The following is a 141414-nucleotide window of genomic DNA, read 5'->3' on the forward strand; positions in this document are numbered from 1 at the left end:
AAAATGCCAGTTGTCCCCTTCCAAGCAGCACGGATGCCCCTGGAAGATTTTTCCATGAGTAACTCAGAGAAGCTGTCTTTTTTTTCTGCTGCCTGGTATTCATTTCACTTTGGGCTCTTTTGGAAAGTGATTACTTGGGAGAGATTTGGTTACATTTAGCTTCAGCAAAAGAAACACCAGATGCTGGGGCAGCAGGTCGCCAGCAGTTTGAGCGCAAGCCCTGGCTCTCTCGAAGGGCTGCTGCATCCAGCCACTCAGTTGTCCTGATGGCTAGTGCTTTGAGCTGGTGGATTTTATTTTCTATCCTTAACACTTTCCCAGCAGGTGAGTTGAATGCTTTACTTCCTTCACACAGGCACTTTTTCTCTCTTTATCTCTGCTGGCACTTCTACCTTCTGAACCCCAGAAGGCATGAGAGATGATAGGCAGTTATCTAAAACAGCCATATTCAGGTCACAAGCTAGTGACTAAATGCAACATTTTTCAGAGTTTACTTGGGGTGAAGCTTGCACTACAAGGTCTCAAATCTTGTATTTCCACCTAAAAGGGGAAAGTTATCTTGGGTGTGTTTTCATATGTCTGGAAATAAGAGCCGTGTGTGTGTGTGTGTGTTCAGTTTGCAGCATAGTACAGTCAATTTGAAAACAAAAACAAAAATAAATTGAAGATCAAATAAGTATTATATAGAAATGGAAACTCTCTCCCATTCCTTCCCCTGCACATGATTTTTCTCCCATGCTAACTTTTCTCTGTCACACACACACGCATGCACACATGCATGTTTTTATAGAGAATTTTACATCAGAACCTACGCCTGATTTGGAAAACTGCCAGGGAGCTCAGGTTAAAAAAATAAGGACCTCACTGAGCTGTCCTCATCCTAAAATCCAAGCCTTTTGGACCCGCAGAATGATCACAGCACACATGAAAAGTGCTGATTTGAGCATCCAGAGATGAGATTTGGACCTTTGTTCCTTATGTGTTGGATTTTGTATTTTATACTCCTTCAGGGCAGTGTTTGTTATTGAGGCATCTCAGGAGGAAGGAGGGTCAGTAAAATCACTACCTTCACTTCTCAGACTGGGAGACCGAGGCAGAGCGAAATGAAATGTCTTACCCCAAACTGTCCATCAGTGCTTGTCCCCTGCTGCCTTGCCCAGGTCTCACTCAAATTATACTGTTGACCCCATCTGAGGACTGAATTCCTAGCTCTCAGGCACGTATATGGAAATATGCCCTTTGGCAAAATATATGAAGTCTAGTCATGGGCCCCTTTCTAGCCAGAGCAGTTTGGTTTCCTGGAGTATCCAGAGCTGAAGTTGGCTGGAGTTTATTCAGAATGCTTTGGTGACAGCATTCAGGTGGAAATCACTTGGCAATAGGCTTTAATATCATCAGAGATACATTTTCTGCTTGTTGACCATCAGAAGTGAAGAAGGGGGACGACAATGCCGAGTAGTTAAAACAGAAGCCTGAGGCACCTGAGCTTTATTGCCAGCTGTGCCATTGACTGTGTAAACTGGGGCAAGAACCTGCTCTGTGTCTTGCTGTCCTCTTATCTGCAAGCCAAATGCCTAGGATTTTCTCTCTTTATGCATTTCTAATGCACCCATCTCTGCACTATCTAGGCTGCCCCAAGAGAAGGCTGCAGCAGTGAATTAATTGCTGCAAAGTGCATTGTGGTCCCCAGATGAAAGGCACTGCTATATAAATGCAAAGTGTTATAATTATTTATGATGAAATGAGAGTGGATGGGGAGTGCAGGCTGCATCTAGCCCCACTCTGTTCTGTGGCATCCTAATGCCTACAGCCAGGCTTGGAGCACTGGAATAAAATCGTCTTGCCATTTTACCTTCATCTTTCACCTACTTTCTCTGTGCATCTTATAGGAACCTTCTCCCTCTCCCCAGCCTGTGACATGGACTGCCAGACCCGCTGTCTCATTGACTGCAGTAAAGGCTACTACTACACTGCTGGCAACTGTCTGGAGTGCCCGGTTGGATTTTAGTAAGGAAATTTCCTTTCCTTATGATATTCTGGCTCCCTGGGGCCACCGCTAGGAGCATTCAGAATCAGAGCAGTCAGGGCATGAAAGGCTTGGGGTAGTTTCATGGTTGGGAAAACTCCTGGAGCTCAATCGCAAGGGTTCAGCAGAGCAGCCACGCAGATCTTTTGTCTGTAGCTCCCTTTGTAATTCAGGACGTTTAAACATCGTGGAAAGTCTCCTCCCTCACTCATCCTGCCCAGGATTTTGAAATAACCAGTGTACAGGGAACCCTGAAGAAATCCAGCCTTGTAGTTTCCATGGGACCTAGTCCCAGCTAGGGGGGACGTTCTGGGGGTGCTCATCCTTCAGAGATGGGTCACGTCCTGGGCTGGAGGTAGCCAAGGAAACCTATTTTGTAATCCAGCGTTGAGCATTTTATCAAAGTGCTTAGCTCTCACAGTGCTTCTTGATGTCAATGGGAGTAGCGAGTTCTCAGCCTTTAGCGTACTGATGGGATTCCCGGGGCGGTGTCTTGGGGCTGGTGCTTTGAGCGGGAGACGCAGCTCCCAGCTGTGGCCACCGAGGGATCTGGGTAGGAGTCTCATCTCTCCTTGTGTACAGGGCACACATATGGTATGAGTCTGCCCACTGGTGAGGGGAATCCTCCACTGGCAACTTTGTTCTGCTCCCTGGCTGTTTGCAAGCAAGCCAATGGGAAAAGCTGGACATGGAGAGTAAGCATGAATGCTGGGCCCTGGGCAATGGGGAGAGGGCCAGCAGGTCGGACACTGCTTTTCAGACATGCAGATAGATCCCTGAGGCACAAACCTTCCAGCCAGCTGAGCTGCAAATGAGCCCTCACTGAGTCCTCTTTCCAGCGGAAACCACCTCGATTTGGTTTCATCTGCAGCTTGCTGGGAAGCAGGTTAAGCCACCCTCCTGATGAAACCCGCAGGGCTACTCCCATCACAAGGCACTGCTCAGCTTGTGGGAGGGTGGCAAAATCTGGCTCCATGAGTTTTCAGGATTATTCAGGCCTAGAATCTCAAAGCCAAGCTCGTGAGTCAGGTCCCCATGAACCCTGCAAGCCCAGACCTGCACCTGCTGCTGCAGATGCTGCCCATGTGCAAATGCTTTGCCTTGGTCTGGCATGCAGTCAAGCCAGAGGATGGAAGCACAACCTGTTCAAGGCTGAAACCTCCTTAGTTGAGGATGAGATCCACCCCTGTTCCTTCGGGTGAGGGTGTGGGTGTCCAAGCAGGCTATGTTTTAGGTGGTGCTCCCAGGAGAGAAGCTCTTAGCACACCAAACCACAGAGAGGAGGGAGGAGGAGAAAAGGCAGAAATAGAGCAAAATGTTTTAACTTTAAAATGAATATGTTTTCAACCCAGTTGCACAGGGGGTAGAGCTGCTCCTCAGAAATGCCCAGCAGGAACCGCCAATGAGCTTACAGGTCAAGCCGACGTTACAGCCTGCCAGGTGAATGGGGGGCTTGGGAACAGGAATGGGTGCTGTCTGTGCTCCAGCATGCTCTGCCTTGTCTGACACCTTCCTTCTTCCCTGGTTTTGCAGGGTTTGACAGCAGCGTTTTAATGCTGCCATGACATCCATTCACTTATTTGCCTGTGATAGCTCAGTCAGCTGCAGAGAGGGGAGCTGGGCCCTGCAAAGAGACACAAAGCAATGTTACGTCTTACTGTGATGTTTAAATTGTTGGTAGCCCCACATACCACATTAAGACTTTTCTCATAGCACAGTGCAGCATGGGCCAGCTCGTCACTATGGTGAATTCATCACACTTTCTTCAAATCCTTTCTGTCAGACAGCCTCAGAGGACCAGAGCATGAATGTTCACAAGAATCTGACTTTTTAGCCGGAATGGGTGGGTGCTTGGGCAGGGGCAATGGGAATGGGTGTGTGGATGATGTGTGTTGTGCAAGTTGGGTACATGTTTCTGTTGTCAGCAGAAAGCAGGTCTGATGCTCTCTGTCATGTCTTCCCTGGATGTTTCCAACCTTGCCCACAGGCTTGCCCGGACGGCTATCTCAGCTTAGACACCAGAGCTGGGTGTCGTGCATGTCCAGGTGGCTATTCGTGTGATCCCCACAGCGGTCTGCAAACAAGCTGCAGCCCTGGTCAGTACTCACCCGAGGGAGAGCGGGAGTGTCGGGGGTGTCCCCAGGGATACATCTGCCCGGAAGGACACAATAGACAGGTACAGTATTCAGCTAGATGCCCTCGGAGGGCAAATTTCCATTCAGCTTGGACAAGGATGGCCAGAACATACCAATGGGGAGGGCATAATCCAGAGAGACAGTCTCAGTGAATTGGAATGCAGCATGGGGCCTTTTGCTATCAGCTGTGTCATGAATCTGCTGGCTACTCCACTTAACCTTTGTGAAATAATTTTAGTGGGTCTCAGCCCAGTTCCCATAGGATTACCATCCATTTAAAATGATTCCCCTTCTCCCCACACGCTCCCCAAAGCCTAATAATAATATATAAGACATATTATACTGTCTGCTGAATGTTTCAGCAAAATGGCAGAGGATCAAAATGACCATGAAACACCTTGTCGTCAGAAATGCAACATCTAGGGTAGGGTTAGAGGGGATGGCTAGCTCCATACTCTATCAGCATTGTGGATAAGCAGAGATGTGGTCCTCAGGCCTGTGTATCCAGCAGGTTTCCAGAGGAATAAAACCTGTCTTGATCCTGGGCAGGGTGTTGTACTAGGCATGGCACTGACTTAGCTCCCACTGAGTTTTGGGTTGTGGCCAGCTGATATCAAAAGAAATTCAAACATCACTATGTTCAGACTGTTGGGTTTTTTTCCTGTTAGCGTTGCCCGGCCGGTCAGGAACCAAACCCCAGCCACGTGCGCTGCATAGCCTGTGCTCCTGGCTCTTTCTCCACTGAAGGAGCTGTCAGATGTCAGCCCTGTCCAGCAGGTAGGTAGAGGTCCCTCGAGCATTTTCTAGCTCCATCTTTAGCAAATAAAGCTTGGGTAGGAGAGAGTCCTATCAAGAACATCGCTTCCAGCTGGTACTTCTGAAGTAAAGCCACTTGTTGCGTAAAAATTTTGGGAAATTTAACCTTTTTTTCCCATTCCACACTCGGACCAGGTGTCTGAGAGCTTGCAAAATTTGCAAAAACCAAAGACAGAAAGTCCAGCCCAGCGCAAAATATGGCTTAGCCTGCGGGTTAGGGCACAGTCAGGTTACAGTCGCACAGTGCAAGCAGCTTTTCATTTCTGCACCTCTACATTATAAAGCTGCTCTCTCTCTCTAGACAGTTCTGTAGATTTCTCCTGATCACTGTCACACTCTATTATAGCTCTTTCCATTAGAGAAACTTATGCTTCAGCTTCATTCAGTGGGTGTTGTTATCCCTGCGTTACAAATGTGAAAACTCACACAAAGGATTTGAGTCATTTGGGCAAGGCCATGCAGTAAGTTAGTGGCAAAGCTGGTAATATAAGATCCCCGCTCCGATCATCAGACAATAATCTTTCAAGCTCTATTTTATTGAGTAGCTTTTGAACCAGGACAGACAGGGCATTTATTCATCAAGGGACTTGTTTTGCTAGTAAATAGGTTAATTCTCTTTTCTGCTCCATGAGCTGCTGTTTGAAGTGCTGCTCACATTGTCTTCCAAGCATCTCTTCCTGTTTGTTATTCCAGTGAAGTCCTAATAATCCTGTTTTCAGGACATTGCAGTCTGTCATTGTGGTGATGAGAGGGGTGTCACAAATTTATCAATCTGACATTAGTGCAGGATCAGGTAATGCAGGGGGATGAGCTGGGAGGGACTCAACGTTGTTTAAAAACAGAGAATTATGAAAGCAGGAGACGTTGTTGCAGGTGATTAATTATCCAAAAGAAACTGCCAAGAAAATGAGGGAGAGACACACGAAATCAACCCACTTCCCTTTCTTTCACTGAAGTCGGGAGTGCTCCATGCTGCACCTGCAACGTGCAACGGGGTTAGTTGACCTAAACCCGTTCTGGGAATAATTCTCACAGGAGAGGAAGGGATGTGGTAGTGAAGAGCTTCTCCAGGCTGGTATGTTCGGGGTATGTTTGCTGCAGAGTTAACAGGGATCTAACACAGTTGTTACTCCTAATCCCCCATCAGCCACGCGCAGAGAACCTCTGCCCCAAATGTGGAGGTGATTTCAGACCAGTTTACCCAGCTGATCCTGGGCTGACAGATAAACCCTGGCTTCGGCTTCCAGGCAGACTGGTTACTTGCTGACTTAGTAGCGAAGATGCAGACTAACCCACACAAGTGGTGTTAGTCCTCCAGTACCATCCTACGTTTCCTCCCAGATGCCTAACCAGATGGCTTATCCAGTAGAAATACCCATGGGATAGATCTCCCAGTTATGCCGGCGTGAATGCAGCACCTCAGGATTCAATAACATATGCGTGGCTTTGCAGCAGGGCTGCTGACACCTGGTCAGAGGTGAGCATCTGAGGCCAAACTGCTAATCACTGGAGTTAATCCTGCAGTGAAGAACCTGGGAAGGGAGCAGAGATCCATTTCCTTAAACTGGCTTTCCTGCTTTTGGAAAGACAAGCTGAGAACTAGCTTTGAAGTCCCTCAAATCAACTTTATTTTGCCATTCTCTGCAGCGTCTCCAGGTGGAAGAGGCTGGGAAGGGGACTGAATTACCTATGAGCTCCCCTTTTCTATCTGTACTGTTCCTATCATGGACTCTGGGTTGGTTTTGGGCCTTATGTACTTTTCATAGCCTCGTTAGTTCAGAGCAGTGTCTCCTGTTGGGAGACGGTTGAACTCTACCATCTGTAAAGTGAAAGTCAGTGGTTGCAATCATTAGCATGGCTGCAGTTTATATCTTCACTCATGCCAGCTGCATCCTCTCCCGCACAGTTGCTGCATCTGAAGCCGAAGTATTTAATGAGCAGCTCCAGGTGCCTCCTGCGGAGCCGCTGAACCCAGTAACTTGAGTCTCTTGTCTGTAATTAGAACTGTCTTATTAAATAATGAAGTGTTCCTGTATTCCGGTTGCCTTCCTTGTTGCCTGGTAGATGAAGAAATAGAGTGGCTAGAGCAGTCAGTATAGGACCGTGGTCATTGGGATTCAGATCTAGGTGCACAGAAATTGAGGAGTACAGAGGATCAGGTTAGCACAATTCTAGGTCCTGGCCTGAAGGGTAGAAGATGGGGAGCACCCAGCTTGGGGCTCTAATGGCTGGATGGCTTTGGAGGCGCGTGCAGTCTTGCACGTATAATTTAGTGTGAGGTAGAAACTTGAGCAAGCAGTCCGTTGCATAGCAAATCCATGACACCGTGGCTTCTTTTGACATTGTGAAGCCTTGGTGCATAGGGAATGCAGTGATGGGACTCTTTGTATGGCTTCTGGTGCAGTATTATCAAACAAAAGATGCAGCCAGAATTGGATCCCTTTTGTGCTAAGCTCTGGACAGACATATAGTGAGAGAGAACCTCTAAGCAGATGAAAGATGGTATTTGCAGAGTATACAGTGTTGAAATTCAATATTTAAGAATCAAAGTGAGTTCCCCATGAATTCTAATGGGTTGACTGCATGGGCTGTAATAAGATATATGCAGCTGATTGAATTATACCAACAAATAGTTAAGCTCAAGATACTAAACAGATTGAATACTATCAAATGCAACTGAAGCCCTGGGATTCACTATGTTCTTTTCCACTGCCCAATTGACTTTAATTATATATAATCTGTGTACTGAATATCATGTGCATGTGAATAAATGCTATTGCTATGCTGATATATAGCATCTTATTTCCGCATAGCAATGGCACTTTTATGCTACAATTAAATCCATTTCTTTTTTCTACTCTTCAAATAACCATCTGGAGTTTAGTAAAGTATTTGATATCGAGTCCCACAAAATCTTACTTGGGAAGATTAATTCAAGCTATCTTGCGCAAGAGCTCTTTATTGTACGTTGGAAAAACTGGCAGAAGGGCTATAAGTGAAGGATGGTCATATGTTGTAATGTATCAAGCTGTGCATTTTTCATGGAGTAACAGGAATGTGTGGGTTAGGTTTGGGATCAAAAATCCCAATAATGTACCTTGGGGAAAAAATGAAATTCCAAAATGAAAATTGTTGCTTGTTATTTGAAATGTTCTTGAAATCTTGACATTTAAATTTGTAGGAATGTTTGTGGTTTGAAGCATTTTTTTTTTTTTTGCCAGCCTGGCAGTTGATTCAAAAGGAAGAAACCATTTTGTGAGAATTGTGCTCATATTTTTCCTATTTTAATTTTAGAATTTGGAAACATTTCTTAATTTGAAAGGTTTTGGCTAGCGGTAGGAAACAGCACTTGGGCCAAAGGAAAGAAGATGGATTGGATGACCTGAGGAACCATCCCATGTGGTACATACTGTAGTCCCTGTGTATCTTATAAAAAGAAGCCATTTATGTTCCCCATGGCAGCATTGTTTATATTACTGAAATGAATATGCTTTTGAATGAAAGAACAGTCAGTCACTTAAAGGACAGTCTCCTGGGCTCCTCTGAATTAGAGCTAGTGGAAATCTTATTGACATTCAGAATATCCTGAAAATTTTCACTGAAATTTCAACAAAAACAACACAGGGAAAAAAAAATTCAACATTTTCTCATTGTTCTGCCCTTATCTTCCCACAAGCAGTAAGTAAAGCTCTTCAACACTTAAAGTGCTGATGCATTGCAATTTTTGACCTTTAAGGTTTTTCCCAAAAATGTCACATTTTTGAGGTTCAGTCAAAATTTCTGTCACTAGAATTCTGCACTGCCCTTATCCAGCTGTAGCTTCGCTGAACAAGTATATTATAAAGGAATATGTCTCTCATAATCCATCTAACGTACCTTCTTGGGAGAGTTCAAATACATTCAGGCTCACATGATGACTTTTCTAGGCAGTTACCATCGCTGTACCCAAATATTCTTCACCCGTGACTTGAAACAATTTAGTTGCTGAAGTTTATTGACTTAGGTTGTAAGAGAAATAGAGTCAGAGGGAAAGGGAAAAAGAAAGCAAGGGAGGTAATACAGATTTGTTTTTGAACTTGAGTATCACTTGTTTTCTCTCACTGTCTGTGCAGAATTTTTTGGAGCCTGCACCAGTCTCCTTTCCCTCCCTCTCTGCAGGTCCTGGCATCTCACGGCCATTAGCTCTGACACCCTTTTAATGTATAAGCCACCAGAGCCACAAGAGTCTTGCATGGGTCCTGGGTTGTTTCTGTCAATAGGGCACCAGCCAGCCAGCTTGCTCCATTACCAGGACCACCATACCTCAGCTGCTCTCAGGGAGTGCTCAAGGCGTATGCAGGCACTGTGATACTACATGCTGCTCTGTTAAGGAGCCACATCTCTCACTGTCTGGTTTTATTTTAGGGCATTATTGTCCTCATGCTGGTACCATCCAGCCTCTCCGTTGCCCATCTGGTTCCTGTACTGATGCCCCTGGGCAGAGCAAGTGCCGGAGGTGCAGTGAAAGCTCCTGCTGTTCAGATGCACTGGGTCACATCCAACAGGACCGTGAGGCTGCTGGGCTGCTAGGAGGTCTGCCATGCCAGCTTTGCCCCTCAGGTGCGTTGCATGCCCACAGTCTATCTGCCTTTACTCATAGAAGGTCTGAGCCAAGGCCCGGTGGTATAATTCTTACTGTATTCAGGGTGCCTTGTTCAGATCAGAGAAAGCTTGATTGCAAGATGGCCTGGGGTCAATGTCCCAAGCATCACACTGTGCAGTTAAACAATTCCCCCTGCTATCCTCACCCCTGGCCTGCATTACTCTGCAAACAGAGGAACACTATTTGCTTGAGCAGTGAATTTCCCATCTGTCTTATCTCACACACCAAACTGTCCAGTGTGTTACAGACTTGGTCATACTTTAGCTTATCGGGGTTTGTCTACAGTCATGAGCCTGGCGGTTCCTCGGCTTGACCTGCATTTCGACCCAGTAACATTTGTTTTGCTGTCCTCATCCTCGTTGCATCCTGGAGCTGGTGTTTTTAAGATCCCATCCTTGGATGGGAAGAAGAGGCCCCGAGTGTCCTGCTGTCCTCAGCCCCTGCCAACACATATGCCACTCTAATCTGAGCGCTCAGAGTACGGCACAGTGGGATGTCTTTCACCTTGCAATTTCCCCAGTGTATCTAATTTGTCCTGGCCAGCACTTGCCCTGTGCTACCGATTGCCCTGGGGGTGAAGCATCTTCCCTGCAGCCTGCTAATCCACATGGGATATAGTTTCTCAGCCAGGTCCCTGGTTTTGCCTGTCTTCTTCTCTTAGGTCACTTTTGCCCCGATGGACTCGAAGCTCCTCCATGCCCAGCTGGGAGCTATAAGGCTAGAGAATGGTTCCCCAAACCCAGTGATGCCTCCTCCTCCTCCTTGCCAGGTCTGTGTCTTAATAGGTCTTCATTTTGCACAATGGGGGAAATAATTTTAGCTGTAAATCACCCTGCTAATTAGGTGTTTATACAGAGGCTGACATTTATAGTGCTTATTTACTACCCTCTGGCTGAGTTGGTACTGTAGAGCAGAGAAAGAACACCCAGGAAATCTCCTTTCAATTTCCAGATGTGCAGTGAAGCATTCAGAAATTATTAGGATTTTAAAAAAATTAAACTAAAACCAGGTTATAGCTTCCCGGGAAGTTACTTAAATGCAACAGATAAGGACATTTTTGACATTAATTTCTAACTAGTGTAAGATGCCAGAGTAAGTTAGAATCTCTTGCACCTATTAGGCACCTACATGGAGTAAGTGTGATACTATAACCTGCTTGAGTCCCCAAGGAACCATGAATGTTGGTGTATTTTAATTAATTTAATTAACATAATTAATTACTTTAATTAATATCAATGTTAAGGTATACTTTGGTAACACGCCATCATCTTTGTCTAAGACCAAGTCAGAAAAAGCAGCAAGCTGTTACCTAACAGCGCATTCACTATTTTTCAGGGACTCAAGCAGGGTGGAGTAGGTTCACACTTAGCCACCTAATAGGTAGAATAAGACCTGGCCTCAAGAGAAAGAAATCAGGCTGCAGTGCAGTGACTGTTCACCTGGAGAGAGACAAGAAGGAAGCTACAGTGCCATGGTAGATACCAGGGGCTAGCCAAATGGTGGAGAATTGGGCTTAAGGAGGGTCCCATAACGCAGGTTAGGTTTCAAAAGGCTGAATTACTTCCTGACCAGTGGAAACATCCTCCTGGAGATACATATACGATCAGACAATGGTTACAGCTTATGCTCCAGGTCCCTGTGGGTACAATTCATTCTCATGCCCAGAGCCAGCGTACAAGAGACCCTGCCACCCAACCTAGTGCTTAAGGAAGCCTTTGGTTGGTGTACAGACTTTATGCTCATCAGGCTTCACCCAAGGTGATCTCTGCAGGGGGCAGGAGGCAATGTCCTTAATTTTACAGCACTGCACAACAGCTAGGGGCTCTATGGACTGTTTGCTTTGGTCTGGGATGCCAAAGCCTAAGTCCTAGCAAGCAAGTTATTGGTAAGAGTTTTCTTTCCTAAGTGCCTAAGGATAAGGCAAGTCACAGGCCTGTCGCTCTCCCCGACTGTCCGGTGCCACAGCAGGCAGTGCACATATGTATTCCTGCAGGCACGCTCATACTGAGATGAGGTTGCTCACACAGTCCATTCCATTAAAAAACAGGTTTATTTTACTTACAAGTGACATCCATTAGGACAGGAGATCGATGGTTTAGCCAATGGCCTCTGTCATGACGTTTGTCCTAATGGATGACACCTGTAAGTGAAATAAACCTATTTTTAATCGAACAGACTGCTTGAGTGGCCTCCACCGAGAGAGAGGGCACCTTCATGAATATGTATCCAGTGTGCAAATTTCAGGCTTAATCCAGCAAACCTGCTGGGACTCTCAGTGACTACTGACCAATAAAAACATTGAGGCGGGTTAGCAAGTATCTCCATGGGGTTGTTAAAGCCAAGGCTGGCTGAATCGTATCTTGAAAAAAGCATGGAAGCATTTCATTCTGAGCAGAGAGCAATGAATGGGTCCCCTGGATCTCACGCCAGCTCCACTGTTGGTAAGAGTGAGGATCCCCACCTCTGTTTTAGCTGCATGTTTTTTATGGATTCAAACTTGAAAGATGCTGAGTGCAGAAGAGCTTACTAGCTTGCAGAACCAAGCTCCAAAGCAGCTGGTTTCCACTAGAAACTAATCCTGTTTGGGGCAATCCCATGCTGCTAATAATTACAAAACTAGGTCTCCTGTACTAAGGAGACAATCCTACACCAATTACACTTACACCCAATTCTACACCATTTTGCTATTCCCTGTAGCGCTCAAAGAACCTCCCAAAGAGGTAAAGGCCACTATCTAACCATTGTCTGATCATATATGTGTTTCCAGAAGGACGTTTCCACTGGTCAGGAAGTAACTCAGCTTTTGAATGTAACTCGTGTTATGGGACCCTCCTTAAGCCCAGTTGTACATCATTTCGCTATCCCCTGTAGCTCTCAAAGCACCTCCCAAAGAAGTAAAGACCATTCTCCCCATCTTTCTGGGGTCATTTGGCCCCAGCACTCTTTCCTGCCCAAGTACCTGATGATCTCTACGGTCCCTTCCAGCCCATAAAAACTATGAAACTATGAAAATGTCTCCCATTTTACTGATGGGAGAACAGAGTCACAGAGAGTGACAGAAGTGACATTCGTCATGCGATTGGCCCTTTGAAAGCACTCTACAGCTATGCCTTGACAGAAGTGCGTGGTTGCAGAGCGCTTTAAACGTGAACAATCGAAAGAAAAACTAACCCTCATTTAATCAGGGCTCAAATGAAGGTGCTTCAAAGCAGAGTGTCTTCATTAACTTCTGCCTAATTGGGGCTAGGCTGATTCAGCCCCGACGCTGGCTGCAGGATGGCGGGGAGAAGGTGGGGACGCAGCTCCAGGCTGGGGTTTGCCCAGCCTGTGCTGGAGGGGTGGTGGGTAGATTGAAGGTGCCCACAGAGAGGTGATGTGATCTAGCCAAGGTCCCCCACCAGTCCAGTGGCAGAGGCACCTCACCTAGCAAGCAGTGTAGGCAGGCAGCAACGTGTTTAGCATGCTATCAGCAAGTTGAGAGAAAAAGCCACAAGAATGATAGAGCTAATATTAAGCAAAATGCTTCTGTCCCAACACAGGCATGATGTTATGCTTAATAGCAGGTGAAGTCCACACTAATTCCTAAAGGCCACGCTCTCAACGCAATCTCGTTTTCAAGCTCTTAACTGAGGGAACAGCAGGGCAACATAAAGACATGAAAATAGTGTGTGAGCTTTTTGGGGCAGCAGCCGTGTTTCTGCCCTGCATTTGCACCCGGTGCTATGGGGCCCTGAATCTTCATTAAAATGTCTTAGCTTTACTGCAGGTCATAAAGTCAATTATAATTACGCTACCTGCTTTTGTGGGTAAAAGAAAACAGGGAAAATCCCAAGCAACTGGCATTTGGGAACCAGATGATAAGAAATTGTAACAGCTTATTTCCTCCAAATATTTTTCCTTTTTTTTCCCCTATATTATTACTTTTTTATTTTTTTGCTCTGATAGAACTTGGTGAAGTCATGCTACTGATTGGGAAACCTGTTGAGAGTAACTGAGTTTTGCAAATTAGCAAGTAATTGGATAAACTCAATTAAAAAATAGAAGAAGCCCAGAATGATGCATGACAAACTATGCCTGGTTCATTTATTTTGATAATTGTTGTTTGTTTTTAATTATTTATTTTCCATACTGTACTAGGGAGTAGAATGTAATCTATTCGGTGCAAATAATTATGTCTAAGTAATAGGAAGCTTCACTACAGCCTCCTCTGCTATTAAATCTTTACGAAAGCACAGAGAGGAACTGTTGCGTTTCAGGGTGAATTATAATGGTTATGAATACGTGGTATTCTGCATTGGTAACAATACTTCATATGTTAATACCACCTTTATTTGAAGATTTGCAAGCAGTTTTCTATGCTCCAAAACACCCCTATTAGTTAGGTTAATACTCATTTACAAATAAGGAAAAGCAATCACTGGAAGATTATGAAAATGAACCAAAAAGTCCAGTAAAAGCCGTTAGTATCTTGCTAGTGCTATCAATCCACTGTGGATCGGGCCCTACACATTTTGTTTCACGTCACAAATTGTGTCAGGGCACAGCGAGAGACTGAACCATGGGAGTCCCAGGCTCCTTACTATAACCGTTAGGCTTGCTGCCTCCGCAGCGTGCATGTTAACATGGCAACATCTCTCTAGAACTGAGCTGCGCATTTTCCTTTCAGATGCCTTCTTTCTACAGGATGACTCAGCTGCTAAACCATTCTTGCTGTTCAGTGCTCCTTCACTCATCAGCTAAAACTAGGAAACAGCAGCCTCCCACCCTTTCTGGAAATTAAAGGTGAATTTTCACAGTGCAGCCAGGAACAGGTCTCAACTCTCAGCTAGACAACAAAATTCAGCAGACAGACAGGGCCGGTGGCACCTAAACAAACATCATAGATGGTGCAAAGTGAATTAGATTTAAAAACTCTTTCAGTTAATAATGAAAGCTGGTCTCCTGCAGTGGTATAGCTGTGCAATGATCTTGTCAATTCTCCTAAGCAAAACAGGCTTGTATTTCGGATAGAAAGTGGCTTTGAGGTGGAGTCAGAAGGTGGCTCATTCCTTCCAAGTCAGTACTGAATCCTGCAATAAGGAAGGGGTGATTATGGTCATTTACTCACTCAATGCAGCTGATCAAATGCTTCTGATATTTAGATTATAATTAAAACTGAATATTGTTTTTGAAAGCCATGTTTTCTGGAAAACGTTCAGTAGAAAGTTTGGATTCATGGAAACCAAAAACCCAAACTGTTGCCTGAGACCAAATGAAAAATTACAGCTGGACATCTGCACCAACATTTTGGGGGTTTGAATTCTCACTTTTATTATTGTTGTTCTTTCCCCCTAGTGTCTACCCCTCTCCCCCAAATAGACACTTTCATTTTGGTCAAAAAACTGTTTGGGTTGTTGTTTAAAAACACCAGTGAGGTGAAAACATTGCAATCAGTTCTTCTCATTAAAAGTCTCCTGGGCAAGGAATATTGTTCAGTCCAAATATCACCAGCAAATTCTACTATGCTCTCTGTCATTCTCCTTGTCCATTTGGATGGATAAGTTGCTCTTCATTTCCTGTCCTAAACTGTTGTATTTGCTTTGTGCCATTAAACAGCTGCAGAAGGGGCTGCAGGTTTTCCCGTACTAAAATTTAGAAGCACTTTGGGGTCCTTGGAGATGAAATGCATGTCATTAATGTGAGACCACTGGCATCTCCCTTTATCTTGACAGGGTCCCTTTAAGTCAAAACTAGGGCTTCCTTTGTTTAATGCACAGGGTTTCAGAGGCTGTCACGTTTGGGATGTTTGTCATTCAAGCAGGTATCTCAGTGTTTGTGCCTGGTACATCTCTAGTCTGTGAAACCCATTCTCCTCTCTGCATTCAGAATACAAACGTGGAAAAAGCTCCACTTTTATACAAACCAGCCTCTCTCTGGACCAGGACCCAGCTATTCTGGGTATCAAATCATCTGGGCCCCCCCACACCAGCGTGTGTTCGTAGGCTGATGTATTTATTTGTTTTTAATATATCTATTTCTCATATTATTGGCTTGGAACATGATCCAGATGGGTTTATTGCTTCCAAAAACTGACTCAGCCGGGGTCCCATTCAGTTAGTCCAACACTGCCACCGTCTGGTGCTGCTCTGGCTTTTTTCCATCTCTTGTCAAGGAGCAAAACTCACATTTCCTTGCAGTTCGAATCAGGGCAAAAGGAACCACATTTTGTTCTCTGCTTTCTAGATCCTTAAATGTCCTCTCTGTCTCTAGGAACTGGGCTGTGTCTGAAGTGCCCCTCTGGGTATTTTTGTCCCGCTGGAGCTACTTACCCCCGCCCATGCCAGCCAGGTACATATAATCCTCTGCCAGGGCAGGATGAGGCCACAGACTGCAGACCCTGCCCAGCGGGTAGAGCTTGCACCCAGGCTGCCTTGACTCAGCCAGACTCAGAGTGCATGGTGGGGTGAGTACCGCTGGCTCTGTGACGCTTGTTTTAACCTTTTCAGGTTGGGTGCAGAGTGTGCGGCATCTTTCATTTGCCACATGTCATTCGGCTTAGTATTGCAGCATGTGGGGAATCAGAAACCTATTTAAAATGCAAGCTCTTTGGTAGTTGCACAGCACCACACACACTAGGGTCCTGGGTCCAAATCAGGCATTACCACTGTGCAAAGGATAGTAATTAATTGTGGCTTCTCAGTGAGTGAACCCCTAGCATGTACCTCCACAATTGCTAACATGTAGACCTTGCTGCAGGGTGAGGAGGTGTGAAACAAAACTGGCCCATTTGTGGTTTTTTGTTCACTGAAAAAGTATTTCCCTGAACAATTTTAAAGAGGTTTTTTTTTCTTCTAATATTTGTCTTGAATATTTTTGTCGAGGCAGTAGAAATGTTTGCGTCAGATGGTTCTGCTTTGACAGAACTGTTATTTGAGGGAAAAGAACAATGCTGTCAAAGTACTTAAACCTGTTCTGCTGACTTCCCTTGGGTGAGAGACTCCAGAGAACACACAAGAAAGTAAAATAAGAGCTTTAGTAAGGTGTAAAGGAAATACAAGGGCACAGCCAGAGCTCCTTCTCCCGGGACGAGGTAGAGCAGCAGACTGCTTTAAGTTGCATCATTCAACCAGTGGTCCAGTCTGGGAGCCCTGGCCCTGGAGCAGGATCCCATCAAGCCAGGTGTGACACAAACAGAGAACAGAGATGCTGTCCTCCTCCTCCTCGGCATACGCTCTCATACGGCTGTCCTTCCTTGTCTGGCTATCCAGAGATAGGCTGCCCTGTGTTCCTCCTACACAGCGCACAAGCGTCCTGACCCCGCTGCCACCAGCCAACCCTTTCTGTATGTCCTTTTACAAGATTCCTGCCCCCAAGGCAGGAGCTAAACTCACCTCAGACCTCCCCAGGAGTTGCCAGTCTTGCCTGAGCAGCCGTACTCGCTCACATCAGGTGCCCGGCTTCATTTTAGCTGCAGGACCCTCATGTTCTGGGAAAGGGGGATGGAGGAGCTCTGCTCTGTCACGTCGAAACTTTTGAGCCAGCTGGCTGGGCTCTGTTTTGCCAGGCATGTGTGCCCACTGGGTTCCTCCAGCCCTCATGCTCCCAGCAACGCCTGCCCTCCAGGGACGTTCACCAACTATTTGCACCTTTTTGACAAATCCCAGTGTGAGACGTGCCCTGCCAGATTCGTCTGTACAAGAGGTACGTGAATCCCTGGACCGTGGGTTTCTGCAGGGGTGGCTCAGTGCTTTGTGGCACTGAGGGTGGGGAGCTTTTCTCGAATGCCGGGGGGTAAAGGAGCCGAGTTCCCCTTAGCCTGACAGGGGTAGCCTTGGGTAAGGGCAGTGAGCTGTGCTCCTACTTCCTCAGTGCCATGGAGCACACTGGCAAGTCCCACAACACTGCACTTAGCACTTCCACAGACTGAAGTGAGTGCCCTGCCAGATGGTAGTGCCAGCAGAGAGACCTCTCCCTTCTGTGGGCAGCTCCTACCTAAGTTAGTGCCCCTTCTGCATTCGATCTGGCTTTCCTGGCATTACACCCGCAGCTGCAGCTCTAACACAGCATGGGTTGTTCTCTGAGCCCCGAGCAGCCAGGAATGCAATCCCAGGTCTTCATGCTTCCTCCTCCTGATCACCACGCTGGCTTTGGGTGTGGGAATCTGGAAGATCGCTCAGCTCGGTATCTGCCAAGTGGCTTGATGTTGTACCAGTCTGATAGTGCTAATGAGCACAGAGATGTAGTTAGCTATATTAGTCTGAAGTCAAGCAGAAAGCAGGGTAGATTTGCACCTTATAGACTAACCTACGTAGAAACAATTACATTTTGATACACAGTTGAAATACAGCTCAGGAATTAGGATGTTTATTTGCTGTGATGTTACAAGTGGTACATGTATAATGTAGCATCATTTAAAACAACCTCATTTTCACATCTTACGGCCAGGAATGGTTCCAAATGCTTTTAGGCAGCCCTACCTCTGGCTGACCATAATTTTATCAGTCATAGTTTGCTTGCTTCCTGTTCTTAGAGTGTGTGTGTATGTGTGTCTTAGGCTACTTTGGTTAGTCTATAAGGTTCAAACCTACCCTGGTTTAAAGTTATCGTAGGGTGCGTCTACATGTCGCCGCATGGTAACATTGCCATGGCACCATGCTCTAGTACTTCCTTTCAGAAGTACCAAAGCACATTGCAGTACAGGTGGTTACTATGCCATGTGCAGATTTCACCACTACATTGCCAGAGCAGCATGCTATCCCAGGGGGAGAGTGCAGCTACAGCAACACAGCTGCCAATCACATGTAGACCCATGTGATTGCTATGTTGCCATAGCACGCTGTATGGCAATGTAGCAATGCGCTACCTCGCCGTAGGGCAACATGTAGACACGCCCATACAGAGCTTTTCATCAGCAGATCTTAGAGCCCTTGAAAAATAAATTTGGTATTATTGTTCCCATTTTACCTATAGGAAAATTGAGGCCTGGAACAGTGAAATGACTTGCTCAAGGTCAACCAAGAGACCAGTGGCAGAGTTAGAAATAGATAATTCAGGTCTCCTGCATCCCAGTGTAGTGCTCTGTCCACTAGGCCATGCTGTATCCCCTCATGCTTATCTCTGTGTTTGCAGGTACAGGAGGGAAGCAGAAACCGCCAGCCCCCTGCCCAGTTGGTCACTACTGCCCACCAGGCACAAAGTATCCAACACAGTACAAATGTGCCTCAGGCACCTGGAGCAATAGGGCTGGCCTGGCATCAGAGGGTGAATGCCTGCCCTGTCCCGCAGGATGGTTTTGCATGGCAGGAGTTTCTGTCCCTTCAGGGAGATGCCGCGCTGGGCATTACTGTCCAGAAGGTAAGTGCTTGCTTTGTGGAGACGGGGGATTATCTGGGTTTGGTGCCCTGTAAGTGCAGGTGATAATTTCCACGTATTTGTTCATTGCCTGAATTTGCTCAGCCAATGTTCTGCACCAAAACGTTTTAGCCTGCGAGTTGACCCCAGAAAACCGTCTGTGTAGTCGGCATTCAGAGCTCCCCCTGTGTGGATCAGGCATGATTTCATGCCCATAATTGCATGAACATAATACTTAGAGTGAAATATTGGGTGCAGATGCTCACGGCTCCAAATCGCTGCAACACCGGCTGCCTGGGGCAGGGTTTCATAGTTTCTAGGGTAGGAGGGGACCTGAACAGATCATCTAGTCCGACCCCCTGTCATGGCAGGAAAGAGTACTGGGGTCAAACGACCCCAGCAAGGTGTTCATCTAGCCTCCTCTTAAACACCCCCAGCGTAGGAGCCTGCACCACTTCTCTTGGAAGTTGGTTCCAGACCCTAGCCGCCCTGACCGTGAAGCAGCGCCTCCTGATATCTAACCTAAACCTGCCCTCTGCCAGCTTGTGACCGTTATTCCTGGTCACTCCTGGCGGTGCGGGGGAACAGGGACTCCCCCAATGCCTGCTGGTCTTCCTGACCACGTCCCCACACTGCCGGCCCAAGTTCATCTTGGAGTCAATGATGACCCCCAGATCCCTTTCCACCTCCGTGCTGACAAGAGGGGAGTTCCCCAACCTGTAGGTATGGTGCCGGTTGTTCCTCCCCAGGTGCATCACCTTGTACTTGTCTGTGTTGAAACCCATCCTATTCTCATCCACCCACCCCTGTAACCTGTCTAGGTCTGATTGTAGCCTGCTGCATCCTTCCAATGTGCCCATGTCCCCCCACATCTTAGTGTCATCAGCAAATTTGAACAGGGCGCTTTTTACCCCCTCGTCCAAATCGCTGATGAAGATGTTGAACAGCGCGGGCCCAAGGACCGAGCCCTGGGGGACCCCACTGCCCACGTCCTTCCAGGTTGAGAAAGACCCATCCACTACCACCCTCTGGGTGCGGCCCTCTAGCCGGTTGGTGACCCATTCGACTGTGTGGGTGTCTGCACCACAGTCCCCCGGTTTCTTAATGAGAACGGGGTGAGAGACAGTGTCGAAAGCCTTCCGGAAGTCCAGGAAGACTATGTCCACTGCTACCCCTGCATCTAATGATCTGGTGATCTGATCGTAAAAGGCCACCAGGTTGGTCTGACAGGACCTGCCACTGATGAACCCGTGTTGGTTGCCCCTAAGCATGCAGTCCCCTGCTGGCCCCTCCTGGATGTGTGCCAGCATAATTTTCTCGAACAGCTTGCCTAGGATCGAGGTAAGACTAACTGGCCTATAGTTTCCTGGGTCCTCCTTCCTGCCTTTTTTGAAGATGGGAACCACGTTGGCCCTCTTCCAGTCCTCTGGTACCTCTCCAGAGCACCACGAGTGCTCATAAAGCTGTGCCAGGGGTCCCTCAATGACCTCAGCCAGTTCCTTTAGTACTCTAGGGTGGAGATCGTCTGGGCCGGCTGACTTGAAAACGTCCAATCCCTCCAGAAGCTCCCTAACTAAATCCTCGCTAACCCTTGGCCTAGGTGTGCCTCCCCCAGGGCCCGAGGGGGGCCCAGCAGGGAGGTGGCTGTCCTGGTCCCTACTTAGGAAGACAGAGGCAAAGAAATTGTTAAACAGGGTGTCCTGCTGGTCTGGAAAAGGACCCTCTGCTTCCCCTCCTGGAGACAGTGGCCAGGCTTAGGCTCTGCATCACCTCTGCATCTTTGGACAGGTACCTGGACAAGCACCCAGTTCCCCTGTCCTGCTGGTACCTACAGCACCAGGATGGGGAATGGTCGCGTGGAAGACTGCGCAGCCTGCCCCGCGGGATCGTACTGCGGTGACGGGACTGCCAAACCGGTTGTGTGCCCCATGTAAGTGGAGTGCATATGGTGCAAGGGGACCTGGACCCAGTTCTGTGGCTGTGAGTGCTCAGGGGCTGTAGTAGGACCTCAGGACTCTCCCCTGTCCCAATGGGCCCCAAATCTGTGCATATCAGAAGTGTTTGTAAGCGGAGAGCTCCATCTTAGCCTGCATGTTTCTAATGGGGGGGGACTCGTGGGTGTGTGAGGTCGAGATGAATTTACTCAGTCCCTCTGTGTTTCCTCCTGTGAAGCCTCCAAAGGGAACTGCTGTCCTTGGTGACTCTTGTTTCCTCCGCTCCATCTTCCCACAGGGGCACTTTCCGTGCTGAACAAGGAGCAAAGGCAGCTGAAGACTGTATCACTTGCCCTGGGGGCTATCACTGCCCTGAGCTGGGCACCGTGGCTCCCCTAGCCTGTGGTTCTGGAAACTTTTCAGTAAGTGCCAAGAGATTCGTGGGAGCTGCTGTGCAGCATAAAGATGGAGTAATGGAAGCTGCAGAGCAAGTCCCTCACACCAGGGACAAGAACGGTCGCTGCCCCTGAGTTTCAGGGCTGGGTATGCAGCGAGCTTTCTCTAATCATTTCCCACCGCTGCCCTAATCCTAGTGGTAACAAGAGTGGGAGCCTTAGTGTAGACAAGGCCCCGATGCTATTGCTCTCCTGCCCTTCTTGGAGCAGATCAAGATGACACAGTGGTAAAAATGCTGGTGGCATCTACTGCAACCAGAGTGAAGTGGTGGGAAAGATTAAGCAACCTGCAGACAGGGCCTGAAAGTGGAATCGGTTTGTACTGTGAGACTGGGAAGCAGTGGACGAATGCTGTTGCTAATTTAGCATGAAGGCTGGGTAGAAGAGTGACCGGCAAGGAGAAGGCCTGGTATGTCGGGGGCAGCGTGTTGGGGCCAGCGGGTCTCTGTGCAGACCAGTTTTCCACAATTATGAATGCAAATCTGAGGACCTGCACAATTGCAATCCAATTGCCATGGAAATAACCTTCGCTTTAAAAGCGCCAGTTGTGTTTGTTCCCCCCCACACCTCCCGCCGGCCCCATGTGGTTTTGTGGCTGTTTGTAATGTTGATGATTCTCCCTGTCATTGTCGGCACCGTGCTGACAGGGAGCCGACACCTCTGCTCAGCCCCTGCTTCTTGGGGAGTAGCAGATTGCAATGGAATCAAATATTCATTTGGCCACGGAAGGTAAAACAATGGTGTGGCTCGGGGAGGGGGACAATGGGCGAGACAGCTATTCTCACACACAAGCACTGTGCCTATTCCTTATTTATCTGCTGCTAAACTGTGATGAATAATTCTAGTGATAATTACCAAATTTCCATATTGATGGGAAACGGCACGTCACTGCTATCAAATCTCCCCACTATCTCCATCGGGGCCAGGCTTCTATCGCTGCTGAAATTTGGTAATTATCACTGGAACTGTTCATTAAGATTGTCGAGGAGATAATATATGAATGGGGGTATATGGGTGACAAATAGACCCAGATTATCTCCCGGCTGGGAGGGGCTGGATTTCTGCACTCCTCTTTTTCCCTGTGCGCTGGTGAAAGGTGTTGGACGGACAGCTCTGGGGACCAAAATCCCTTATCCACACACTACGGGCAGTGGGAGGGGGAGCTTCCCAATTGTGAGGCTCAGCCTTTCCTGCCTCCAGGGTCTATCCGCTGAATTACACGCTGCTTGTTGTGCACCGATTTCCATTACGTGAGCTCTGACAACGGAAGCTGTTTTTCCTGCGTGGCTTTTAGGGCTACCTTGGTGCTTTCTGTAAGAACAAGGGTTTGTCATGGTGTCTGCAGGCAACATTTCCACACTGCTGCCATGTTTTGTGGGCTCTGTATTTCACCAGCATGTGTCCCCAGGCTGGCTGCATTTCTTTGCCAAGTGTTTTATGCTGGGACGTGCTTGCAAAGTGCTTGGGGGATCTTTTTTTTGTGCTGTCAACATGGGAACTGTGTGTCTCCTGTGCTGTAGGACCCAGGCTCTGCCTCCTGCTTGCCCTGCCTCGTTGGGCATTACTGTGCTGGGGAGCAAACCAGCAGAGAGGCCATGCTGCTTGTGATGGTTTGCCCAGCAGGCCTGCTGTGCCCGGAAGGACAGGCGGTTGCTCCAGATGCCAGCGGGAATGCTTGCCCCAGAGGATACTACTGTCCCCAGGGTGACCTTGTAAGGAGATCAGCTTTGGTTACTGATGCTTCCCACTCTCTTGCTGTGCTGGCTTTGCCATTGTGAGCATGAAGTGGGTTTGGTCTTGCTTCTGCAGCCTTTGCGGACTCCAGGCTGTTCAACTTTGTTTTTCTGGCTTCTGTAATCTCCTGGAGTTTATGGCTTTTGTGGTGCTTTGCTGTGTGCAAGGCTGTTGATAATATAAGAGCCTCAGTCCCTTTCTCCATCTTGCCTTGCCACTGCATTTTGCTTTCTCCTCTAGCTGCCTGCATGCCAGCCAGTGCCTGCCACTGCTCCAACCTATGTTGCTCATCCACTTTTCAGTCCCTTTTGGGGACTGTAGGTAAGTTGTCTACAGAAGACTAAGTTAACACACATCTAAAAGGAATGAATTGTTGTTCTCCTTCCCCCAGCCTCCTCTGCCTGCCTGTCCCCATCAGACTACAGCCTGATTCTCATGTGGTCCCTTGGGGCCTGGTTGGAGAACACCCAGGGCATCGTGGATACTGGTGCAAAGAAATACTAGAAATGTTGCCAATTAATTGTTCTAATTCAGTGGAGCCTATTGTCCTAGTTATAATGCTGCATCTTCCCACCACCACCTATGATCAAGGGAAGTTTAGGTTAGATATTAGGAAAAGTTTTCTTTCAAGGAGGGTGGTAATGCACTGGAACAGGTTACCCTGAGAGGTGGTAGACTCTCCATCCGTGGAAGTTTTTAAGACCTTGCTAGACAAAGCCTTGGCTGGCATGATCCTGCTCTGAGGAGGGTCCTGCTTTGAGCAGGGATTTGGACTAGAAAGCCTCCTGAGATCCCTAATTTTGTATGCTTCTATGATCTCTAGGAAAACACAGCAAGTAATGCAGGTCTAATAGAGACCAAGTTACTCATGAGTTTAGGTTGTTGCCACCTTCCTCAGGGTTATCCAGGGTTGGTGGATTTATACGACGTAACATAGAAAAGCAACTCCTGTGCCCGAAATCCAATGATAAAATACAAGACAAATTAAGCATACAACGTGGGATTTTCCACTTTTACTGCTGAGGATAGCCTTGTTTTTTGCTGTTTGCAGAGCAGAGACTTACAAAGAAAAGGTAATCAGTGACTGAAGAGGAGAGTCCTGTTTCATATCTGTTCGAGATGGATGATGATAAATAGATGTTTAGAATGATGAGAATAATTTTCTGGTTAAAAGTGTAAAATCATTTTCTGAAGGGTGTAGGAATGAATGGCATGTGGGCTAAAGAAATATGTACATCTAAGATACCAACAGGAACTGTGCAGGAGATGGAAATAGATACCAGGATAGTAGTGGATATCGAGTACTGGACATGTATGTATTTGGGGGGGAAAAAGGGTTAAGGGGGGGAAATGGAAGACACAGCAACGAAAAGGTATTGTGAGAGGTTAACAGAGCTGTGGAGAGCAACCTGCAAAATATAATTCAGGCAATAAACACATAAGTCCTTCCTGTGATATGGTATTCTATTACAGTGGTAAACTGGATGAAGATTGATCTAAGGGAGTTGCACAGGAGGACAGGGAGGAAGGTAACACTGTTTAAGATAATGAGCATGAACACAGAGGTGGACAGGCTTTATGCTGACGGGAAGGATGGAGGGAAAGGGCTGAGAGCAGTTGAGACCGTCAGGGAACATATAATGATAGCAAACTGTATGAGAGACTGAAGGCAGGCTGGCTGAATCTCGCATCAGCTTCCAAAATGAAATGAGGAATATACTCCTACAGAGAGGAAGTCATTAGGCAGAAAATAACAAGAGAAATGGCAGCAGAAATTGATGGAAAAAGAAACTACATGGAGAGGTCCTTTAGAAAAAACTGCAAAATGAAAGTGGCATTTTATAAGTGGCTTGTCAAAAGACGATTTAAAAGAGAAACGGAGGGTTTAATTATGGCCACACAGGAACAAGCTATTTACAAGAAATATGTTAAAGCAACGATAGACGGGAGGAAAGACGCAAGCCCAGGACACAGCATATGTGGCCAGGCCCTGGGGACCATCAGTCATATAATAAGTGGATGCACCGGGTTGGCTAGAGGTGTGTATAAAAATACAGCATGACAAAGCTGTCAGCATTGTTCACTGGGAAGTCTGCAAGAAGTATGGACTGCATGCAGGGAAGAAGAATTACCTCCATTGGCCAGACAGTCATAGGGAATAAGACTGTAAAATACCATGAGGTTTTTTTTTTCCTCCAGTCATTACTGCTCTCAAAGTGTATGTGAAAGAGCCAGAGATTGTGTTCTCTATTTGATGAGCGTATTCAATTGAAAATACAAGAAAAGATTGAAAAATATGATCAATTATAGCAGGAACCAAGGAAAATTCAGGGCATGAAAAGTATAAGCATTATACCAATTGTTTGTGGTACATTGAGATTTTATTCAGTGCTGCATATATTGGAAATTGGCTCTATTAAAAGAGCACGGATCCCTCAGAAAGCAGCATTGACAGGCTCCTTTAAAACACACAGGGAGGTGATAACATTAAAAACTCACTGATTCCTTGGTCTAAGCTAGGCCCACGTTAGCTATTGTTTCCCCACCACACCCCCAAGATCCAGGGTGGGTGAAGTGGATTAAATAATAATGAATGAGAAGGGGGGAAAATCTAACTACAATAATAGGCACCACTATACTAGAGCAATTGCTACCCCTGCTATTGATAGTGCTTGTATGAGGACAATGACGATGAGCAAAAAGATGATTAGTGGTTTGGGAAACATGACTTGGGAGGAAAGGTTGGAGAAACTGGGGTTATTTAGTCTGGAGAAGAGCGAGCAGGGATTTGAGTACAGCCATCAAATACCTGAAAGGCTGTTACAAAAAGGATGGAGATAAATTAGACTTTATGGCCAAAGGGGACAGGAGAAAGAGTAATGGTCTGAAATTGCAGCAAGGGAAAATGAGGTGGATATTAAGGAGCACTTTCACACTAAGGTCGGTTAAACATCGGAGCAGATTCCCTGGGGAGGGTGTGGCATTCCCATCCTTGGAAGTTTTTCGAGCAGGATGGACCAGCACCCGTCTAGGTTGGTTTAGACGGGGATGTCCTGCCTTGAGTGGGATGGACTAGAGGCCTGTGACCTCTTGAAATGCCTCCCAGCCCTACTTTCTCTGATGCCTAGGAACTCTAGCCAACCAGACACTGGCCACGACCCTATTTTGCTAGTGCTCTAGAAACATAGCGGACAAAGCGGGACCCTATCCCAAAGAGCTTGAGATGCTAGACTCCATACTGAGCTTTAAATAAGGCCTCTGCCATGGGCTTTCACCCTCTGCACTCTGAACCTCTATGGGGTGTCATCTCAAGCTTTGCCCGTGGCAGATGAAGATGCAGTCACACACCACCATTAAATGAATTGCAAAATTCACTTCATGGTGAATGCAGTGAACTGCTGTTTCCCTCTGCCCCTCCCATTGCTGCCAGTGCTGGCTCCTAGTAACCTTCTTCCAGATGCTTGTCCCAAAGCCCAGAGTTCCTTCTCTACATGTCCTACCACAGATGTTCACATGGTGGGATGTGTTTCACAGTGTACTTTGCACCTCCCTTCCAGGACTTCCCTGCTAGACCTTGCCCCAATGGAACCTATGGTGAGCAGCGGGGTCTGGGCAGAGCTGATGAATGCTTGCCATGCCCTTCAGGGAAGTACTGCTACCAAGAAGGGCCAACACCTCAAGGAATCACCCATCCGGTGAGTAATCCCCCGTCCCATGCACCTTCCTGCAACTTCTCAAAGAAGAGTGATGCTGGAGTGGGGGCACTGGTTATTGGGTCTGCACTCCTGCCTTCCTATGCACCGGGGGCATTTGGCCTGTGGAAGACTGCTTGAGTGCTAGCCATTGATACCTTTGCACAGCTAAGGCGCTTTGGCAGCTCTTGTATGACAATCTTGTCTTCAAAGCCCTGGGATAGTCAGATTAGGAAGAGCTGGAAAGAGGGAGCCTCTACTAAAAGCAAAATAGGTAGTGTTTCACTAGCCTGGGCAGAGCCATGCTTAGATTTGAGGGAGATCCCTCCCAAAGCAGCACTCCACTCCCAGGCCAGGTTACCCTTTGCCTCCCACTGGAGGAAGAGTACCCTCCCCAGAACATCTGGTACCAATGCCTGGAGTAGATCTAAAGAGCCTGCAGTGGGCCTGGGATTCACAGGCAGCACAAGGTTAGTGTCCTGCTCCAAGGTTGCCTTGTTTGCACCATCCACTGTCCTCTCTGTTCATTCACCCCACTATACACCCATGCAATATGCCCTGTTTTCCCTACTTCATGCATCCCCTGTTTCTAGCTCTACACTCTGTCTCTTCACCCATACCTTCCACCACCAAACTCCTTCCCCTCTACTGTGCACCAGTCCCCACACTTTGTTTAAATATCTACATTGCGTTGCGAGAGCTGGACCGAGTCTTCCAGGGAAGCACACTGTTAGCACTCAGCAGAGCAAGTACTCAATAAATGGCCATGGTGTCTGACCATTGACCTAAAAAGAAACCCCTAGGGCCAGCATTTTTATTTTAATGTAACCGGCTTTTATTTTCTCATTTTCTACCGGGCTCTCGCAGCTGAAGAAGTGCCAGGCTAGTTCTGATCCTGGATGATGTTCAAGTCTGTTCTTATTTTATCTGAATGGATTCCTCCTCTCCCCCCTCAACTCCAAACAGCAAAGGCAGACCCAACACTTACAATCCCCTTCTGGTTTTGCTTCCTAGACTGGAGACTGCCCTCCTGGATACACATGCCCACCAGGGACTGGATTCCCCTCCTCCTTCCCCTGTCAGCCAGGCTTCTGCTGGGACAACTCCACTGGGGACGGAGGAGACACGTGCAGAACGTGTCCCGCAGGGCACTATTGTGACTCTCCTGCCATGACCGAGCCCAAGCCGTGCCCGGCTGTAAGTATGGTCATGCTCTGGTGAAAGGGGAGGGCAGGTTTGAGGGTGGGCTGTGCTGAGAAGCCTGGGGGTGGTGTAAGTCTTTAACCCTGTAAGAAGATGGCTTTGTTTTGCAGGGCTCTTACTGTGTCCAAGGCAGTTCCCATCCTGAGCCCTGCCCGGAGGGCACGTACAGTAACAGGAAGGGGCTGGCTGGCCCACTGGAGTGCAGCCCATGTGGAGGGGGCTTCTTTTGTGCTGAGCAAGGACAGACAGGCCCAAGTGGCCCCTGCGAGGCAGGGTTTTACTGCTGGGGCAGGGCCCTGACACCAGTAAGTCACAGGGGGGATTTCTCCCAGTTGGGCTCCATCCCAATCTGCTCCCCCTTGTTGACCCAGGCATCTCAGCTCTATGACCCTTTGAATGATTTCTGTCCTTCATGACAAGGATTTCTTGCTGTCCCTGTTGGTAACGGGAAATGAGCCTTTGCCTTCCCAATTCTCCTGCACTGGCCCAAGGCTGCAGTGTCTAGGCTGTGGACACGACAAGGGAGCGTTTGCACACAGACAGAAATGCTGCCCTTGCAACTCGAAGAGGAACGTGCTTCCATCTGTCTGTCTACCCCGAGCCTAAGCCAGGAGGTCCCCAAATCCCTCCTTTCTCTCTCTCAGTGTTTAAGCAATCTCTTTCCCATGGCAGCTGCCCACTGATGGAGTGACTGGCGATACGTGCCCTGCCGGAGCATACTGCCCTCGTGGCTCCCCCTTGCCGATACCCTGCCCTGCAGGAACCTACAGTAATGCGAGTGGGCTTAGGAGCCTGAAGCAATGCTTGGACTGCCCACCTGGGTGAGTTGCCCCTTATACAGAGCTCTCCTCCCTCAGTTTACAGGCCTGCAGATTTGTTGCTCATTTGCTGAAAATTGAGCCATGCCATCTCCAGGAGATCTGCAGAAAGCCCAGTTAACCACACGAGCAGCCCCTCAGGCTACTCATCTGCCTGTAGTTAGATTTCCAGACTGTCCAATGTAGGACACCATGAGCTAAAGACCCTCCCCGTAAGTCCATGCTGGTTCTCATCAGTGGGACACCATTTGCCGGATAAATGGAGAGGGATATTTATCCCATTGTGCTGTGTGCTGAGTTCCCAGTGACAGAAATGAAAGTGGGGCACAAGATTTTGAAGGACGTTGAGTGGCCCGTATAGTGGCTGCGAGAGTTCATCCTCTATTACCTAGATATCAGAGGGTGAACACACATGGAAGAGGCAGAGGGTGAAAAGTGATAAAAAATAATTAAATTGTGGAAACGATGCTCAGTTTTGTCATTCCAGCCACTCAGGAGTTTATTGTTTTAAGGCAATACTTTCCTTTGGAAAAATCAGCGTCTTCACTGAGGACATGTGTTTTTCCAAGCACAGGCTATACTGCGATGGGGCCAACAGCCAGGCTCCCACTGGACCCTGCAAGCCTGGCTACTTCTGCACCGGAGCTGCCAAAACTGCTCTTCAACAGGTGGCCATGGAGGGGCATTATACACTGGCAGGAGCTTTCAAACCAGAACCATGCCCTCTGGGGAGTTTCCAGCCTGTAAGTACAGCCCTGTAAGGTACAACCTCCTTTGGGTCCACAAAGCCTTCAGAGTTGTGGTAAGGTGAGCAGATGTTGGTGAGATGTTTGCTTTGGACCAGATACAACCTTCAGCTTCACCCTCAAGCCCCATGCAGCACAGGCTGCTCACATGACTCCCACAGGGTTGCTCTGCAGCTGGGGGGGTTTATAGGACATTTGCCAAGGATGTCAGGTCTAGCTAAAAGCAATAAAATCTCATATGCATGGTCTGATTCCTGCTGTGATCTCTCTCCAGGGCCGCGGTCGGTCTCTGTGTAGGGAGTGCCCGGAGGGGACCTTCTGCAATCGAACTGGTCTGGCTGAACCTGTGGCTTGTCCCAAGGGGCACTACTGCCCAGCTGGGAGCACTCTGCCTCTTCCTTGTCCAGTGGTAAGAGCCAAATGTTTCCCCCCTACTCCATGTAGATGTTCTGCCGTGGAGCCTCCCCACCCTCAACGGGACTCAGCACCTCTCTGTCTGTCTGCTCAGGGCACTTCTGGAACAGGATCCTGCACACCCTGCACACCAGGCATGTACTGCAGCATGGCTGGTCTGGCCAGGCCAGAAGGACTTTGCCAGCCAGGATATTATTGTGTCCAAGGGTCCAGCAGCCCCTCCCCGGTGAGTTGTGGTCTCGTTTGTCAACTCCCATCCCAGGTGACGGCAAAGGACTTTGTGCCTGATGGGCACTTTGTTTCCCTCTTCCCAGGTGGGACGTCCCTTTGGTGATCTTTGCCCCCCAGGGTATTACTGCTTTGCTGGTACAAAGTCCCCAAATGAGACGCCATGCCCTGCTGGCACCTGGAACAAGCACAGGGGAGCCCAGGATGCGAGCTGGTGTCTACCGTGTCCCTCTGGGTTCTTCTGCAATGTGACAGGCCAGGTTTCTCCTGCAGGATTTTGTGCCCCAGGTGAGACATGGAGGGACCTGCCCAGCCACCAGGGAATTCACTCCCCTCCTCATTACAGTGGCACATATCGGGCATGGCTACACATTCGTTAGTGCACCAGAATTACGGTGCATTACGTTTAGTACCTGTAACGACACCATAATCAGTGCTACCATGCATTAGCACAGTTGAACGGGTTTTTAGTGATGTTAATGCACAGTATATGTATTCTACTGTGCATTAGCGCATTAGCATGGGTTTTGCCCACCACGCTAATGCACAGTAGAATTAGTCGTCTGCACATTAAGCGTCTCTTGAAGACGTGCTGACTTTCTGGTAAGTGCTCTCTCCTGCTTAACACACCAGCCGCAAGGCAAAGCAGGATTGAGATCCTATGTGTGTTCTGCTTTCAGGCTACTACTGCACAGGAAGGACACGGACCCCCAGGCCAATGGATGGTATCACAGGGAATATGTGTCCTGAAGGACATTACTGCCCTGCAGGCTCCAGAGCACCCTCCCCTTGCCCAGATGGTGAACACAGCAACACAACAGGTCAGGGGCTTGGGTGAAGATGGGATTGCCGCAGCTGCAGACTAACTGGGAGGGAGGCACGATTCCCTTTTGAGTGGTGTGGCTGCAGCATTATCGTCTAGTGGGATGTGCCCGCTAGGGCAAACGGTTCACTGGTGTTGGGCATTGGAAAGCCAGACAGAGTCCAGGAGAACTGATGAGCATGAACCTCCCAGAGTGTGGTCATAGGTAATCCTGCAGGTAGAGATCAGCAAGGCAGGGTCTCCCTCCGTTGAGATTGTGGTGGGACAGTCCCTTGTCATGCAAGCTCGACTGTCAAGGCATTAAAATACCTCCCAGAAGACTGAGAAGGCACATGGAGCTTCTGTATGATGGTGAAGAGGCAGTTGTGAGTTGTCCTCGCTGTGTCTTGAGGACTGTGGTCAATATGCATCACCAGGTCCTAGCCTAGCCTCTTGTTCAACACTAACAAAGCTGAGAAATGGTTAACCAGATTTCCTTGCTGCTTTGCCTGCCACCCAGCGGTTGGATGTGGAGGTGAGCAGAACTCCTTTTGGATGAGTACCAAGAATCAGGGATTTCTCTAAACTTCCTGAACCTGAAAGATGTAGCTGGTAGGCGGGACGAAATAAACCGTCTCGTGATTATTGAGGTGTGTTTGGAGACACTATAGTCTGGAGATCTAGAAGAAAGCTCTTCTGTGTCATGTCCAGCTCCAAGAGTGAACAAGCAGGGGAGAGTCCAACAAAAGAACAGTCATTTTTGCTCCACTCGTACTTTCTCTGCTCTTTCCTGAACTGCCTGCCTAGGTCAAGAGAAATGTTCCCCTTGTCCAGCCGGATTTCACTGTCAGAGTGGCATAAGGCTTCGCTGTCCACCTGGCTTTTACTGCCCCCAGAAGACTGGAATCAGTTTTTCTCCTTGTCCACCTGGGACTTACAACCCGTCTCATGGAGTCAGCCAGGCCGAGAGGTGCCACCAGTGCCCTGCAGGTAAGGAAACTCTCAGAATAACAATTCTCCAGTTCGCCCACCCAGCAGACTATGCCACTGGAGGGAGATCCCTATGCATACCACCTCCCAGATCACTAATGCACAAATTTTACCTCCAGGAAATAATTCTTTCTTCATGCCATACTGCCAAAATATACCTGGTGTAATCTGTAGGGTCCCCACAGTCTTCTGAAGGGGATGGAGTTGGTTTGCATTGGAAAGATAATTGTCCACCTCTGAGGATGCTGTGATGGGATGTCTCATGCACCGACTCCCTAGTGCTTCAGAGATGAATTCTGCATGCTCGTTGTCCCCATCCAGTGAGACTCTCTCCCTGGTATTTTATTTTTCCAGGCATGTTCTGTGGAGAATGGGGACTGTCCTCTCCGAGTGGGCCCTGCTGGCCAGGCTTCTTCTGCACTGCAGGTACTTGGCATTGCATCCCCAAGCACAAAGGGAAATTCAGGAGGGGAAGGCTAAGGCCCTTGGGCATTTACTGTTACTCTTTGTGCTCTTCCACCCTTCCAGCTTAACTGGCTTTCACTCCTACTGCAAGGTGAGAGCCACAGTGTCACTGAACATGAGGTTGGCAGAAAGACCTTGGATATAGGGCTGGCAGTTTTGTCATTGTTAATCCAGTGGCAGGGCAGGGAGGAGTGTGGTACTGCTATGTTAGCACAGGGTAGGATGCTGATGTGGTAGCATTAGTAGGAGGAAGTGCCACAGAGATCTGGGGGCTTGAGGCTGTGAGAAGAAGCCTTGGCATGTGTGTGCTGACATTTATACAGAAATTGGACCTAGCCTTTCAGAAAGGCAAGATGCTAAAACTTGTCGGTGAACTGCAGCCCTACTCAGTATGACTGCAAACTACAAAGCAGTTACAGGTTTCATTTACCTGGCCACATGGGTTATTTTGGATGCTGTCACCAGCTCTCACAATAATTGGGGGTTTGGTCCTTTTACAAGATTTCATGAAAATCTCCATGTCCATTTAAGAAGCCGTCAGTTTTTACCCCTTGTGATTATTGCAAAAAGCCTGAAATGTGATCCAAGTTCTCCCCCAGGTTCAAAGCCAGAAAATGAAGCAAATGAACCCATTTGAAAACAAATTGTGATTTTAAAGCCCTGCCTCCTAATTTTGGGTTCCTGGGGCTTGGCAACACTGCTGCCAGCCTCGCCAGACCTAGGAAATAGTATCGCAGGTCGTTACCAGTTCTGTCTCCCCAGGGAACGAGCCTCATGAATATTTTATTGAGGCCAAGTCCAAAGCTAAGATGCTTTTGGATGTAAGCCCAGGTTGAGGAAATACTCACAAGCAGGCCTTTGTCTGTGGTGTCTGCTGCATTAATGCAAGGAAAGCTTGTGTTAAACACAGCGAGTCCCTTTGTTTATAGCTGCCGAGTGGCTCACAAAGCAAAGCCCTGCTTTGCCTGCAGCAGGCTGCTCGCTTTCTAATCAGTATTCAGGTCCAGGCACCACAGTGGGGGCAGTGACTTTTTGCAGTGACTTTTCTCCAGCCACACCCAGCATGCTTACCTAGCTATGATAGCTTCTCTGTGCACATTGCCTTTCAATAGCTAATTCCTTTTGGATCGCACCCGGGTTTAGGAGTCAAGGGTCCTAATTCTAGCTCCAGATCAGGCAAGGAGCCCCTCCATCATCTGCAGCAGATCGCTCCCTTGCTTTGGGCCTCAGTGTCTTCTTCTGTCAGGTCAAAGTAATGATTCTTGTGATTTAAGAAAGGGGTTGTGGGGCTTAGTAAACCCCTGTTTACTTTCAAGACCCTACTGTGGTATCATGCTATGTGTCATTGTCCCCTCTGGCATTTGCCTCCCTGAGGTGTAAGCGCTCGGTCTGCTCATTGTGGTGCTGCAGCATGATGGAGCACAGCAGGTCCACTCTTTGCATCGCATGCTGAAGGGATGGAGGCAGGCCCCGTAGCGCAGCCCGGGATGCACAGTGGTCATTTATCTCTCAGGTATTCTTACGGGCACGTGACCAGCACTGGAGTCGGGCAGGCACATGACATCTGCTTTGGGGCGCACAGCAGGCTCACTGTGCTTCACTGTGACATTCCCTAACACGGCCTTTGGCTAGTGCAGACATGTCCTGACTGCAACATCTCCTTTGCTCTGAAGACCCGTAACAGCCATCCTGTTCTCTGCTGCCTGCAAAGGAAACGGCTCTGCAGCCACAGGGGCCAAACCGGCTGAAGGGTTGCAGTATTTCTCACTCGGGATGCTGCTGCTTTGTTTAGTTTCTAAATCTGCTTTGCTTTTCATTACAGGAGCCAGTGTCCCAAATCCTAATGGAGTCACAAACACAAGCAGTGGAGGCCCATGCCCACCTGGTCACTTTTGCCCAGCTGGCACCAGTATCCCATTGCCCTGCCCAGCAGGCACGTACTCGGACAGGTGAGCTCCTTGGCACTGGTCTACAATCTGAATGTCTTTCTGTTCCCCTTATGGTTTTTCCACTGATGCTGCAGTCTCTTGCTCCATCTAGCAAGCAGTTCTGAGGCTTACTCTAGAAGTAACGAGTGCAATGCAGCCTGCTTCGTGGAACAGGTGGGTTGTGGGGCTCTGGGTTTGCTAGAAAAATGGTGAAGCTGCATCCAGTTGTGGTAGGTTGCAGCAATGGGAATCTTGTCCTGGAAGAGCAAGTTGGCTCCTATGACTGGGAATTGCTGGATGTGGCTCCCAAAGCTCGCTGTGAAGGGGATACCTGGGTCATCATTCTCTTCTTTCCCATCTACACCTCAGTTGTTCTCCCCAGGCTCTACCTTGGGCTGGAGTCCAGCTGCACCCTGTGCCCACCTGGTTATCACTGCAGCTCAGCGGGCCTCGCGTCCCCCTCAGGACCCTGCTCAGCAGGTTTCTACTGTCTGTCCGGAGCCTCCTCCCCATCACCAGCAGGTGAGACATCTCTGCATGACAAGTCGTGGTGATTTGCTGTAAATGGCAGTGCCTTTGTCTGCCTATGGCACTAACGGTGGTATTTTAACTTGTCCACACTGGGTTCTTAGCTTTGCTTTTGGCTTTAGCCTCGCTTCACAGGACTCCCTCCTACCTCCAACCTCTCTGTCACTGGCTGACCCATTCCCTTGCATCTCCCTAATAGCCTTCTTCTCACTCAGGAGCTGGACCCTTTCATCAGCAAAGGGGCTGTGTTGTGTACTTGTTGCTCTTCTGTATCTTATTTTAGCCATGTCCCATATAGCCCTGCCTGATTCCACTAAGTAGCAGGATTAAGCTCCAAGGTGGTATGGAAAATGCATTCAATTGATTGATGATCTTCCATAAATGCTCGCATTGGGCACTGGAGCAGGCTGATGCTATAGGCCACTAATACACATACCTGGTGCCACCCCTTTCTGTCTTTGTATCCATACTGTCTCAAAACCAATAATGCCCTGGACTTGCATGATGCTTTGAGGAACCTCAGCTCTCCATGTGGCTGTTCTGTGCCTGCCCATGGTTTCCAGAGCTCCTGGTATAAGTGAGGCTAAATGATGTTGTGTATGAAGCCAGCATGTTGTGCTAGACTCAGTGCTGTCATGCCAGTGAAGCATGTCACAGGGAAAAGAAAATGTCCAATGGCTGAATGCAAACCTGGGTCCCTTTGCATTTTATTCCTCCCAGGCATCAGGCAGAAAGGAGGCCCTTGCCCTTTGAGCCACTTCTGTCCAGAAGGGACCAGCTTTCCATTTCCCTGCCTGGCAGGAACATACAACAACCTCACCCAACAAGCTGCATGTTTCCCTTGTGCTGCTGGTTACTACTGCCCTGAAAACACCACCAGCTACAGCGTATACCCCTGCCCACCTGGCTTCTACTGCCCCACAGGTGAGAACTGAGCCTTTGGCTTGAAACATTAGGGAATAGTCATGAAGTGCCATTGGCCAGGCAGAATATCCTTGTTCAAAAGGCAATGCTATGGCCTCTGGGAAATGAGCCGGCAGGTTTCAGTCCAGTCTCTGTGGGCAAAGGTCCAGGTCGTGCAGACTGCAGACACCTGGATCTCCCTCAACAGAGGTCCCAGGCACTCACTGACCCATTGTGGGGTAGGATCAAGAGATACTGGAGCGGCAACATTTTAAATTATTCTTGCGGCAGCAGCTTAATGCAGGAAGTGTGCTCGAGTTGTGCAGCGCCCAGAAGGAGTTTTCTCTTCCTTTGTCTCTGTTTGCTTCTAAGGTACCAAGTTTGCCACTGAGTTTCCCTGCCCTCGGGGTTACTACAACCCTGACCCCATGACCCAGAGCTTGGATAGCTGCTTGCCCTGCCCTCCCGGGCACTACTGCAGGAAGGAGAACTTAACGGCTGTATCGGGCAAGTGTGATGCGGGTGAGTCTGGGCCACTTTGCCTCTATGTTGCCCCTGCTGTGCCCTCTGTGTGTGGGCAGAGGGAACAAGCATGTAGGGACTTGGCACTCACCCTCCCTTAGAAGTTGTCCGGCCATAGGCACTTAGGCTCTGACAGCTTGTTCTCGTTGATGCAAAGGGGTGTCTTCCTTACTCTGCATGGTTGGGATAGAGATAAGTGAACTTTTGGGTATCACAGCACCTTTCTCAGGCCTTGTCTTGGACATATGTAAGAATTCAGGCCTCAGACTGTACCTCAGGGTACCAGGCGTGGAGAAGGCTTTCCTGTTAGGAAGGTCTTAAGGAAGTTTGCCCCATTTTTGTCAGTGTTTGGAAAAGGAAGAAACTATCCTTTCCAGCTACCCTAACACTTGCTCTTTGGGTTCTGGGGCTGAGTTTTCTGTCATGCTCCTTGTGCTTTCAGGTTGGTTTTGTGTATCGGCCGCCTGGACCTCCCAGCCCTTCGACGTGGATAACTACACCAACTCCAACTGCCTCTGCCCAGCCACTGCCACTGGAGGGAGGTGCATGGCTGGTTTCTACTGCCCAGAGGGCAGCCCCGAACCCATTCCCTGCCCTCCAGGGTCATACTGTAGTGCCTCAGGTTAGGACCCACCCCTCTGCGAGGGGCCGAGCTGGCACTGGGAGAGTCTGAAGGCGAAAATTTTGGTGCAAATGTTGATTTTTGTTCTGCTGTTTCTGCACCCAAATTTAAGCTGGAAGGGCAGGGGATGGAGGGTCTGTGCACGGCTCACAAGGATCTTGACAAAGCCTCTGAGGTGGTTACTCAAGTGCGCAAGCCTCAGAGGTCTCATTTTGGACACCCCCCGAAAGCTGATCCCTCCCATCCACAGCTCTGGGGTCTGACCGAAGGGGTCTCCCTTCAGACTCCTTTATTCTCTGCTTCGCCTCAGGCTGGAAGAGCAATAATAACAGCCTCTCTTTGCATTTCCCCTGCTGCTTTTTTTGTCCTCCCAGTGCTATTTTGGCAGGTTTAACATGAGCAGCTTTCAGCCTAATACTTACTCAGGGGCATAAATGTGCTCCCAAGGTGGTGAGCCCTGGGGGCTGGCCTGGGCTCATATGTGTGACATAGGGCTCAGCTGCTCTCTTGTGACTCAAGCCCCATGGAAAGCTGTGAGCCCACTGTTTTGCAGGCTGCTGAGCCCTGGCTGCTCAGCCTGCTTCTGTACTGCTGCCACAGTGCCTTGAGCACCTTTGTGTCCGCTCTGTCTCCCAGGTCTGTCTGTCCCCACTGGAGAATGTGCTGCTGGGTTTTATTGCACAGGAGGAGCAGCCTCTCCTAAACCAACTGATGGTGTCACCGGGAATATCTGCCCCCCAGGGACCTACTGCAGTAAGTATCAGGCTTGAGACAGGAATGGGAATTCCCTGGCACTGACTGCCTGAAATGTCAAAAGGATGCACTGGAAGGGAGGGTCACTCACTGGTTAGGATGAAGGACTGGAAGTCAGGAGACCTGGCTGCTATTCTTGGCTCTGCCTCCAGTTGTTGCGACCTTGCACAGGCCATATCACTGCTCGGTGACTCAGTTGTCCCATCTGTAGAATGGGGCCGGCACTTTGTTGTAAAGCACTCTGGGTCTGAGGATGAGAAGTCTTGCAGAAGAGCCTGACTTGGTTATTTCCTTGTCCATCTGTGCTTGTGTAGCTCTGGTTTTTCCTATGTGCCACTGCCTTTCTGTTGTCCCAGGGTCAGTGTCTGAGGTTTTTCCTTTCTCTTGCCAGTTCCTGGCTCAGCGATGCCAATGCTTTGTCCAGCTGGCACTTTTTGCGGCCTCCAGGGGCAGAGTATGGTGTCTGAGTGCCAGCCTTGCCTCTCTGGGTTCTACTGTGCGGTGCCTGGACTCAGTGCTCCCAGCGGACAGTGCTGGGAAGGTAAGGCCTGTGGGAGCAAACTGCAGCTGCGGGTATAGGGCTGAATGACTAGAGTGCCAGAGGGAAGAGCGAGAGGCTTAGGATGAAGGTGAGGACGCGCGTGTATGTTTGTGTGTGCGTGTCCACGAGGACATAGGAAATGCAGGGCTGTGACTCACTGATCTCACGTCGGTAAAGGCAGTTAATCATGGTGGGCCATTCTGAGAGCTCCTTCCCTCTAGATGAACATGCAGAAACTAAAGTTGCTTGCTAGTGTTTTGTGTCCAGCTGTCTTTCCCGCCCCCTGTTATGATGCATCTTTCCCTTCCCCTTACCTAGTCATGGGACGATGCGGTCCTGTGAATTGTTACCACCTGCTTCGTACGCTTGTTCTACCTATCCTGTTATCTGGAGTAGCCTCTGTTCTGGTCTGGACTGGGAGCAGCTCTGAGAGACTTAGCACTTCTGCGGTCCTTTGAGATGTGCTAAAGTTAACAGAAGACTTCTGAAGCTTAAAAAAGAAAGCTGCTGCATGCTGTTAGCATCCCTCTGGGAAATGCAGCAATGGGTGGCATGGCACAGTGACAGGCGGGGAGGGCATAATGTATTCTCAGCTTCTGATGGGACTTTGCTGCTGGAAGCGGGGAGGACTAGCTGGCTCTCGCCTAGAGTGCTCTCTTGGCCATCAGAGACTCATGGTCTGGAGATCAAGTGGCAGTGACATCCCTTTATGTGCGTGCATTAATTGGAAAACTATTAGTCTGCTTGTCCCAGCAGGAGCACAGTTGAGACCAATCATTATTAAAGGTCAGAGATAGATCTGTTCCTTGAGTCATCTCTTGTAAGCCTTGAAGGCCTGTGAGAGCCTGCTGGGATTCTCATTTCTTAATGAGCTGCTGCTTTGCAGCAAGTATCTCCCAGTGGCTGGTTTGGCTTTTCTTCCTCTGCTTACCCCTCAGGCTATTACTGTGACAGCAGCCAAGGGCCCGTCAGCAATGTCACCCTTTACCCATGTCCACAAGGCTTCTACTGCCCACCAGGCACACAGAAGGCCACTCAGCATAGCTGCCCGCCAGGTACCTTTGGATCGAGGCAGAGACTGAAGAGTATGGACGAATGTCAAGGATGCCCACCGGGAAAATACTGTGCGTTACCTGGACTTGCAGCCCCAACAGGTGCGTTGTCACTTGCCCCGGGCAGTGCAGTTCTTTATTTTTAATGACGCATCTTGCTGGCTGATGAACAGAGCAAAGGACTGTGTGTCAGGACTCCTGGGCTTTATTCTGAGCTCTGGCACTGACTTGCTTGGTGACTTTGACTGCATGTCTTCCCTGCTCGGTGCCTCAGATTTGCCATGTGAAAACTATGGGTCACATCCACTTTTGTAAAGTGCTCCCAGGTTCTTGGGTGCAACAAAGAATTGACTTGTCTGCTCCTTCCCTGGTAAAATCATTCAAGAGGAAAGCAAGGGTCCTTTCAATAAGCACTGGCTGGAGGAGCTAGATACAAGACATAGAAATGTGCACTTCCTTGCCTGGTTGCTACCCAGTTTCACAACTGTTTGGTGATCTGGTTGAAATTAGTTCATCATTGCAGTCCAGTTGCAAATAAACTGGTGTGTGCGTAGTAAGATGGGCCTTTTCATTCTTACTTTCAATAGAGAAAGGAAGAATGAAAGATGATCCCAAAACTGCTCAGTCTGCCTGTTGAGGGCAACTTCAGGAAGGCAGGACTGCTCCAAGTTGTCCTGAATCTGTATGAAGGCTGCAGTTCAGCAAAGCACATGGTTAAATCCATATCTGTTCAGCATTTAAGCATGTGCTAAGGTTGCATCAAGGGAGTACCTAAGATGCCATGTGCTGAAATACCCGGCTGAGTTGTAGCCAAACCAGGGGCACCCCGTCCAGCCCCTGCCAGTAGTACTCTGTTCCCCAGCATCTGAAGTGACTCCACTGTGTGAAATATTTATAGCAAAGTTAGACAGTCAGTTAGGGCAGTAACTCCATCTGTGCCTTGCAATATGGCCTGTGGGTCTGTATCTGGGGGCTTATATTGAAATCCCTGTTCTTTTCATTAAGTTTTGTGTTGAACTGTTCATATGCATCCTGTCTTCCAGGGGACTGTTCTGAAGGTTTCTGGTGCAAAGGTGGTGCCCAAGTCAAAGACCCAATTGATGGAGAGTCAGGGCTCCCCTGTCCTCCGGGGCATTACTGTCTAGCAGGTACAGTGACCTAAACACAGTTCTTCGAACTTCCCATGGAGCATGAGATGGGGTTCACTCACTTTATTGCCAGCAGTGAGAGTCTGGAATCACAGCTCTCCCAGTGCTCCTTACACCCCCTCAACTCTGCCTTTGGCTGGGAACATCTATTCCTCTATAACCCGTACTTCTCTGCTGTCCCATAGGGTCTCTGCAGATTTCAGCTGGGGAGGCTGTTTGATGATCACTCTCTTTCCAGGTCAGGCTTAGTTAGTCAATCCAGTGTTCATGACCAGCTCACTGCACCCCAGTACAGTACTGGGTGGTCTGCTTCCTCCTCATGTCAGTACTCAGTGGATTCTGGAGCATTTTTTTTTTTTGCCAGGAACACCCATTCCACTTCTTTGCCCTCATGGTACTTGGTCCAGCAGCAAAGGCAACAAGAATCTGCAGGACTGCCAGCCATGTTCTGCGGGGCATTACTGCAATGGCACTGGGCTAGTAGCCCCATCAGGATACTGCAGCCCTGGGTAAGTACAGCAGGGAGCACATTTCTCTTCTGCATTCACAGTGGGGGTCAGCAATACTTTTCTCCTGGAATAAGACCCAAGGTGGGGATGCAGGAGGAGGGTGATCTGAATCACTGCCTGGCTGGCATTTCTGGGGGATAAAATCAGTGAACTGAACTGCAAAGTCAATAAAAATGGTTCCTAAAAGTGTTTTTATTTCAGGCATTCACAATATTTATTTTGAAATAAAATTGAAATGATTTTTTTTTGGGGGGGGTAAGTTTGTTTAGAATTAAAAACCCCAAATGCGACACCTTGGAAATGCTGAAGTCAAACTGCTTTGTTTGCATTTTTTTTAACGCTCAGAAATGCAGTGACACTGAGACAAAGTCATGAAATATGTCAGTGATGCTAAATACAATAAGTACAAAAAGAGTTGTTATAAAGAGGAAGGCGATCAATTGTTCTTTGTGTCCACAGGGCACAGGGCAAGAAGTAATGCCTTAAATTGCAAGAAAAGAGATTTAGGTTAGAGAGGAGGAGGATTTTTAAAACATGAGAGTGGTTAAGTGCTGGAACAGATTGCCTAGAGAGCTTATAGACTCTCTGTCCTTGGAAGTTTTCAAGTACAAGTTAGATAAGCTATTGTCTGGAATGGTTTAAGCCAGGCTTGTCCTGTTTTGAGCAGGCAGTTGGATTAGATGCGACTCCCTGAGGTCCCTCCCAACCCTATTTTACCTATTCTTAACCTGTCTTTTTTGGCCAAAGAAAGTTCCACTGGAAAACATTTGCTCCACTCCTGGTAGGACCCCCTGGACTTTAGTGGGAGCTAAGATGTGAATAGCCCACAGTTCCTCCCCTGGAGGGGACCTTGCTCTCTTGGGCCCAGAATAAGAGGAGATTTGTTTCAATGCTTAATATGTCTCAGTTACTGACATAGTGTTTCTAATATTTTTGCTGCTGCAACTCCAGGTTTTACTGCAACTCCGGAGCTCAAACACCAACACCCACTGATGCCTTCTCAGGAGCCCCGTGCCCTGTGGGACACTACTGTCCCCTAGGAACTGAGAGTCCCATCCCGTGCCCGCCTGGTTCCTACATGCCCCAGACCCATGGAAAAGAGTGCTACGAGTGTCCAGAGGGGAAGTACTGTGTCCCTGGTCAGGAACCTCAGTCATGCCCCAAAGGTGAGTTGTGTTTCCACTGCATGTCCGGTTTGTCCCACACTTTCTAAAGAATCCACTTAAGCTCCTGGTTTTTGGTGAGGCTTTTGGGTCGCAGAAATTCAACTGGGGTGTATTCCTGCCTCTGCTCATGCAGGGTTCAAAGAGTTTAACCCAAATGTCCCTGGTGAGTCTGTCAAACTCCCATTGCTGCCACATCGAACCCTGATGCTTCCCATTGCTGAGACACTGATTACTGATAATCTCCAGAGCTTCCCCTTCTAACCTATACACCCGTCTGTGCTCGCCTTTCAGGCTACTACTGCCCGAGAGGAACAGGTCTAGACTGGTGGCCTTGTCCCCGAGGGACTTACAGCCCTGAGCAAGGCCTGGAGAGCAGCGCTGGCTGCAGAGTGTGCGATGGAGGGAAGTTCTGCTCTCACCGTAACGCGACAAACGTGGCTGGAGAGTGCTGGGAGGGTTTCTACTGCACCAAGGGGTCAGACCGGCCCAACCCACATACCAGGTTCCAAGGTGCTGCCTTTTCCTTTTTGCTAAAGCAATGTGGGGTGGTCTTGTACATGTTCGGTTAGCTGTTCAGTGGTGATACCCACGTCTGAGTCGAGCCCTGACCAAATTTCTTTATGGCTCCTGACCCTGATTTTTTTAGGATTCCTCTTTTGCCCTAATTCCAAAGTCCCTTTCCTTCTTTGAAGCCAAACCATGTGAACTACAGGTAAGAAACTCAACATCTCACCCAGGTTCTTATCCAGCAACAGAGAGGAAGAGACAGGAGGTCAAGGCTTCTGGGTTTACTGCCCTGGCTCTGGGTTCAAGTCTTGCCTCTCAGTCCTGATGATTAGACTTATATTCCTAGGTGTCTAGAAGTGGAACTCATGTCTCCTGCATCATAGTGCCACGTGATCATCATTAGATATATTGTTCTCCCTCCCCAAGCTGGAGACAAAGGGCTTGGATTCTCAGCCTTGCCTTTTTTTCCAGCCAGTAGGCCACAATAGTGCCCCTTGCATGGTCTCTCAAGTTCAAACTTTTGTTTTAGATGAGAGGAGAATTGTGAGCAGTCTCTGGAGGACTTGCTGCTGTCTTGGCCAGAGAGTGACTATTTGAAGAGCCACAAGAGCAATAAGTGCCTTTTGTATTAATTTCCAGATCACTTTTTGATGAACTGAACACCTATCTCACCTGTTGTTTGCAGGTCAGGCTGGCCCCTGCCCTCCAGGCCACTACTGTCCTAGGGGCACTGCTGTCCCTGAGCCGTGTCCTGTGGGAACCTTCAGCACAAGGATTAAGCTGAGCTCAGAGGTAGGAGAATATGGAGGGTCAAACTAGTAAAGTGGTGGTTGTGTGCTATGGAGCATCATCCTCCATGGCGAGCAACTGGCCCTGTGCAGGGAGGCAAAGACCCAGTTTTAATGCTTCCTTGGAAAAGCCCTGAAAAAATACTAGTACTTCTCATGTATGAAGCCTTTGGCATTGAGGGCTCTCAAAGCACCTCACTAAGCTTCTCTGCATCCCTCGGAGAGGGGCTATAACTTGCCAAAAATCTCATTGTTAGTCGGTGGCTGAGCTGTGATTCACCTCTGTCCAGAGTGACCTCTGGAAGTTGTCTCATTGATTTCCTACAGGCGCATTGCTCACCGTGTCTTCCTGGACATTACTGCAACTCCGCCGGGCTCCTGGTCCCTACAGGGCAATGTGCCGAGGGATTCTACTGCACCCTGGGGTCCACCCTTCCCGCCGTGCCAGCCGTGGACAAGACTGGAGGCCCCTGTCCCACAGGTAGATTATTAACTGCTCTGATTAAAGTAATCGGGGATCTTTGGCCAATCTTGTTGAGTAAGACTCATCTGAACAAATTGCATGTTTGTTCAAGCACTGCGCTATTGGGCCCAGAGGAGAGCATCCTGCAGGCATCAGGGAGCCCTCAGCCACTGCAGCACTTTGAATTTCTTTAAAACTTTGGGGGGTTTCTGCATTGCCTGTTCCAAGATACGGAGTCTTGAATAGATTTACCTCCTTATCCTGACCACAGGAGGGTCCTCTTGATTCTGAGCTGTTCTTTCTTTTTCAGGTTATTTTTGCCCTAGGGGCACAGCTACACCCCTGCCTTGCCCAGCAGGGTCATATAATCCTTCAGAAAGGCAAGCCAGCTGCCTCCCCTGCACTAAAGGGTAAGAACAAGACAGAGAACTCATTATTGTCTGAAGTACGAAGAAAGAGCTATTGCCTAATTCTCGTTTCCAGCCATCATTCAGCAGGGCAGTATGTCGCAGACATAATCACTTCATCTTCCACTGGAGAGCACCCATGTCTGAGATGTGGAGCCTAGCAACTTAAGCAGCTGCTTAGCAGTCGAATAGGACAGGAAATGAGTTGAGCTCCCAAACCCAGCCGCAGTTCTGGAGGTGGAGGGAGCTAGAGTTTAAAACAGAATCACCTGTGCCATCACAATTAGTGCACCTCACACCTTTAGTATGAGGCAAATGCTGCTGACTTATGTAGAAACGTGTCCCTATGCATGCCCTTATGTAGATACGTGTCCCGGTATACATGAGCAGGTCTGATTCATAGTCCATCCCATACAGTGCAGCAGGCTCACAAAGATGAGCCGTCCCCTCTGCTGTGTTGTCAGTGTCCTTGTGAACCTGGCATTAGCCAGGGAGGTTTCATATTCCTTCCCCTACTCTTTCTCTTATGGATGCAGGTTCTTTTGTCCTAAGAATTCTTCTTCCCTTGAGAGGAATGAATGTCCAGCTGGTCATTTTTGTCCCCTGGGTACTGCCTCTGCAACTCAGTTCCCGTGCCCCCGAGGGACCTATAACCCGCAGACTGGAAGCAGCCACATATCTCACTGCGTCCCTTGTGATCCAGGTAGAAACAGAGCGTTGGCATCATAGGAACACTGTGTGCAAATGACTTTTAAATATTCCTAAGCTTCCGCAGGAACTGGAGTGACTCAGGCAATTAATATCAGGCTACGAAGCCTTTCATCAGCAGGCTGCTCATTTCATTTTGAGCTACACGCAGCAGCCTGGAGAATTAAGGGCAGTCAGAGCTCTGGTCCCTACCCGTAAAGGTGAGATCAGCCAGTGTGTCTGCCGGTTCTGGAGTCCTATCTCCAAAATGAACCAATGCCCAATATTTTTGGATGGGGAATTATTCCACTGCCTATGGTGCTCCTTCCCTTGAAATGCTGTTACATGAAAGAAGGTAGTTCTCCATGATCCTGCAGTCAGTTTATGCAACATCGCATGTGTGTATATGCAACACTGCGTGTGTGTGTGTGTGTGTCTGTGCCTGTGTGCACACTGCTTTACAGGCCTAGAAAAAACCCCAACGAGCCTGTGTTAGAGAACCTGCAGACTCAGAGATCAGCTGATTGTCAGATCAACTCTGCAGGTTGCCTTATGGCTTAAATCAGAGCTGTGCACTTTGTAAGCAGCCAAGGGCTGCACCAATGCAAGTCCCAGGCCTCCTGGGCATGCAAGCACTTTCCCCCTTGCTGCACCACACATGTGCCCTGGCATTTCAGACCCACCTTCAGCCTGCCAGCTGTAGGCTCTCCCCGGCTGCACTGCACAGTGCTGCTGCCCTGGGCCATGGGCTCCCCCAAAGCCAGAGGTTATGTCATGATGCTCTGCCTCATTTTGCCCCCTGAGGGGGAGGAGGGATGGGGAGCCCAGAAGTCCTGGCTGCTACGGCAACTGGAGCAATAATGGGAGTGGCAGCTGGGTAGGAAGTTGGATAGCCCTGGCCGAAATCACGAGGACCGATCACCCTTTGGACCTTACCTCAATGTAGCATTCCTCTGGTTCATGCAAGTACCCAGCCCTGTCTTTGAAATGCCTCTTCCTGTTTCCTCTTTTGCTACTGATTTTGTTGCCTTGCTCTTCCAGGGCACTACTGTGCATTAGCAGGGCAGTCGCACGTGACGGGGCCCTGTTCAGCTGGATACTACTGCAGCGCAGGGGGCTCCACCTCAACCCCTACCGATGGCCTGGTGGGGAATGTGTGTCCCAAAGGAAATTATTGCCCTATGGGGTCTTTCCTGCCACAACCATGTCCCCTCGGCTACTACAGCAACTCTGCGGGCAACATGCAGATTGAAGACTGCCTCCTGTGTGATGCAGGTACAATACAGTAAGGGGAGACTAGTGAAAACCTAATCAGACTTGAGCACTAATGGAGGCTGAGTGTCATTAGAGTCTGCAACAGTGGAAGATGGCTCTTTCAGGGCTTCCATCAGTTAAATGGACAGCAGAAAGGCTAAACCTCCAGCTCCGCTCCTCCAGAGGAGACCTTCCCAGTGAAGCACTCACTCCTTCAGCAGAGTGGGTTCCTGCCTCCCTCCCCGTCTCTCAGCGTGGTTGGGTTGGAGGGTGGCAGGGCAGCAGTGAGTGCTGCCCCCTCTCCGCCTGCCAGGCATGTCCTGCGTTCAAGCATTTCTGAGTATAGGGCATCTGTAACAAGACCGTGGGTGAAAGCGCAGGCCTCTCAGTTGTATGAATTTGCTCCTCAGTTTTCATATGGATGCTCTTTCACTTCCAGGGTACTTCTGCAACAGGACCGGGCTCTCGTCCCCCGCGGGTCTCTGTGGAGCTGGATTCTACTGCAGTGGAGGAGCTGTTTCCCCTCAATCGCCCATGGTAAGTGGTATCCATGAGGGGATTGCAACTTTGCAACTTGGAACTGTGGATATCTGATTTTCTATCCCTGTTTGACAAGCCTGCCTGTGACCTCTAGGGCATCTCAGGGGAGCTTGCCTCAGCCCCTTAGTCTCTACCTGAAGCTGTCTCCCCTCGATCTGTCTTTGCTAGCAACCTTTTCTACTGTTACCACCACATCTGGGCCCGGGTGCTTTTTCAAATGCAGTTGTGCGAGGGCAAGAATTGTATCCTAGGTCACGTTTTCTCTGCACTTCTTAGTGAGTTCCCTTCCCTATCTGATGCATCTAGTCTTTGAAGATGAAGTGATGTAGAGACACCAAAACATAAATACCTTCCTCCCTGCTCTACAAAACATGTCCCAAGCAGTTGAGTCCACGTGTGTTCATGCCACCTCCCTCACATTTGTGCACTCAAGGCTCGCTGGACAGAAATAAGTGGATGACCATTTCACTGGACCATCCACATTGTGTAGATGATGTAGAAGTGATTCACCTACCACAGAAAATCACCTACGTCTGGGGCAGAAGTCATCACCCTCTTAAGAATGAACAACGGTATAAGCCGAGAAGGATGCCACATCTGATAAGAATCACGGAGGCCAGTAAATTAGGATATGGCCCAGATTACTGGCTTTATTCACTCTTTCCTTACCCAAAATATCAGGGGAACCTTAAAGACTGCTTGTGCTAACTCGCAAAGGCAGGTAGTACTGTTTCTCAGGTATTAGCATCAGGTCTGCGGCAAAGCTAATTTTTTCCTTACAGTGCCCTAGTACTGACTCTGCGTATCTTGGGAGACGGGATGAGCATGCAGCCCAAAGACGTGGCTGAAGTTAAGACGATGCTTTCGTATCTTGATCGTTTTGTCTGTCTTGCCATTAGGATCTGGGGTATTATTGCTGCAAGATACGCTTAATGTAAGGCTATAGATGAATGGGCAGATGGTGGCTGCAGCGGGAACATCTTCTGTAATGAAAACACTTTGTCCTCGCAGACGACGAGCAGTGGGGGGCCGTGCCCACCAGGACACTACTGCGTGGTGGGCAGCAGCAGAGCTCAGCCTTGCCCTGCAGGGAGCTACAGCCCTTTCTGGGGCATGGCACAGTGCTTCAAATGCCCAGAAGGCTTTTACTGTGAGGCTGGTTCCTCTAATTACACAGCCTGTCCCACAGGTGAGTCCAGAGGCAGTCCCATCCCACCCTGGGGAACGTGGGGAAACAGGGTCATCAGGACCCGGGCAGTGCGGTGTGGAGCAGGGTGCCTGGTGGACAGGGTCCTAGGCTGGGGCTCAAGACAATTAGTGCTCTGTTACCATCTCTGGCAGCGACAGGCAGGGTGATCTTGGCCTGTTGCTTTGTCTCTCGGTGCCTCAGTTTCCTCCCTTTAAAATAGGAGTGATGATGTTACAGCACTTTGAGCTCTATGAGTGAAAAGTTCTGCCTAAGAGCCAGGTACCATCCTGCTACTCAGCACTAAGGTAAAGAGCAAGCAGTGTCTCTGAATGCATCCAACCTGGCTGGAGGTTCTGCCATGTTGGAAATCACCCCACGGACTGGGCTGTAAATCCTGGAATCTGGCTTTTTGGGGAAAGTGACAGATGGGACCTTTATGCCCCAGCTAAAAACATGAAGGGGATCTCCATAAGCCTCTCTCAACCTTTAGGATGGCTTTCTTTTCCCTTGTAGGACATTACTGTCCAAAGAATACAGAGTATGGCACACAGTTCCCTTGTCCACGGGGAACCTACAGTGACGCCTTCAACATCGGGGATGCCTCCAAGTGCCAGCTGTGTCCCCCTGGAAAGGTCTGCTCCAAGCCGGGCTTGCCGAGTCCAGACGCACTGTGTATGCCTGGATGGTTTTGCCCACCTGGATCCACATCAGCCAAGCCAGTATTCCCAGGAAGTTTCCCTGGTACTGAGGGGAGCAGGGGGTTGTGCTGATGATCATTAAAAGCAGTATTATTACCCTAGGTATCATAGGGGCCTGGCTGCAATCAAGGCCTGCCATTGAGAGGCCACTTCCCCCATGGCAGGATGGGTGGGTAGAGGCTGGGCAGGTCCTTTGGGGTGGGTGCTGTCATCCTCAGGTGCTGCACACCGTGTGCCCTGAGAGGCTGGGATGTGGCAGCTGGACTCTGATGGTTGCCTCTGCTTCTCCCTGAGTGTCTATCCCTTGTATTAGCAGGGGCAGGTGCTGCAGCTTCTGGATCTCTCGGGCTGTGCCAAGCTGGAACGTTTTGTCCGGCGGGGTCAGCCATCCCTATTCCCTGCACTCCAGGTAGGGGAAAGCAGGGTCTTAGTTCTTCTCTTTTCCAGATCCCTTTGACTGTCCCAGTCGTGTGCTCTGACCGCTAGACCACCACCGTCTCCTGTTGACCATAGCTGCCATGGGCTCTGGGGTGTGACAGTACTGCATCTCCAGTGCTCTGTGGCGGTCGTGCTGCCTCGCAGCCAAAGGGACACGAGTGCTGAATAGCCGTGTCCCTTCTGCTCCTTGCTGCAGGGTGGCACTGTGCCTCTCCAGAGCTGGCGGCTCCCTCTGGTCCCTGTGACGCTGGCTTCTACTGCACAGGGGGCTCCATGCTGCCCAACCCCACGGATGGAGCAGTGGGCAACATTTGTCCTCGAGGCCACTTCTGTCCTCAGGGGAGTTCATCTCCCACTCCATGTCCCCCAGGTAGGTCTGACAGCCGGTGCCTGGCATCCTTCTTTGCTCTGCTGAGGGCTGTGTGAGATACCTGAGACTATTGTTCTGCAGGGCTTGCCTGTGCGGTGCTCACGCCTGCCCGGGCAGTGCCTGGGAAGCAACGTCTGTGAGCACAAAGCCGTCACTTCCAGGCTGACGCCGCTGTGGGAGGAGCAGTAACTGCAGTGCTGGCATTGTGGCCTCGTCCTGTGGCCTAGATACTGCCAGGCTGATCAGGGAGGTGGAGGGGAGGCACTGGGGGAAAAGGTCATGAAACAGCAGTGAGCGGCACACGTTTCAAAGCCTCTGCTCCCTCCCCGGGAACAGAGACCTGGCCTTTTGTGCGTGAATTGAGAAGAGAGCTAGGGCTCCACTGAGAGAGGTTTTCTGGGTGGTTTATTTTACTGATTTGGGCCTGGGGGTGTTTTTAAGCCTGTGTTTCTCCTGCATAGGTAGGACCAGAATAAAGAAGCGCTCCTCCTCAGCAAGCATCCATCCCCCAACTGCAGCATCTTGCTGTAGAAAAGGCTGGGATTGCCGTAGCCACAAGCTTTCCCCCAGCCACTGGCCCTTGCAGGCTCTTGTGCTGGGAGAGCCAGGGACTGCATGCTCTGTTCCTGCCTACCCTGTACCCCCTTGTCATCCCCTTCAGCACCTCCTGAGGGATGAGGCTGGGACCAGTGCAGCTCAGGGCTTTTCCCCACGGGATGCTGGGACAATACTACATTTTTTTTTTCTTTTTTGTCTCCTGCAGGCTCTTTTTTGGCCCAACGTGGTGGCCAGTCAGGCCAAGATTGCCAGCTCTGTTTGGCAGGCTGGTTCTGCTCTCTCCGAGGCCAAAGCTCACCAGAGGGATTGTGTAAAGAAGGATGGTTTTGCCCACTGGGGTCTGTGTCAGGCTGGAGTCCAGGTAGGGAAGTTCTCAAATGGTTTGTTTTCTACAGGATGATCCAAAAGCAGCAGGAGGAGAGATGCTCTAAAGTTGCCATTCACATACAGTCTTCTGGCTTTGTAGCCAAGTCGTTCATATTATGTGTAAAAATGGAAAGAGCGTGTAGATCAAATAGCTAAGAGCTTCCAGAATTTTTTCCCCCCCGAGTAACCCGTAATATTTTTAACAGATACCAGCATTTTAGCTGCATGCAGGTAACACCTGCCAAAACACCCTGAGAAGAGGCTCTGGTACTTCCAGTCCTGTTGGAAGCGAGGAGCATCAGCATCGTGCAAGACAATGGCTATTCCTTAGCAGTTTTCCACCCCTAGTTTCAAGGACCTCGGAGCTTTGGCCAGTCTGGCTGAGGATTAGGGAAGTGTCTAAATTTGGGTGGGAAGTGCCTTTTCTTCCCACACACACACAAAAAAGTCAGAATTGAAGAAAGGTTGAAAAGTTTCTTCAAAACATTTAGACTTTGTCCACCCCCACCCCCCAAAAAAAATCCCACCCTTTGAAAATCAAACATGTTTTGGGTGTCTGTTACTGCAAAATAAGTGTAATTGAAACTAGGTGTTTCATACAGAAATTTCCATTTTGACAAAAAAACCCAGTTCTTGTCATTTTCTTTTTAATAATATTTTCTGATCATGGCTACATCCCAGCGTTCAGACTGGCTGAGCCAAACCTGCCATCCTCTTTCATCTTCCTCCAAGCTGTATGAGAGATACAGAGTCCTCAGTGAACTTATCAGGATCACTGTGGTGTACCTGGGGAAGAAAAGGAGAGAGAAGGATGGATCCTTTGGTTAAAGTGCTAGGCTGAAACACAGAAGCTCTCTTGGGCACAGACACACGGACTTCTTTTTTCCTTCTAGATCATGTATGTCCTGTAGGCCACTACTGCCCCACAGGCAGCCCAGAGCCCAAACCCTGCCCTGCTGGAAAATACCAGGACCAGACTGGTCAGAGCCAGTGCAAAACGTGTCCGGCAGGGAAGTAAGTGGAATTCATCTGCTTTCTCTCCTGATGCTTCTCTTGGGAATTACCATGCAAGTCCTCTTTTGCCTTGGGCACCTGGTATTTTCCTCATTCCTCTCCTCCTACCGCCATCGCACTCGTTATCCCACTTCCTGGATTGTCCCCTCTTCACTACAGTTATCCTTGTTTTGATATAATCTCCGGGGAGGAACAAAATAATCCCACAGGTAACATCACCAACCCAACAGGCTGCTTTCCACCTTTCTGCTTGTTTCTGGAGGGACAATCTATATTCTCTTTTCTGGCAGTTGCAGACTACCATGGTTATTGGTTACCTGGCAAATGGACCTCCTTTTGCCCGGGGCTGTGACAAGTTAATGCCAGATTTTGCCTTTTCTTTTTAGGTTCTGCGGCCAAAAAGACCGGACACAAGACCACAAAGACGCCTCTTCTCATGGACTTGCCAAACCAGTGGACTGCCCAGCCGGATACTACTGCCCCTCAGGAACAAAAGCTGCCAGGCAGTACCCCTGCCCTGAGGGCACCTTCAGTAACCAGACAGGGCTGCAGAGCTCCCATGAATGCCAGCCTTGTCCTGCAGGGAAATTCTGTGCAAACGCGGGTAAGGACAGACAGGTGCGGGGTAGGGTCGCTGCTCAGGCTGGGAGGATGCTGCATTTTGTCTTGGAGGAATAAAGATTGTGAGAGAGAAGCCTCCACATGGTATATTTCCTTAGAGACTGATCACCCGCTGAGCTCGTTCGAGCCAGGATTTCTAGACATATGTTACATTTGTATGCGGCCTAATGCCCCTGGTTCACTTTTATTCTCTTCCTCACTAGGCCTCTCATCTCCGAGTGGTCCATGTTCCCCTGGACACTACTGCACTTTGAAAGCACATGTACCCAATCCCATGCACGATGAAACTGGAGATCTGTGCCCGGCAGGACGCTTCTGCCCACTGGGTAGCAGCAGCCCAGTGCTGTGCCCCACAGGCACTTTTCTACCCCAGACAGGGATGGCATCTCGTAATGCCTGTTTGCCCTGCCTGGGGGGGAAGTTCTGCCAGGGAGAAGGGATGGCCGATGTTTCAGGTGAGCTCCATACACTTGTGTGCACGTGAGAACGAGTGCAAGACAATGTTGCACTTTTTATTCCAGGGTATCACCTCTCCATAGGGCATAGCCGGGGATGGATCTTCTCCTTTATGATTTGTAGGATCTTAAGATGCTAGGGAGGCCCCAGTGTCAAATCCCAAGTTCTCTCCTGCTTTGGTCCTGGAGCGAAACTCCAGTTTGGCTCAAATAAGTGCAGACACACTAAACTACAGCTGGACAGACTCAAAGCAAAAAGAGACAGCAACCTCTCGTGTCCCTGGGAATCAAGCAGCTGGATTCCTAGACTGAAGAAATCTGGACCAGAAGGGCTAAGCCACTAAACCCCTACATGTTTTCCCATACCAGTTACATGAATGTTTGGCGGTCCCTCAGTTCCTTAGTTTGGGTTCTGAAATCTTCTGCTTTGCAGGAACCTGTCATGCTGGGTATTACTGCCCTCTGGGATCCACAAGGCCTGACCAGGAACACTGCCCCACTGGCTTCTACTGCCCCAAAGGCTCGGAGTTGCCAGTCCCCTGTGACTCTGGAAGTCTCAACCCCCATGCTGGGAGATGGCATCCCACAGACTGCCAGCTCTGTCCTGCTGGACACTTTTGCAGCGGTATGAGTCTCCCTCTCTCCGGTTTGGGGTTCATGAGGGTGGACACATGGGAGCCAGTGCCCTCCCCAGCTTTATTTCCTGTAAAGTTGTTTTGAGCATACTACATTCATAACTCCTATGAATGGATGAAGATTCTTGCATTCGGTTGCATAGCTCATCTTGTCTGGTCAGCACAGAATTGTCTCTATACTGCAAAAAGTGATCAGAGAGCCCCAGCTGGGCACTCCACTAGAAGCCCAAGCTTCCCCATGCCAGGCATTGCACATCAATGCCCGGGGTCTGGCTTTCCTGAGTGATGCATCCCAAATCACCCATGTTTCTGAGGTTGGATCCATGCTATGAAGAGTAGCTGCTTCTTGATTTGAACTCAGTATGCAATGAGGCCACACTGTGTGCGGGAATAGAGGGATCCTCCTGCCTTTGACTTGGGGAAGGAGATGGAAAGGTTTTTCTTCCTCAATGACTACAGGGTTTGGAAGACCTGCTCCAGAAGGACCATGCTCTGCTGGTTTCTACTGCCCACCAGGCCAGACCTCAGCCATTCCTGCATCCTACCGCTGTCCCCGAGGCTTCTACTGCCCTGCAGGATCTGCCATGCCCGTGCCTTGTGAGAGGGGCACCTACCAGCCCCAGGAAGGGAAAGACTCATGCGATCTGTGCCCAGCAGGACTCTTCTGTGAACCACCCAACAAAAGTGAGGGGGCTGTGGAGGGCTGCACCTGTGTTTTTGCTGTCAGTCTGTGTCACTGTAGGAAGATCAGGCCAAAAGCAGTCTGTTGGACTCAGTAAGGCATATTCTGTCTCCTGTAGGGTGATCTTGTGTCCAGCTGAAGAAAGCAGGGGCTAATGCATAGATCAGAAGACTAAAGGCAATGCATAGCACACTTCTCATTCCTGGGGAAATAGTCTTGAAGGCACCTGAGTGGGTTTGTGTTCTGTCTTCCAGGTTCGGGGGTACAGCTGCCCAGGCCATGCCCTGTGGGGTACTTCTGCCCACCGGGCACCAGCTTCAGTGCAGAACACCCGTGTCCAAGGGGCACCTTCGGACCAAAGCCTGGGGCCACTCATGAATCTGACTGTGAGCCCTGCCCCGCAGGTAAGAAAGGGTTTGCCACAAGGCACTGGGGGGGAATTTGAGTGAAGCACTGAGGGGAAAAGTGCTGACTTTAGTCTCCACCCGCATTTGCAGCAAGCAGTCTCCATCAACATTTGCAGCGAGGGCATAGAGGAGACATAGAAACCCTTTCACCACGGACTTCCTTTCTTCTCATTTCAGGCATGTATTGCTCAGCTCCAGGTTTGACCCAGCCATCTGGGTTTTGCCATTCGGGCTATTATTGCACCAAGGGAGCCATCACCCCAGCCCCCATCAAACACCAGGTGAGTGAATCCCAGAGGGACTGGGTTGTCCATTGCACCAGTAACCTTAGGCTGGGACCGAGGAGTAAGGGCCTCTCCCCTAGCAATGTGGTGGTGTAGTACCATAGAGCAGCAACTTCTAGATATTCCAGTAATCCTGCAGCAGTTGGGATCACACCTTCAGACCACTGCCCAGTTGCAGGTTCTGGGTGAAGACTGGAGATCTTGATAATATCTGTTGAGAGGAGTGGATGGCAGCATGGTGCTGGAATGTGATGTTGTAGGAATCCCATCCCAGTCCTCCTCTCTGCGTGTCACACTGGGGCTGTGTTGCCTGGAACCCCTCACAGGGGTGGCTAATTCCTGGCATAGATGTGCTTAACCATGACAGACCAGCCAATGTGTCAGGGGCCCTTTTCAAGCCAGCTCAGGCCTCGAGCAAGTGGCCCAGCTCACCTACAGCCTGCAACTCAAATTCATGCTTCCCCGTGGCTCTTTTTGCGGCTGATCATGCTTCCTGAATCTCACTGTGTTTGTTTTTCCTCCCCCAGGTCGAGTCTGCTGGCCTTTCTCTTCCTGGAAATGACATCTGCCCTCCTGGGCATTTCTGCCCCAATGGTACCAGCTATCCCATCCCCTGCCCTCCTGGATCCTACTCCTCTTCGCTGGGCCTGGGGGCAGAGGATCAGTGTCAGCTCTGTCCAGCGGGGCGGTACTGCAGTCGGGCAGGCCTGTCCGATCTGTCCCAGGCATCGCTGTGTAGTGCAGGGTAAGGAGATGTGGTCACTTATGTTTAATGCTGAAAAGTCCAGACCCACCATTCTCCTAAAGACGGAGCAGGGAGCAGCTGTAGCACTTTGTCACTGAGAAATAGGGGCACAGGTTATCCCAGGAGCTTAGTACCAGGATACCCCCTTCCTGGGTCACTTGGAATCCAGCCCAGCACGATCCCAGATAATGTTAACATCCCTCATTTGGTCTTGGTCCAGCTGTGCTTGGCAGCGGGCTCCAACAGCAACTGAGTTAGGGCCTGGATCTCTGCTGCCCTGCACTCTGTGTGCACTCACCTGTGCCAGCTGGGTGTAAAGAGCAGCCGCTCTGATTCAGTGGGCACCGGGATCTTTGCACTGGCTGAAATGACTGAATGACTTGCAGGACAGCGGGATATCAGGGCCACTGGTTTTCAGGCCTGGACCTGTTGTCGACAATCCCAGAACAGATGTCCAAGGATTAACTAAGCCACAGACCATATTATTCTCACCCCTGCAAGGGCGAGTCCCTTGAGGAGAGGAATGAGGCACTGATTCACTTGCCCACTGTCTTCTACAGTGGGCAGAGAAGCCTTCAAGGCCCAGGGCCATCAGTCACACCCTATTCCCCAGCCACTTTGTCACAGAACTGAGTTTGCCTCAAACTCCTGATCTCACCTGCTGTGATGTCAACATGGAATGGTTTTTTTCACTTTTTTCTCACCTGCATTAAACACATTTCCCACTAGATGGTGCGATAACCCATGACAAGGAAACCGCAGGATCAATTAATCCAGTCTGCTCCACATCCTAATTAGAACACCCCGGTGTCACCTCACCATCACACGTATTAAGCCCTCACATGTTTTAAAACCTGTAAATCCCATACCCTTGCAGGATCCTCCTAACAGGATATTCCTTTGCTTTGCCCACTCATCCCAAGTAATGGGGCACCCCCTCTTTCCCTTTGTGGGGCAGCTGCACAATCTGTTTGACGTCCCTGTCAGGGAGTGACTGCCAACATGCAAATTAAAGCTTTGTTTGCTTAACACCATTCCTTGTGCTTCTGGGAATTTGCCCATAGGTCGCCCTTCCTGTTTCTGCTCCTTGGAGACGTCACCCTTCGATTCCCTGTAGACATTTTACAAGTCCCCTCTTCACATGCTGTGTAGATTGGCTGAACAGAACAATTTGAATGCTTCTGTATATGTTAATTCAGTTTTGGTTACATTGGGAAGGTTGGGGCAGTGGAGAGATGCAGGTAAACAGAAAGTATGTAGTTTGGATACCTGTGTCATCATCAGTGATGTCCATCAGAAGAGGGCGTTCTGATGTGATACGCACGATGGATCATGTCACCCAGAGGCTTGTACTTCCTGGAGCTAGTTGGTGTCCTCTGTTGCTTTGGACATGCAAACCCCAAAGTGAGTCAGGATCTCCCTGCCTCTGGCAGCCCATCTCACTGCCACTTGGAAGAGAAGATACTGCTCACAGGAGCAATGGTCTTACACATTACAAGGAGCAACCATCTCAAGTTGCAGCAAGGGAAGTTGAGGTTAGATATTAGGAAGAATTTTCTCACCAGGAAGGTAGTAAAAAACACTGGAACAGGTTACCCAGAGAGGTTGCGGATTCATCCGTGGTGGTTTTTAAGACCTGGCTAGGCAAAGCCTTAGCTGGAGTGATGTAGTTGGGGCTGGTCTTGCTTTGAGCAGGAGGGTGGACTAGATGTGACCTTCTGAGGTCCCCTCCAACCCTCATTGTTTGTGATTTTATGACTGTGCCTCGAGACCCTCAGATTTCTGTAGCACTTTGCTGTCCTTCAGGTTTAGCTGCAAAAACCAGTTGGTCTTCCTGGTTTGGGCAGAGATGGGATGGGATGCTGGTAGAGTTGGTGGCTGTGCAAGGTGGCTGCAGTCCATTTATTTTATTGGACATCCCTGAACAAGGATGCCCGGGTGCCAAGTGATTGGAACTGATGCTCTTTTCTGGGGCCGTGAAATCAAGTGTGAATTCTTTGAATTCCTCCTCCTTATTTCTTACAGGTACGTTTGCCTTGAAGGCAGCTCTGGCCCCTGCCCCTCTAATGGTCTTCATGGGTACAGATGCCCAAGTGGCTTCTACTGTCCTACTGGGACCGGACTGGAGATACCCTGTGAGCCTGGCATGTTCAGCCCAATGCCTGGAGCAAGCGTATGCCTCCCTTGCCCCGCTGGTGTGACTTGCAGATATGCTGCCACTGTAGAGCCACTCAGCTGCCCCCAAGGTAAGGCATCTGCTGTACAGCAGCGTCTTTAACCCAAGACAAGAAGGTGTGGGCTCTGAGGAGTCCCGCCAGCACATAGATCTCTGTACATCCCCCCGTCAGGCACCGCAGTGAGGGCCCCCCAGCTCTTGGGGTGGAATTGCAGCCCTACTGAGGTCACCAAGAGCTCTGCTATTTGCTTTGTCCAGGGAGCAGCACCCCCTCTTTGTATTTGCAGGTTACTATTGTCCATCTCAGACCGCCATGCCCCTGCCATGCCCTGAAGGTACCCTGAACACCTTGGAGGGGGCACTGTCCCCTGCAGCATGCAAGCCTTGCCCGGTGGGGAGGTACTGTCGGGGCCATGCAAACTGGGAGCCGGATGGTAAGTTGTCCTGCGAGAACCAGGGCTAAAGAGTGCTGGGTGCTTGTCTGCATTAGATGGAGTGGGGTTTTCTGAGCTCAGTGGGGCAGATACCGGAGAGGTCAGAGGCAGGGTGTTGAAGGTACCCTTTTTCTGAGGCTCTTATTACCTCCATCTCTCCTGCTTTCATTCTTGCAATCCAGCTTTGGCTCCTTCATTCTTCAAGGTCTCCTCCCAGTGCTTTTCTTGTCTCCCGTCTTTCCTTGCTGTCTAGTCCCCACCACTCTTTCACTCAATCTTTGTCCTCTGTTGCTTTCTGTCAAGCACAGAGGAAAGGCGTTGAGACCCAGAGGCAGATGTTAATACTCTGAGGAAAAACAGGAGAGACTGAGACCTTTCCAGAGGACAGGGGACCTGGGAAGGAGGAGATGAGAGGGCCTGCAGGGTAGGGGGTCGGGATGAGTGATGGGAGTGGATGTTGAGGCTGGGGCAAGTGAGTCCAGAGGAAAATGGCCCAGGTCAGAGGGGTGGGAGACAGAGGTGTGCTGCTGGTGGAAACTAGAGCCACTTTCATCCTTGACTGAGCTGCCCCCGTGTTGTGGGACTGGGAGTAGGTGCTTCCCTTGGCCTCACCAAGCTAAGAGCCATGGGCAGGTCCCTGAGCACCCTCTGTTTTCTGATGGCAGGGTTGTGTTCAGCTGGATATTACTGCGCAGGAGGGGCTGCCGACGCTGTCCCACACAGGACACCTGGGTTCCCGCTCAATGGACCCTGCCCCCTTGGGCACTACTGTCCAGAGGGCACTCTCTTCCCTGTCGCCTGCCCAGTGGGCACCCTAAATAACTCCACGGGTAAGTGCAGCTCAGGGCTTCCCCTGCTTCCCCTCATGGGTTTCTGCAGAGTTCACTATCAGCGGCACCCTGCCCTCCCCCCAGCCTCTTCCCTGGCCACGAGCAGGACCCAGAGATGAGCAGAATGACAGAGTGGACTTCTGCAGACTTGCTGTCCTGTCCTTCCAGGTTCCTGCCCCTCTTTGTGCCTCTGTCTGTAAAATGGGAAAAAAGACCACCTCTTCCCCCAGGGAAGGGGCAGGCTCAATGCTTTCATTCATGCAAAGTAGGTTGCAACTCATCTGTAGTTATCTGGACATGTTACAGCAGTCACAGTGCAGGATGCTGTGGCTGTGGAGAGCCCCATGGCAGCAGCAAGGATACCCCTGGAAGCTGCCTGCCACCTGCCGCTTGCATTGAAGGAAGATACTCTCCGAATGAGCAGCGATAAAGTGCCTGTGGCACATGGCAGAGCAGATCCAGTTCCAGCCAAAGGGTGGCAGTTGCAGGCAATTGCAATAGCTGTTATTATTGCAAATGCAACACTGATGTCACTGCAGCTCAGATGAGTGCTTCCTCCCATTCCTTTGTGCCTCTGCCTTTCCCCCAGGCAGCTCCTCCCAGGACAGCTGCGTGCCGTGCTATGCTGGCTTCTTCTGCGCTAGCGTCGGTCTGAGCTCACCCACGGGACCTTGTGCTGCCGGGTTTTACTGCCCGGCCAACTTCAGCTCCTTCAGCCCCACTGCCTTCCTCTGCCCGAAGGTACTTGCCTCTGGCTGGGATGGGGAGGGGCTGGGTCCCTGCTGGTGACAGCTGGGTAGCTAACCTTCAGTCTAACAGTGTCAGCCTAACATTTGGAGAGAAGCTTCACAGGCCGTGGCCGTAGTCCCATCCACAGGACTTTGCCATAGGCTTTTGTTCCTTGGGGGCTGGCCCAGCAAACAGACCTGACTTTTCCTGGGTTTCTGTCCATTTCTGTTCCCTCTCTGTCTGATTCCTAGGGTCATTTCTGTACCTCAGGGGCTGCCTACCCTACCCCATGCCCCACCGGGGAGTACCAGCCAAATAGGGGGTCCGAGTCCTGCATCCCCTGCCAGCCGGGCTTCTACTGCCAGGAGACGGTCTCAGGAGACCCCAAACACTGCCCACCGCACACCTACTGTCCAGCAGGTATGTACAGGATGCCCCCCACCCCCAACACACCAGCATATGCAGGATCCCACTGTCCTTTTGGCTGCCCTGGATAGGATGTGTCAGTACATGCCCTTGCCCATCACCCTGCTGCTACTTCCCTCTTTACTCCTCCCCCCCCCGGTATGTGAGTGTCTTACCCTTGACCATATGTCTGGGGATCTCACCACAGGCAAGGGCTGGAGTAAACCGCATAGACACCTTACTAAAGAATGAAGAGCAATGTGGCAAGAAAGGGCCTGACTGCTTCTGAATCACATCTTAGGGAGTCATTACATCTGTGTGATTTGGATGTAACACTCTCCGAGGTCACAGCACCCTCAGCAAGGCAGGGAAGAGTAAGGCCTCTTCCCCTTTGCATTGCTGAGACTGCTCAGCCTGGAGCAGGTGGATAATTACCCAGTATAAGTAATGACCTGGTGGGTGCGTCCCCCTGGCTGTGCTCGTCTGGTTACGCGGTAGGTACAGGAGCTCCACATCCAACCTGTATCATCACTGAGTGTAACCAGCCTGCTGCATGGTTGAAGCACCTTGTGCTGACAAACACCATTGCCTTTCTGTGACCCTCTGCCTTTATGTCACCTCTCACATTTCCATTTTAGGCACCCTGGTTCCTTGTCCATGCCCTGATGGCACATTTACTCCTCCGAACAAAACCGGCCTGCAGGACGAGAGGGAATGCCTGGCCTGCTCGGCTGGTCACTACTGCAGGTCACAGTTCTCCCTGCTGCACTGTAGTTTTGATTGTATTTTGTTTGGTCCCCACCCTAAACTGTTGCGCAGCGTTGTTATGTGCTGTCGGGCAGCTGCGGGTTCCACCTCAGAAGCAGCCGCATTCTAATGGTGGGTGCAGCAGTCCCAGAGTACAATAGTCTCGGTGCTGAAACCCTTCCACAGGGCCTGATTTATGGCTCTATGCAATACTCTATGAAGGAAGTAAACCTTGCCCTATCTTGCATGGGTGCTGGCTCCAGCTTCCTGGGACACGTGCAGGGCACTGGGTGGCAGACTTGGGCCAGCTGAGGGCTGGACCTGTTATGGTTATCTGAGCCTGTCATCTCCATTTCTGAATTGCGACACTCTGGCCTTTGTGCCTTCTTGTGGCAATGATTTCCATGGCGTGGAGCATCTTCTCTTTGAATTTCCGAACTTCAGCCTCATGGAAACTCTCCTTTGTTTTGTGTTGTGAAGCTAGGAGGATAGAAATGCACCCTCTCCTCCCACTCCTCTACACCGCTTATGTCACACTAGACGTCATACTCAGGTTTCTCAGGGAAGACTGGGGAAGTAGCTGGTACATTTTCTGCATTTTTTTTCTAGTTGAAAAGCAATGAAAAATGGTTATTGCGAGTACTGCAGATTCTTTGTGATCCAGAGCCAAGCGGCGGGGAAAAGGTCACTTTGCCCTTAGTGGTGTTTTATGTTCTGTCTTCTAAGAAGTTGACAGACTGGACTTGCATAAGTTTTGGACACGGTATTTCTGAAGCACTGAGGGTGTCGGGGTCCAGCAAATGTATTCTACCCATATCAAAGGATAATGAGCAACATTATCCCACCCCGTGCAGACAAGGCCAAGGCAAAGGCAGGGACATGTTCATGCTTGCAGAGACCTCTCAGTAATGGAGGCACCCAAGGCCCATTTTCAAAGAGAGTTTGGCACTTAGGAGCCAAAGATTTTCTGAAAGCCACTGACAGTTTCACCTGAAGTGAATTGCTGGAGATCACAGAAGGAGTCTGTGGTGGGGTCAGCACTGAAACTTGAGAGCCCCTGCCTCATCTCCTTTATAATACATGTATCCATTATTCAAAGAATTGGTCAACTTGCACCTTTTCCCGGTATAAGCCTCTTGGTTGTTCTGTCTCGTGGGTGTACTGTGTACAAGAGCCCCTGCATGACTGAGTGTGTGCATGCATTGCATTACTCTGTTTCCCGCATACATTTCCCCCTGCTCTCTTCACACCAGGGGCGGGCGGCTGGAGGGGAAGTGTGCTGCTGGGTACTTCTGCCAGGCCAGGAGCTTTGAATCAACTCCCCAAGGCCATGACTTCCCATGGAGCTCCCTGGCTGAGTGTCCCTGGGGGCAGGTGTGCGCAGGACTGTGCCCTGAAGGTATGTGCCCACCAGCATGGAGCCGTTTGCGACAGATATCTGGTTTTAGAAGTGCTGCACTCCTCACAACCTCACACTGGCTCCTTCCCTTTCTCCACCAACTGACCAAACCCCCAAATCCAAGCAATGGAGGGCGTGGTATCACTTAGACCCTGGCTGAAGGTTATGGCTTAGCCCAAGTCTAGCTCCAGTTCTTCTCATCCTGGTTCCTGCTGCGCTCAGTGACTGAGTAGGGGTCTCCGGGTACCAGTTCAGTGCAGACCTAAGCAAGAGCCCTGAATCTGAAGCCCTCACCCCTCGTTCGGTAGTTCACTGTACTAGTGATTGGTTTGGTGTGGCTCTCCTCTTCCTAAGAATGGTGCTTCCCCAACCCTGTAGATGCTCATTCTGGGACAGATCCTGAGTCATCTTCTCTATGAGGACAGCTTCTGTCTTCCTTCTCTAGGTTTCTATTGCCAGGAGGGAGCCGAGGTGCCCACACCATGCCCCGCCAACACTATCCGAACTGTCCCAGGGGCCAGCCAAAGAGAAGACTGCCTGCCTTGCCCCCCAGGCCGCTGGTGTCAAGCAGGTCAGGGCTGGGGTGGGGAACAGGAGTCACTTTCCATGCATGTGTGGCACATGGCTGAGTCTAGCCAGGCTGGGTTTGGGCATAGGGGACTAGACCTTCGGGCACAGGGACCACCCAGCTGGCCCAGGCAGTCAGGTATCTTGCCTCCACTGCGGCCAACTGAACATTGCTGAGGAAAGAACAAATCCCCACATGGTTCACACTAGGAGGATTATGTATTGATTTATTGCCCCCTTTCTAAATACTAATAGGACCTTATCTGGAGAGGGACCCAAGGCCGAACCCAGGCTCTAATCTTCTTGTGCCCCAAACTGATGCTGGGATTGTGGCTAGACTGGATGTGTATGAGAGTTTGAAGAGGCCTGGGGAAGAGGCAGGGGAAGGAGGGTCGGGGTGGTGGGTGAGGGTCCCCCCACTGCTGCTTATGCTGTCTGTGTGTTTAGGAGACCCAGTGAGCTACCTCTGCCCTTCTGGACACTACTGCACTGGGGGGAACGTCACTGGTCCCAGCAGCTTCATGGTCCCTCAGCAGTGTCCTGAGCATACCTACTACCCAGGCCTAGGAGCACAGAGCCTTGCAGACTGCCAGCCTTGCCCTCCTGGCTACCGCTGCCCCATGCCAGGTGAGGGCCTCACGTTGCTGCTATTGAAACCAGATGCAAGGTCAAATCCCTACATGGAAAAGGATGAGTGGGTGGAGGCAAGGGGTGGGGGCCATGGGAGATGCCAAAGAAAGCTGCACGAGCTATGGATGGTCAAGGGAGTGGGAGCACATTCCTCTAAACCCCTCTTTGCTTCCTCTCTCTTTTTTTCCACTTTCTTTTCCACAGGCCTTACCACCTTTGAAGACTACCCTTGCCCCCCTGGGCATTGGTGCCCAGGGGAAGGAGACACTTTCCTTTGCCCACCTGGCACTTTCAGGACCCAGCCTGGTGCAGCCTCCTTGGACGAGTGTGACCCCTGCTCTCCTGGATATTATTGCCCAGACCCAGCCCAGACAAAGATGCCCAATATCCAAGGAACACCTTGTGAACCTGGCTATGAATGCCCACTTGGTGAGGAATTCATGCCCCTTGGCTCTTTCTCGTTCTGCTGTCTGCCAGCACCTGTGCAATGCCATCCAGGACCCAGTGGGATCTGACAGGAGTTGGCAATGGTGGCTCTGCAGTGAACCTCAGGGGCAATGGTCATTGTGGGGGACATGGCAGTAGTCACAGATCCCTGAAACTAGATCTTGCCCCTTGAATCCTGTCCTCTTTTGCAGTGTGCATAAGCCCCAAGTGGAGTGAGATGAGGCTAGTGAAGAGCAGGTGCCTTGCAGCATCCAATTGCAACATTCAAATGCACCCAACCCTTTTTGTGTTCAAGCCTACTTCAGTGGGTTTCCATTGGCCTTCAGTGTGTACTGGGAAACGTGGGTCATGCAGAGATAATCACGGGGTGGAAACGTCCCCAGGCTCATTGGGTCTCTGGTGCTTGTGTCCCCTCAGGTTCAGTAAATCCAATCATATGCAGACCTGGCTTCTACTGTGGGCTTCATACAGGGGTCCCTTCCATGTGTCCTGGTGGGTATTACTGTCCTGAAGGATCCTCGAGGTACAATGCCCCTGAGCAGCTGTGAGTATACGGGAGACCGGTGAAGGCAGCAATAGCCTCTGAGAAGTTCTGACCGCTGTGAAATCCACCAGGATTAATGTTTCAACCACAACCACAACCTTTGTGCATATGGCAAACATTGCAGATGTGTCTTCCACCACAGCCATAGATTTAGAAGCTGCTGGAGCTAATGAGAGTGCTTCTTAACTTGTGTTAATTAGCCTGCAGTTGGGCCAGGAGACAGGACAGAGGACGGAGCACAGTCCAGGCCAGTGAAATCCACTTCACGTGTGCAGCAGATTCATGCTGAGCTAACCCGTGAAGTTCTCTAGTTACATCCTTGGCAGTGGACCCTGGGAGCCTGTCAGTGGTGGAGGGGCTTCTGTCAATGGTATCTGTGGGCACAGGAAAAGCAAAGTCCCATGTGTGCCATGCACTGCAGTCAAGTATGCGCGAGCCCATCCAGAGTGCTGATTTCAAAGCTGGCTTGGCAGATTTGGTTTGAGGTGCTGATTTCCCCATGCAAAGGCTAGCAGCCCGGCCCAGTGTTACTAGCACAGCTCAAGCTGACTTTGAACCTATCTCTTCAAAGCATCCCCAGCTTTGTAGCTCTGGGTTCTCAACAGCTGTCTGTACAGTGGACTGTGCTTATAGTGACCTGGGATACCAAGACACCGTTCACAGTGAAGAAAAGAGAACTTTGGGTGCATTTCAGTGGATTCTGTGTATTTTCTGAACAGATTTCACTCGTTTCTGCACTCTGTCACTCCATCTGAAATGCAGCAGCTGTCTCCTTGCAGACAGGTGCCAAAGTTGCTGCAGACTAGAGCTTCCTGTCAGCCTGGCAGGAGGGCACTTGGGAATATCAGCCAAGAACTTTTCCCATTCACCCTGCCTCCTGCCTCTGTGTCTCTCTTTAGGTGTGTGTTTCCCTATTACTGCCCCCCTGGGAGCGTGCATCCGCTTCCCTGCAAAGGAGGATACATGGCGTGCAACGTGACAGGCCCCAGGGACTCCTTTGAGACATGCTGCAGGCTCTGTGATGCTGGCACCTACCGTAGTGACTTCCTCACCACCCCATCCTGCCAGCCCTGCCCAGCCGGCTTCACCTGCCCACCCGGTAACTGAGAATCCAGGGGGCTTCAGGGGTGTGACAAGCCCGTGAGCCTGGGCAGGTTACAGGGTTATTCTGCTGAGACTCTGGGCAGCGTGCGGGGCTGGGATCTCACAGGTGATCCAGGTCTCTGGGCTCCGTCGGATCCAGAGCTCGAAGTTAAATAATTAACCGCCTTGCTTGCCTTCATAATGCAGTGAGCTAGGTCCTTCCCATTTCACCAATGCAGGGGACAGCCACTTTTGACTTGCCTCTGTTACTTCCCCCTAGGCAGTTCAAATTACCTCCAGCAGCCCTGCCCCAAAGGCTATTACTGCCCTCCCATGGCACATGCCCCTGTGCCCTGCCCCCCCGGGACGCATGGGAACAGCAGCCTTGCAAAGCACCCTGACGAATGCCATGCCTGTCCTGCTGGTTTCTTCAACCACCTCCGTGCTCAGACAGGGTGTTTTCCCTGCGGGAGCTCTTCCTCCTCACAGCCAGGTGAGTTGCATCTTCTGTATGTGGAGCTGCCTTGAGATTTTAAAACACCAACCCCTTGGCCTCTGTGTTGCTATGAATGAGTTTGTGATCCAGGGAAAGGCCAGCTCATTTGTGGTTCTGCATCTGCCACATGTCCTGGCTTTGCCCCACCGCTGAGACAGTGCACAGTTTTCAGATCCACCCCGATCCCTCACAGACTGGGCTAGCTGAGGCATTAGAAGTTCAGTCCTGCCAGGTCCAGGAGGAGGGAGGAATAGACAAGGGTCCCTGCTCATGCTTGCCATGCGACTCCTCTGAATCTAATGCAGTTACACCAGGATGCATTGCCCAGCCCTGCAGTGAGTGCAGTGGATAGAGGTTACTTGGGCAGGGTGACCGAAATAACTCCAGTTGGGGCCCTGATAAAGTGGGAGAAGCCCTGGGCTCTCAGCCAGCATGAGGTGGAGCATACTCCTTGCCCTGTGATGTGGCCATGTGCACTCTGACAATCCCACTCACAGTCATGTCCTCCCTAGCGGGTTTTGAGTAATAAAACAGGGGACTCCTGCAGTTACCAGCTGTGAGTGGACAGGCCCTGACCTGCTCCAGGTGGCTCAATGGACAAGTTAAAACCCACCTGCTGTAGGAACGTAGAGTCATAGCAAATATGGCTGGGAAGAGCCTCAGGAAGTCATCTTGACCCACCCCTGCCCAAGGCTGGCCATCCCTGTCTAAACCATCCCAGATAAGGTTTGACTAACATGCACTTGAAAACTCCCTGCAATAATGGCTGTGTGCCCTCTCTTGGTAAGCTGTTCCAGGACTTAACCACCTTCAGAATGAGATCCTTCTTCCTAGTATCTCCCCAGTTGCAATTTCATAAATTTCTTAGACATTAGGGCTGGAAGGGACCTCAGAAGATCATCGAGTCCAGCCCCCCGCCCAAAGGGCAGGAAATCAGCTGGGGTCACAGGATCCCAGCAAGATAAGCATCCAATTTGCTCTTGAAGGTGTTCAATGTAAGTGCTTGAACTACCTCCAATGGCAGGCTCATTCATTCCCATGACTTCATGTGCTGTCCCTAGCAAACCCAGGGAGCAACTGCCTGCCATCATCTTCACAACAACCCTTTCTTGTAACTGCAGACAGTTACCAAATCTTCCTCTGGTCTTCTGTTCTCCAGACCCCAGTGCTTCCAACCCTTCCTCATACAGCAGTAGCTGTGAATGGAGCTGGAGAGTAGGCAATATGAAAGGAACTTGCTGTGGGTAGGCACCGTTCCCAGTCACCTTGATTTCCACTAATGCTGGGTACTCCTGCTGCTGTTTTCTAAGGTGCTACCAGCTGTACCTGCCATGGGCTGAACCGGGCATTTCAGCAGTCAGATGGCTCCTGTATCTGCCAGACAGGGTATGTTTACTATGATGAGAGAGGCAAGAAAAGTTCTGACAGCAACAGTGACCAGGACTGCCAGTCTCAGGTAAGATGCTTCTGCAACACAAGGCCCTTGAGTGTATTAAACCTGAATGACTCAGGTGAGAAGGCAAGTGAGTGGGGGGGGAAAGACAGCCCTGTGTTTGGAATAGTGGCTTAGGATGCAAAAGCTTGGGTTCGATTCTCTGATCCACCCCTGGATCTTGGGCCAGATCATTCGGTCTTTCTGTGCCTCAGTTCTAAGTCTGTAAAACTGGGATAATAGCACTGCCCTACTTCACAGAGGTTGCATGAGGATAAGCACATTGAAGGTTGGGAGGCAACAGCATACTCTGGTAATGGGGCCATCTAGGTATCCAAAACTGATGACCTCATTCACTGTGTTGTCATTAGGGTGGCTTCTAATTAGAGCTGGAAAGGGAATTTGATGGGAATCAACATTCGGGGCTGGAAGCGACCTTGCAAGATCATTATTGATATTGTTGTCATTTCCTCTGTCTGTTTTCCGACCAGTTAACAGTGCAAAATGGATTAAGATTTACCCTTCAAATGCTAGAGTTCAGATGACAGGTGGGACAGGGGAGAGTGGCAGGGGGCTGAGTCATGCCAGAGCAGTGGCATCCCTGTTTTTCATCCCTGTCTTATGTGAATCTGTGGGTCTTGCTGCTGCAGGTGGAGGAGCGCTGTGCTCCCGGAGAAGTCCGTCTGGCATCCACGCGCCAGTGTGTTTCACCCAAACGGTATGACTGCTCTCCTTTCTGTGGCCCAGTGGGTGGAGAACTCAACGCAGAGCTGGGCATGTACGTTTTAAGTTAAGAAAACACTTCAAGCAGAGGCTGGGCTTGAATTTTGCCCAGTCAACTGTGAATGGAAGTAGTTCAGTCTTGTGTGTCCTGTGAAATAAGCTGCTGGTTTCAGTCCACTTGCTAACTTCAAAAGAGTCCAGATCATTGTCCCTGCAGATGGACTCAATAGATGAGCAAATAGTTTATAGGAACATGGACTGTGAACTTCTGCCAACCACACCATGGTGGAGACCCTTTGGTTAGGCCTGAATGAGGAAGACTTCTTGGGATGCATACCCCTTGCTGGACTTCTTCCAGGAGTCAATATTGGCCCCCAGTCCACAGCTTTTTCCACTAGCATCAAATTTCTTCTACTGACTTCCTATTAAAGAAAAGGTCCCAAGATTTTCCAAAGTGTCTAATCATTTAGGATGCCCAGCTTCAGATGGCTGAAAAGGCCCTGGTTTTCAGAGGGTGTGGGTTTAGTACTTACTGCAGATGAGCCCCTTGGAAGATTTTAACCAAAAAGGAAGCCTAATTCAGAGTCCAATCCTCATTTATCTGTTTAATGGAGAAGCTAAATATGTTCATTGGTGGACACATCTACATGTGCACATTTACTGCACAGTAACCAAAATTATTGCACAAAACAGCTGTACATCTGCATATGCACACCCATGCTGCACATTAAATATGCTGGTTTATGCCAATTTGAGCATAAATTTGATACCTGGATCATGCTGGTATCAAATTTACATCTGATTAGTTACTGTGCAGTAACGTGTGTAGACGCCAGGTCTGCCCAGCCACTAGAGGGCTGACCTGAACTCAGCCCCAGTGCCCAAGGCTGGCCGCCTCTCCGGGCTTCAGTTTGTGACTAAAGTTAATCCCAAATGCTGGCAGCCATGTGGTTAGAGGCTGGAGCTCCCCTCAGTGACCACAGAGACACACGGCAAGCTGCTCTGACCTGGGACTAAATTTAGTCTGAGGTCACCTGTCTGTGTAGATGCTGGCCTATTCCTGCTTACTGCACAGGAATTTACTGTGCAGTAAACTTAAGCCAGTGTAAATGCATGTGTAGACATGCCCACTTAGTACCAGTAAGTTATGACCATGTTCTGTGCACATGAACTACTCCACCTCAGAATCCAGACAGCTAAAGGAATACACTATATAGAAACTAGCAGAAGAACGTTGATTTACAATGTGCATTGTTCTTACCTCCCATTGTTTTCAGCAAAAATTTTGGAAGGGATACACTGGTTTATAGCAATGTTTAACTAGTAGGGGATAGAAGGAGATGTATGTAGGGCGGCAGAGTATCTCATATCTACCTACTATACTGCTCTGATACCTTTCTATAAACCATCTTCTGCTGGCTATTTGGAGTTCGGATATAAGGGGTATGGGCAATAATACCTCTTAAGGGGAGCTGCCTCCCAGGTGTGCACAACAGCTGTTATGATATATCATGCACCTGTGGTGATACAGGTTAGCTAAATCACTGTAATTTTGACCCTGAATAAAAGAGTGTTGAAGTGCCAATGGTTTTGCTACATTTGTATCACTACAGAGTGGTGCAGATGTAACAGATACATTGTGGCAGCGTATGTGTGTATCATTTGATATCACCACAGTTGTCACATCAAGGATGCCCTGGACTGGATGGACTTTGCATGTGATCCAGCTTGCTAATTCCTTTCCTAAAGAGTTGGCTTACTCACTGTACAGATGATAGATAGAACAACAGAGCTGGTCTCAGGTCTGGCCATTGGCACCTTGCGGCTGCCTGCCAGGGGACTTAAGGAACAGGCCCCTTCCTCTCCTTTGCAAGGTGTCACTGTGAACAATACATCTCTGCTGAAGAGCTGTGTGACCGGGAGTGCCTGCTGAGAGCCCCACAGATCTCTCTGAGGGTTGGCATCAATCAAGAGCTGCTTCTGAGTGTGGAGGAGGGAGAGGACAGAGTGAGTATAAGGGCTAGGACTTGCTCTCTGGGTTGGAGGGAGGCTGGAGAACGCAGAGTGTGGAAAGGCGGAGAGACTCCTGGGCTTCCAGGCAGGGAGCTGATGCAATGTGCGGGATCCACCGTGTGAGAAGGACGTGGGGGATGCTCCGTATTGTTCACGGAGCAGGACGCTGAGAAGGTGGGAGGTTGCAAATCATTACAAAATAGCAGTGGCTGGGTTTGGGAGAGAGAGTCACCAGGCCCATATCTGCTGCCGCCAGAGCACTTGCCATGGAGCAACCCTGAGGCAGAGCATCTGAAAGCAGCGCTGGAGCTTGTACCAGGGCTACTTTAGGCCAGCTACGCCCTCTCCGTTCTGGGAATGGGCATGCATTGGGCAGGGACAAGTGGGTAGGGTGTGCTTCTTGGCAGTGGTCCTGGGTGTGGTACAGGGGCAGGGTAGACAAGTCTAGGAATGTCCAAGGTGGACTAATTAAAGGTAGGGATAGGCCTAAATCCTGGGGAGTGGGCAGCTTCCAGGGCTGAGAGTATCACCAAGAGCTCATTGTCCTGTGTTTTACAGGAAGTGACCGGCATCCTGGGACCCGATGAGCACGTGCAGAGGAGCCAGCGGGTGCATTTTGTTCTGTTTAGCCCAGGCGGGGTGTTGGGTGTCATGATTTCCAGCACAGAAGACCTCAATGAATTCCTCACAGGTGAAACCCAAGAGCTGTCTAGAAGGGAAGAGTCAGCAAAGAGCCCCAGTCAGACCAAGCTGCAGGTTTCCTCTCAGCTCATCGGGGGTAGAGGGAATTTGCTCTCGATCTCTCCACACAGCACAAGGGAGGGGTCCTCATTTGACAGAAAAACTGGACTGTGGCCCAGTTGTGTGAAAACTGGACTGTTCAGTTGAGGTATTAACCCCCTTGGGCACCTGGAAATTCACTCATTTGTGGTTATAACATGACTCCAGCCCACGAAAAAGGATGAGTGGAAGATCCTGCACCTTTGCAGATAGATGAGCGGGCATGATGCTCCTCTTGCCTCCGTTGGCCGCTGCCTGCAGTAAAGTTACCCCGTTCTGCATTCAGAGCAGAATATGGCCCCATGTAAGGGAATTAATTCTGTTTTGCCAAGTGAGTAGGGGATTTTGTCCTTTGCTGCCTGTTGGCAGGCTTCACTCTTTTCTTCCCTGTCTCCATGGCCAGCCTCAGGAGAATTTGGGCCAGCTACACCCTTGCAGAAAGGTCGGCATAGCAAGACCATCCCTCCCAAGGATCCAAACCGCTTACCCCACATCCCAAACCCCATCGTGTGCATGCATGTGGGAGACACCATCCTCTTCCAGCTCAGCATCCATCCCCATGGTGAGTGCTGCCATTTGCATTCATGCTTGTCTGTCCAAGCTACTTGCGTGCCTAGGCTCAGCCACTTCTGTGACTGCCTACTAAAGTCTCTGCTGGGGCTGCCTGCCTGCACATCTTTCTGTCTGCCCAGGACTCCTGGTCTAATCTTGACTCAACTCCAGACTCAGCCGGTATTTTTAGTGTCTCAGTTTTCCTGTCCGTACAACTGGGATAGAAGTGCCTACTACATGAGGTGATTCTGAGACTTTTGTACAGGGTAAAGCACTATTAAGACCCTCAGCTCTCATTAGTTATACCACAGATTGTCGTTAGAGGCTCTGACGTGTGGAGCTGCATAAAACAAACCCGTCGCACAAGCAGTGTGGCCTGGCTTCATCCCGGCCAAGCCCGGAGCTCAGAGTTGTGATTCTGTCCTGCTTGTTCCCAGATCGTGCTTCCAGCCACTACCCAGTCTATCAGAAACAGCATCTTTACAACAGCAACCCCAGCTGGGATTTCGGTCCCTTCCGACGACTGGAGCACCTCATTCGGGAGACCCACCTCAACATCTCCAAGTAATGCCTGATGCTGCTAACAGTGCCCGGGTGGGGAGGGAGCTTATACCTAAGCAGGTATGGGGGCTGTTGTGCCGCCTTCTTATTAGAGGAGAACCATTTCTTCAATGAAATGTTAGGTCCAGTGCATTGGGCATAGTGCGAGAATCCATGACCAAGGGTTTGAGTCACTGAAGTCCAGGGAAAGATGCCCATTGAATTCAGTGAGCTTCAGACCAGCCTGAATGGCCGAGTTTGACAAGAGTCTTTCCTCTGGATAAGGCATTTCACTTCCCAACTGGAGCAGGCTAGTGGCTGTAGTTGTGTGAGGCTGAACACAAGAGGGCAGCTGGATCTACATGCATCATTTCCCCCTCTCCTTCAGGTTTGCTCACGTTTTCCCAGATCCTGGGAGATATGTTTTCAGGGACAGCACCGTCCAGGACCGTACCTTGATTGTGACTGTGAATGAGGAGAACATGGGCTGTGACCCTAAGGATTCCTCCTTTCAGCCCTCGTCTCCGTACCAGCTGGCCAGGCATGGGATCCTGAAGCACCGGAAGCTAAATCTAGCACCCAACTGGGCAGCTGTCACAGGTACCACAGCCAAAGTGCACTGATACCTTCAATTAAAGGATCTTATCAATGGCCTCCTTTGGAGGAATGAGCTCCTGTTGATGCATGTTGTTTTTCATCAGGTTGTCTTTCAGTTAACTAGGAGGAATGACCTTTACAGGCCTTATCACTAAAGGACCAACATGATCTTTGGTATAACACCGTTCTTAATCTGCTTGTTGCAGGCATTAATTTGGCTAGCCCAGTATGTTCATGCTAGGCCAGCTGTTGGCATTTAGACTGAACATCTGTCCTCGTCCTGCAGATACACAAACCCATTGTGAGGTGAATAAAGCTTGTGACCTGCGCTCTGGGGGCTTCCAGCAGGCTAGGGCTGCAGGAGAAGCAGAAACAAAGGCAGCTGGGTCCTATGGGACATTGGCAAGGAGGAAGAGCTCATGCCAGGGATATAAAGAGCCATAGTCTCCGTGCTAGGGATATAAAGGTGTGCCGGGGATATAAAGAACCACAGTCTCCATGGCTCTCCATTGATAAGTGCCTGCTGCTGAAGGGGGGGCCTGCTTGTATTTTTTAATTTAAGGTGTTGCTCCCTCATTCACTACCAAGCCCAGCCTCTGATGCCTCAGTAGCACGTGGATTCTTGAGCCTGTAAGTCAGTCTCTGCACCTGGTAGAGCAGGGGTAGCCATCCTGCAGCACAGGTACCACAGGTGACACAGGCAGCCTCCATGTGTGGCACACAGCTGATCAGGGTGGGGACAGGCAACACAGTGGCAAATGGGGCAGGAGGCAGAAAGCGGAGCAGGAGATTAGGCAGGGAGCATAGGGCAAGAAGCGGAAAGCAGAGCAGCAGATCAGATAAGGAGCACAGAGTGGAGAACAGAAAGGAAAGCAGCAGATCAGGCAGAGGAAGGAGATTGGAGTGGCACTGTTGAGCTAATTTGGGGCATGTCTGCCGAAGAGACTGGCCCCTATTGTGGTAGATCATGTCTGAACCAGCCTTCCTCTCTGGAAATGGCATCAAGCCATTGGCTGTTCCCTGTTCTAATCGCTCCTGCGGTTGAGCCTCCCAAGGGTTCATGCTCTCCCTAGCCAGAAACTGCTCAGAGGCAGGCATTAAAAGGCTGCCTTTTCTCCCTGCCCTGCAAGGAATGCAGTTAATTGAGGGCTTTGCTCCCCTTAGCACCAGCTGCAAATGTCAGCATTTCTGTGGGAGGCTGGAGGAGCGGGAATGTCTCGCAAAGCACTTGCTGTAGACGAGTCAAGCAGGCAGGCAGACAAGATCTGATCCTAGGAGCACGTCTGTACCTAGGGTAGACACCTGGCTCAGTCTCCCCTCAGTGAGAGGGGGCAGAAAGGAAGGGAGCACAGAAATATAAATGAACCAGCAAGTGTGTGTGCCAGCTTCCAGGGCCCTCAGCTGCCAGTGCCAAAGAGCTCTCCCTCCTCCACACAGTGCTGGGCTCACAGGGGCATTTGGTAAAGGCCTGATCAGTGGAGGTGCAGGTGACTTAAGGCCCCCCCATGCTGCGGGGCATTGAGGGCCTGTGGAGGAAGGAGAGTGCTCAGCCAAGATGATGACAGTCTCTACATGTCCTTCTGATCAGGCCATGGAGGGGGCAAATGCTTTGTGCAATCCAGGGGTGAGTGCCAGCTTCCACCCATATCCTGCATGCTGAATGTTGTGACCATCCTTTGACAATGGGTGGTGAGAGCATCAGGACATGGCTGCAGGCTCTGGGGTGCTGCTGATAACTGCTGCAGGAGGCTTTAGGCCTTCCTTCCTGCAAAGTGCAGGGCCAGTTTCACACCAAGGCTATCCCAGTTACCTATTACACCAAAAGGAAACTCATCCCATGCACCCATCACAGGTCCTATGGGTGCACTCAGTGTCACACAGCTCTCTCCTCCACCTCTTACATCCCACTGTCTCATGGCCTCTTCAGCAGTGCTCTTTGTCCTGGGCTTCTTGATCCTCATGCTGCTGACCCTGGCGATTGTGCTGAGGCCCCCCATCTCCAACCCCAGCCCCATGAAGAGCTGGAAGCCACGATGGAGGAGCCTGGGTGAGCCACACATCCCTCCGGAGTATGTCCTCATTAAAGACAGGTAAGCCCCCCATGTGTTGGCACTCTGCTTACTCCAGAGCACGCAGATTTAGAGGCCTGTGGATACAGGGCAAGAGCAATGGGAAATGTGGGCTTCCTATTGCTGCCCCTTGGCACTGAGCTTCTGTCCACTATACTGGCACAATGAGACACCAGCTACACAGAGGAGAAGCTTCTCTGCTTTCCCACAGAGTGGTGGGTACCTCTGTTGCTCCCCAGTCCTTGTGCGTGTCTCTACCACAGTTCCCTGCCTGGCACCATTACTTCACTCTTGCCTGGGTCTGTCTCCCATGTCTCCCTTCAGAAGCTTCAAGGAAAACACTTGTCCCCGTGTCTGACCAGGGCTGGCAACAGTGTGGCTGCTGCTGGGAGCCAGCACTAGCCCTGTGGTTGGTGCAGAAAGGGATGTTGTAGCCATGGCTATGCTTCACTCTCTTTCTCTCCCCCCCAGCCTTCAGTTCTACGAAGCTCTTGGCCCCCACGGCTCTGGAGAAGGAGCTGATACCGGAGAGAAAGCAATTATTTACGGTGCAGGTAAAGTGTTTTGGCAAGTGGCTGTGCCCCTCCTTTTGATTCATTCACACTCACTCCGACTTCTCTTCTAGTTCTTATTCTGCGCCCTTATGGCATTCAAGGGTCCTCAGAGCTCACACATACATTTGGAGTCACTCGCTCAGGCTGCCATGCAGACACACTCAGACACACGCACCTATTTTAAGCTCAGCCTTCCATTCACACACCCTCCCAGTGGAGGACAAAGTCCTTCCAGCTGTATAATGGGTATGAAATGGTCACCCTGGCTGGTCGTGAGCAGAGTGGTCAAGCTCTGTGGGGTGTCAGAAGAAGAAAGTTAAGTTGCGTTTCTGGAAAATTAAGGCCCTGTGTTTTGCTGCTTGGGTTTCTCCGTTTTCCAAGCATCCAACACCTAGTGTGTGTCTTTCTCCCATTCTACAGGTGGCCCTGCCTTGAGATTTACAAGATGAGATACAGTAAGTCTGGGGCCCAGAAGATGGCACCATCCACTGATGCTGGGAATAGCTGTGCTAACAAAGAAACGACAGTATAACCTCATGAATCGGGCATGCTCGCGACCGAGCACCTGCCGGAAATGTGAAAATTCGGGATTTTTTAAATCAGAGCAGCAGCCGGGGAAGGAGAAGGGGAATAGTGGTGGCTGGACCCAGAGCAGCAGCCACATGTGGAGCGGCAACATGGAGTGGCAGATGGCAGTGGCAGCTGCCACGTGCAAGATTCCCCCTCTGCTGCCCCAGGAATGGCCACCGCTACTCCCTGATGGAGTTATAAAGTTTTTAAAAGTGACAGATTTTTGTTAATTCCAGATTTTTTATATCCAGATTTATGAGGTTATACTATATAACTAAAAGCCAGAAAGGCTGGAGGCAGTGATTCTTGGCCAGAGTGCCACAGTTCCCCAGGGTGCCACAAGATCTCTTTAAAAGTGATACAGGGTGCTGCACAGTATTAACACTGTTAGGTGTGTGAACACCTATGTGTGATTCACAGGATGAAGCCACAGATTTCAGATAGGAATCCATAGTGGCAAAAGCCATGCTGAACTGCTGTGATATTTCTGAATTCTTTGCAATGCAAGAATAGTTTTATTATTTTTCTGTAAGTCGAAAAATGGTTGAAAGCTTAACAGCGGTGTTTTCTGAGGGGGGCCTTGAGTCTTACAAGGTTGAGAACCACTGTTGTAGGGAAAAGCCAGTTAGGGCTGTGCAGCAAAGAACAGCCAGAGAGAAATTTGCTCTCTTAGGAAGAGTTTCTGAACTTCCAGGTCTCTGCAGAAATCCTGCCAGAGCAATATGACTTCCCTTTTACTGCCCCTGTTCTGAAGCACAGGATGGCGCTGCTGTTTCCACTGCCATCCTAGTCCCCTGGTCCCCCACTCTTTCTTTTGCATCTTTGAGACAAATAAGTATAAACGTATTTTTGAAGTGCCCTCATCTAGAAAGTGCCCAGGCATTGCAAATGTCATCACAAGCAAAAGCTGCTGCTATGCAGAGCACACAAACTCCAAAACCAAACAATACTTCGTATTCAGTCTCAAAGTGTTTTGCAAAGGCCGCCGTCTTCAGTCCCTGGGGCAGGGCTGGGGAAGGTAAAGCACATGCAAGGGATGTGAGTAGTTTTAAGGGCCAGCAGGAAGTCCACAGCTGAGTTGTGCAGAAGCTGTAGCTTTCCTTCCATTTGCCCTTTGAGGCTGGGCTTCTGTTTTTTCAACTTATTGTAGGGTTGGGGAAAGCTCAGAGGAGCTGATCCCAATAGGCTTCAGTCTCTGCAGTGCTGTCACACACTCATCTCACACTCACAGATATGTGTTTAGCCATCCTTCCATTCACAGCCCTCTGTATCCCCGCCTCCCCGCTTCTAGCCGGGGAGTTGACTTTTTCTTCTCCTGTTACTCTCCCTTGCATTGTGTGAAGCCAGCCGAGCTGCCGGGTGCCGTGGTCAGTGTCTTGAGATGATAGCCACTTGCAGTTCAGGAGAGGATTCCAGCAAAGGAATCACCTTGGATCTTGTGCTCAGCTGTAGAAAATGAAAGGTCTCTTGTGTTTCAGGAGAGCAGCCAGCCCTGAGAAACCTGGAGGATTTCAGTGTCCGCACCCTGTACGATAAGCTGGAGGACCAGAACCTGCACCTGGCATCTCAGCTGACCAGACACAGAATGGATGTGATGGCCTTTTACAGGGGCATGAGCCAGAGGATCCAGGATCTGGCGGTCAGTATGCCAGGGAGATGAAAGGAGAGAGTTGTGGACCTACAGATGTTGTAGCACAGGCAGTTCTTCTGGAGTGAGGATTTACTTAGGGTAGCTCTCGTTCCTGGCTCCTGGATGGAAGAAGTAACTGGAAACGTGCTGCAGCAGGAGATTCCCTGCTTCCATGTACAGCTCACTGTGGTTAGCAGGGCCTTTGTTGCCTTTCTGTAGCAGCCCATTCCCTTGAGGCTGCACAACTGGGTGCAGCGCGCAGCTGCCCCCTTTCTTTGCAGAAGCAGACCAGCAGCAACACATCATGCTGCACTAAAAGCCTGCCCACGTCCCAGTGGAGATCAAGGTGCTAATGGATCCAGAATCCAGAATGGATCAGCTTTGGCTCTCTCCCCCAGTGTCCAGACACGGCGTTTATCTGGACCACTTCTTCTCCCTGTCTTAGCTGTGCTGAACCTTTGTGTGTACCTTTCCCTGGCTCTCGTCCAGCACTGCAGTGTTCAGGCATCATTTCTGAGTTCAGCTGCCCAGGAATCTCAATGCCTGGGAGTTCATCTTGCTCTTAATGCCCACTGTGCTCTTCACAGTCACTTCTCTTTAGTACCTGGTGCTTGCTGCCTTTACCCACACAGCCTGGCTCCTCACTCTTCCCCTGTCCGTATAGACATGGTTGTAGCACAGATGGCCAGGCCCAGTCTAGCTTTAGGTTACAAATAGCAGTGTTTGCACAGCAGCTTAGGCTTCAGACCAGTGGTGCATCCTGCTGTTGGTGGCCCTCGGTTCTCTTTGAATGTTCTCCTCAAGTGCACCCAGATTCTTCAGTGTCCTTAGGCAGGCACGTCATCTAGGGCCAAATGTCTCCCTGCATTTCCAGGGCAAGACCCATGCAGGGAGGAGGAATTTAGCTGCTGGGATCTGTGTGTTTGGTTGAAGAGGCTGAGGAAAAGGAGGGGTGAATTTGTGGGTGGCAAAGCATGATGATGCTGTTCTCTGTAATTAGGATATGGCGCAAGCTCTGGACTCTGAAGGGCCGAAAGTCCTCACCAAGCAAAGGGTCCCTGTGGATGAAACCCAAAGCACCACCCAGGGAGCCACAGGTACTCGGAAGTGCAGTGAACCCACTGGCAATGATGTTCAAGCAGTGGACTATGCAGGTGAGGGAACTAGAAGGCAGCATCAGCGAGGAGGGTGTGTTAGGGCCTGGATGGGGCATCAGTAGGATGGCTAGGACGTTCTTGAGTCAGGGCAGCAAAGAGAAGAGCACTGCACCTTTCCGTGTCACTGAGCATCAAGCCTATCACTTCAGTGTGGGAGGAATCCACCAAGCCTTTCAGAAATGCAAATGGGCTCCATAGAAATTACTGTCAACCTAAGGCGTTTCAACAGAGGATGATCAGTCTCTGCCTAAGCTGGAGTGGATCCGCCCTCTGGCATTCTGGAACAGGTTGTAGTTCCCTGTCAAGTTCTCTGGAGCGGCTTGTGGTAGCTTGTAAGTCCCCACAACCTTCTCAGAGCTCCAGAGAGTCCATTAGATCGAATTCCCGCTGAACTCTGAGCTGCAGGTGAGGTGAGCTGGGGGTGGCACCATCCACACACCCTGCTCACCCACAGTGGTTGGGCTTCATTAAGGTCAAGTCCTGGCTGCAACTACCAGTCTGCAGAGGTTCCTTTCCAATGCAATGTGAAGGTGAAGGTCTAATAAGGTGGTTAGTAACCGCCCCTGTTTTCACCGAACCCCAGCTCTGTTAATGCTGCTCAGCTTCTTCAAATTGTCCACCAATTTTTGATACCAGCATTACTAGCTTTGTAGCTTAAGCTGTTCCACTAAGGGCGGAATTAGCTGCTGGTTTGTATTGGCGGCATGAGCCTCACATGAAGTTTTCAAAGTGCTTTTCCAAAGGAATGAATAGGGCTGTATGAATGCCTGGCACCTTCATTGATAAAGTCATGGTTATTCTGTGCCTGATTTGGCTGCTTGAATCAACTAGGTGCCGAGTGGCGAGAGGCAACGGAGTTAATGAAAGCACTGAACATCCTCCTTGGTAAAGTCCATTGTGGGAATCTGGCTGTGAAGACAGAGGTGACACAGCAGCTCCTGGCTCAGGACAGGATGGCCAGTCGAGGGAAAGCAGAAACAGAGCAAGGACAGGTGCGGGCCAGGTGCTTTTTCTAGGTCTGTCTCTATTATTTCCGATAGCCTTTGTCTCTCTCCATTTCTGTGACACCACAGCCTTGTTTGTCCTGCAGGACCCTGCCCTGTCCCTACAGCATGGTCTCTCCAGTAGCAAAGGTGCCTCTGCTGGCCTTCCTGGCTCTGAGATACAAGGTAAGAGGAGTGCTTCAGCTGTGGACACAGTAACCCTTTAATAATCATCACAGGAGGTTTTGTGAAGGCATTCTTGGTGAACACAGTTGCCTTAAAATGTAGGAGTGGAGTGAAAAACTGGCCAAATTTTTGTGTTTTAAAAGTACTTTGACATTTTAGGATGTGCCATATTAGCATATATGTCTTTTAGGAAGAAGGCCAATGAGTGAACACTCCCCAGCAAGCTCCCTTGGTGGGCCAGTCTGGGGAAGACCCTGCAGCCAGGGATTCTCATGTCCCTGACTTAGCAATCGCTTTGCTAGTCATTGTGCAGCTGGGTACTCAGCAACTGCTGGCCACTACTTTGCTGTTAGGCACAAGATAACCAGGCAGGTTCTCCAGCCTCTAGGGCTCAGGGGAGGTATTGTTTTGTGCAGCACAGTTCATCTGGGGCAACATATTCTGCAGTCATTGACTACCACCCCAGCTGTCCACATGAAAACCTCCTGGGTCTCATGTACCATATTATCCATGTTCATCAGGGTTAGGCCTGCAGCCTGGGAGTGCCACGCTGGCCTGTCTCACTGAGCTGGAAGTGGAGTGCCTGATGGCAACTTCCCCCCTTGCCAAGACCCTGCAGGAGATCAAGCAGGCTTTGGAGAAGCAACAGCAGCTGAAGCAGCATCCTAGTCCTCCTCCTGCTCCAGGTAAATAAGTGCTCCTATCCCAGCTGCCTCCACCCTTTGAGGTCCAGAACGCAAACCTCCAGGGCTGGGCAGAGAGAATAGGAGTCTGGAATTACAGGCTTTGTGGAGATGAATGGCTATTACAGAATCACATTCATGGAACATCTCTGTGGTCCATTAGATAGCCACTTACCTGGTGCCCACTTGGAGCAGCGTGTGCAGGATAGACATCCCCGCTAACCCATCTATACAAGTGGGAAAAGGGCCAGGTTCACTGGCAATGTTCCTCAACCCTGACCTGGGGGTGGGGGTAGTCTCTGGGGCCCACTCACCCCTTTGCTTCTACTAAAACTGCCCTATCCCAGGGGTCTGGCTATACATCTCTGTTGGGAACAAGCTGTAGCTGGCTGCAGCGAGTTGCCAAATATGTAGCTCTGTGAATCCTAATTGGAGGTGGGGTTGTGGGAGGTAGCATCATGCTGCAAGTTGGAAGGGGGACCAGTAGAGATTGTCATGGCAGAGGGCACTGGACTGGTCTGCCCTAGGCTGGCTGCCCATTCACAGTCTTCCTGTAGTCTGTGCCTCCTGAGGAAGTGTCTCTCATCAAGCCTGTAGAAGTGGGATAAAAGTGTCTGCAGCGCTGGAGCAGAGTCGGGATTAGAGCTATGGGTATCAGCTTATGGTGGTTCACAGGAAGAGATGTAGTTAGCCATGTTAGCTTGAAGTCAAGTAGAAGGCAAGATAGATTTGTCCCTTACATACAGACTAACCAAACTATCCGCAGGGAGCAGGGAATGGTATTGGCTGACAGAAGGAAGAGGACGTTCCCCAAGATGGGAATGATGCTGAATTGCTCACCTGGGCTCTTGTATCTTCTCCTTTCTAGGGGCAGGGTTGCATGAGAGCTCTCCAGGACTCACTGGGAATGCCCTAGTCCCCATGGATCTAGCCAGCTTGTCTCCTCGGCAATTTGTGGTATACCGTTTTGGCTGTGCTGTGGTCCGCCTGCTAAGCAGGGCCTGCTTCCACCCAGCACTGGTGCTCATGTTGGCTCAGGCAATCCCAGACCAAGATCTGGCAGGGACTCAAGAGGATTTTCAGAGCCCTGGAGCCTTTTACTATGATGCCATCAACAGACTTCTGTACCTACATCCAGCAGAGCTGGAGAATGTGGGGGCATTTATTGCCACCCTGCTGAATGCCCTGGCAAGGATCAAAGCAGGTATGACTGCCAGGCATCATTAGCATCTGTTCTAGGTGGGGAGCATGTTGGATATTCATGCTCTGTCTGTAACTCAGCCGGGGAGAAATGGGACATTTTCCTTGCCCTAATGATTCCTCTCTAGCTGGCTTTACACTATTATTTACCGCTTCGTTGCAAATGGCACAGGTGGTGAGTGTGCATGGGTCCAGCATTTGAAGGCGTCTGCATTTTTTTGATTACTGAAACTCTCAAGTATCATCATGAATATCCTTGCAGAAAGCGCCCTTAGGTTTCACAGCGGGTCATTACCTCACGAGAGGAAAAAACATTCACTTACCATATAATTACCAAGCAAAGCACTCAATGAGGAAATGTCAGGCCATTACACTGCAGAGCTCTGGAATCTGGTGACACTTCGGAGCTGTTTCTGCCAGTAAGGCCGACACATTTTTGCTTTAGCTCTGTACTGCTGGTGAGCTACAGCTCTGAACTGTGTTGCTCCTAGAACATCGCCAACCTCAGGCTTTCCCTTTGCTTATTAAAATTAATCCTCTCATTTTACCATCTCCACTGCAGAGAAAAGTCGGGAACGTTGTGGGTGGCCATACATGCTTAGGGGAGACAAGAGTAGCATGCATATCGCAAGTGAACGGGCAGGATGCTGAATATCCAGCTGCTTGCAGAAGTAGAGGTGCGGAAAAAAAGGGTGCTTTACCTTAAACTCGGCATGTTCCCATGCCAAGCCTGGCGCGTACCCAGAAGAGGCATCACATTAGTTGGACCCGGCTTGCCCAACATCTGTACAGATCAGGCACTTTAGTGGGGCTTTCTTGGTGCTTTTATCTAATAGCTGATTGAATCAGCTATTACAAAAAAGTTCCACAAAAGCCTGCTAAAGTGCCCAATCTATGCAGACACTGCAGAGCTGGGTTGACCTAACGCTCCACTTTTTCTGGTAAAGCATGAGGGTTTGATGAGTTTTTTCCCCATGTCTTTCAGCACCTCAGATTGGTAACTTGGATTAATTTTAGGGATGCACCACAATCCAAGTTGGACGTTCCCTATAATAAACCTCTGCCACACAGAGGTATATCAGGATAGCTTCAAACTTTGGGCTTCAGGTTTGAAATGTCTGGAACGGGATTCGGTCATTTGAATGACTAGATTCAAAGACCATGAAACTCGTCTTAGTCCTTTGTCCTGTCTGACTGACATGGATCTTGTCCTTGCAAAGTAGTCTGAGGAGATCGTGAAATCCCAGATCTCTGACCCAGCTCTCCTCTGTGAGCATGAAGTCAGAAATCTTGGGACTTTTGTAAATGTATGGTCTGTCCCAGCGCCTTTCATAGATAATTCTTATCTCATACATTATAACATGTTTGTGATTTGTTGGCTACCTCCTTCCTCAGACATCCTTGCGTTTCAGGACTGGACTACACTGGAACACTTTAATATCACTAGATGACCTGCATGGCTGGCTAGGGTATGAACTGGACAGCTATTCTACGCTAACAGCCCATGTACATGCTGTTAAGTGTAATTCTTTCCCTGCAATGAGTTGCATGGGTTTTGTATATTTATTTATACACATAATTAGATGTTTTCTCTGTATGTGCATATTTAATCTCTTTCTAATTGGCTGTAGGAAGGTCAAAGTAGCTTTCGCTGTTCCCAGTTACTACTATCTAATCAGATTCATTGTCCTCTGGCTAACTGCATAAAGCCCCTTTGACACTGTTGGCTTGTTTCGTGGGGCAAAAATGTATGTCGTTTTTAAACCTGGGTCAGCTAAGCTGGTTGTAAAACCAGTTGAGTGTCTGGGGAGGTATCCCTGAGCCCACCCTGCCTGGTGACAGTCACTGTGGTCTTCTACTATTGTTAAAACAGAAGCATTGGTTTTGGTTAGTTTTGTCCTCTCTGGTGCTTTTTCATCTGCTTCGGGAGCACTTAGGGAAGTGGTCTGGCAAATTAATGGCTGAGGAGGTAGCACTGTGAGATTAGGAGCACTGTCACAGGGAAAGCTGAATGGCACGTGACTGTCTGTGTTTGCCTTGCTTCAGGATCTACCTCAGGTGCAGCTGCTGGTTCTTGCTTTCAGAGGGAGCTCAACAAAGCCATCATGGCTCTAGCCAGTGCCTTTTTCCAGAGTTCCTGGGGAGCGGCAGAGAAGGTAAATGAGATGATGCAACTTCCATTAGCAGCCCTGGACAAAGGCTCTATTAAACATGGTCAGTGAACCACCAATTCACCCACGGCTTTCCTGGGTAAGCCAGATTTTTTGGATGCACTTGGAAACCTCCTGAGTAAACCTGGGGTTGCTTTGTAGCTCTGCACAGAGGTTGTGACATTCTAGTGTGCTTATGTGCTATGAGCACTTTGCAGTTTGCTCGGTGTCACATATTAATGCACCAAAATGAAACATGAACCACAGTGAACTGAAACAGCTGTTTCATGGGGTTTTTGAATGCATCCTGTATGGCAGGCCTTGTTTCTTCCATCTCTAGTGGCAGGGGGGGTCCCACAGCTCCATCTGAAAACAAGAGGAGCTGCAAGTGTTCAACCTCTCTAGACATGAGACTTGGAACTCGACACTTTCTTTCTTTTGGTGCCTGCTTTAGGATCCTATAGAAGATAAGTCATCCACTGTCTTAGATTCCTGGACAATATTTGAAGAACTGCTGAGAGTTCACATATCACCAGATACCTGCTGCTATGAGAAATCCCAACGTGAGAGGTACTGGGCAGGGACAGATTGTTCACTGTGCAATTATGCAATTGCTGTATAGTCCTATAATGAGGTTCTGACTAACTAGATAATGAGTGTGGAATTCCCCTCTCTCGTGTTACATAACTTTGCTGCTTCTTTCTAAGTTGCTTTTGGGCATGGACCTAAGCCGTGGATACTGTGTTCCAGCTCAGCTCCTGGCTCAGCTCTGGAAAGGATCCAGAAACAGCTTTGTAGTGAGACTGGAGCAGTTGTGTCATCTGGATAGTGTAGGGCTCTCATTCTCAGGCAACTCACTTATCCTGTCCTGTGCCTCATTTTCCCCATTTGTAAAAGACTAGGCTAATACCACTTGCTTCTTTCCCTGTGAGAAGTGAGTTTTAATCTCAGGCTACTTGTAAAGCAGCATATTAAAACCAATGTTAAATCAAGATGATTGCAAGGAAGTTGAAGGATGTGGCCATTCCTTCTCCATCACTCTGCCCACACGCGTTCACCGTACTGACAATATTCTAGGATTTCTGGAGTGATTTATTAAAGAACAACTACTAGGTTGTGGTGTGCAGTATAACTAGAGAATTATGTGACAAATGCCTAGGCAGGAGGAGAAATATGATAGGAAGAAGTCAAAGGAGTGTTCAGATGAAAATGAGTTAAGGAGAATTTAGGCTACATCACAGGACAGAGTTTCCATTAGTTAGGTCTCAAAGTGATGCATTCATGTTGCCTGTTTCTGGTTCCTCCCCTTACTCTGTATAAATGTTCGACTATCATGAGATCCTAAGATGGACGAGAGCTGTGAAAGATACCCAAAATAACTGAAATGCACAGCCCTCACCCCAAGGAGGAAGGAATGGGAGCACTCTAGATATCAAATAGGTTTGTTAATCATTGATTTTATCCTGGAGAAAATCATCTATAATATAGTCAGCTCGTGCTCTACCAAAGCTATATGTTTATAAACATGGGCTCAAATTCTCATAGAACTTGTTGGGAGTTTTGCTCACCCAAAATATTTGAAAGAAGAATATGTCCCTAATTTATACAGGATCCCCAATCCGGTCCCCAGTTTTTGACTGCCAAGGAATTTAGCTTAAGTCATCAAGGACTATGACTGGTTCTGTTCCTTAGCCTTGTATAACATCTAGCGCCCAATTATGGTTGGAAAAAAAAAATCAGAGATGTGTATGTAGACCAAAGCTGATCAATAACTGACTCCCTCTGTGGAAGAAAATGACAGAAATAAACTCAGGTTTAGTTCTGTACAAAAAAAAAAATCAGGTTAAAAAACTAACAAACATTTTGTTTATAGCAGCTATCTCAATATTTCTCCAAAAGCATAACTCTTTCCTCTGAAAATTGTTTGGTTTTTTTCCCTTTAAAATATTTTCTTGAGAGACCCATTTTCTGTTAATAATATCAAGTCTGGCTGGATATTTTTTACCGGCTCTAATCTGGAGATGATCTCCTTCTACAATTAAACTTCTAAAGCTGGTCATAAGTGTCTCCCTCTGTGCTGCATTCAGTGCTGGACAGTGGCTCCGGTCAAGTTGGAGAAATTCTTAAGATGCGTTTGAAGCTCCAGTTAGAAACCTTAATATCCAGGTGTGGGGTGCAATAGCAAGTGTATCCATTCACTCTCTTCTCTTCCTCCTCCTTCTGCTCCTCATCCCATTCCCTTTTCACTGCAGGAGAAGGAAGGGCCTAAGCTGTAGGCTCTTGTTGAATCTGGGCTGTGAGCAAAGGAGGTTCATTTTGGAAAGGCCCGGTGTGATTATCTCATGTCTGATGCGTCTAGGTTGCAACATTACCAACGCTTGCAGCTGCAGGCAGAGATCCTGGATTCTGTTGAAAATCTGGGGACAGAAGAAGCCGGGAAATGGTGTGAAAACTCAGGCAAGAAGAATGCCGATTCCCCTCATGTTCAGGTAAGTCGGACAGTCGGTCAAATCCTGTTTGGCTCGTATCAGTTCTTCCTTCGTGTTACTCCACCATTTCAATGGAATGACTTCTGAGTAATCCAGCAGAAGGGAGGGAAAATTCAGAGCAATGTGTATTTAAGACGCTGATATTATATTAAGAAGAATATTTAAGAAGCCTTTGATCTTACCTTTTTCCTCCTGTCTCCATACTGAATGTTGGCATGTCTCAAATTTGAGGTGCCTGATTTCAGATACCTTAAAGGGTCCTGAATTTCAGGAAGTGCTGAGCATGCCCCCTGTAGAGATAAGGGCCCTTGAAACCGTCTTAGGCTGGGCACCCAAAATCTCTAGTTATTTTTGAAAACCGTCGCCCCTCTTGGTATGACAGCCCCTCTGACTGATCGCTTACCTGTTGGAAGAGAACAGGAGGTCACTGCAGAGCGTCCACGTCCAGGGGGCATCCAGTCACTGCCATTGCTCTGATACTATTGCATCTTGATGTTATAATAGCACCCAGCACCTTGCACACAGTTAGCACACATAACTTTCCCCAGCAGTGACTGCTGCCAAGAAAGGCTGCATTTACACTTGGTCCTGTGAGCTCTTCAACAGCTGGCACTCCTTGGTTGTGTTTTCTTCTACCTCTGCATCCAGGAGCCGCCAGTTTCCCCCAAGCCACATGGGAAGGATCCAGGGTCAGTTCTGCTGAGCGTTATTTGACCTGGCTCCTCACTGTTGGGCTCTTTGACTGAAAGGCTTCATTAGAGTGGGTTCAGTTGCAGGTTGCAAAGCTGGAGGACATGTTGGATGAGCTGAACGAGGAGTTTTTACGGCTTACAGTGCAGGCTTTGGCAAGCCAGAAGGAGGGGGAACTACTGGACCAGGAGCTCAGAGCCCAAGAGGAGTTGCTTACGGTATGAACCATCTTGTTTTCCATTGGGCTATTGGCCAAACCTCGAAGAGGCGTGCATGACAAATGGAGTGATGGCCCTTGTGATTCAGCCTCCTGCACTGCAAAAGGTGAGGCGAGGTGGACATTGTAGGCCAGGGAAGATGCACTGACCTGAGCCAGTTATGCCCAACGTTGCAGACCCACCAGCTCCAGTAGCAGCAGTTCCTTTCATCTGACAACCGCTGAAGTTTTTTTTTTCCCTCCAGGATAAGTCTTATGTTGTGTAATTTGCATCTAGGGATGTGTCCCTGCCATGTAACGTTATATGATGATATAAATGCCATTGTATCACGGTGCATGCCAGGAGTCTATCCATAGAGTAAAGATGGCAAATGCAAGTCAGCCATTTGCAGACTCATCCAGCCAAGCCAGATCTCTTCTGAAGCACAGAGAGGAGACCCAGTTCTTTGAACTTTATAGCCAGTATCAGAAGCCAAGTGCTTCCTAGGCTCACACGACTCCTGCTTGGCAAATGTCTCTCCCAACTATACAGTTGGTTTAATAAAAGAGATCACAGCCATCCTCTCATGCATTTCCTGGACCATCACAGCTATGGCAGCACTTTAACCCTACTGCTACTTGTTTCTCCATCAAATCAGCAGTGCCTATAACACAGAGGACATATAATCTAGGGGTTGGAGAAGGGAACCGGCAGTCAGGATTCTTCACTTCTAGTCCCGGTTCTGTTCCTGTTCCTGTTCAATGCGTGGTCCTGAACGAATCACATACATTTTGTGTTACTTGGTTTCGGACCTATCTATCACATGGGGGGATAATTTACTTCAAGGTGGCAATCAGGCCCAGTTCATTAAGACATGGAGGAAGCTTTTGTAATCTTCCCTGTCGCTATAAAAGTGATGAATGTTTAATTAATCACAACTTAAACCCTACATGAAACAACAGAGTTCGCAGCTGTCAAGAGCCTTTTAGAAAATCTTGAGAAGCTATGCTGTTGTGAACCTGTCCCACTTCTGTCTTATGTTTCCTTAATGCTTTGTTGCACCCGGTATTTGCACAAACCTGGCATTTCTGTTTCCTAAGGACTCATTTGTGACAGCTTCTGTTGTTTCATCACAACCAACTGCTGTGGAGACAGACTGTGAAAAAAGCAAGATTTATGACTTTGGGTGGGAATTGAACAGCAGATTAGGCAGCCCCATTCTTTTTCATACAGATATGTAAATATTGCACAGTAATAAATGGCAATATGCAAATTAGGGGAATGGCTTCTAAGTAGAAGATTTGTCCTTGAGGTGCTGGTGAGTCATTAATAGGCATCACCTAGATTTTAGAAATTAGGGAACAAAAAAATCAGTGCAGTGATAAAATACGTTCCCTGCGAATGGAGGATAATAACCACTGCATGGTGAGGGCACCCTACACTGTAGTGTGCATTGTAAAAGTGTGTACCATTACCCTTGCCTTACAAACGAGTGACTGACAGTTTGTTTCTTGCTCAAAATCCTAGCGGGTCAGTGGCAGAACTGGGACTAGAAGCCTTTGTGCCCAGTCCTGTGGCTTATCCACTAGGCCAGGGCTGCTAGAGCGTGGATGTAGCTGCTCACTGGGACTAAGCAGTTGAGTTTGTGCCATTCATTTGTTTTACAGCAGAAGCCACGGGACACCCCTGGGGAGATAACACAGCACTACACAAGGCTGCTGGAAGCCTGGGCCACAAGCAGAGACCAGGCCCAGTTGCTGGAAATTAGAAGGAGCTGCATCACTCAGCAGATTAGTGACACAGAATCTGAACTGTTTCATCTTCAGCAGACTACAGTGGCCACCAGCTTGTCATCTGCATAAGTCCTGCATCCCCTTCAGCTAAAAGCATCCAACCAAACAAGTTCAGTCATTGCTGGAGTGAACAACACCTCTGTGCACACATGCATACCTAATATCCATGGGACAGTCCAACACGTAATAACATACAGAGACATATCAGTACATGCACAGGCATAAACAGACTCCAACACAAACTTACACATGCCTGATGTGAGTTATGGAGCATGTATGTATAGGCAATTGCAAGCAGAGGCTGTGGAATACTATTTTTAAAACCCTAAATATGCAAGTATGTGGGCATAGTCACACATGCTCAAATACACGCTGATAGTTGCATCCTGGAGTTCCAACAGGATGCTTTAGGACAGCGGTTTTCAACCTTGTTCCATTTGCAGACCCTTAAATAATTTTAAATGGAAGCGTGGACCCCTTCAGAAATTTCAAATGGAGGTGCGGACCCCTTTGAATTGTAAGTGCGGGTATTCATATACTTTTGGTTGATCATAGTTATCTTTCATGGACCCCTTCGACATAATCTGTGGTCTGTGGGCCACAGGTTGAAAACAACTGCTTTAGGACATTCATAAGTAAGCAATCTGGAAGATTTTTAACCCTGTTAAACCCTATATGCTACTGTCCATTGGTGAGATCCTTCATGTACATCATAAGCAACTACATTGCATCGCAAAGGATATTTTTCCTTCCTGGATAAAAGCTGCTTTGGACCTCTACAGTTTGATTTTTAATAGCTTATACCATGCACTCAAGCAGTACCTGGCACTGCCAGTTCTAGGAAGGGTGGGCCCACAAATTCCCGAAACATCTTTGAGATACTGCTAGGGATGTCCCTCATGTGCTGAAATGTGCCTGTTGCTAAATTACTAATTGATCATAAAACTTGGCCCTTTTCTTCCATGGAGCTCAAAGCAGTTTACATTGGAATAATGACTTTCAGAGGAGTGTGTTTCCAGCCTGGGAGAGGCCGAGACTTGTGTAGCGGTGAGCTCTCCCAGCAGAGAGCACTCCTACACCATTCCTACTGTTATTTTGGCTGCAATGAGAGGCACCCTTTGCCTTGGAAGCCTAATCCTGGAACTGAAGGTTGATTGCTTTTTTAAAAGAAACTGTCACTTCCATTCTTCAAGCCAGCCTACGATGAAGCCAAACCGACGTCTGGCTGTGAAACAGGCCTGGTTTCCTCTGAGCAGGGCTAGAAACAACATGCTTCCTCCCTCCGTTTCTCCCCATTTATCCTCAGTCCCCTCCCAGGTGAGATACTGTAAAGCGAAGTATCCTGGCAAGGGGCCAGCCCAACACCGTGCCTCCCCATGCAAGCAGGTGCTTGACAGAAGATGCCAAGAGCCCTGTTAGGTTTTTTGAATGAATAATGGGCTGATATTTGCTCAGCCACATAAAGACATTTCTCAACCCTACTGGTTCCTAGCCTAAGCAAATGTTTGCAGGCCCCATGGGTGGCCTGATGTGAAGGAGAAACAAGGCGTGCTGGTGCCTGGCAGCCAGGACAGGCACCCTAAGCTTCACTTTTAGCTGCCGCCTTGGTCATACGTGAAGGAATCTGGAGGCTCTTGCTGCCGGAGAACGTTTCCAGGTACCCACCCCTTTGAGAGCTGTTGTTTTCCTCACCTGCTTTGTGCTGTGATTCCAGCTTTTCCCCTCCCACTCTGGCAAAAACCAGAAGACGGTGCCAAATGGCACTTGTGACTCGTCTTGGCAGAGCGGAGCCACTAAGCAACACCTTGGCGAGGCGTTTTAGCAGAGGTCTTAGGGGTCAAGCAAAGCTGGGTTGGAACTAACACCTAACCGTGGGCATTTGCAAGGGACACTTAGCTAAGTGATGTGGTTGCTTCTCACGGTCGGCATGCAATGGTGAGAAAGCTGCCAATGGGTCTCTCTCTTGCCTTTTTCTTAGGTTATTCCCAGACATGTTTATAACCGTGCTGTACGGTGGTAAGTAACCTGCCCAACCTCGAATCTTCGTTGTCTCCTGTTTGTTCACAAAGAACCAGGTTACTTGGGATGGGTGATCTCGGGACACGGTCTCTGGGGAGACCTGTAGGTGGATGCAGTTAAAAGTTCTGTCATCCGAACAGAACTCTTCAATTGAAGAACAGTTTTAAATTAAAAGTAACTTCTCTTTAAGCAAAGGAAAGTTGTCCATGAAATATTTCCATTTTCATTGAAATTTTTAGTTCTGGTTTTTTTCCTACAGAAAACCAAATGCTTCAGAAAATACAGTTTACTTACTAGTAATAAAGAAGAAAAAGAGAAGTATGGCTTTTTAAAAGATTGTTTCTAATTTTATTCAAAACTCGAAATGAGAGAAGGTTGGGGTTTTTTGGGTAGGAAAACACAAAAGTATTGCTGGGGACTTTTTTAATAAAATGGACATTTTAGCAAGAGGTATCTGGCATTTTTGCCCCGCTCTAAAACCAAAGGAATCCAGGTGAAAAAATTATGGGTGACATGTCAAAGGCACCTAAAATCCTCCAAAGCAACTAATTTAGGAACTAATTTTCTGGGACTTCAGCCCACCAGCTCCCTAGTGATTCTGAGACTGGAGGACTCTGTCTCTTAAATTGATTAGTTAAGGTGAAACTTTCAGGGCCAGAACCAGATGTAATCTGGTTTAAATGGTGATGAGCATTTGCATTTGCTAGTGCAATAAACTCATGCAGGGTGTGTATTATCATCGATATATGCCCTTTGGGTGCAAGGAGGCACAAGGCCAAAAAAAGAGTAAGCGCCTCCCTAGTCTGCAGTGGCACTGTTAATACATACCCTATCATGGCTTCCTGCCATTAGAGAGTACAGCTCTGTGCATGTTTCTTAGCATGGGGTTATATGTAACTTCTCTTTACTGCTGTCCATTAGCAAGTCCTAGAAGGTACAGTAAAAAAAAGGAAAGTATTACAAACCCTATTTTCTGTTACTTTGAGTAAACTTATGGTTACTAGCCCTGTTGTCTGTAGTCACTTGTACTGTGGGCTTTGAGGATGGAGTAGCGCTGGCTTCCTGCACTAGCCAGCAGCTAACCATGTCCTAGAGAGGTTTCTGTCCAGAGAGGCTGGGACAGGAAGAGCTGTGAGCAACTGCCCACATGCAGAGCTTTGAGTTGGAGGAAGGCGGATGCAGCACATCTGGTTTGTTCAAACCTCTCAGCTTGTCACCATTAATTTTATTTATGCCTTTTTCAACAGAGAACGAGCAGGCTCTTTTTAACATTAACTGTAAGGTCCAGGTTCTCCTGCAGAGTATCAAGCGCTGCTGTGGCCGTGAGAGTGAAGGTACGGAGGGCATATGTGGTTTTCGGGGATCTTAGTTCAGTGCGGGGCACTATGTGGCTGTGAAGTCTGGCATGGGGCCAGGCCAAACTCAGTGGTGATCTGCTTATGGGAGGAATCCGTCATCAAAGTTTGCAAGGTGTAAGCCAAAGCCAGAAAGTGCACACCGACTTCCTGCAGATTATGATCACCAAGTCCTGTATGGTGATCAAGCATGGCTATCCAGCTAAAACAAGGCCACTGGAGCTAACCCCTACTGTCCTCGCATATGTCTCCATATAAAGCCAGATGTATTGGCCCAGGTCTCAGTCTGAGCTCTCATTTGAAAAGATGTCCATGGGCTGGCTCCATTACCAGGTTAAATCACACAAAATTCACTAACAGACTGGCTATTTATAGCCACCTGCTAATGAGTTTAGCTGATGCCTTGCAGATCAGAGTAACCATCGTATTTCCAAGATGGGCCTGAATCATACTTCTCAGATCCAGCTGTTTTGAAAGGTTTCTGCTGCTCTAAGCCATCCCTGGTTTCTTTGCCATGTGGAGAGTCTTCAGCCAGCCCCGGTCCACTCCCTGCCCTGCCATCCTCATCTATCCGTGCACTTTATGTTGCAGGGGAAATTGAGCTGGCAGATGAGAGTGGCCAGGTGAAGAATTTGCTCCAGAACCAGCATTGCTATGCCTCGGAGCTGCTGAATGAGAGAGAACTGTGTGTGCTCCTCAGTGTCGCACGTAAGTAAAGAAGTGCCCAAACCTCCAGAGGAAATGTAGCAAAAGAACAGGGGGCTTGTACAGGAGCTCAGGACGGTGGAGTCACCAGCTGTCCCTTGCAGTCTAGATGTGACTGGTGATATCTCCTCATTATCTCAATTTTCTGCCAGTCAAACATGGTACATGACCATTTTCTCGGGGGCTAGGCAAGGAGGATGGACCTCCAGCCTACCACCTGGCCTAGGAATTGCAAAGCAACTTCTCAGACTTGATGCAGGCCCTCAGGTGAGTAAGACCTGGGCCCTACTCACAGGTGTTTCCACTTTAAAGCATTGCATGAGGAATTCCCCATTCAAGGGCAGAGTGCCTTACCTTGATTATTCCCTTCCATGCCATCCTCCAAAGAAAAGCAAGAGAAGAATTTGCAATTGCAAGATATCGGGTGCTTTCATCTGCAGGTGTTAACACCTTTTGCAAGTTGGGTATTGTTACTCCCCATCTGTAGATGGGGAAGCAGAGGTTAAGGTTACAGTGTTAAAAAGGTATCCCATTTGGGGGGCTTCCCTCCTTGAGCCTCTGCTTTCTCAGAGACGCAGAACACCTGCAACCCCAATCGTAATCAGGTAGACCTGCAGCTGCTCAGCGGTTCCTGAAAGTCAGATCCAAGGTGTTTGGAGTTGGGCACCTCAACTCAGAGACCACTTTGGCAAATTTTGCCTTGGGTAACAAAGTCAAGACTGCACAGCGAGTCGCCGTCAGGTCTCCAGGCCTGTCACTGGATACCATTCCCTCAAAACCAATGTTTCTCTCTTTCTGAAATGCCGTTGTTCCCCACAGGATCAGATGGCTCTGAAGAGGCAGTATTTACACCGTTGCTGAAAGATGAAGGCATTATTAACCCTAAATTTCTAGGTAAGTAGTGCTTCCAAGTGTTTATGAATCAAATACACAAGGTTTATTGGGGTGTTGGTACCATCTCTGCTGTGTTTCTCAGCAGGGATCAAAGACCAAGATGGAGGATAAAGTTTTCTATTTCCAGTCAGAATCAGAAATACTGGGTCTCTTGGGCCTATATTGGCATCTAGATGTCCAAAGTGTCTCAAATATCCTTGAAATTAGGATTATGTACAGGCCTCATATGAAGAAGACTAGCTTCCTAGAAGACGGGCCTTCTAGCCTGCTTAATGAAAGCGCACCTGGTGCACGCTTCAGGATGGGATTTCCCTCATCTGAGATGGAGCTGAAGAATGAGCAAGCTCCTTTGTTCATAGCTAAACTCTCTTAGGGGTAATACATCTTCTGGGAAACAGTGTACAAAATGCAGGAAGGGCTCTGAAAGGCAAGGATTTGTTTGGGCACCAACTCCTCTCTCAGCAAAGTTGAGGCCTACATCGCCCCTCTGCCTTAGGGCTCCTTCCCTTCCAGTCAGCTCTTTTGACTCACTGCAGGTGCAGCCCCTCATCCAAACAGACAGCTTACTGCCTCGGCTGCAGTTGTTCCCTTCCCTCCTGCAGCTAACCCCTGTTCAACTGCCCAGGGCTCTTTCTGCTGCAATCTTTCTCTTACAGTAAGAGGAGCCCCTGGCTCCCTGTTGCACCGCCTCGCATTCATTCTGAATGGTAATTATTCCTGTCTTGATTTTAGAGATAGGGGACTTGAAGCATGGAGCGGGCAAACGTTTAGCAAAAGGTCACCAAGTGTGGCTAAAAGACCCAGGCATCCTTATTTCCTAGTCATGTCCTCTAATCACTGGAGTCCAGTCCCTTCCAAGATGCGGGATTAGAATCAGGCCAGACACACTCCTGTTCTTACCGCTGTAGGAGACTTCTTGGTCTTTGCATGGGTTGGTCCATTGATTGACCTATTTTACTTTAGATGGTAGGGTTAATGCTACAGCTGGTTGTAAGGGAAGTCAGATCATTAGGAGTGCTGTGCAAGTACAAGTGTTTGATTTGGGACTTTACATAGTCTGTTCTTTTCTCCTGTCTTGAAGCAAAGCTGGGGAATTGGGAAGACTCCAAGGTACCGTCTGCCCGAGCAAGATCCAGAAAGGCCAGCAGAAAACCCACCTTGCACTTAAGAGATCCCAGCTGCTGATAGTGAGTCCCTAAAGCCTAATGGGGAAACCATGGGGCAAAGTCCTGTTACATTTTCCCAAGATCCCTGTACCCCATCCATGAGCACTGTTTGTTTCTGCTACAGGTAAAAGGACTCAGTCACCCCAGGGCAACAGGAATAAAATGGTTTCCCCTTCTAAACAAGGCAAGAAACTCTAACCCAACAAATACCTAGGAGCTGCCGGGTGCTGAGATGCTGGTAGACCTTTTCTTCCCTGGTGCTGTTTGAAAACACTGGTATATTTTTGTGGGCTTATTCCTGGGTGAAGCACCTTGTTTGATGGTTTGGCTGCAGGAGCCTGGAGCACTAGCTGCCTTCTCTTTGTGCATCTTCTTTCATTCTGAGCAATCCCAAATCTGCTTTTGAAAAACACCTGCCATTCTTTCTATTGGCCAGTTTTACATTAAACAAATGGCATGTTTCATCAGCGGGCTCCCAGAGCAGTTCCAGCTGCACTTCTAAAGGATGCAGTGTCTAAATCTTGGCCCAGAAGTGGAAACCGCCTGAGTTCTGATGTCAGGACTGAGCCCAGCTGTGCTGGACCACCAATTAGTGTTAAATCACTGCGCCCTCTTGTGCTGATATTTTGCAGACCAGTTAAAAAGGGCAATTCCATATCCAAAGGAGTTTGCAATAAAAAGCACTGCATTTTGCAATATGCTTTACTTGTATGCTTAAAGTTAGGCACATGCTTATCTCATTGAGCTACTACTTCAGTGCGGTATTTCACTTATGTTAATTTTGATTTATGCTAAATCAAAGCCTTAATCCTTTATTTGCTACAAGCACACAGCAAATTGTTGTTCATGCTACAGCAGAGCTCCGCAGACCCCTCCTTGTTGCAAGACTTGGATCATGTATCTTTGTACTAGGGGTGCACTGGTAAAGATTTTTTTGGCTGATACTGATCCAAAAGCTGGCAGCTTAGCAGCGTCTGGCCGATAAGTCTGTGGGGGGGTGTCCGGATCAAGGCCCCCACAATGAGGGAGGGAGGGGCAGGCGCTGCCCAGGCGGGGCGTGGGATGGAGCCACAGGTAGCTCGTCCAGGGGGCAGTGGGGCTATGGGTTGGGCTACAGTCACCTCAAAATACACCACTGCCCCCTGCCTTGTCCCCGCCTGCCCTAAGCACAGCCCCAGCCCAGCCCCCTCCCCACCAGTACAAGGCTGGTGCAGGCCTTAGCTCCAAGCCCTCAGCAGACAGCCCACCCTCCCCCGACAAACAAATCTAGGAGGCACATGCCCCCCCGGCCTTCCAGACTGGCTCCGTCCTGTGCTCCACCCCCCACCCTGGCTGGGCAGTGCCTGCCCCTGCCCCACTCCCTCCGTCACCCTGGGGGCCTCAATTGCCCTTCCCTCCACAGACTTACTGGTTGGACACTTCTCTTCAAGCTGCCCAGCTGCGTTCCTGGCCATGTGCATGTGGCATTAACAGTGACATTATCAGCCACATTGGCCACAAAAAGCCTATTGCGAATAATGTCAACTGTCCTTTTATTGGTGCCAATACGATATGGACTGATATATCAGTGCACCTCTACTTTGTACCTTAGCTTTTTTTCTGTGCATGATAGCAATGGAACAACAAAGTTTCCACCTACCCGAATGACTGAGCTTTCATGCCCATGCCCAATGTGTTTGCTTAGGCAATAATTCCACTGAAGCCTGGGTAAGGACCACAAGTTCAAGGCCTAGACCATAATCAGGCTGGTCAGCTATGCAGTATGAAATGCATCTTTATGCTGCTCTTAGATTTAATGTTTAGCCACCTTTATGGGGATCATCTGGAGGTTCTTCTGTTGTGTTGCTTTCTCCATGATTTGGGTTCTTTCACATTCCTTCTGAATTTGTTATCATTTGATTCCTGTTGTGTTTCGTGCCTTTGTATGTAACTGGCCCTTTGTGTGTATCTGGCCCTTCAGAGCTGTCCGTTGCATTGAATGGCTTTAAAACCAAATTTCTCCGCAAAGAGATAATACTGTGAAATTTTTGGATGTCTGTTGAATGACTCCACGTTTGCACCACAGCAACTGAATCTGACAACAGAACCAACGACAGATTCTGGCCTATAATTGTCAGTTTTGAGAATATCACTGTATATTGCCCCTGCATACATATGATGAAATCAATTGATTTAAAATGTCTCTGCATCGTTTGTCAAGATCAGAGGTCAAGCTCCATCCTCATGTACACTGGTGCTAAAACCTAAGTGGACCAATTGAAATGGCACCTTTCGCTCTTAGATCCCCAATTTGAAGATAGGGTGGTGACTCGCACAAGTAAAGTGACTGCTCGAGAAGTGAGGATAGACTGCAAAATCCCATCCCACACTCTGCCACCCAGAACATGCTGCTGCTTAAGCTGAAAACACCTTTGCAATAGAAAAATATTTGTGAGTTTAATGTGAGTTGAGGCAGAATGAACTGAGACTCCTAGTAAGGGGCCGCCATGGAAAAGTCATAGTCATGACCACGGTGGACTCTTTAAAAGGTGTGTGCAATAAGATCATTATCATATATCAAGATAAGATGTAAAGAGCAATATTTTGGCTATAGCCCAGGTTCACTCAAAAAGGCCTGACTTAACCAGTGGCCAAGCATCCAGAGAACCAAAGGAAGTGAGTGGAATCTGAGGGTACTTACAACAGGCCTTATATGACTTACTTAAAGTGGCTTTAGTATCTATGGACCATCCTTTGGCAGACTTTTGCATCTCTGAAAATCCCATCTAGGCCCCTAAATAAAAAGTTATGGGACTTACAGGATGATGAATACTTTGAAGATCTGTGTTCACCAGTGGGATCCAATTCATGTCAAAATTGTCCACCATTATATTGCATTTGCACAGTCTAGAGGTAAGATTTCTCAGATTATGGCTGTGTATATGCTGGGGGAGAAGTCCTAGCCAAGCTGAAGTCAGCAAAGCCAGGATTTCGTCCTGAATGTGTTTAATGTGTGCAAAAGGCATTTTTCATTTACATATTTAATTTGTAGCCGGTAGAAATTCAGCTAGTTTGGGTCTGTTTGCAAACAGAGGCTCACTTGCCTGTGCATGAAAGGTAACTGTACACCTCTAAATATTTTTGCAAACCTGGCCTGTCTTCTCCATCCCTACTCTTGCCAATATGGAGATTATTCTTTTTATAATGTATCTCAGCAGCAAACTAGACATTTCTTGCATAACATGCAAAGATGGCCATAAAATATATAATGCATCCTAATTTCATCAATAAAATATAAATTGTAACATCATAAGGAAGTATCTCATGAGCAGACTAAACATTTCCTATCAAACATGCGATCATGGCCATAAAAATGTAAAGCAGCTTATTTTCATGAATAAAATGTAAGTTGTCACATAATAAGGAAGTTATAAAGGCTAGGTTCTTTCTCCCAGTTGGCTCGGATTGGGCTTGCTACAAGTTGTGAACTGTTTTGAAAATGTTTTACTTCTTAATTCTAGTTTCCTGGTCAATAAAAGAGTGTGAAAGTTCTTTGTATCACACAAGTAAGGAGGGATCGATTAAGGAACCATTTTAAACTTCCTTGAAAAAGAAGAGTACACTATGGAAATGCCAGCTGCTATCGAAATACCCGGACCTGGTCTCTGACATTTCTATTTGTTCCTCCTTTACATCAGTCTTTAAAATATACTTTTCCAGCTGCCCTACAAATGTTAGTCCTTCAGCTTTATGGAGACATTAACCAAAAGGTTATCTAGTTAAAAGGAAGCTCATAATGTCTGTAGGCAGGTGTTTTGTGTCACTGCTTTATCAGCTTGTTTTTCTTGCATCCCATCCTTGATCTGCTTTACCAGCTTCCTGCTCCCTTTCAGAAAAGGTCTGACCCTTTCTTGGTCTTCCTTTTCCTTTTATGTGCCTTGCTAGCTGTATATCAATGTGTGCCTGGCTTTTTTGATTTAATCCCTAAAGGGTCTACTATGCCCATATTCCTCCTTAATAATATGGCCAAATTTCCCATATATGTCAGGTTCCTGTTAATTTCTGGTCATTGAAGGACTCATAATTTAGCCTAATTTCTCTATGTCTGTTATCCTTCCTATGCATTACAATAACATATTTTTGTGCAATTAATATTGTCTTTTAATGGAATAATGAACTCTCCTCAACCCTTTTCCCCTTAGACTTGCTTCCTTTAGGACTCTCTGAATTTGTTAGCAGCTGGTTTTCTCAAGTCTAATGATTTATTCAACTCTTCTCTGCTTTTCCTGTTCTTAACATCATTTCCCGACTCCTGACACCCATGCTACCTTCCACCTTCAAATTCTCCGCTGATTCCTCCCTATTAGGAAACAGCAAACCAAGAAGAGCCTCCTACCAAGTTGGTTTTCCCCATCATCTGTGCCAAAAAGTTGCCTCCAGTACAGTCCAACTTGCTGGATAGTCTGTGCCCTGCTGTATTACCCTTCTACCAAATACCACGGTAGTTAAAGTCGCTCCCTGGGGTTTATGCAGACAAGGTTCTTTGGTTAAATCTGATATGTTTTATTAGACCAACTTAAATAGTTGAAAAAATTCTTCTTTGCAAGCTTTCATGTACAAATACCTTTCATCAGGTTGCAGTGGGGCTTGTGATTTGAGTACTTCAGCTAATTTTTAATAAAAAAATCTTTGTTCCCATCTTCCTCTTGGTTCAGTTGTTTGTAGCAGACACCTGCCATAACATTGCTGTTCCTGTTTTCCCTTTTTCCCAGAGCCTTTCAGTAGGTCTACTTCTCACTTGGGTCTCAACCTCAGAACAAGTGTTCTGCAATGCAAAGCAACACCTCTTCATGCAAAGCAACACCTCTGCCTCTTTCCACTCCTGTCCTGCATGAACAAGCTTTACCCATCTATGTCAGTATTGTAGTTGCATGAACTATCCCTCCATGTCTCAGACCGTGGTTTTGTGGGCATACTAGGAATTCCAATTCTTCCTGCTTCTTGCATTAAAATATGCAGAAATATAATTTAAAATGTTGGCACCTGGGGGGGACGGGTGCCAAGTGTGTACCCCCTCACACAGGAGCTTCTGTTGCCTCAGCACTAGCTCCCGGAAGACTGGCTGCTGTTGGTGCAGGGTAAGTGTTATGGCACGTGCCATTCTGGTGCCCCCTCTGAAGCTACATTTGGGGCTGAGTATAACTGAGATATTTATGCTACCATGTATGTAAGCGTCTCAGGTGACCAATTGCTCTGCTAATTTCTAGGCCTGTGTGAAACAGCTAGTATTCGCTTTGGATTCGGCTGATTTGGGGGACAGTGATTCGATTCAGTGATTGGAATCACTGTCCCGAATCGATCTGGGAGAGCTTCATATCTATTCAGACCTTGTAATTGGCCCCCTGATTCGATTTGGATTAGAAGATTCGGCCACCAAATCTCCCCCAAATCGAATCACCACCCAAAGCTTTGCACAGCCGTACTAATTTCTTGCTTACAACAATGTTATAATTCCCTTCCTCCTAGGCATATACATTGGTAGCTTTTTTGCCTTGATGTTGACCTCGTTAACTCCCATAAACGTCTCCATGGCCATGACTCTCTGCACGTTGTCAACCTTGTAGTTAGCAAACCCTGGGTAAGAAAAGTGTGTAACCCATTAAAACTGCTCCTTGATGCTGGATACAAGGTTCACATTATTGTACAAAGCCACTGGGTCACACTCACTGAGTGCTTTGTGTATCCTTACAGACTGTCCCTGTTTAAAAAACATAACCTACCATTAAACACAATGAAACAGTCAAACAATAAAAACACAATTTCCCCCTCCAAAAAGCCATTAAATTAACCTCATTGCAAAGGAACTACCTGCAAAGAATTCAAGCTTTGCAATCGGCTTCATTACTACTTCCCTTCCTTGTAACGCCACGTGAGATTTTATTGGTTCAAGAATGTGAATAAACAAGCTATATGCATCTTTAAATCCAGTGATTGATCTGCCATTGCTGCATTTCATGTGTTTGCTGAAAATGCTCAAAATGAAAAAACCAACCTCAGGGAGGCATTTTGAATGTTAGCCCCATATCAGGAAAAGAGCTACTACCTTGCTGAGAAATGTCGCTATTCCAAAAATTCATGAAGGCCTTGATCTGATAATGAGATTCACATAGATCAATTTATCTTGGATATGCATGTGGTCTTCATTATTATACTGTAAGTGCTTCACCAACTTGTATTTATCCACACGGTCCCCACTCCCCCTCCCACCGTGAGATATTCTCCTTAAGCCACAGTTTTCCATATATAAATGAAGATTATATTTCTCCAAGTGACTTGTACAAGGTCGTGTGTGGATTTTCTCTCTGCCTGTTATCGCCGCCTGGCGATTTGAACGTGCAACCCTTGGCATCAGCAGCGAGAGGTGCATTTGTCATCCACCAGGTTCAAAGAGGAGAAGTCTGTGGCAGAGTAGGAAAGGCTGCCACCTAACCACCAGCCCGTCCTCCCTCTCTGCTGACAATTTCAGGCATCAGTGTTTCATTCAAAGATTTCCGTAGTGATTCCAAGTTCCACTTGGGTGATTGCCCTGTTACCCCTTCCCACCGGTGTCACCATTATTTGCACGAGCTATAGGTCATTTGTGTTATTTGCTGAATTCAGATTACAGTACATGTAATCTTCTTCCCTACGTGGCTACTGATAATCACTATTGGGGAGCAGAAGCGTTTCCTTCAACTTCTCTTTTTCTTCCTCCAAGGCACACCTGCAGTAGCAGATGCTCTGGCATCACTCTTAAGCATCTCACAGACACCTTTTCATCTTTTTTTCTGTGGTAACGTGAGAGAGCAGTTGTTGAGCTCTCTGACAAGAGCATATCCTTTTTCTTTGAGTACAAAGGAAGGGGGTCTCTTGACTGCAGGGCTGAATCAGTGCATAAATCCATATCCAAGAGTATCAGTGCAGGTGCTGATGCTATAAGAAAGGTTATTTTGGTGATATATTTTACTGGAGCAACTGCAAAACTGGGAGAGATGATAGATGAGCTCTTGAGCACAAAGGCCCACTGTGCCTTCTGGTCAAGTGCTAGCATTTGAGCAATCATGTGGAGCAGTTGGCTTTGTATCATGATTTGAAGGGGGAATTACCATCTTGACTCCATGACCTGATGGCAGTTGAGGTCAGCTTCGAAAGGGTGCAAAGCCATGGGGGATAATATTGTGTTGATCAGTCAGCTAAACCTGGGTGAGCTGGAGGCAGATCTTTTCTAATAGGCTCTGGTTTTACTTTTTCTTTTGCATGTGACCTGTTGTTGGTATTTTGCAGTTTGACAAGCAGGTGCATTTTACCTGGTGTGTGATAGGGCATGAGGCCTACAGACTGCACAAATGTCCTTGTCCTCATACCCCCTTCTCCTCAGCTCTGCCATTAGTGACATGAGTTGTAGGTCACTCCACATACCAATGTGCTCCACACCCTTGGGAGAACGGCCAAGCTAAAATACGTTTCACAGCACGTTGACACCTTCGGTGTAGTATAAAGATGTATGCGCATATTCTGAGGTCGAGACCAAAGGGGAAGTAGACCTACTGAATGACTGGGGAAAAGGGGAAAACAGGTACATGGGTCTTCACCTGCACTGGTAGCATAGCTTCATTGAGTCAGCCGGGCACTGTTATATAAGTTCTTACTGTTTCCATTTTGCAGAGGGAAATGCTGTTGTTGGTTGTAATTTATTTCCCAGAAGTACTCAGAAAGAAGGTCCAACACAGATCTCATAGGAGCAGCTAATGTCTTGGTCAATCAGTTCATATGGATGTTATTTTGTCTATCTGATCTATTTTCAAATAATAAGATATTTGCTGAATGCAGATTACACGGCATGCAGTTCTCTCCTCTGCCCGACTCTATTGATGATACCCGTCGGGAGGTGTTTTCTGTCTTGAAGGCTCACAGGCAGCTTACTGTCATTGCTAGGATGAGTCCCAGGTATGATTGTCCACCTTCTTCTCTGGATAACTTGGGATATAAAGAGGAGGAGTCCTCCCCGCCACCAAGTCAGCGGTGCTGGTGCAGCAGAGGCAGGCAGGCGGGCGGGGAGCCCGAGCAGCATGTGTGCCAGGCAGGTGGGCGAGCAGGCACTGCTATTGCTGTCTGCACTGCCCAGCTCCTCCTGAGCAATGGCTGGAAGTGGGGGGGCAGGTTGGGTTGGCACCGTTCCTCCTGCCTGGGGCAGGGATTGGCAAGGGGAGAGTGCTAATGTAAGCATAGTCTCCTTATACATGTGTGGCACCCCTCCCCCCCCCCCCATGACCATGGCACCTTGGGTGGTCACTCATGTCGCCCACCCCTAAGGCCAGCTCTGCCTAGGAGGAAATAGCCGATTCTGTGCTGCTATAGACACTCGGTGGATCCTTGTACTCAGATCTCTGGCAGAGGGCAGGGAATAATAATTTTTAGTTATTTTGTTTTCAGATGATAAATGTGTTTTGAACTGTATCAAGTCAGCAGACATCCTCCGTTAATGATTCATTTACTGCCTCAAGCAATTTCTCTTTATTTGTATTTACCTATGCTTTGTCAGTCACCTGTAAGTAAATGTAAGAATGAGGAAGCCGTTGAAGCCTTGTTATAAATCTGCATTTGCTCTGGCTTCTCCACCCCACCTTAGAAAACCGCGCTTATTAAACAAGCACCCCTTGCTCGAGCTTGAAGAGGAAGAACTGACTTGGCAAAATTATTGTTATCCAGGGTTTTTTTTTCCTCGTATGCACCCACATAATGGCCTAAGGAGGAATTTAAGATGTGACACCACAGGTCCTAGACTGGAGAATTTCTCCATGTGCAAAAAGTTAGTCATGGCATACATAACACCCAAATCCCTCTTCACACTGGCAACAGAAATGTAGGCAAAATCTATCCCTGGCAGTGGATTATCCCATAGTTACCTACTGCAGGGTTTCTTGCATTTTCCTCTGAAGTGGTACCAGTCACTGTCAGACAGGATGCTGTACTGCATGAGGACGATGATCACAGTGGTTTGACCATCATATCAATTCCTACTTTCCTGAGACGGGAGTTCATTGTTCCTGGCCTTTGGTCTTCCCAGCAGGACAGCCATCGGAGTTGCGAGTTTGAGGTGGTGTCACATGGCAGTGAGGACCTGGTCCTCCTGACATGTAGTTTCAGTTCTTTTACGTCAAACGTAGTGGCCAGCGGGAGTTACCAAGGATCTCTCATTTCTACTCAACTGTCTGCCTTGTCTCACTTACACAGAAGGCAGGTTGTACGAGACGTGACTCAAAGAATCGCAAAACAGTTAAAAAAAGAAATAAATATGTAAGAGAGAGAGAGGTGAAAGACCAGTTTCCACCAGTGGCTGCCATGCAGTTGAAAGCGAGGACAGATGTGATCTTCACTCAGTACAATGCAGACCATAGATCCCTTATCTCTATAGATTCACAGACACTAGGGCTGGAAGGGACCTCGGGAGATCATCGTGTGCAGCCCCCTGCCCCAGGGGCAGGAAGTCAGCTGGGGTCAAAGGATCCCAGCAAGAAGATGCTATGATCTAGTCCCTCGTCACATTCCTTGCAATTCTGCAAAGCCCTCAACCACACTTATATCTCATGGCCATGAATCTTACAGACTGATTGTGGGGGGGGTTTTGGGGGGGGTAATACTTCCCCTAGAGCCCTCAGCTGATCCTTTCATGTCATGTTATTGGTCAGCCTGAGGGACTCTTGCAGTGCCCCAGGAGTTTAACTGATCGATGTGCTTTGCCAGCACTACATTACTTTAAAAAGAAAACTGAGAAAATGGAGATCAAAGGAAGAGCCATCTCCGTGCCTTGGGAATGCAACTCCCTTGCTTCACGTACCAGGAAGCAACTGAAACATATTTATGGGACCAAGCCATTCAATTATTGAAAACAGAAAAAAATACTTAGAATTTATATTCCCCATAAATTTATATTCTCCACCAGCTTTTGCATATTTTAAATATTCTCTCTTGGGGAATGAGAAGTGTTTGGGGGAGAGACGATCTTGAGGAAGTTCCTGGAAATGCTCTACATGGTCAGAGATGAACACATTAGGGCAGAGCTGCTTCTGACCCCATGGGCTGGATGAGTGGTGCATGGTCAATCCACGAGCTAAATCCCATGTGAGGTTGGCATGTGATGGATATCATCAGTGGAGTGAGGCCGAGGAGAGAACTGTGCGCAGCGTAATCTGCATTCAGCAAATATCTTATTATTTGGAAATAGGTCAGAAAGACAAAAATGATATCCATGTGTTTTCTTTTCATTTTGATGCCTCAGATCTAAATACCAGCGCTCTTACTACCCCACATTTTCTGTTTGGGAAAGAAAGCAAAAAACTAAAAGGGAATTGCCCTCTAGGTAGCTTTAAAATTAAAACAAGATTTTTTTTTCTTCCCCCTTCTGTCATTTATTTCACTGTGTGTCCACATTTCTCCCCATCTCTTCTCTGAGCATGATGTTAATCAAGTGGAGGCCAAGCAAAGCAGCACCATGTGAGCTTTGGCCCGCTCCCCTGACTCCCCTGCCCCTCTTGTTTTTGGGACCCTCTCGGCAACTGTGCTTTCTGCTTTAGGGGGAATCAATTAACTCTTGCCAGGCAGCTATTTGTGGATCTTGTGCTCAATTTACTCTATTTGCTTTAAATACAAAACTTCCAATATGCTTTTAATTTGTCTGGGATACATCATCCATCCCTCACTCAGTCTCCTTCACTTCTTTCTTTATGCCCTGCTCTGTTTCCTCCTTCTCACTCTTGCCTTTGGTAGGATGACTCTCCTGAGCAGTAATATTGCCCACATAACAGGCTGTCCCTGGCCCAGAGAAAATTTTATTGCCTAAAGAAAGAGGCTAACATCCCATTCTGCACAGTGGAGACACTGGGGACTCAGCACCCCTGAAAACCCAGTCCAGAGAGGCAGGATGGATGAGGAGCCCCAGAAAGAAGTTTACAGAAATATTAAGTGTGCAGTGGTTGTGGGGCCTTATAGAAGAAGCAAGTCCTTTGGGGGTGAGGAAGGTGACACAAAGCTTATTTTCCTCTCCATGTGTCCTCCCTGCAAACCCTGCACTTCTCTGGTTTCATGTCTCTCCCCTTCCCATTTTTCTGTCTGCTCACTTTGCTGGGAGTGCTTGTTCTCCTCTCCAGCTGGCCGACCCCATTCACACTTTACAACCCGTAAAACCAACCATCCCTCTCCAATGTAGTAAACAGTGCTGTTCCCATGTTGCACCCTGACTGCACAATGCTCCTCCATTCAAAAGACTGTAATTCATCAGGGAGATGATTTAGAGCAACCTGCTTGTATCCCAGCCACCTCCCTGCTCTTGCATGCATTCAGGGAGGCTCTTACATAGCACAAGCTAAGGACGATTAGTCTGCGCTGATGACGCCTTGACCCTTTTGAACCCAGCATGACAAGGGGAGGACAAGAGGAGGTGGCAGTGCCTGGAGGGGGAAGTGGTACATGGGACAGAAGAATCTGCTGGTACCAGCAGAGAAGAAAGAGCGTAATCTGTCCATGCATCCATCCATCACAGCCAATTCCTTTCTTTCCCTGCTGGTACCAGCGCATTCTTCTCTCGCAATATAGGCAGGCACCAGCATATTTTTTTAAATGGCTGGCCTAGGAGGCACCCACTGCTGTGACTAGCTAGCAGAAGGCAAGGACAGATTCCTTTGTCTCAAGCACTTCTAATGAGACCTGGGAGGTGCTGCTTCTGTGAGCACTTTCCACTCTTCCGTGAGTAGGCTGAACCAGAGAGAGACCTTCCAAGAGAAGAGAATAAAAAATGCTCCTTTAAATGCTGCAAATGTATTTCCAGGCCAAGTCCTAGTTATGGAGGTAACCCATAGGAAATGAGAACTTTTTTCTTCCCTTTCCCTTATATACAGACTGACTTCTGCACTCCCTTCATTCATGGAAGCCAGTGGGCTTCAGGCACATGCTGAGCTTGCAGAACTGCTCCTGCTGCTTTGATGCCTCAAAGCATCAGGTCAGTGTGTCTGCTGCATAACCCGCAACGGGCTCTGATAGTTTCCTACCATGCCCCTGAATCTGTAGCATTGGATGCAGTGCTGTTGAAGAAGATGGGACAGCCTAAAGATCTGGGGGGAGTCTGAAAAACAGCACTGCCTGTCATTGGTGTAATACAATAGGGCAGAGATCTTGAGCCGAAGCGGGGATGTGGGGCCCTGAGCTCCCAGTGACTGAACAGAGAGCAGTGTCTGAAATGCTATACTGTGTCATCTGGCTGTGGCTAAGGTTAGCTCTGCCTTCTGATAGCTCCAAACACACATTTGGAATAAGTATTAGATAAACCAAAGCCTGTTGGTAGAGGCAAAACCAGCCTTGGGCCCACATGAGGCGCACTCTCAGTGCCAGGTCTGGGAGCCTCCAGTAGTCTCATAAGGCAGGCCAGTATGATGAAGTTGCCATGGAGGAGGTTAGACCTGAACAGAACAATGTTGTTTTTCCTGTAGCTGCTCCAGAGCTTCAGACTAAATAGCCGTCTGCTTTCTAATGTGGAAGTTTTACAAGGCTTGTAACTGGGGTGGTATGGAGACTATGTGAGACTCAGCACTGGCTGGCCTACAGGCCGACGTGTCGGAAAAATAAATAACTTGACCATTCATAGTATTTTCATGATCAAGATAGGCTTCAGCTCGGGACATTCCTTGCCAGCTGACACCAAGCGATTGGTAAAATGCCAGCTCCTTTTCCTGTTGAAATGGAAAGAAGGCTTGTTGCCGTACAGGGAAACAGGTTTGGCCCCAACTTGCATTTGGAAGTACATAGCGGTCTTGATGTTTGTAGTTATAGAGGATGCGATGGGCAAACCTCAGAGGTTTTGAAAGCTTTCCCAGGCCTGGACTGCAAATCAGTTGGATCGCGTAACTAATATGTTGCCCCTCTCTGTGAAATATCCTGTCCCTCTGACTTCCATTTCAGGTGGCAGGAAAATGAGAAGAGCTTGTCTCACTTCTACTTCCAGGTGTAACCAGAGCAAGCAGATTCAGGATAGAAGACTTCAAAAATGATAATGGGGACAAAGCAGAGAGCGAAACTTCAGCAAGAAATGAGCTGGAGGCAAGGGTCCACATTAGGCTTTGCCTTATTCCAGCAGGTTCTCCTATTGCTAGTCGTATGACTATCTGGTCAGAGATCCCAAGCACTTTTTGCAAATGAACTGAGGCGAAGATTTTTAAAAACAGCTGATGATTTGAGGTGCCCAACTTTGAAATAACTTAAAAGGACAGTAATCTTTGAAGTACCTGCCTTCTGCAAATTAGGTCGGGCTCCCAAACCTGTGGTCACCCCAAATCACCACTCACTTTTCAGCTGATAACATTACTGTGAGACAGGGAACTTCTGTCCCCATTCTAGATGAAAATACAGAAATGCAACACCTCTGTTTAAAGGCATTGGGATCAGAAGGTTATGCACCACGAGAAACTGATCTAGCCACAAAGGGCCTCTGTGGCAAAGACAGGAATATAATCCTGTGGCCTTGATACCCTTCCCTGTGCTGTTAGCACAAGACCAACCTGCTTCATGAGATCATGTGCTTATGAATCCTTGCTTTTCTTTCTGTTGTTAGTGGGTTGATTATGCTGAACCAATCTCTGCTGGCCTAACAGAGCATGCATGTGTGTTAACCTACAGGTCAGAGTAGAAAGTCCATTAGCTAAATCCATCCCATTAGATTAATCCATATAATTGCAAAATGCTTATGTGCCAGCTGCAGAAAGCTGCCTTTATCAGCACGGGGCTGTATATTGTACTCCTACAGATGGCATGTCCCAGCCCCGAAGAGCTAAATGCTTTGGGACAGGGAGGTACTTGCATTTTCTGGCCCTATATACTGCCAGTACTATCGCTTGAGCTTAATTTTGTGCTTGCAAACAACCATCGTCACGGCCAAAGCTAACACAAGTGTTTGCAGGATCAGAGGCTCTGTTTGGGCAATACCCCGCACAATGAGATGCAAGTCCTGTAGCCAGGTCTATGGGTTCAGCTATATTCCTAACATTAATGTCTCTGGGCACAGGCATGCTTCTTGTTTAAGAAATGTTTGTTCCTATCAAATATGAAAACATGGCAGGGCCTCAGTGAGGAGGAGTGCAGCTCCTTCTAATTCCTGCACCGTGAGAACCAGTACTGAAAGTGGTTTTACCTGTAGCCTTTATTTAGGAAAGCTTGTAGCTGCAGTCACTGAGTGTTGCCTAAAGCAAAACTGAGAGATCTTCAAGGTTTGATTCTGGAAGAATAATGCATTTCAGGGAGACACTGAGGCCAAGGATTAATATTCATACAGAAACCAAGCTTGCTTCAGTCGTAAGTGAAACCCTCCCCTTGCCAACTCACTGACACAGAGGCCGGGTTTACACAAACGCAGGTGTTACAACAGTGAGCAGGATGCCCTGCTTAATCAACCTGCATGTAAGAGGGGATGGCTCTGCCATGTCCATGTGGCAGCAATGAACAGGATGCCCTGCTTAATCAACGTGCTTGCCATGTCTATGTGAGAGCACTCTGATCTTAGTGTGCCTTGCTGACCTCTCTGTGGGCACCGTTTCAAAGCCCTTTGCATTTCAGCAGCTCACCCTTGATGAAGCAGCCTTAGATCAGGTGTGTTCTCCCACTGCTAATCTTGACTCATTTAGCACAGCTGCACTGGTAGGCCTGGCTGCTTCAGGCACTGGGGGAAGCAGTCTGCCTCTGCGTGTGGCTGCTCAAAGTTGGCTCAGCATGTGCTCAGCTTCTGAGTTAGTTGAACATATAAAGTGTCTGTGCATGGAAGATGGTAGCATCCATCAGCCAGCGGCTATTGGTAAAGGTCCTGTTCTCAGAGGTATTTTTTTGCTTTTAAACAGTTGGGTCAGTGAATGGCTAGAGATAACACTTGAGTTTCTCTTTTGCCTATGAATAATAGTGAGGGATCCTTTATTTATGACTGTCCCTCTGTTGGTTTGTTTTGCTAGGGGGTGGGGTTTTTTTTGCTTTCATAGCTATAAATGGGCCCAGAGAAATATGGAATAAGAATATGGAAAAAATATGGAATAACAACTTCCTTTGCTTAGGGCTGAAACCAAGCTACTTTCTTTGTTTCATTTTTGCTTTTAATTGGAGGTTATCTGGGTAAGTTCCTAGACACATGTTAAAAAACTCAAGGTGGTCATGTTATGGCCTGTGTTGCCTGTTCTAGCTCAATGCTACAGATTCAGTTTGGGATAAGCATTGGGTGGGCAAGTGGGGAAGATATGTGGGGGCAGGAGCAGGAGCAGGAGTGCAAGCTAGCAGGTGGGTATCTTGGAGGGGAAGGCTGTCCTTGAAAGGTCTTGCTGTTTGCCCCTTGTCTCTAGTGGGGCAGAAGCTATTGCAGTGCTCTTTATCGACTTAATCCAGTGAATACTACACATTAGGTGAAGTAAGGGCAGCCTCACGAGGAGGCTTGGAGGTTGTTCCGGGAAATTCCTATCCTGCAGTCTGGTGGTTAGAGTACTGTGCTGGGAAGAAAGAGATACAAGATCAAACCTCCTCTGTGCCCCACTCCCTGATAGTGCCCTAAATGCTAGGCTTTTTGACAAAAAAAAAAAAGGGGGGGGCCCACTGCCCACTGCTACTTTACTTTGGGTGGTTATCTATCCAAGTACCTGGGTGATCTTATCCTGCTATGGGCAGAAATATAACCTAGAAGTCATGTGCATGATGCTCCAGTGCGTAAGGGTGAAATGTGGTTTGCCCTGATGAAATGCCAACTTCTTCAGGCAGCTGTTGCCAAAGGGGTACCAGAACGGGCAGCAAATATGCTCCCCAGTGCAATGAAACACCTCTGTGCAGTACTGCCAGTAGTGCTGGTCTGGATTTGTGCACTGATGGTTTGGGACTTACTTGAGTCACTTGTGTGAGATGATGCCTTCACTGCACAAGTCCCATCTTCACCACTACAAGCTGGTGGAGCTTCTGCCCTTCAGGGCACACACACTAAAGCTTATGTGAGCACAGTTCCTCGGCTGCTAATCCAGTTAGCACGAGTACCTCGAGTTTTATTTCACAGTGTGGCTGCCCTTGCTGGACATCGCTAAATGAGTTGACTCTACAGTGATGGGAGGGGCCCTTGGAATCAAAGAACATGCCCTCTGCCCTAAAATGCAGAAAACAAGAAAGCTTGATCATGCAAACTCGATGATTTGTAGGCATAGCACTTGCATATGCCAGTAACTCAACTGGAAGTTGTGCCCACCCAACGTGGCACTCTTGCACTTGGTTGCAACTGCGTAAGCCATAAAAACCTGCTAAACACCTTAACTTTGTCAGGGGTCAAACTCAAAGCTTCTGGATCCTAGATTGAGCTTTCAACAGTGTTAAGATTCTCTCTGTGAATCATGAACATTAGCAGAGAGAGGGAGCATTGCACTAAGGGGGTACCGCTTGCTTGAGGTAGTGCACCAGGGTGCTTGTACATGTGATGCCACTAACATGTACATGTGACAAATGTCACATTGTGTGGGTTAATGTCCTTACAGCATACATGTGCAAGACTTTTTGGGGTTTAAAATGGTTTTGCATTGTAGCTTAGTTTACAACATCTAGATGTAGTTTAGTTTGCAACTTTGGCAACTGCAGTGCTGCAGCTGTCAGCTTGCCCCCAGGCTTCAGGAGAGGTGGGCAGGCTTGGCAGCACCTGGCCCAATCCAATTTGTCCCCATCCAACTTGTCCCCAACCCTGCCCACTGGAAGCCTGCCGGGCACTGCTCCCCAGGCAGGCTCAGGCTGAGTGCTGCCTTCAAGCTGGGGCAGCATACAGCCTGCTAGTGGGGTACTGCTGCTGCAGCAGGGGGAAGGACCAGGGCTTCCCACAGCTCAGGCCCCCTGGCCCTGGGTGGTCTCTGGGTCTGACAAAAAAAAGGGGGGGGGGGTTGCACAGAAATCAGGCCCCTCACCATAATGCAACAGAAAAATTAAAATGGTTTAGTCCACGGGGTTTTATTCTATGCTCCACCATTCCAATTTAGGGGGCATAGAATAAAACCTCAGAGATTAAGCCCCCATCATGTGTATAAGTGAATGCACAGCAATGTGGCCTCTGCACATGTTACCAGGAAGAATTAAACCTGAGACTTCCTCTGTAGTCTTTTTGTTGGGCTATGGAGGTACTTGGAGTTGAATGCTACTTGGTGACTTGTAAAAACCTACAAGCTGCTTTGACTTCACTAGGATTTAACAGAATTAAAATGCTTCCCCCTACCCCATCCCAGCCAGATGCACCAGAGAAGGGGCTTCATTTAGATAATGGTTGGTAGGCTGAGGATTACCCCTTCTTGCAGCCACAGGCACAGCTACTCCAGGGCAAGCCCTGAACATGGGTCAGAAGTGGGCTAAACCCCAACAAGGATGAGGCCTTACTCAGTCAACAGTAGTACTACCATCCCCAGATGTTCAGAGATCAAGAGGCAGGCTAATCTTGCTACCTGGGGAGAGGGTGAAGGCAGCTAGAAATCTTGAGACTTAAAAATTGAGAAAGGTAAAACTCTCTCTATTGGTCTCCTTTGCTTTAGACAAAGTATATTTCAAGCTCTTTATCCTCATGGCTCGAGAGAAAACTTTTTTTTTTTTTTTAAATGATGAAATCTGAATGTAGGCCTGGAGGCTTTAGAGGAAAATAACCAACTGTCTCAAGGCTTCCAATGAAACTAAGTAATGGCATAATAAAGACTTGATTTCCACTGGCCTCCAACCCCCCTAAACACTACTGAGGACCTAAGGAGCATCCTGTTGCTAGCACCTTTGCCAGTCAGGCCATGCCACAACGAAGTGGAGGCTTCCTTTTTGAAGAAACAGCACCAGTCCCGAGCTGTGTACACCCTGAAACAACTAAGGTAAACTGAGGCTGATATTGCTCTGCCTGATTATGCTTTGAGCTTGCTTGGCAAAAATGAGTCATTTCTTTTGGTTGCTTGCACCTGAGCTCATTGTTTGGGGAGACACAGGGCACCCATCCATGCTCCCTTGCCATGGTCCTACAGTGCTGATCTCTGTATTTCCTCAGCTAAAATTGGAAGCAAGTGGATGATGAGGTGCCTGGGCACCAGGCTTCCAGCTTCCCTGAAGCTCTGGGGACTCCGACCCTCTTGTGCATGCAAGTGGCAGGCCATCTGAAAAAAGGGTCAAGTTCTCAGTGGCCAGAGTAGTTTGGAGTTTAGGAAGGAGTTTCCAAGGCTCTCATCTTGACCCACTTCTCAGCTCAGAGAATGTGACCTAAAGGCTTTTTCTCAAGTCAGCAGAAAAGACCCTCTTCACTTTCAGGGGGCTCTGGGTCAGGCCTCAGGTGGCAAAGGAGCCCTGCCTGCAGCACAGTCCGTGCAGGTTCACTCTTCTGGTGAAACTGGATTTCAGAAGCCATCTGCTGCACATGTTGGCCCACCAGCTCCACCCCTGCCTGCCCCAGCACAAGGGTTGGGGAGGGCAGCAGCGAACATTGCAGGTAGGAGTAGCAGCCTCTGCCTGGAGACTCTTTATCCCCCCCATTCCCTGCTCCCAGCCTCTCTACAATGTCTCTAGCAAGAAGGTTCCTGGCCTCAGGAACTGGAGTTACCTGTTGTATGTGCTGCCACAGCCATTCACATCCAATGACACGGGCCAGATCTACAGGTTGGGAAGGGAAAGAGATATTGGTTAACAGCCCTGCAAAATCTTATACTCCATGCTGAATCCAGGCATGTCAAGGTTTCCAGGAAGAGACAGGAGGAAGCACCTGGACTGTCTGCAGACAAGGCCAAAGGCTCTGCTTGCCATGGTCAAAACAAATTTAAAAAGTCACTGTTCCCTGAGTGTGCAGCACTCCTACCAGCTTCTTACACTGTCCACCCATGAAGCTACTGAAGGGCAGCTACTGCTAAATAACTCCTTATATAGCTATCCTTATTCTGGGATGAAGGTGCTGTGTTCCTCTCAGCCTTAAGAGCCTTGGAACATGAAGGGCCTGGCTGACCTTGGTTTCCAGCCCAACATTTCCCACCTGCAACTGAAAGTTACACAGTCTCATGCTTTCACCTAAGAAATAAAATCCTCACTGCTCTGCTTAAAAAGGGAAGCCAATTAATGTCCAAGTAGGGAATTGACTGATATTAGCAATGCAAATGACCTAGTCCTCTACCGTACAGTGACCTGGAAGTTCAGATCTGAATGATAAACAGGGTGAAGAGGGGTGTTAACTTGCAGGGTTGCCAGGAAGCGTCAACTCCCAAGATCTCTCACAACAGTGGATCTATACCAGTTCTACAGTCGCTTTGATTTTTGTTATAATGTTTTGGGGAAAAAAGTCCATAAGTGGTACTGATCAGAGCAGGTTTCACAAGCACATGTAGACACAATGCAGAGGTAAATCATCCTTCCTCTCTGAAAGCTCTAGTACCAGTCGGTGGGTGACTGCCTCAATTTGCAGTTCACAAGGACAACTTTTCTATTAGTCCTTAGGTACCTAGCTGTTGGGTGGGAACAGCTTTAAAGAGTGAGTACCTGAAGTCCGGCAAAGTTGGAATCTCATCAACAGCCCCAAGGGGCAGCACCATTGAGATTGTATGGCATGCACTGTGTGAGTACATGGATTTCAGGCCGTCACGATTTTAGTATTTTTGTTACCTTTGACGGAGGACCAGGAGCTGCTTGGTGGTGGGGTCTGCCAGCACTGCCGTCTGCCATCTCTAGCTTCAGTAGATGTTGTTTTCATAGCATCATTGCAACCAACAGCTCTTCAGAGGTGTGTGTAGTGGGGGGAACTCACTGCTACATTTGTTTTCTGCCTACAGCCACAATAAGCTACCCACTGACCAACCGGCTGCACTGTGTTGCCCATTGGAGATGCTTCACCTTATGGAGGTGGCACTGCTGAAAGAGGTAATGGAAAAGGTTTCCTGCCCATTAAATTGGATTATGAATGAGATATCAAAACACAAGCCCTACCTCTGAGTTAATGGCAGTGTAAACACTCTCCATCCTACAGGCATAAAAGGATGTGTCCATCATTGGCAGGCTCAAGTGGCCCCTTCTGTAGCAGTCTGTTGGGATGTTGAATATGCAGTGCCAATTCCTGATCATTGCAATTCGGGTGGAGCAAACCTATTCTAAGGCTTGTACAACAACATACATGCTGGGAATCAAGCTGGTGGGTGTGCAGAGCGACTCAGTCTAGGCGCTGAAAAAGATCCCTCACATGCCAGAGATGGGAACATCAAGGGCCTATGCCGGCAGGAGCATAACTAACATTTTCCAGAATTCAAAATTTTGAGCTACTGAAGGGCAATGGAAGATCCTCTTCCAGAGGTGCTGCCTGGCTGAATGGGGCCCTCAAATGCATGACTGCCCTAGCACCAGATGTGCTACACAAGTCACCCCTCCTAGCAGCCACCTGGGTCCTGTTCTGCTTGCCCCTCTGGCCTCTCAAGGTCTCACCCTGGCATGCCCGTTATGATGGGCAGGGAGGGCTGCCCCTAGAGGGCAGAGGGGTTTTTCGCCAAACAAGGGCACAAGGATGGGGCTGAAGTCCTCTGGCCTCTACCCACTTCACTCTAGCTGGGTCTCTTCACCAGAGGTCCGCTGTACCAGGACCCTAGGTCCCCAGCTCCAGCCATGCCTTCTGCAGGCTTTATGGCCCTCAGCCCCCTGGTCTCTCACCCTTCGCAGGCCCTGGGCTTACACCTCAGTGTTTGCTGTCGGCCACCAGCAACACTTCTGCCCCTTCAAAGAGTCTAGAATCTGGGGTGCCCCTAGCACCCTCTCTCAGCAGCCTCCTCTGCTCCTACAGCTGCAACCTGGCCCTCTGGTATTCAAACCCCAACAAAAAGATCCCTTGTCCTGGGTCATCGCCACTCTGTGGTAATGCTATAACACAGGCTCAAACATCTATCCGCTGCTGCCCAGTGGTGTGGGGGTTTGCTTGCAGCTCCTTTGCAGTCTGGAGTCCTTCCTCCTGGTCAGTGCAGGCCCTCTCCCCCCAGATGGCCCACATCCTGCAGCATGCATGACCAAACTTCCCCCTTGCTCCAAGCCCTGGGCTTATTCTCCTTTCTCTGGGTCACTTGACCCACTACCCCCCAGGCCAGCCCATGAGAGGCCATGATGTGCTAGGTACACCTGGGGCTGATGGCCACTTTATTAAAGGCCCTTCTGCTCCCACCAGTTCCTCCAGTGAGGCTGGAGCCAGCCAGCTGAGTCTCAGTTCCCTCTTCAGTTATGGGGTAGGGGTCCCACTACAGTCTGTGCCCTTTCTGGTGATGCCAATAGCCATTTTGTATTTGGATCACAGATGACCAGGTCCTGCCCTGTCTGCAAGAACTTCATCTCCTACATAAGATATTAAAACACTTAGAGCCATTACCAGTGTGAGATTTAATCTGGGCTAACGTCCCTATAACACATAAGGCTTCAGACTCCTGTGAAGTCTTTGTGTTGTGAGATTTAATATGAACTCAGTGTCTGCATGCAGTAGGGGACCATGCATGAGCTACAAGCATTTAGAAATTATGCTCCCAGCCTTCTGAGGCAGAATATGGTGCAAATGTGCACTGGTGCAGGGCTACTGCCAGGATTTGGACCTTGGGCTTCAGAAATAAATGCCTGCCTGTCTAGGTAGCGACAAGGGCTCGATCACCTTCCACAGTAAGGCTTGCTGTCCCTGGACCAGACTCCCCACTTTACTGTAGGCAAGCTCCTCACCTTAAACCAACTCTCAGGTTGTATCTTGCTGCCTCTGGTCAAGCAAGCAGGAATTCCCTGGTAACCAGATGCATTGCAGAAGGGGTGGTGAGAGCTAGTTCAAACCAGAGCAAGCCGTATAAAGAAGCCAACTGTAAGAGAGAAGAGAAGGTAATGAAAAGTTAAGGAGTTCAAATGCAAGCAGTAGGGGCAGCTGGCCTGACTGGTTTGGCTAAGACTGGAGCATGAAAGAATAGTTGCATACTAAGGAAAGATATTTGCTTTATGAACTAGTAACTTAACCCATGGCATCCCAGAAGCACATTGTGTGGTCCAATAAACAATTGGATGTGTAAAAGCTAATACCCTATATTTTAAGGCCTGTATCCTTCACCATTTTACTTGGATCAGCACTATTTAATTAGCAGGGATAAACATGGCTTTTGATCTGTGAGTCAATGCACAGAAGCCAGAAGTGTGTCTGTTCTACCAACAGAACCAGGGACCATCTGCATTCCTGCCATGTGTTGCAAGGTGCACGTACCGTGAGCCATTTGGAGGCAGGCACCACCTTTTTGTTCTCTGTACACCACTTAGCATTGTGTGTACTGGGGCTGTGACCGAGTCTCCTGGAGACTACCACAACACACACATTTCTTTATTTATATTGCACTAGGCTGAGTTGTCCCATAATAGGGCTGAAGTTCAGTTTGGCTGGACACTACACAGATGCACACAATTAAAGCTAGCTTCCATTCAGTGATGATTACAGTTGAAATGGGAGCATCTTTACTACTGGTGACTATGCAAAGAGGTTTTCTAGGTTGGAATTTGTTGCTTGGATGACTTTAGAAGTATAAATGAAATTCTTTTGATCCAAGTCACTGGAGAAAATAAATGGGGGCATCCCCAATATGACTGTTGGCATCTGTCATGTGATGACAATGGAGATGCAGAAGATATCAAATCAAGTATCCACTGGTTAACAGAAGAACTCAAGTGTGGCATAAAGGGTTGGAGGGAGGACACTTTTTGGACCACTATAAACTTTTGTTATTAGAGTACATAATATGTACTTGGCCCAAGGCTGATGTAATAACAAGTAACCTTTTCCTTGAGCATCTGCAGAACTGTGGGTTAAAGTGCTTTAACCTGCAACAAAAATGATTCCATGCAAAAGGTGTTTGGGCAAAGATGTATTCTCACTCAAACTTGTTTCTTGCTGTGGTAATAACTGGCATCTCCTTCAGATTGTGCACCATGAGAAATCTATTCGGGATCATGTTGCCATATGATATAGCAGGCATGTGAATTTTCAGTCCTGAACCTTGTTTCTTTATAGACTGTTGTTTTGGTCAGATACCTCAATTTGCTTAAGTCTTCAGTCCATACTTGCAGAGTGCCAGAGAGCAGGGGATCCGGTTTCTGCTCTTCTGGTGTGTGGATATTCTTAGATTTCCTCCAGCATTTGCTATAAACATCCTGTTTCCATCTGCAGTGGAATAAGATTAACAATGACCCAATAGCCTGACTTTTTCTTTCCACCTCTCCTCCTATACAGCACCATCTTGTTATGGTAAGGTTAGTCCTTAAAATAGTTGATAGTTAATGGTTCTTCAACCAGAAGGCATCAGAAGATTTTTTTTAAGTGATTGTGTGGTGTAGATACCTTCCTGTGCCTACTTGTACTCATGTAGACGCACACGTTCAATTCAATTACTGCACATCTATATGTACACCCCCATTCTGCACAGTAAATATGGTGACTTGTGCTGACTTGAGCACAAGTTTGATACCTGCATCATACAGGTATCAAATTTACACCCGATTAGTTATCATGCAGTAATGCTTGCGTAGACCCCTTACTGCATAGGCACACCGTGTGTAGACAGACTTGGGACTAACTTTAGTCCCAAGTCAGTCCATATGCAGCATTAATGCAGTTTAACACCTGCACACGTAGATGCCATCTTATTCCCATTTACTGTGCAGTAAACTTACTGCACAGTAAATGTAAGCCATCATAAATACATATGTAGATGCACCCAATGAGGTCTATGACCAGAGGCAGTTTCATGCGCCCTTATGTAACATACCACAAGATATGTTGCATGTCAAGGGTGTGGCTGTGCTGGGTTGAGGTACGCCCTCAGTGTACAAGCTGCGCCCCTCAATTATGGTTGTGCAATGGCCTGTTGGGTCCCAGAATTGCTACACTGGACAGATTAGCCCTAGCACTTCATGGAAATGAGTGCAAGTATAAGAATGACCGGCTTTCTTACACCTGTAGCTCCCTTAAAATAGTTCTGCAACATAACAAGAAATGTTGCCAGTTCTAGGTGTACATGTTGGAAACAGGCTGAAACTTAGATACTGATCCTCTGTATCTTGGTATTAATATGCTCTGCCCTTCTAAGGAATCATTTCCCTTCATTGTCTGTCACTTTGCCTACCTCTTATCTTGGCCACTTATTTATTGATTTTTTTTTTTCCCACCGAGAAGCCACAACAGAGAATGGACTGCTTGTTAAAAGTCTGATCTCCTTTCTTTATAATTAGGTCTAGATTTGTCCGACGAGGACAAGACCACCCAGAATTAAAACTTCCTCTGCCTCCCCGAAAGAAAAAAAATGCATCAGTGTAAAAGTTCAGTAACCCAAACTATAGTCTAGCTGATGGGCTGCATGATCCTCTTGGGTTTTGAATGTGTTACTGAATCCGCTCAAAAGGCTAGTGGCAGTAGTCAGTAGCTTCCTAAGCCTGCTTTGCCCTTAAGCATTGCTGGTGGCAGAAAGACAGGCCACTTCAGAATCATAGGCCATTTGTACAGGTGACAGGGGTTTTGTTCCCCTAAATTGAAGTGGATTTCTCATTAGTGGGTTTTTAATTGTGATGATCAAAAACCCACTTTTTCAATTTAGGGGCTTCTGTCAATGTTACAGCAAGGGGCTCAATCCTTTTGGTTGCCTCTGGGACAGCATGGGGAAGCAGCAGGAGAGCAGCTGGGTATGCTGGTGACCAGAGAAGGTGGTAGAGAGCAGAGTACAGGGTGCTGGAAGCCTGGGCCAGCTTGGGGATGGTTGTATTGTTTGCTACCTAACAAATTGCAGCTGTCTAAAACACAATCTGATGCATTTCAGTTGCATAACAAATCATTTACATTGCAATATTGCAACATAAACATGACAAAATTAAATTGTAATATACCACCACGCATGTAACACATGATGCAGTTAAACAGCTGTAAAAAGGCAATTAAGCTTCTAAAAAGGACAATTGTCACATGTATAAGCAGCCCTAGTGTTGCCCCAGTCAGATGGTCTACTACTTGTTTATAACAAAAGAATGCATATGTAACATAAGCATGCTCAAAAAACACTAAAGAATTAGGGATTTTGCATGGACTTAGAGGTGCTCCTTTTTCCTAAAATTTACATAGAAATGAGCATCTAGAAAAAAGGTATCATTCCACTGGATGCTTTTCTCTCCATCAGCTTTATGCAGCTGCCCTCTTTCCAGGTCTGTGGCTATTCCATTGGGAACCACCTTCCAGCACTAAATATGGACTTCACTTTCAGCTTGTTCTGATATTTTCTTTACCAAGTCTCTGCTAAGGGCTGCTTGAGCTTTTCCAGCTTGGATTTGTTTTCTCTTTAATCCTATTCCTCCCCCTACTCCCAATCCAAACCTAGTTTATGATGCTCCTGGAGTGCTGTTCCAGGCCTTTCACAGGTATGCTAGATGGATTATGAATATTTTTCTCCTAGATCTAAAGAACGCTTGGTTCATGTACAATAAAGGCAAGATTGTCAAGCCCAGATCCATTTCTTTTGTAGAAATGCCCAGAGGGAAATAAGCATTAGAAGCTGGATATACTTTCAGATCTGGAGCTTTCCAGGCTGTAACTTGCCTGGTAAAGTCTGGAAGTTTTTTTTCCCCCCCCCCGGCAGCTACATGGTTTTCATGCATCTCCTTTACTGTGAAATGGCTTTTAGTTTAGGCTATTTCTTTTCTAGACAATATGCCTCAATCACAAATAGCAGTGATGTCTTGTAACAGAGGGCTCTCAGGGCCAGTCTGTCATTGGCCCACTCACCTGTTTCTGGGCCCACCACCCACCTGCTTTCCTGCCACACCTTGTTTCTTAATTAGTTCTTATTAGAGGCAGGAGGCTGCCCATTCTTGCCCTAATGCTAGGGGGTGCTATCTGTACCTCTATTCCTTCCCAGTACTGCAGCCTAAGCTTCACAGATGGTATCCACAGGTCTTAACATCACTGGCCCCACAATTGTTCAGTCCAGACCCTAACTGGACCTCTCTAATCAGGCAGCCTGCTCCACCCTTAATCTGGGCTTCTTAACCCCTTAAACTCTCCCCTCCTCCCCCACATGATCCCACTAAGACCTTTGGCCATACAGGCCCTGGCCTCACCTCTACAGTGAGTTAGAAACTCCAGGCCTTCAGCCCTAGGCATCCCTTAACATGGACCCTTAGCCATTTTGACTTTTCTGGTCTTGGCCCCAGCACTGATCAGCCAAGGTGTTTCAAGTCAGGCTTTTGAGTCTATAGCCCACTCTCTAACCTGGGTCTATCTTCTTAGCTCTATTATAGGGTAACCCACCCAGCTGTGAAAATTAGGATTAAGGTACCCCCAACCTATCTTTCACCAGGGTAGCCACTAACCTAGCATTACCTGGAGACTGCTTCATCACCAGGAGCCCTACCAGGCCAGCCACTCCCAGTAGCATGTAGGTTTAGGTCATGCCCAGGACTACAAGCCTCCAAACCAGCCCCTTAAACTCCTATCCTTACCTCCAGAGAAGTTGCATGCAACCTTACAAGCAAATGATGCTTCTACTTAGCCTGCTAGCCCCAAACTGCTCTGTTTATATAGGTGGCCAGAGATCTAAAATGGCCGCCTGCTGCAATCAAGCACCTGCTGGCTGTTTGGCTCAGCCCTTAAAATGGCGGGCACCAGCAGTGCTCTGTTTGGCTTTCCTTTCCCCCACTAGAAAGAAGCATTATGATATTTCAGTCTTTGTTCCTATGTGATCTGTCTATCTTCCAAGTTCTCCGTTCTGCTCTAGGGCTCATAACTGAATAAGTCATCTCATTTAAGAAGGACATTTTAACTTGGCTTAAAAAAAGTAATGGCACAGTTCTGCTAGGATGTTTCTATATACAGGCGGTGTTTCCTACGTCTCTAACCTTTCCTTCTGCCAGTCAACATTTCGAAGAGAAAAGCTTCTTCCATAAGCATTGTACTTGCAAGAACAGGCTGTGTACTGAATATAGAGAACTGACCTTCTTTCTTCTGCAACTTTTCCTCTTTATTCCGGCCTGCGTTAGGGAGCAGAAATTCTACCTCACTATCCTGCTTCTCGGTGCACAATCCCTACCCGTGCATATACCTTCTGTTGCAGTGGGAGGGGGGATGCTAACCAGGAATCGTACCAAATGGTAGCACTCGTTCTTTTATTCTGGGGTAGTACAGGACACATTGGGGCCCTGCTCTGTGGTGGGTGCTCCTATATACTACCATGGCCCTAATAACCTGCAGGCCAGCAGCAGAACGAGGCATAGAGCCTGGGAGCCCTGATTGCCAGTCCCCAGGCTTACAAGATGTTCTCCCGTTCTTAGTCTGAATTTCTGTTATTAGGGCTTAAAACACCATCATGCTTGCAAGACTGAAACAAGCTAAACCTCTTCAGAAGAACTCCCCCAGATCGAGGCTTTGGCAGGCAGGAGCTATCGCTTTCTTTAATCAGAGATTGTTTTCCAGGTTGCGAGTTTGATTTCTCAATAGTTGTATGATCCCTCTCAGATCCCATGCACGAGCAGTCTTTGTCACTTCACGGAGCTCTTACATGCATTGTAATCTCACCTGAATCAGAAAGGTGCCTCTGGCTATGTCTGGGTTAAGAGTGTACTGGGGGAGGAAGGGAGAGTCTATCTCTATAAGCTAGTGGTAAAATACGCCACCCCTGCGTGCGCTGGAGTTGTCTTTTTGCCGAGCTTTGCAAACTCTCAAGACTCTGTGCTCTGAGTCTCTCGGTAATTTTGCATGATTTTCTATTTCAATTTATTCACAGCTTAAGCCAAGTGGTTTCTTTTTATTGAAAGTTTGGGGGAGGAAGTGGAAAGTTTTCCCAAGCAAAACTGCAGGCAGTTTATACCATATGCTTTTTAAGGTAAATCAGACCTGTATTTATTTTAGAACAGACACGTACACACATACCCAGTGCTTTCACAAGCTCATAATGAAACTGGAAAAAGAACAGCCCTCAAGTTGTCAAAGACGGAACGGGACCCGGTTCCCAAGAGTTTACGTATAAGCCCTTTTCTTCTGCACCATTGTTCATTGCTGGAGGCAGAGTAACAAACCAAGTAGCTCAATGCCGTAGTCCGATATAGAGTTTCTATACTTCCATTTATTTTCAATACCTACAGTTAGTTTTGGCTGCACCCAGGAAACTACTATAAATGTGGGGGAGGAAGGGGGTAGAAGGCAAATTCTTACAGAGCTGCGCACACATGTACCACAGGTATGTTGCACCAATACAGATGTACTTGTTTTTAGGCTGAACAGCAAATAGAGCTGTCCTTGCACCTGTGGGAAGATGAGGCTGTTGACACCCAGCTCCTCTGACTCAACCCCTAGGCATGGTTTCTGCAGACAGCCTGCTTTGGCTCTTGAGCATTCCCATCTGTGTTGTGTACCTGGCAAAAAGCAGCTTAAGAGGCTGTGGATGTGGACTGTGGACTCGCCCCTTGCAATATTCTGGTTATGTCCCTACTCCTGCCACTCTTCTTCCTTAATTTTTCTTCTGGGTGTCAGTATAGGAGCAAGAATGACATCCAGGCTGACAGGAACATGCTGCCCAGGCAGCAGATGGAAAGGCAGAGAGGAAATCTGAGTAGGGAGGGAGTTGAGAGCAGTTTTCCGTGTTATTGCAAGTGTGAATGCCCCTTTCCCTCCTGCAATTCACTGTCTGTGTTTGGAGGAAGGCAGTGCAAACAACTGGTTTTTTTGGGAAAAGTCCTTTTTATTATCAAATTGTGCCTATACAGCCTAGTTATCTTTGGTGACATAGCACAGATCTGCATACACACTCACACACAATTCGATTGCACCAAACTGACAACAAATATAATAACAAAAACAGTTTTAACAAAACTAGTGCAATTCATTGCCTTATATTATTTTTACAAAGGTGTGGTTTCCTTGAGATATGTACAAGAGGTGCCCCCCCCCCCCACTTTTTGCATTGATCTTTATGATCTTGAACAGGAAAAAGACCTATGTATTAAAAAACAGAGAAGGCTTTTAAGGTTTCAGCCACATCTCGGTTTTACAGTTCAGTGATTGGTTTTCAGCCTCTAGAGTCCTTGTTTCTTCATCAGTCAGAGAAGACCATAGTTACTTGGTATGGTGCACACAGGACCTTCCAGCAGCAGAGGCCAGTTGAGACACTGCGGGAGCCCATCCAGCATGGAAGGAGAGTAGCAATGAAGACCATCTCAATAATACATGTTCTTGTCCCACCAGCCTATGAGCAAAGGAGGCAAACACCAAAAATGTCAGCATTGTTTGTCAAGGATCAAGAAATCAATCATTTGTTGCGGACAATCAATATAAGGTGATTAATGCATCAAAAGCAGCAGGAGCCGTGGTGAAAATAGGCCTTGATGCTGAAATTTTGGCTGGGGAGCGTTGTACTTACTTCCTGGGTATCTCCTGATGAGCAACTTGCGGAATTCATCATAGACCCATATCAAGATAGCGTACGGCACAGCCACAAACCAGTACTGAACCCTGGTAGCAGGAGAGAGAGTTGAATCGTGAGCAAAACCTCATCGGGAAGCAGCAGCCCATCTAACCAGATTTACAGAGCCTCCAGCCCCAGAAGCTCATCTCTAGTGGTACTGGAGGAGCATTTTAGCTCTTTATGCTTTCTGAATTATTAAATGCTGCTATATCCCCAAAAGACCGGCTTTACAATGAATTTCCTGGGGCACCCTAACCACAGACGGCTATTTCAATCTGTTTGCTCCACAACAGATCAAGCTTCCTTGTGTATTTTGGTTCTAGAGGACATGAAAACGTAGAGCAGTCTATGGAGGGGGTACAAAATGTTAAGTTGCTTTAATAAAAATCAAACGAGATATAGAGAAGTCAGTGTTTTTATACCATCCCCAAATTGGCTTGCATTCTGGAAGGGTTGGGCAATTCTTCAAACAGATTAGTTTTGTGTGCTTACTAGTAAAGTTGATCCCAAAAGATACCCTTTTTGATGAAAGATGTAATGAAAAATACCCTTTCTTGTTTCGGAGAATTGTTTGCTTCCTGAGAAAGGTCTCAACTAATTTTACCCCGTAAAAATGGCTTGCAGCTCTGCAACACAGGAAGTGTACTGGAGCAGATCCGTGGGCTATGCCTGTCCAGTGAGCCATGTCCCTGAACGCAGGGTCTGCTGCTGTTGTAGGAAATGTCTGTGTGTCTAGGGAGACCCGAAGAAGAGGTGGAAGATGGATATACACTAAGTGGCACTCACCGGAGAGGTGTGAAGTTTAAGGCAGTAACACTTCCAAGCCCATAACAGAGGATCAGAGCAATTGCTATCTGGGAGAATATACCCACCCAGATAACTTTATTCCTGCAATAAAACCAAGAGAAAAAGGTGGTTATGCTACCTGTATAACACTAGGGTCTACAACAGGCTGATGATGTTCCTGTTACAAGGGCGGTAAATATGGGCTTGCTTCCTGAGTAAATGCCTGGAAATCCTACTAATTTTCATAGCCCCGGGGGAAGTTCATGTGTTAAGTTTTCTGTGCTGCTAGTAACTGATAAAATCAAGGTGGCGTTGAGTGTACCTCATACCTCCCAGTTCTGGTATATATGCCCCCTTGTGACTCAAGGGGACAGCTGTGAATAGACACTCTGCTTTGCTAAAGAAACGTTTCAGAAGGGAAGGCTGTTCTGGAAAGCATCTGGCTACAAACAGTCAATTCTCTCGCATGCGACTGAAAGTGGCAGCCCTTGGAGGTGGGCTCAGCCCTGTGCAATGCCCTTAATTCATTTGTCATCTTTGGGAATTGAAAGACACTAAGCATTTTGCTGAATCTTGTCAAGGGAGAGCTCCTTGCAAACGAAAGGCCTGGACTTTTCAAGGGATACCAGCATTCTGCTGGCAAGGTAGTGGGGAAAGTTTGGGTTTTTTCTTACGACATTATTCAACGTTTTTCAGTAATTTCAGCTGTATGTTTTATTTAAAGGTGAGTTGACCTTGGGAGGTAACTATCAAAAGATTCCCAGTTGTTTGGTAAGTAGGGGAGAGGTTGATTTGTGTTTGGGATTTCAGAATTTGAGCAATTTTGAGCGGCCTGTTTTCCCTCTGTTTATCTGCATCACAACCACAATGCCTCGGTGATTGGGAGAGGAAACTAGTAAAATCAAGAAAAGGGAAGATAGTTTCACACAATAATTAAATGGAGGCTGGATCGGATGCATCACCAAATTAGGGTTGGCCTGGAGAGGTTAGCAAGTGGCTGTCCCCTCATCAGGGCACAGCCACTGACCCGAAAGCTTGCACAACTCACCTGAAAAGACCCTGCTGGAAAATCGAGTTCCTTCGGGTTTTTCTGATGATCAAATCGGCCACTTGCTCAATTGTGATGCTGACAAAAAAGGCAGTGTAGCCACTCCATTGTAGGTATGTCCGCTGGTACTTAGTCTGCAAAGGAATGGGGACATGCATCAGCTATAGCTCTGGTACTAGATTGTAAGTACTCGTGCCCTAGAAAGGGCTGCAAAGCACAGACAGTCTTATTTAGTTATACAAGCATAAATCAGAGTCTGGCTTGTGCCTCCATTAGCTGTTGGTGAGAGGAATAATGCGAGAGCACGAGCTGTGGAGAAATTCCCCATGGACTCGGCTTCAGGCTGTGCTGTGGTGATTTGTATATGGAGTTAGTGTGAGGGTGGCTATGGATAGAGGGACTCAAACCTACTGTCATCACTGTGGCAATAAGCTTTTCTATGGGGAACAGTGTTTGTGGTCAAGACCTAATTTCAGTGTTGGTGTCCAAACTTGGTGAGTCGCAAAGAAAATAAAACTTAAGGGGTGCAGCTCTATTTAATGCTTCTCCTTTAATGTAAGCCCAAGGCTATGGAATTGAAACAATGAGACTTTGAAGCAGAAAAAAAGAGAAATTCACGGCTAGAAGAGGGAGCTCTGACAGGTAAGGCTTGGGCTGGAAAACAACTCAAGCCTGTCCTGGGGCCTTCTGTAATTTTGATGCCATCACATATGAACTGCTCTCATTGCTCGGTCATATCGTCTTGTCCCCCTGCCCTAGCACAATACCATGGCTTTTTACTGTTGGGGTAAGGAGAAGGTGAACGAGTCTTCCATTTGCCCTGGGCGGTGTTTCAAAGCAGCATTACCCATTCTTGCCCATAGCTGTCCTCAAAATCATTGATGTAATTGTTTTCCCAGTTGACACGCACTCCGAGCAATGTGTTGGGGAGGAAGCCCTGTTCAGCATACACAGTAAAATAGGTCAGGAAGGCTCCAATGGACTGAATAATACCTGCAGAAGGGAAGGGAAAATGCAAAGATGGAGTGAGCTTCAGTCATGCGCTGGAAACAATTCTTTTAAAAAGTCTTCTGAGTTTAAGGGTTGAACTACAAAATCTATGCTACTCGTTAATGGTGGCACAGAAAGCCTTGCAGCCAAGGTTAGGCCTCATATTAAAAATCTTAACCTATATGAATGAAGCTTTTTAGTCAAGCAAATTGATCATTTGGGACTAGCAGGTGGGAACACGGAGGCAGAGGCGAATTGGTTTGCCCAGGGTCAGCCAACGGGGCAAGAACCTGGGCATGAATGAAGCTCAGGCGCCCCAGGTCCCAGCCCCAGCCCCAGCCCACTCTCCTCCCAGCCCCAGCTGAGTTGCTTTCATTCTGGCGAGCAAGCCAACATACCGATCTGCAGGTAGGAGTACACCGCAAGCTGCTGGTTCACCAGCCTGTCCTTCTTCTTGTTCCGAGGTTTCCTGTTCATAATGTCGCTTTCGGCTTTTTCATAGGCCAATGCAACGGAGGGGATCTACAAAAGAAATGCTCTTTCAGAACCTCACTGGCATATCTGAGCCTGCTTCTCTGGTTCTTCCAGACCAGTCTACCTTTTTTTGCTCTCTAATGTCTCCATCTGGATTAAAATGATCAATTTGATGTGCTACCTAGCTAGCAGACAACGAATCAAGGCTCTTTTCAGTGAAGTCCTTGATTAAAGACGATACGGAGATATGTGTGGGGTCTGAAACCCTGCCTAAGTCCCATGACTCTATTACAACCTAGACAGTTGGATGCTGAAGGGGGAAGAAGAGCCTTTCAGATCTCTTGGCGAAGGGTTGGGCTGTCAGAGCTGTACATCAGGTATTCAGTCCTTTAACTGCAGCGAACAAATAATTTGAGGAAGAACTGATGAAACATGATCCCTAAATAGTGCATTGCTAGCACTAGTTGAGTGGCATGACCAAACTGGAGTGGCAGTACTGGTCAGTGCCCATGGCATAGGAAAGCCTTTGCTTTCCATCCTTTTGGTCCCTTGATATTTCTCTCCCTCTCTCTCTATCCCCTCCATGTTCAGCTACTTTCAGTCTAGGCCTCTGCCCTGTTTTTAGATGGCATTTCCCCTGTCATTAGACAATCAGTTGCAGAACAAGATGACTAACCCCCTCCAATATGCCAGACCTTGAATCTACAGTACTCCTTCAGGCCCAGGCAAATGAGTGTCCTTGGCACCCAAGCCCTGTTCGCCAGCTCATTCGGTCTGCTCGAGTTACTGTGGTGGAGAAGAGCTAGCTTATCTATCATCTGCGACAAGCCAACTTACAATGTCTGTGCCCAGGTCAATGAACAGGATAGTGATGGTGCCAATGGGCAGTGGGATGCTGGCTATGATGTAGATGAGGAAGGGGCAGAGCTCAGCAATATTCTTGGTCAGGGTGTAGGCAATTGTTTTCTTCAAGTTGTCAAAGATCAAACGGCCTGTGGGAAAAGAAAGCTTGTTTTTAAAAAGCTAAGCAGAGTTGGCTGGTGACTTTCATTGCATTTTTCTTGTTGCCAGAAATTGTGTTTTCAGCTCAATTCTAAATTGTCACGGTGCAAATCAGCTTTCTGACAAGCATTTCAATTCTTTGGAAAATGAAAACTGGGAGGACATATTGTAAATGTCAAGGAAAATAACAGAAACTATTTTACTGGGGGTAGAGGGGGGAATTTCTGGGCGGAAGAAAGTTTGGTTTTTCTATGGGCTCCTGTATCAGATGGTGCCAGCCCTGCAGTTTAGTATATAAGTGGAGCACGGGTCACGGCAAAGATGTAATGCAAACAAGTAATAGAAAAGAAGTACTGAAGGGGCAGATGCAGAACTATACACTGGGTGTGTTCATGATGTTCAAAGCCACGTAGGGCTAGGAAGGGCTTTTGTTCAATAATTCAGATCAACAAAATTCATAGGAGTGAATAAATAGCACCTAACCATAAGCAACAGATTTGACACTTCCTTGTTTTCTGAGCAGAAGGTGAAACTTTAGTCTGTGACTTTGAAAAATATTGCTGCTGTGTTTCTAAACCCATAAAGACAGAAAGTGGCATGCAGAAGTTAATTGCAGAAAAATAAACGGTGATTGTCTAGTGCCTGCAGGACTGGAAATGTAATCAGTTTTTATGAGAAAATTAATTGAAAGCAGCTTGTATATGCATGGAACTGCACGTACAGTCGTTCTGAACTGAACCTGCAGTCACCCAGCTCGCAAGAACCAGTGCAACAAGTGGTGTGTGCAAATGCGAGTAAACTAGACACGAAATCAAGTATCAATAAGGAGAGGAGGGGCTTGCAGCACATTGTTAGAAGATGAAGTAGTGAGCCTTGTTGTTACCTTCCTCTACTCCTGTGACGATAGAAGCAAAGTTATCATCGAGCAGGACCATGTCAGCTGCATTTTTAGCTGCGTCGGAGCCAGCGATACCCATGGCGATTCCAATATCTGCCTTTTTCAGCGCCGGCGAGTCATTGACTCCATCCCCCGTCACTGCAACAACAGCGTTCTGGAGCAAACGAGAGGATTCAGGTCACTGAGCGATCGGAGGAAAATCCTCCGCCAGTCCCTGCCTCTAAATCCTCTGGATCTAACTTCTGTCGGAGGCAGTAGCAACTCTGGCTCTCTCTTCAGCTGTGTTTTTCATGCGACTGTCCTGACCTGAGGACATAAACCCTCCCGCTATCAAGGTGAAATATAGGTAGTGGCAATATTACATTTTGCCTGCGATGCCTTGTGGGCTGACACCTCATCCCTGCCTGAAGACACCAGCGCCCATCCTTTGGGGCAAAGAGAGATTTGGGGCACAATGTGCCTCATTCTCTCCTCCAAGGATGGTAGGTTTGGTGCTGCTTTAGGTGCCTGATCAGTTGGTGATGCTCCTTCTTTTCTTCCTTCTTGCCTCCCCTTGAAAGCAAGGAAAGGCACCGCTTCCCTGAATTACCCTCTCTGTGACTTTCTCCAGGAGCATTTCTTGAGATTTACCCCGGTGTCCTCTCAGAGCTGCTAGGGAGCCCTGGCTTTGTGGGAATGAGGAGCATTTTGGGTAGAATTAGAAAGTCAAAGGGCAAACATGGCAAATTGATTAAGATAAATACAGAATCTCCTGTCTCTTAGGGGATTTGGCACATTGACACCAGCTATAAATAACACCATGCACAGCAGGGTTTACGGGCTCCAGCTACAAACCACGAGAAGCAAATTGACTGGGGTTTTTATCGTTATTATTCTTGATCCTTTTAAGAACAAATCCTCCTGGAGCATGGCTGTCTCTGCAACACAAAACCAATTTCCCCAGAGCCGGCAGGCGCCATTGAAGGTGCAACATGAACAAGTGAAAGATTTTTATCTGCTTCCCTGAAAGCAATTGGTGATTAAACCCCCCAGCCGCTCAGGCTAATGGGATCCTCAACTCTGACATAGCCACAGAAATAAAAAACAAGAATGGGTCGGACTGCAGCTATACCTGATGTCTTCACAGGGTTCAGGGAGGGCTGTAGGGCAGCTTCCAAGTCCCAGCTTATGTTGGGGGAAGGACGGCATAGTAGAAATGAAAGAACAGGAGGAAGCCCTTGAAGATGTTCTTCAGGGAGCTCTGCCAGCCCCTCTCGGGGTGCCACGTATGCCCACTGTCCCCAGTCCCTATCGTAGGGGCTGTGGATGGGACCAAGGGCTGCATTAAAGCCCTGCTCTGTATGAATCTCTTATGTAGGTTGTAACGCACAGTTTTTAAAAGCAGTTTTAATGTGAGGGGCTGGACAAATTACATTACAAAGCAGCTAGTGGGATGTGTGCCCTGTTCTGCTGCTGATGGTGGGTGTGGGCACAATGTACAAGTTAGGGGGGAGACTGACTGACTGCCTGGGACAGGGGTATGGTGAGAGTGTGGTGCTAAATCCAACTGGTGGGTTCCTTCATTGACGGGCCCAGCCAGCGCTCTGAGAGCAACTCCCCGAAGGCACAGAGCTCTCCTGCTGGAGCTGAAGAAGAAACCCCATCGGCCAGTAGCACTATAAGGCCTACAACGCACAGCTGAGCACTCCGAATACTGTCCCACAGACTGTGGTCCACCGCATACACACAGCAGCCTGTTCACTGCAGTAGGTAGGTTTAGTTTTCTGCATGCTTGATGGAGACCTCAGCAACGGATGGGCTGCTGGGGGCCCTGCTGCCTCCCTCTCCCCTGGGGCCAGTACCTGACCACGGGGGACAGGGACGATACCTCTCAAAAGCCTGTTGTGATACAAGTAGCTGCCTTCACTTTCACTCACCTGTCTCTGGCAGCCTTCCACTATGATCAGTTTTTGCTGGGGTGACGTGCGAGCAAAGACAATTTCCGAGTGGTTGTTCAGGATCTCATCCAGCTGCTCCAAGGTCATGTCCTTAAGCTCCATCCCATTAACAACTGCAGCTGTGGCATCCCTGTAAGAGCCAGGGAAAAACTCAGTGAAACTCTAAAGCATAAAGGTTTAGGGAAGAGCTGTCTGCTCGTGCAGTGTACCCCATTCCATGGTGTGAGCACTGCAGGAAGGCGGGTCTGGTTTAGTAGCCTGAGAGCTTCATCTGCATGTGTTGCATAAAAAGGGACTAGAGGAATGCAACAGTAGTATTGCAGTTCCCTGGAGAAGGAATCGGTCATTAGAGCAGACAATGCAGTAGAAAATGCCCTATAAGGAGCAGCCCTGCACTGGCTAGGAGAGTCGGGCATACTAATGTAGGGGAAGAATCATAAATGTTAGTGATGGGCAAAGCCCATCTGTATAACTACTCCCTTTAGGCTCCTAGTGCATTTAGGACAAGCCAGGTAGCTGGTTGTCCGGGTAGGAATGAAGACAGGGTGGTTGGGTGTTACATTTGGGAAGCTACCAAGAGAGAGCAAAAAGCAACTGTGCTGTAGAAATAAGCTGAAGGTGTTTTAGGGGAAGAAGGAAGGGTTTCGTCTCTCAAGGGTTGCAGGTGCCTGCTGTGCTCTTACCGTCTATTCACATGCTCAACTGGGACATTGAGGCGCTTGGCTATATCTTCCACTGTCTCGCTGGTGGCTGAAATGATGCCTACACTTTTGGCAATTGCTTTTGCTGTGATCGGGTGGTCCCCTGTGACCATGATAACCTGAGGACAGTACAAGCACACAGAGTGGGTGAGGAGCCTTGGGGGCAGCACAAGTACAAAGATGAACTGAAGTGATTGCTGGGGCTACCAGGAAATTGCTTTGTTCCTGTAGCTTGCTGGGCAGGTAGATTTGGTTCTCACAGACATACAGATCCTCACCAATGCTGACCGAGTCCTCAGGTGACCCCAAACCCTAAACTACATGATAGTTTTGCTGTTTTATTGAGAGCGGATTGGGAAGGCTGATGCTGCTTTGGCTTGCTGCTCTGCAATGGGGTTCTCTTGCTTAAGTATCTGTACTGCAGTATTAGACCCCAGATGAGGGGCTATTAAAATACTGTGATATAAGGTGCCACAGAAAGATGGGACCCATTAAATCGCTTAAGGTGTAGGAAGCTGCTGGTTACCAGGCATTACCAGCCTTCAAGCTGCAACCAGTTTAGTCAGCGTTCAGAGTTAAGCTTCGTCTCGCCTTGGTGTTACAAATGGTGATTTCTTTTCCCTTACCTAACACGCAGTTGAACTTCCCTTCTATTTGCTGCGAGCTAAACTTATGCTGGCAGCACAGCTATGAAAGCTGCTGCGTTACACAAACTAGAAAAGATTTCCAATTGTTTTTGTTCCAAATGTTTCAACTGTGGTAGCAATTGTCATTCTGATCGTCTCAATATTTTTTATTCCTGGATGGGGGGGGGGGGTGTCCCATTTCCTTGAGCTGCCTCAGGTGAATAATTCCAGCACCAGAGAGCCCTCTATGAACTAGGGATGAACCCAAGATGCAAAGCTTTAGGATCTGAAACAATATTTTGAGCGTCTCCAAAGTTCCACTGGGATCATTATATTTATATTCCAACCTGCTGTGATAATGGTCTGATTTTTGTTTTAAGCTAAGGCTCTTTATACCACCCTACATATGAAAACAGGCTGTAAGGTGGATGCAGGTATTACACCTCCTTCCCCCAGCTGATATAAGCTCTCAGTCTTAAGTCTTGTCTTTAGTGAATGTGTCTAAGCTGAATCCAGTGAAGTCACCACGATACAGGGAGAACTCTTGGGGCTGGATTATTGTGCGTCCCCCTTGTGTGCGCTTGCTGCGCAGATGATGCAGGGCCCCTACCTTGATCCCAGCACTGCGGCACTTGCAGACAGCATCTGGCACCGTGGAGCGAGGGGGGTCGATCATAGACAACAGCCCCACGAAGCAGAGGTTGGAGGTGGGGAAGTTCATGGAGTCTGTATCAAATGGGTAGGTGTCTGGAAACTCATCCTCGGGCAGGTACAAATGGCAGAAGCCTGGAATGAAAGGCAGGATGCTGCATGAGAGAGGAGAGCGGGCTGCTGCATGAGCACTTGGGCTCTGCTTTTTGATGACAGTCTTCCTTTCCTTGGTGGATTTTTTTTTGACCCCTCATCTGCCGTGTCGCTCTGCATGAGTATTCCCCTGCATCCCCAGCAGGCAACGTGATGCAGTCGGTGTTTGGGCTACCGGTATCATTTAGCTCCATGTATCTGGTGACTGTTTGTAGGTGGTAGTGTGTAGAGGGCAGAGCTCCTGTTGTGCCTGGAAAAAGTTACTGCGGTGCTGATCGGCTTTTAACCCTCTGCTTATCCTGATTGGCCCTTTTTCCTACTACTGAGTAGGTGACAGAGGTTCTCCTCTCTGCTCTCATTCCAGGGGTGAAAGGGGGACCACTGCATGTATAACATCATCGCACAGCCCAGGGTAGCTGATATTCACCCAGTTTTAGTTCCCTTCTTCCCACCTGGGTTGCACTCCACTGGCATTGCTTCCCAGTCACTCACCCAGCACTCTCTCCCCCAGGCCTCCCAGTTCCATATATGCTGTCTGGAAAGCTTCTGCCTTCTCTGAATCCAGTGGCTCTTCTTTGCCATTGATCATGATGGTGCTGCACCTCTCCAAGATCCGCTCGGGGGCTCCTTTCATCACCAGCAGGAAGCGTTTGTCATTGGGGTCCTCAGTTTCGTGAATGGATAGCTGCATGCCACAGACACAGAATGAGTCCAACAGCATCCATGGCCCCACTTCATTTCCTCCATAACCTGTCAATGGCTTAATTGTCCTGTCAGAGATCCAACTCCCACAGCTTGTCCAAGAGTAGGACTTGGCTGCAAGATAGCCCATCTTACATGGGGATGAGAAATATTTCTCCTCTTTTTCCTCCCTGATGGTACCCTATCCCTTTGCGGGTCATTAAACTCAACCTTTGCTAGCATGAAATATCTTGCTATAATGACATACACCAGATGTCTGTGTAATAATAACACTATAATCTTATTTTAGTCGTAACGCAGAGGGGCCTCATTGTTGTCCAGAGTTATGAAGTGGGGCCAGCTTTCCAGGAGCCCAAGGGCTATGACTAATAAAGTTCAAATTATTTCCATAAAATGGTACAGCTTTGTATTCATCCCCCCACTTCCTTAATAGGGCAGTTTGGTTTATGGAAAATACAAATCTCATCATTTCATGCTTCATGCTTTCATGCTGGAGCTATTTGCATGGCTTGGAATGAAAGTCCCATTTGCTTAGCAGTCTTTACCAGAATAAATGGTCCTGGCGTTCTGCTTTTAAAATGAAGTTTGACATTGTATTCTCCCACTCACCCCTCCATACTTTGGCCAATGCATTGGACAGGGTTATGGATTGGTTTTGGTTTAACAAAAGAAAAAGGGGAGGAAGAAAGGAAATCCCACCTGGTATTTGTTAGTGGAGTTGAAAGGAATTTCAGCCACTTTTTTGTTCCGTGATCTAACGTCCATTACGTCTCCCAAAATGACTTCAGAAAATTTCAGCAGGGCTGTTTCAGAGGCATCTCCCCCCACGATTCTCTGTATGGAGGGAATAAAATAATGGTTTTACTAAAAACACTTCCTGCAGCGCTGAAAGAAACTTCCTATATGCATTTGTGATGGGCACACTAGAAAGTACATTCTCTCACTCTGGTATCAAAGCACCGACAAATTAACTGAAGATGCACATTTATTATGAAACACTATATTCCCGTCCTTCCCACATTGTGCTATGAGAACCGGTGGACTTTAATTGCTGCTTTTTAGTTGCTGTCTTTTGTGGAGCGATATTGAGCCATTTTAGGATTGTTACTATGATCTATTGAAGAAAGACAAAATTACCATTTCATTCAGTGACTATGGAAAATCTGTGTTCATTCTTGGGTCTAGTGGAAAACTCATCATGCTGCTGCGGGTAAGAAAGGTCTGTATCTGATTACTGCGGGGTAAACTGCCAAATAAAAACACTCCTGGAATCTGGATTCCCCATGCTCTCCAGTCACCAGAGAATGCTGCCTATAACAAATACTTCATAGGGAAATAAAGTGGGACTGTCTTATTCCTTCTAGGTTAGTTAACGGTATGGCAAGAACCATACTGGTGGCTCAGCTGTCTTTTGACTTAGAGTGCAAAGTGAGTGCACATTTGTTTCCACTTTGCCCTTCTTGCAAGGTAAAGGTAAGGTAAGCATGTAACACAATGCATTTTAAAATGGCAGAGGGCTTTAAAAATAAATAGAAAACTTTGCAGGGCATTCATTCCTCAAGAGAAACAAAAAGAGCTGACAAAAGTAGCAGGTACCTTCATTATTGGAACGTTTTCCTGGCCTGGTCTGAATTCAGCCCTGTTGCAAAGTGTTACAATTTTGGATAGCGCTGCCCAGGTCTGAGAGCTTTGATCAAAGGTCTGGGCTGAAAGGAAGCACAAAAAGAAGTGAGTGTGGTCGGCTGGGTGCTGGCAGCTTAAGTAAAGTGAGCAGCAGCCGGTTACTGAAGATAGCTGATTCTTCATAGATTTCATAAACATTAGGGGCTGAAAGGGACCCCATGAGATCAAGTGTCCCCCCCCAACCATGGGCAGAAAGTCAGCTGGGATCAAGCAACCCCAGCAAGGAATACAGCCGCATGTTTTTTGAAAGGGTCCAGAGTTAGGTACTTTTGTGTACAGGACTTGTTCAATCCACAGCTCTTTCGCCCAACCTTCCCAGCTTCTTGTTTTAAGGACTTTACTGCTCATGAATGAGCCTGATACTTTCTCCATACTGGGGTCTTTTTTCTCCACAGAACAGCTGTGTCGCAAAGCAGAAGTGCAAGCTTATTTTTCCCACGCTGTGTCATGTCCCTGAATTTGGTTGAGGAGTGATCCCAGCACTGTTTTTCCCCTGGCATGGACCATTGCGAGTCCCGCCAGCTAGTTTGGCACAGGCCACCCAGAGCCCATCGGACAATGCGACTGCAGGTCATCACCATCCACCTCGTATAGACTCTGACCGGCAGCTGGGAGGTGAAGTGTGCCACGAGCCATGCCTAACCCATCCTGTCGCCCTTCCCCAGCTGCTATACTCACTTGTTTGATTTTCACTGGTATCAGCTTGGAAGATCTGATTGTCGAACCAAAGGTGAGCCACAGTCATCCTGTTCTGCGTGAGGGTCCCCGTTTTGTCAGAACAGATGATGGAGGTGGAACCCAGGGTTTCTACAGCCTCCAAGTTCTTCACCAAGCAGTTCTTCTTTGCCATCCTCTTTGCTGTCAGGGACAAGCTCACCTGTGAAAGGAAGGGTCACAGCTCCCTTTAATGAGGTACAATTATAAAAATGAGGTTGTGCACAAATCAAATCAATGCGCTTTGGACCGGCAGTTGGTTGAAATGTTCCCACCAAAGTACCTTTAAAAAAAAGAAAAAAGAAAAATAGCTTTTTGATTGAAACAGACATTTTTTTCCCAGGAAAAAAATAGAAGTTGACAGTCTTGTAGGAAGAAAAGAGGAAATAAAAAAAAGCCGGGGGGGGGGGGGGGAGTTTCTCTCTTTGTTTCCAATGTCTTCAGTAGCATTTTCCAACCACATCTTGTTCTGATGCATTTTCTGCTCATGCCATAAAGGGATTATGATCTTGCTTACACTTATGTAAGTCTGGAATTATTTCACTGACTCCATGAGGGTGACTGGATCAGTCTTGGCTGTAGTCAGTAAATAAATTAATCTAACATGCATATTGATTAGATAAGCTTCTTGCTTTGCATATGATAGTAATAGTGCATGACATCACTTAAGAGGTTAGTCCAGATAAAAGAACCTTCAATTTGGGAGGAGATCATAATTACAAAGCAAATGATCCCCGATATTATGCCCGACTTCATCATAGTATTTCATATTTGAATATTACTCTTACATCTTAGTGCTAATAACACTTGGCACTTCTGGGGGTGCCTTCCGTGTCAGGATTTCGACACGGTTTATGAATATGAATTAATTGAATTTACATACACCTTTGATGCAGTAATAGCCCCATATCTAAATGGGAAAACTGCAGCAGAGAGAAGAGAAGTGATATCCAGGGTCACATGGACATGAACCTCAAGTGTTCGCGAGCAATAGAAGAGCTGTGCCGTTAGCCAGAGAATGCCAACGGCTGATGTCGACTTACAGTCACGGTGGCCAGCAGTCCCTCGGGCACGTTGGCCACAATAATGCCAATGAGAAAGATGATGGAATCCAAAATCTTGTAACGCATGGAGACGGAAATGATGAAGAAGAGAATCCCAATAGAAATAGCCACGCCTGCCACCATGTAGACAAAGTGTTGTATCTCAATAGCAATAGGTGTCTTCTCGTTTCCTACTCCAGACGCTAGCGAGGCAATGCGCCCAATGACAGTACGGTCTCCAGTGTTGATGACGATGCCAGTGGCAGTGCCTGGAAAGAGGAGAGGAGCTGTTACCAGCACTGAAAGAGTACGATTCCTCAGGGAGACCCCATCCCGTGCCCAGTATTTTTGTCAAGGTTTTTCAATCTTTTCACCAGAGAAGCGTCTCGCTCACCTTTTCTCAGGGAGGGGTTATGTCTACTAAAAAAACTGGAGGGTATGGTGATGTATTTTCAGCAATGATGTCATTTATCAATCCCCTGGGAGTAGTACGGTAAGACCTAGGTCTGCAATCACGACCCCTTCGTTTTGGGCACTGTGCAAATCCGTTAGGAAGCAATTTTAAGACAGAAAAGCCAAAGCACATTTTGCTCTGACAGCACAAGCAGTGTCCTGAAGCATGTAAAGGACATCATTGCATAGAACTAGGTCTGAATTTTGTGACTACGGGCAGTGATAAGATTGCCAAAAGCAAGCAGGAGCCAATCAGTTTGTTGTGCATGTATGTCGTGTGAGATCAGTTAGCAAAAATGCATCTCAGCTGTAAGTGCAGGTAAGACTTAATGCCATCCCAGGGCTTAGGACTTATTTTCATTTGCTTGGGATGTTCCTTGGTATGTCATTAGCTATATATTTTTTTCCTTTGACTTGCACTTTTTTGCAGATGCTTACAGATACCAGCAGTGATGGTCAACTAGTGACATCTTTTGGGGGGCATCTTTTACACATGCAGGTCCTTTCTGTTTGCACATACCTTCCAGGCACGTGGTGGAGTAAAATGCAATGTTCTTAGTCTCCAGGGGATTTTCATGGGTAAAGTCACAGGAGCGGGACTGCGGTTCTGATTCCCCCGTGAGTGAAGAATTATCTACCTGTTGTTCCAAAAAAAAAAAAAAAAAAAATGTATCCAGTTTGAAATGGATAACTGCCAAGTAAAGCTTCAAGAAAGGGCTGCAGCATTTTGGGAGGAGTGGTAGAAGGGCTATGGTAAATCAGAAAACTTTGCATGTTTTGTCACCAGGAAAGATGGAGCCTTTGCTAACAACAAGTGAGGCAGGGAAAATTCCTGTATGAATGTGGAAATTGAGCCTAACTCACGGATGATACCTGTCACTCAGTCAGCAGGTCTTAGTGAGTCTGGAAGAAAAGCTAACAAATAAGCTGCTTTTGACACTGTGAAGAGAGTTATTTGGTCTATATTTGTATCACTGCACCAGGATCAAGCGATCGCCTGCCAAAGTCCATGGCAGAGAGAGGATTTACTTGATGCTTCTTGGGTGTTATGTAATGGGCCCTCTGTTCTGTACGCTCCTCTGCACGGGCATTACAGGTACCTAAAAGCCTGAGGTTTTTCTTAGTTGCTAATGCTCACCCATCCTTTCTCTGAAACAACAGCTTCTCTTTTTATGCAGCTCCCCGAAACTCATGGTGCAAGCTCGCCATGTGTCCCAAAGCTAGTCTTTACCTTACAGCCCTGAGCAAAGATCAGCCGGATGTCTGCTGGGATCCGATCTCCACCTTTGATCTCCACAATGTCCCCCACCACCAGCTGTTCTGCTGAAATCTCCTTTTTCTCAGCATCTCGGATGACAAGAGCTTGCTGTGGGACAGAAGTGTAAAAAGAATGAGGAGCCAACCCATATCCTTCATGCCCTCCCTTTCAGCAGCATTGTCTTTTCACACGGGTAAAATACACCCTAATGCAGAGAGCTGGCACATGAACATGCATTACTTTAGCTCCAAATGACACCTATGTTGAGATCTGGTGGGGGTGAATTTCAGCCCAACTGGATCTCTTTTGTTCTAGATCAGCATGTTCCTTTTTCTCTATTATTTCCAAGCTTTAGCAGCCAACAGAGCATCATTAGTCTTAGGACTTGGAGGATTTGGAAAAATAGGCAAGTATTGCCATTTTACAGATGGGCATAGATACAGTCGCATGCAAAAAATTATAGCTGTGAACTGCGGAGTAGGAACCGGACTGGGAGTAAGAACCACCTTGCTCTCCTCCACTTGCATCTGATGAATTATTTATTGAACTTATTTTGACTGGCAGCGCAATTACTCTATGTTATGCTGCCGGCTGATTGGGAAAGGCCTTGTTGCATTACCTATGATGCTCTGCATAATCATTAGTCATTTTAAGGGCTAGGTTACTCTGGTAAAATAGACCAGAGGAGCTCAGGAATACAGAAGCAAAGGAAGGGCTATTTCCAATGAAGAGGGAGGTCTGAGGATGGAATTTAGAGTCAGAAAGTAAGATGAAATTTTACTTTGGTCAGAATGCAGAGCTGATTTCTACCATGGGGACAGAAAGGACAAAGTCAGGATTGAGTGAAAAGGGAATTTTATTTTGCTCCCTTCCTATGCAAGATTTTACCCACTCCAGGAGCAGGGGATAGTGAAGCCAGTGTTATATCATTCATGCATTAACTCAGTCTCCAGCTCTCCCCATTCCTTGCCATGCCAAAACAGAGAGAGAGAAAGGTTGGCCACTCACCTGTGGAATCATTTTGCTGAAGCTGGCCATGATGTTGGTACTTTTAGCCTCTTGGTAGTAAGCAAAGATGCCGGTAAGAATGACAACCAGTGCTAGGACCACACCAAGGTAGAGCTTACAGACAAAAAAAAAAAACGATTCCAGTTAGCTGAAAGATGATGTGCCCAGCAGTTTCTGAACTGGAATAAACCCCGTGTAAACACTGATCCACTACGTTCTTTAAACCAAAGGTTAGACTGTTTTAATTGCCCAACGAAGAGGAGAAGTGAGGAGTTTTACTGTTTGCTTGCTCATATCAAGAGGCAATAAAGCCCCACAAATTAAATACAAAGGTTTTAACAGTCCTCATAAACTGAGTGGAGGTTAAGGGAGGGGGACTGAGGGGTGAAAACACATGAATGGAAGACTAGAGGTTAATCTTAGCTTTTCTGGGTTGGGTGAGATCATGGGCAGATGGATACACAGCCACACTCTTGGAAACCTTTGGGTATAGAAGTCAGGCTGAGGAGCCCGAAGGAACGGTGAACTCCTATGAGGATGCCTGTGTGCCAGGCTGCTCCTGGATCAGACGCGTTAGGCAGGCCCTTTCTTGTGATATTTGCCTCCTCGCCCACATGAAAGATGCAGTTACATTTGCGCCTAAGTAGTGTCTCAAAATCGGAACTTAACAACCTTTAAATATTTCACCCAAGAAAGTATAACCTAAAGACGAAGAAGGTGAGAGGCTCTGTGAAGGCCATTAGGGACTTCGCTGTGGTTCCTTAGCCATGCTGATACTATGGCAATGCATGGCGGTATAAAAACCTAGGACAAATAGGCAAAGCACAGTATATCAGCCCAGCTCAAAATGATTCAATAGTGGGGCAAGTGGACTGAAAAAGTAAAGATACCCAAGAAGCCTCCCAGACGATGTAGTAGCCCACGTGACTGGCATAATACTCACATTGTCAAATGCTGAATCAATGCCCTGAGCAAGCTGA

The 141414-nt window shown here is 48.1% G+C and overlaps 3 protein-coding genes across 3 annotated transcripts in view; 2 read left to right on the plus strand and 1 right to left on the minus strand.

Moving 5' to 3' along the window:
- The first annotated feature begins 17097 nt into the window (after positions 1-17097).
- LOC149853446 (uncharacterized) lies at positions 17098-29546 on the plus strand. The gene is made up of 10 exons (XM_090027969.1): positions 17098-17299; positions 18728-18952; positions 20738-20879; positions 21182-21305; positions 22859-23050; positions 26630-26767; positions 27779-27961; positions 28078-28272; positions 28640-28788; positions 29360-29546. The coding sequence occupies exons 1-10, from the start codon at positions 17098-17100 to the stop codon at positions 29544-29546; spliced, it is 1737 nt and encodes a 578-aa protein (XP_089884095.1).
- Positions 29547-30058: 512 nt separating this feature from the next.
- LOC149853447 (uncharacterized) lies at positions 30059-100390 on the plus strand. The gene is made up of 75 exons (XM_090027255.1): positions 30059-30171; positions 30260-30461; positions 30854-30994; positions 31783-31965; positions 32320-32391; positions 34253-34379; positions 34741-34880; positions 35607-35810; positions 36162-36311; positions 36754-36933; positions 37570-37686; positions 38078-38227; positions 39166-39381; positions 40323-40427; positions 40792-40936; positions 41888-42102; positions 42394-42612; positions 43295-43401; positions 43725-43878; positions 44171-44270; positions 44804-44970; positions 45996-46229; positions 46648-46745; positions 47760-47937; positions 48451-48678; positions 48949-49044; positions 49270-49443; positions 50207-50362; positions 51261-51381; positions 51768-51985; positions 52206-52457; positions 52891-53082; positions 53552-53776; positions 54029-54178; positions 54359-54462; positions 54993-55210; positions 57236-57456; positions 57674-57820; positions 58486-58650; positions 59240-59391; positions 59631-59799; positions 60423-60531; positions 61785-61930; positions 62376-62501; positions 62945-63124; positions 63332-63556; positions 63992-64118; positions 65018-65217; positions 65482-65694; positions 67008-67153; positions 67780-67907; positions 69727-69859; positions 70424-70556; positions 71049-71207; positions 71635-71761; positions 72126-72337; positions 74262-74424; positions 74875-74957; positions 77006-77166; positions 78158-78311; positions 79146-79306; positions 79405-79483; positions 80005-80169; positions 81035-81370; positions 83413-83522; positions 83971-84086; positions 85876-86005; positions 86782-86913; positions 88560-90342; positions 90664-90701; positions 91952-92038; positions 92651-92767; positions 93584-93658; positions 94740-94845; positions 94949-100390. Exons 1-69 carry the CDS (start codon positions 30082-30084, stop codon positions 88752-88754), a joined length of 11031 nt encoding a protein of 3676 aa, XP_089883381.1. The 5' UTR covers positions 30059-30081; the 3' UTR covers positions 88755-90342; positions 90664-90701; positions 91952-92038; positions 92651-92767; positions 93584-93658; positions 94740-94845; positions 94949-100390.
- Positions 100391-123614: 23224 nt separating this feature from the next.
- Positions 123615-141414, minus strand: part of ATP12A (ATPase H+/K+ transporting non-gastric alpha2 subunit) — a 19326-nt gene continuing 1526 nt past the window's right edge. The window contains exons 2-21 of the mRNA XM_090027920.1: positions 141378-141414; positions 140435-140548; positions 139400-139534; positions 138689-138806; positions 137716-137984; positions 136637-136835; positions 135872-135981; positions 134975-135109; positions 134066-134258; positions 133380-133555; positions 132126-132262; positions 131422-131572; positions 129491-129659; positions 128443-128597; positions 127530-127653; positions 126989-127134; positions 126142-126275; positions 125094-125195; positions 124263-124354; positions 123615-124088 (exon numbers count right to left, since the gene is read on the minus strand). The exon at positions 141378-141414 is cut by the window's right edge and continues 167 nt beyond it. Coding sequence (XP_089884046.1) covers positions 124060-124088; positions 124263-124354; positions 125094-125195; positions 126142-126275; positions 126989-127134; positions 127530-127653; positions 128443-128597; positions 129491-129659; positions 131422-131572; positions 132126-132262; positions 133380-133555; positions 134066-134258; positions 134975-135109; positions 135872-135981; positions 136637-136835; positions 137716-137984; positions 138689-138806; positions 139400-139534; positions 140435-140548; positions 141378-141414 — 2725 coding nt within the window. The 3' untranslated portion in view covers positions 123615-124059. The remainder of the gene's footprint in view (positions 124089-124262; positions 124355-125093; positions 125196-126141; positions 126276-126988; positions 127135-127529; positions 127654-128442; positions 128598-129490; positions 129660-131421; positions 131573-132125; positions 132263-133379; positions 133556-134065; positions 134259-134974; positions 135110-135871; positions 135982-136636; positions 136836-137715; positions 137985-138688; positions 138807-139399; positions 139535-140434; positions 140549-141377) is intronic.

Source organism: Crocodylus siamensis, chromosome 14 (genome assembly GCF_052110815.1).
Source record: "Crocodylus siamensis isolate JL-2025a chromosome 14, ASM5211081v1, whole genome shotgun sequence".
In the NCBI taxonomy this organism is placed as follows: Eukaryota; Metazoa; Chordata; order Crocodylia; family Crocodylidae; genus Crocodylus; species Crocodylus siamensis.

Coding starts and splice junctions, on each gene's coding strand:
- LOC149853446 (XM_090027969.1), top strand. CDS start 17,098: ATGGAGGAGCTCTGCTCTGTCACGTCGAAACTTTTGAGCCAGCTGGCT. Junction 18,953..20,737: donor TGGGCATTACTGTCCAGAAG/GTAAGTGCTTGC, acceptor ATCTTTGGACAG/GTACCTGGACAAGCACCCAG. Junction 21,306..22,858: donor GTGGTTCTGGAAACTTTTCA/GTAAGTGCCAAG, acceptor CCTGTGCTGTAG/GACCCAGGCTCTGCCTCCTG.
- LOC149853447 (XM_090027255.1), top strand. CDS start 30,082: ATGTACTGCAGCATGGCTGGTCTGGCCAGGCCAGAAGGACTTTGCCAG. Junction 30,462..30,853: donor TGCAGGATTTTGTGCCCCAG/GTGAGACATGGA, acceptor TTCTGCTTTCAG/GCTACTACTGCACAGGAAGG. Junction 67,154..67,779: donor ACCAGGACTGCCAGTCTCAG/GTAAGATGCTTC, acceptor TTGCTGCTGCAG/GTGGAGGAGCGCTGTGCTCC.